Source organism: Columba livia, chromosome 5 (genome assembly GCF_036013475.1).
Source record: "Columba livia isolate bColLiv1 breed racing homer chromosome 5, bColLiv1.pat.W.v2, whole genome shotgun sequence".
Classification (NCBI taxonomy): domain Eukaryota; kingdom Metazoa; phylum Chordata; class Aves; order Columbiformes; family Columbidae; genus Columba; species Columba livia.
Window position 1 is genome coordinate 5,893,737 of NC_088606.1, and position 121,896 is coordinate 6,015,632.

At 49.4% G+C, this 121,896-nt stretch overlaps 1 protein-coding gene across 7 annotated transcripts; it reads left to right on the top strand.

Moving 5' to 3' along the window:
* Window positions 1-17,710: 17,710 nt before the first annotated feature.
* DAAM1 (dishevelled associated activator of morphogenesis 1) lies at window positions 17,711-111,935 on the top strand. 7 transcript variants are annotated; one of them, XM_065063224.1, is made up of 27 exons: window positions 17,711-17,843; window positions 35,990-36,087; window positions 55,531-55,754; window positions 69,574-69,663; window positions 79,794-79,865; window positions 82,322-82,416; window positions 84,498-84,831; window positions 85,286-85,396; window positions 85,515-85,618; window positions 86,040-86,106; window positions 86,453-86,570; window positions 86,695-86,833; window positions 87,438-87,496; window positions 87,834-88,021; window positions 88,446-88,754; window positions 88,867-88,974; window positions 94,007-94,036; window positions 95,437-95,540; window positions 100,875-100,959; window positions 102,013-102,119; window positions 103,841-103,929; window positions 104,138-104,306; window positions 105,051-105,158; window positions 107,267-107,327; window positions 107,943-108,074; window positions 110,984-111,154; window positions 111,599-111,935. In XM_065063224.1, exons 3-27 carry the CDS (start codon window positions 55,572-55,574, stop codon window positions 111,806-111,808), a joined length of 3,243 nt encoding a protein of 1,080 aa, XP_064919296.1. In that variant the 5' UTR covers window positions 17,711-17,843; window positions 35,990-36,087; window positions 55,531-55,571; the 3' UTR covers window positions 111,809-111,935. The 7 variants fall into 7 exon arrangements, with proteins under 7 accessions (XP_064919296.1, XP_064919300.1, XP_064919297.1 ...); XM_065063225.1 differs by having other exon boundaries at window positions 17,772-17,821; XM_065063228.1 differs by lacking the exon at window positions 94,007-94,036.
* The last annotated feature ends 9,961 nt before the right edge of the window (window positions 111,936-121,896 follow it).

The window sequence follows — 121,896 nt, forward strand, 5'->3', positions numbered from 1 at the left end:
AGGTTGCAAGTTGAAGGTTGGTCAAAAATAAAATTTTCCATTCCTAGGGAAAAGTTCTTTAAAAAAAAGTTCTTTAAACACTTGGTTTGACACCAAATCGGCAAGAAAATATTCATATTTTTTGCAGAACAGTACCTGTCACAAAGTTCCGGGCACATTTAAGCCTTCCAGCCCAGCTCAATTTGCGGCATACAGGCTATTCACCGCAATGCTGGTCCCAAGGGGCTTTTTTCACCCAGGCTTAGCCAATGTCTCTCACAATGCACACAAGTAAAAAGCAACTCAGATGGACACAGATCAACATCAAACTCACAGCAGCTAAAAACAAGTGGTCAAACTGAAACAGTGAATCCTGGAATGACCAAATGGGGGAAAAATGTTTTATTTTCAGGTTAAGACAAGGAATAGGAAAATGTCAGCAAAACTGGCACCATCCCATAGGAGGTATCTGTTTGCAGCAACAGGTATTTCCCTCACAGGTGCCTTTCAGCAGGGAGTCCTTGACCAGCTGTAGGAGAAAGCGAGCTCCACCTAATGCCCAGCACAAATGCACGAGCCTGGTGCTTCTCTGTTTCAAGTCATCCTTGAGCATCGTAAGCAATGGTGGATCCACACAGACCAAAGGGACATCCGCTTCCACCCAGGGTGCCTAGAGATTTGAGAGCAGAAACGAGTGGGTGGATGGATATGGACAGAAAAGCACAAGGTCACAGAAGAGTCTGCTCTCCGTGAGGGTGCAGCCTCAACACCTTGGGTGCCGCTACCAGCCATGGTCTCTGCAAGCCATCACTGCAGATGGTCCACGGGCAGGTCTCAAAAAGGGTGATGAGATGTTAATGGGAAGTGTGAGGGGAAGCACAGGAGAAAACTGGGAGGAGACAGAATGAAAGTGGATCAAGATGGTCACCATTGACCAAATCCATGCTTGGCCAGGAGAGCATCTGCTAGGCTATGGAGACAAAGAAAGACGCTATGGTGTGCTGGGCAGAGCTGCACTGGCAGATAGTTGCAGAGAGATAAATTGGGCAAGTAAAGCAGTAGAGTGGGAAACACCATCTCTTCATGCAGCATTTGAGAAGATGTACGTGTGCTGAGGGTAACACAGGCCTGGGCGTGGAGGCTTTGCTGCCCGGATGGATCAGCAAACAGATGCTGCAAGGAGGGAAGTGGGTGCTTTGGGCCAAGATGGATAAGTCTTGCAAAGGACTCTCTGGAGTGGCAAGCCTCAGATTTCCTTAACTTCCTGGTGGGGGTTGTCCACCACCTCTTGAATTTCCCAAATTGCCAGACACTTTTCAAACCTGTGTCTGAGGAGGCCAAGCAATGAGCCACTCACAGGTGCTTTTTTGTGCCTTTTTTTTCCCCCTGTCCTCCTAAGGGCCTGGTTGCAAATTGCTTCCTGAAATCAGGCTCCTTCCCTGCACACTGGCAAGCCAAAACAGTCCCCCCAAGCTGATAGAGGCTCTGGAAAATGTTGGTTCACACTTGGCTCTTTCAGCGCACTGCACCAGGCGCAGGAGGCATTTCGGTCCTTGTGCTTCATTTCAACACCGTCAATATTAACCTTTTCTTTCCTTAATGAGAAGGGATTCAGGGAGGTTACGAGGGACAGGAAAGGAGGTTTGCTTTTCACTTTTGCTTTGTGAGGTGAGCAGAGGAAAGAGACACTCGGGGCTTGGACAGCTGGTGGTTATTTGCTCCTTTGTCCCTCTGCCAAGGCGTTTCACTCACCTTGGTGCTCCCATTCCAGCCACTGGTTTGGCGGATGCAGCACTGGCTCTTCCTCACTGGCGGGCAAGACTGTGAAAAACCAGGTGGCCAATGTGCAAACCATGTTACCCCAGGGAGAGGGTTTACCTTGATATTTCTTGAAAACAGAAGTGCTGGGTCAGGAGGGTTTTGCTGCTTTCTGCACTGAGGAAAGGGGCTTTGCCACAAGGCAGAGGAGAGGCCATGTTAAAAATCAGCTGCTCTTTGGTTTGGCTTTTTTCCTCCGCAGTTTGCAGATGAAATAACGTGTGTCCAGCAATGGATTTCTCAAAGCATCCTATGCTAAGAGCAATGAGATCAGGTCAGAAAGAGCTTGGCCCCTGGGCACCGAAATGACTGCTCCTACCTATACTGCCCATGTCTAAAGCTTTAATTTGGGTCTTTAGGAAGTGAGTGCTTCTCTAAATTCCTGTTTCAGGAGTCAGGCAGTTGTGTTATAGGTCTTAACTTTCACAGAAGGGGTTGTTCCTGCTGCTACATGTGCATGGAAAAAGCCAAGATATACTGAAAACACAAAACCCCAATGAAGAAAGCAAACTGTTATTTTAAATATATATATATATATATGTGTGTGTGTATATATATATAATGATTTGGGGATGTTACATTCACAATTTGTGAAGTCTGAGATTAACAGCAGCTCACAATCTTGAGACCTGAACAGCAGAAAATGATTTCCTCTGCTTAATTCAGTACAAAAAAAGTAACTGGACCGAGAAAAGAAAATTATCTTCCCCCTCCAGCCCACACAAGCTTAGTCTAAAGAGTAATTCCCTGCAAGGCAGATGGGAAAGCCAAAGCATCCATCCAGCCTTGAGCCAGCCGTTTCCAACCAGTCTCACCAGTTGTGCATTGCAAAGTGCAGGATCAGGGATTCCTGGAGGCACCGGCCACTGCCAGCAGCCCCCAGAGGCGAGCGGCTCCGGTGCGTGAGCCCTTCCACATCGCCCTTTGATCCTGCTCCACATGGAAGTGATGACTCAGGCTTAATGAAGGAGCACACCTTCATCTGTGTGCCAGCAAGCGCCGTGTCATCTTTGTTTTACCACTGCCAATGAAGCATCACACCCTCAAGGCCTCACCAATAACCTTGTTTTCTTGTTTTGTAAACAGAAAATAAAAATAATTTGCTTGGAAGTCACCAACAGATTAACAACCCCCAGCTGTAGCTTGGATGACTAATTCAGCTTTATCTTAACCCAGCTGTGCCAAGGTTCTCATTTGTGCAATTTGACATCTTCCTACAGGTTCTCTGTGAGGAGGGTTAAGAGAAGAAGAGGGAGCTGAGGTTTGTTTGAGGTTTGTTTTGAAACTGCACACTCAACAGGGTGTAAAGATCGTGTAGATAGCGTTAGGATAAGCTGCTGCACACCTGTCTGAAATGAGAAGTGGGAAGGCCTGATCTAGACATTGGAGAGACTCTTTTTCAAAGCTGGAGGCCTAGTTTAAAAAGCACGGAATTCAGTTCCATGCTCACAAAAAAAACCCCATATCTAAGTGAAATACATTTAAAATCTAAGTTGATTCTAGTCTGTTTTCAGCATGAAGGTACGCAAAAGCCTTTGTATCAGAAAAAGCCGGAAAAAAAATCAAATATGGACCTGTATTTCTCATGTCCCTGAGATTCTTTGTTTCTCTTCCAAGCTGATTTACTGTGTTATTGTGGATTTATTCAAACAAAAAGTGTCAGCACATCAGGATGAAGAGAGAGATCAGTCAAAATGTCCAATCCAGTGCAGTGTATTTTCAGCATTAGTTCAGAGTAGCTTGCAGTGGGCATGGGTGAGCAGATCCTGGTTAAAGTTAAAAGCTGTTAATCTACTGTGTGAGCCCAAGGTACCTTTCATCATGCTCCCCTCTGGAGCAGAGAAAGCCTATCTGTAATATTCACGAAAATATGCCCTCTGCCTTTTCTGTGGCTGAGCTCAAGTTGTAAAGATACATTTTGACCGTGCAGAGTTTTATCTCTTTGCAGGAAGGGAGAGAGGAGGCTGAGGAACAGCCCAGACATACGAACAAAGGGAACAATAGGAGCCATTCTGCAGGCAGAGGCTGCTGTGTTCTTGGACACATTCACACAGATAAAGGAGATCAAATAAGAGCCTCCAAAGCTGCACAATGTTAAGAGAAAAATATTACAGTGCTGTTCTTCAGGCCGAATTGTGCAGTGATTATACAGCATTTTGTCCAACACAGCTCCCCAGGGACAAAATGCAATCAATAACCCTTCCCTTAGAGTCCTGGCTTCTCTGCAGAGCCACGAGAGCATCTGATAACTCCCTGGCAGGCCCAGTTGTAGACAGCCCTGTGCAGAGACATGGTAAGTTGAATGTCCGGTTTGTGCATTTTTCACATAGCATGAGGCCGGGCTGGGGCCACAGCGCAGGGAGGGATGTCCACGTCCCTCCTCTGACACCGACCTGCTCTTTGGTCTTGGCCAAGTCACCTAGCTGCAGTTTGACTCCCAGGAACCATGGCTGCAGGAGGCATAAGGGGGACGAGGTCTCTCTTTGTGCTGCCCTGCAGCCTCCCTGGACATCCGCACCCAGGGAACGTATGTCCTGAAGGAAAGGGACAGGTATGGGACAGAGGAGCAGATGGAGCTGGGCTGGGTGGTGGCTGCTGGCTGTTGGGCAGCAGAGTCTAAGGTGGGATACAGGCAGGTGGACAGCAGATGGGGAGAGGGATGGAGACTCCCCTCCTGTGGTTCGAAAGGAGGTACCAGCCAACTCATAACTTCTTGGCTGACTAGAGCTGCAGTTAGAGGCAATGCTGGGGCAGTACACTGCTGGCAGCTCTAGAAAGCTGGAGCACAGCTTTTGAAGAGGAACAGTCTGGGGAATATTATCCAGAGCTTGCTTCAAGACAGCTCTGGTTGACACGGAGTACAGACAGCAAGCAAAGACAAGTGAGTACGGTCTCTGTTGTAGTTCCATTAGAGCTTCATCTCTGTGGTCCAGGAGCAGTGAGCAGTGTTGCTGCACCAGCTCTGGGGCTGGCAGCTGCCTCTGGGCTCTGCCAATGCGTTTCCATGCAGCTACAAACTGCACCACTTCTGATGCAGTACTTAAAAGGGGCCTATGAGAAAGATGGGGACAGACTTTTTAGCAGGGTCTGTTGCAACAGGACAAGGGGTGATGGTTTTAAACCGAAGGATGGGAGATTCAGGCTGGACATGAGGAAGAAATTTTTGACCCTGAGGGTGGTAAAACCCTGGCCCAGGTTGGCCAGAGAGGTGGTGGATGAACCATCCCTGGAGACATCCCAGTCCAGGCTGGATGGGACTCTGAGCTGGTGAAGATGGCCCTGCTCCTGGCAGGGGTGGCACTGGGTGAGCTTTGAAGGTCCCTTCCAATCTAAACTATTTCATGATTCTATGATCTTGTAACTGTGCTGCCTGTCCTGTTCTCTCTCACTGCCTCTGAAGCCGAGTGTTTATACCAAACCACAGAGACGTGGCAGTACTTTGAGAGGCTTGAAAGACGGATGATGTTTAAACATCTCTAAAAGGAGTTCTGGATGCAGAGATGATTTCTGAGCACATCCAAAGGAGCCTCTTCACCTCTACTTGCTGCCAGCAGAATTGCTCAGGGCATCCATCCTTTAAACAGATGGATGGTAGCCCAACAAAAACAATAGCAGCTTTTATATACAGCCTCCAGTTCAAACTCTTGCAGGAGTGACTGTTTCAAATAGCAAAAAACTACACATCAAAGCTAGCCTACAGCATCTGCCAGATTTGTTTGAGGAGCCACAACACCTGTATATCATGGGTACGTCACAAGCTTTCACTCCTGGAGTGGGCATCCCTCTTCCAGGAAAGAACGGGGCCAATTTTGGCTATCAAAAACATGGATGAAGTGCCTGTCTCCAGCTTTGCCTTTGCAGTTACTGACCTCAATTGGGTGGTAGGACATTCCTGGACATTCCTGGTGCACCCTCCCCAGGGAGCATGTCAGGTGTCATGCAGGGAATCACTCAGCACCAGAAGCAATAGGTACCAAGAGCTGACAGGAAGAGTGTGAGCCAAAAAAACAGCCAGCCTCATGTTGGCCCCTTTAGTCCAGACTTTGAGGTGTGCTGATAGCTTGTTTGGCACCTCTGATTGCAAACAGAGTCATTTAGAAAAGGGTGGAGGGAATCAAGTACCCTGTGCCAGAGGAAGACCCATGTATCCCAGCTGGTTGTCTGGAGGGTCAGGCTGTCAGGTCCTGGTTTCCACACTGAGGTTGTCAAGGACAGGGCAAAGATGAATGAAGCCTCATCTGCTGTCATCTTCTGCAGTCACACCCAGTCAGAGGAAAATCTGGGGTGGGTAATTTCACCAGAATATACAGCAGGACCTCCTGGGCAGCCCTTCCCAACTCAAACCAGCCCTCAAACCCAGGACTGGTACACTGGGCTGACACAGGTTTGCAGTGGCCCATGTGCTGCTTTTTCTAAGAAGCAAGGCCAAAGCCAGGAGCCCATCCAATTATAATTAAATCAGTAATTAGTGGAGTCTAATTTATTTTCCAGGCCTTTCTTCAGGACAGGTAGGGGAGAGTGCAAGGTTGTTGCAGGCAAAAGAGGATTGGCACCAGCCTGTGCTGGGGTAGGGTGGATGCATGGCAGCAGATGGGTCATGGGAGCCCAAGAAAGAGCCCATGGTGAGCAGCAACATGAGTGTTGGTTGTCCCTTGGCCAGGAGCAGACCTGACAGAGCCATCGGCCCAGTGCAGCAGGTGAAGGGACACAACAGCCCACTGCCTGTGCTGAAGCCCTGGGAAATGACTTTCCCTCAGTATTAGCATCTGGCGGGGCTTCCATGGCATGTACAGCTTTCTTGAGTCAAAGAGACCTCCTTGACATGAGCACGTTTGGCCTGGGGTAGCTCCTGCTACACAGGATCTTTGCCAGTGTAAAAAGCACAGCGTTAAATGTCACCCGCTGAACCCATATTACTGTCCCAGCAAAAGCTCTGAGTGTTCTGGACTTAGTGTAAATAAATAATGTAGAAATAATAATAAAGAGCTATTAAAGCTATTATCTGGAAAGATTGCAGCCTAATCTCCAGTACAATGAAGATACTGAGTGTTGAATTATGCCTGGAGCATTGTCAGTAAGCAGCAGTAGTTTTGATAAAGGATAGGAGTGGATTTTTGGTTTCAGCCTGTTGTATGCCTACAGGTTCCTGTGGTGAGCTGTGTTGGACCCTAAGCTGCGGGTCCATCTTTCTCCTGGTGGCAGAACTGACTCAGTCTCCTGCACTCCGATCACCTCTTGAGCTGGCTTGGGGAACTGGCCTGGTTTGGCCACACCAGCAGGACCAAACGAGTGGCACATGGCCGGGGTGAGCACATGGGGACAGGATGCAGGTGGGGAGGAGAAGGGGATGGGGAAGAAGAGAAGGGTATGGGAGGAGAAGGGGATGCTGCGTCATTTCAGCCCCCTTTTCATCCTCTGCTGGACCACATGGCAATAGCTGCATCAGCCTTCCCCATATAATTAATGTCCATGAGGAAGAAACTCCATGTGTGTCCTGGGGCTGCAAGGGCTGTGACTGCAGCTTGGGAAGGACACTGGCCTTGGCTGCTTAGCTGGAGTGAAGCACCCAATTCCCTGGGGCTCCTGCAATGGCAAAGGGAAGGTGATCCCATGGCCAGAGCAAATTCCTGCTTGCAAAATCCTTTGTCCTTGCAGAAAGGCAGGCACAGCGCAAGGGAGTTGCCGGGCCTGGATTTGTCAACTCTGCGAGCTTATACCATCATTGGCAAATGGGAGAAGGTGGCAGGAGGGGGCTGCTAAATGCACAGCTTTCCAGCAAGCCTCAGAAGCAAACAGCTGTCCCAAAATAAAACAAAACACCCCCGGACAAGTTGAGGATACACAAAGGAACTGGCAGGCTCCGAAACTGGCCTCGTATCAATGGGTCATAACTTGAAAGCTTTCTTTAGACTGCTAAGAAAAACAGCTGCAGAAAAATACTAGAGACCTGCTTTAAAGGGGGATTTCAACAAGGAGAGAAGCACTGGGCACCTGCTGGAAGCAGAACACCTAACTACCCTAAATGCCCTTTGAAAATCCCAGCCTACAGACTGCAGAGCACTGCAGAAGGGCAGGATTTGAGTGATCAGAAGAAAATAAAAATACTTATAAAAAAAAACAATGTCAGCAATTTAAAAGTAATAAAAACCTACCTTGAGGAGGTGGGGAGAACTTAGTGGAGTTGTGAGCAAGGGACAGGAGTCAGGGGGTGGGTGCTGTGCTTGGCAAGCTTTTGGTTTGGGGCTGCGATGCTGGCAAGAGCACCCTGTATGCATGGACCTGTGCAGTGTTGGGGAAAAATATTTGCAACTGTCAAACAGACCAAGTTTGCTACGGTGCCCAGAAGAGCTCTATCGCTGAATCCCTATCTGCACAGCAATAAAAAGCAGGGAGGGGGAGATAACTCCACGGTGAGATTCTTGCGAGCTCATAAATCACTGCAAGCCCAGGTCTTGGATCTGATGAAATCCCCGAGAACCCTGGTGGCCTGGTTTCCGCAGCGCTGCCTGCCCTGCCTCCACTAGCGACGGCATCATTGGAAGAAAAATGGAGCCAAGCAGTTGGGAGAGGGGGTGGCTTTTTCTGAGCAATGGGGAAGCTGTTACAGCCCAAGGCTTTCTTAGGATGAAATGATTTAAGCACCTCTCTGGCATCCTGCTGATCTTTCAGACTTGGGGCAGGGGGGGAGTCCAACAGCTGAGACTCCTTGGGATGATAATTGTGGTGTATTTGCAGAATCAAAGGTTTCCCCTTGGAGCAGAGCCAGCAAGCTTTGGGAAGAAGAATGGATCCAATACAAAGGGGTTTTTTAAAAGCCCATTAAGTCGCCTAGGGGCTGAGCTCACGTTCCCACCGCCTCGCCTCGGCAGTCGGTGCCGGGGGAGCAAAGTTTCGTTCCCATCGTCTCAGCCCAAGTGGGAAAGTTCTTCTTCCCTCATCTTCCCCTTCCCAGGTCTGCACAGGGAGGGGAATTGCCCCAGGGTCTGGGGGCAGACCTGGCTGCAGCTCCGGATGGAGCTGGGGAGCTGCCATCTCCCACCTCCTGCGTTGCAAATGCCCGGCCAGCTGCGGGGAGGCTGGGGCTGCTGCGAGCCCAGGGCTGGAACTGGGGCAGACATGTGAGCCCTGAAACCTGTAACCTTCGCTCATCATTTATGTTGTCCCTTACACATAAGCCAGGCATCTGGGAGTTGTATAAATGCTCCCGGGACCTGATCTCACCCTCAACTCTTGGGCTGCATCAAAAGCAGAGTGGCCAGTAGGTGGAGGGAGGTGATTCTGCCCCTCTGCTCTGCTCTGGTGAGACCCCCCTGCAGTGCTGGTTCAGCTCTGGGTCCTCAGCACAGGACACACATGGACCTGCTGGAGAGGGGCCAGAGGAACCACAGAAATGATCCGAGGCTGGAACAGCTCTGCTGGGAGGACAGGCTGAGAGAGTTGGGGTGTTCAGCTGGAGAAGACAAGCTCTGGGGAGACCTTAGTGCAGCCTTTCTGTATTTAAAAGGGGCCGATAAGAAAGATGGGGACAGACTTTTTAGCAGAGCCTGTTGTGATAGGACAAGGGGTGATGGTTTTAAACTAAAGGAGGGAGATTCAGGCCAGACATGAGGAAAACATTTTTTGCAATGAGGGTGGTGAAACACTGGCCCAGGTTGCCCAGAGAGGTGGTGGATGGACCATCCCTGGAGACATCCCAGGCCAGGCTGGACGGGACTCTGAGCAACCTGAGCTGGTGAAGATGTCCCTGCTCATGGCAGGGGTGGCATTGGATGAGCTTGGAAGGTCCCCTCCAACCCAAACTCTTCTATGATTCTATGATTCTAGCTCACCATAGGTCAAAACAGGGAGAGCCGTGAACAGACCAGGCTTGCTGCAAGAGCTGGGGGGTCTTCTCCAAGACAAGTCTGTGTCCCGTATATAATCTCTGGGAAGACTGAGATGTTTCAGAGATGGTGGAAAAGGCTGAGCTCTGCATGCCCATCCTTTCCTAGTGACACTACCTTGGAGGTTACTTGGGGCAGCCCTCTCTATCCCAGCCCCCTGGGCTGGCCCTGTCCTGTGCCTGAATCCCCATCCTGCTCCCAGGCACAACCTTTTGGTTCCCCTGATTTTGCCCAAAACTTAAACAGCCTGGTAGTCCCATCAGCATTTATCTCCTTAAGGGTTTCTGGAGGCAGCACTGAGACCAAGGAGTCAGCTCTTACTCATGCCGCCCCCGTGGAAAATGTAAGAATAGGGTTAGTAATCCAGCTGTGACTAAGGAGGTTGCAACTAGGGAGGTCCTCCTTGCTGTTGGTGTGACCGTGATCCCTACCAGCTTGGCAACACCCTTGTGTCACCAGCTATTTGGGGCAGCGAGGACATGGCCAGGGTCCATCCAGGTTGGGGGTTCAGGGGAGGCTGCTGTCACCACCAGGTCTTCTACCACCCCCAACCCTCCACCGCACGGCAGAGCCGCTCACCCTTGATCTCCCAGGGGCTGCTTCTGTCCCGGGGAGGTGTTGCTTTCCCAAAGCTGCGATCTGAGTTTGCAGCCGCTGAGCAGCACCAGCCATGGACAGCTTTTAGATACCGAGGACATCAGTCCTGCCAGGATATCAGCCAGACCCTTGTCCATGGACTTAAAATTATTGCAAGGCAGACAGAGGAAGAGGAGAGGTTTGTGTGCTTGGGCAACCAGGGAAAAGGCTGAGCAGAGGAAAACTAAAAGCTTTCCTCTTGTGTCCAACCCCATGTTCAGCCAGAAAAACTTTCCATCAGGGCTATTCCTGTGGGTACAGCCCAGAGCAGTCAGATGTGGCTGCAATACTTCTCCTTCCCCATCACCAACAGTGCTCCCAGCACAGTGGCATGAAGCCACAGCAGCACAGACAAGACACCCTGGGGTGGAGCAGCAGCTGGGTACCACGGAAAAGGGCATGCGAACCTGTGAAAGTCCTCTCAGAAGGGAAACTGCAATCGGAAAGCAACCAGAAGCCCTCCAGGGAAAACCCATAAGAAAATATACCCAGCCAAGACAGATGATCTTAGGGCACTGATGTCACCCCAGAAGTGCCCAGGGATGGAGCAGGGAAGCTGGAGCGGCCCTGTGCTCGCTCCAGCCACGCAGGACGCCTGTCTTGTGCTCTCTTGACAGGGATGCAGCATTTGCTCTGCTGATTGTAATACTGTTGTCCAAGTCTTGTATCAGATCTGTCCCAAATCCCACTTTTTAGAAAGAAAAACATTGTGAGGGCCTGAAAAAGACACACTGCTGTTTTGAAAGATACTGGGACCATGTAACAGAGCTGTCAGGGATGGGAGGAAAATTCCCGCTTGTGCTGGTCGCTGAGTTTTCACATTCCAGCCCCTGTGCTGGGAGGAACAAAACCTCTTAGCTCTGCATTTACTGGAGACAGGAGGCACAAACTTGAAGTCATCTGGAGTCAGGCACTGTAAAAATTTAATGATGCAGGAAAATCAGGGTGACCAAAATAGCGAGCAAGACAGAGATGGTCTCGTGATTTAATGCGCTCGGCCAGGACTCAGGGTATCTGGGAGCAGTTCCCAGGTCGACCACAGGTTCCATGTGTCACCTTGGCTGAGTCACTAGGGACAAATGCTGCCAAAAATTCGCTTAGGCATGTTGCAGAAGATAGGTGCTTGGAAGACTGAATCACATCAAAAATCAAGACGATTAAAATATTTCAAATGCAGCTAGGCCCTTGATGGGGGCTTCTAATTCCCATTGGATAAGCTCCTCTCCCTAATGGATGGCAGATTTGGGCTGAGACCCACCTGGTGACCCGGGGGTTAACTGTTTTATGCTCCATTAAGAGGATGGAGGCTCAGCATGAGTAAAGCAACTTGGCACTTCCTCACTCTGCTACAGATCTGGAGCAAAGGATGCTCTACTGATAAGGCAACAGCCTCACTTGGCTCCCTGGCCATCACAGTGGGTTTGCAGCCTGCTCCCCCAAGCAATGGAGCCAGCATCTGGCCAGGTCACTTCCACCTCCCCATTTGCACTTCCTGCAGAGCCTTAATCTGAGGTTTTAAATGGGAATTAAGTGACACCCTGGCTTTTTGCTGGCCCCTCTGCAAAGGCAATAAATTCAACCCCTGCTAGATGTGAACAAATAAAAGCAGCATCCCTGTTAAACCCTTCTCTGACAGCCCGAGCAACAGCTGGTGTAAGTCTGAAGTGATCTCTGGGCTTGAGAGAGAGGCACTGATTTACACCCCTCTCCCACCCCCTTCTCTCCTCTTCTTCCTGCTTCACCTCTTCCCTGGCCACTACCCCTCACCTTACCTCTTTCTCTGCTCAAAGGAGATAAATAACCTTGGATGTGAGGAAGATAACAGGGCACCGAACTTTCATCTGTTGAGAATTTGCTCCATCTACCTTGAAACAGGGTGAGGAGTTTGCGTGGTACCTTCAATAGCAATTCAGTGCAAAAAAAGTCATCTCTGGGAACAGGGGGCAGAAAAAAAAAAGACATGGGCAAAGTCACAGATCCCTAATCAGGAACGGCTTGTTTTCTAGCAGGGTTGAGGAGTGTAGGTGGGAAGAGACAGTGCCCTCAACCCACTCTGATCAGCACATTTGCCCCCAAACACAGCATCTGACACTGCGAGTGAAGCCTGGACCTGGCAGGAGGATTCACCCTTGGCTTCGCAAGCTGTGTGGCAGGAACCTGTCGACCACAGGCCAGGCAAAAGCGAGATGATTCAAACTGGGCACGGCCACATGTGCAGCATCTTGCGAGATACAGCCGGGAGGATGGATGGTGAGGGAAGCACGAGGCGCTTCTGGCGGCTGCAGAAAGCAGACGAGAGGGGAGGAAGGCAACCGCAGGAGCCACAGAGAGGGGTGGGGTGAAAGACCCTGGCCGAGGCAGTGAGATTATTAATGGCTTCCTGCATGCCCAGAACGCCTGAAAGTGCTTTATATCTCACTCCACTCATCCGAGTCATCCATTCCCTGCAGGGCATGGTGGTTTGTGCAAGGGAAGCGGTGGGTGGATGCTCCGCTCTTCCAGCATCTCCCAGCAGAGAGTGGGCTTGGACAGGGCAGGTCTGGAGGAAGACCTCAACTAGAGGCAGTTGCTGTTTGCAAGAAGTCTCACAATCTGCCTTCTAATTATTTCTTACATTTTACCCTTCTCTGAACGTGTTGGGAAAGAAGTCAGTTGCATGGGCTAAATATCCCCACCTCCACCAAGGTAGAACTCCCTTGTACGCCGTAAAGCATTTATGTGAATGTGATTAAATGCCATTGAAGCGAACGGGAATTTGCTTACAAGCAAATTACAAATTCCTTACAAGCTTAAGGATTTTGCAGAATCAGGGCCTAAATCCACTGAGTCTCTGCTAGCACTCCCAGCCAACACAGGCACGGCTCAGTCCTGCCTTGGGAATGCATTTATTTTCCCTTTTGAGGCTATGAAACATTACGCCAAAGCTTCACCTCCCCCTGCCAGCTGCCGGGAGCTGATGTGAATCCTGGAGTGAGATTGGGTTCGGAGCTGTTAGAGATAATGCTGGTTTAGGGTGCGGTTTGTTTTCAAGCAGAACCTCCCAGCTCAGACACAGAGCCGCAAAAGGTCCTCTATGTACTCTAAAAGCCTCATAGCAAAGAAAGATCAAAAACCATAATGCTGTCTCCTACCTTTGAGCTAAAACCAGTCCTGATTGCAGTTGATGGAAATCTTCTCTAAGCTCCAGTGGAGCAGGATAGTGGTAACAACACAGAGTGTGGTTTAGTTCATTCAGACTAAGTCTTCAGCTTAGACCAAAACAACAACTAAATAAGAGCTATGGCCCATTTTTCTGCTGAGCAGATCATCTGCGTAAAATGAAAGACTATAACCTCCAGAAGAGAGGGTTTTTTTCTTCCAGAATCAATTTTATTTAATTTTTGTAAAGGGATGGGTTCCATATTCCATTACTCTCTGCTGAAACAAGAATGTCCTTTTAAGTCTCACTGGAGCAGACCCATAAAAACTCTCCCCCAGGGATAAGACAGTATTGATCGCACATGGACTGAGCTCAGAGAACATTTATAGGGTCTAGTGAACAGCTAACAATGAACGATACCAAGTATAGTCTTACAGATTTAGAACAAGAAACCCATTTTCTTTCTTTCCCTCAGCTCAGAGAAAGTCCTGGTTTAGTTTTGCATCCAGTGAACAAACCTATCAAAAACCTCCTGTTACGAGGCATTATAGGGATTATTCTCCAGGCAGACCTGGTACCCATGTTTTCCCCTTCTCAGGGCTGGATGCTTATCTGTCTCACAGGATGACTATTGCATGTGTCCTACTTAGCCAGAGAGGCTCTGGGCAGCTGGTTATTGGTTTTTCCTGTCTGAATATAGGAGCTTAATTTAATAGGCGGTTGTTGGAAAAACAAGCAGGAAAGCAACACAATGGGACTTGATAAGCAGCCTCCAAACAAGCTCCGAGGAGGCAATTACAAGAAAACGGCTGAGCTGCTTCGATGAAAAAGATGCATTTCCAGATGCCAACTGTTATACAGCTGCTTGCCCAAGCTGGGAGCCTCCAGATCAACCCATCACAACATGGTTAACGAATGTTTTTGAGGAGAAGAGTGGGAAGGGGAGACCTGGGAGGACAATTTGTAGAGGAAAAAGGATGAATGCAAGAGTGCAAGAGAAGCTGTGCAGGTTGGACGCGGGGACCATCCTGTTCAGCATCCTCTCATAGTCAATGGTGCATGATAAGCCAAGAATTGTACATGGATACTTTCCTGTAAACTCTCCAAGCCTGCAGCAGGCTGCAGCTCCAGAACTTCCTGAGTCTGTGGCTTGTATAGAAAAAATGTATTGAATAGTCCTAGCCTAGTCGGTTACCTAGGTAAAAAATGCTCCATATCTTTCATCATTAGCTCTTTGGTGAGAACAGAGACCAGAACTGCTCACAGTATTCAAGAGGAGAGCAAACCAGGAATTTGTATAGTGGTTTTTCCTCTTTCCTCATTAACTCCTACCAGTCTATTTGCTTTCTTGACTGCTGCTCAGCAATGAGTTGACGCTTTCATCAAATTTGTTATAAGTCAGGACTCTGTTCCTGTGGTGTGACAGTCAGTTCAGAGCCCATCACAGTGTGCATGGCATCAGAAGTGCTTCCCCTGAGGCTCATCACTTACATTTACCTCCACTGAATTTCATCTGTCATTTTATCACAAGGTCCTGAGGTTCTTCTGCAATTTGCTGCCGTCAGCCTTCCTAAGCAGCTCGCTGTCACTAACAGCCATTGCCACGTCCTCACCCGTCCCTACTTCCATGTCATTGATGAAGATGCCGAGCAGTGCAGACCCCTGCACAGATCTCCACCGAACTCCCCTGGGCATCTCTTCACTGCACAGACTGACCATCCCTGTCTGGTCTTTGTGGTTTTTGTCTTTAAACCATTTAATTTTTCATGGCTCCTTACTCTCCTCAGGAACCTTTGATGAAGGATTTTGTCAGAGCCTTTAGGAAATCTGTATTTATAACATCTATTAGGTCTCCATTGTCCACCAAATCTTTGGCTCCATTGAAGGAATGCGTGATTGCCACCTTCCATTGCTCCAGCACCAAGGTAACGTTGAGAGCACCTGCACAGTACGATGAGTACATTGCCATTTGCACCTCAGGTCCCTGCAGCACCCCTGTGTAAAAAACAGCTGGTTGTGGCAATTTGTAATTATTCCTTTTGCCAGTATGATCTGTCAGCCCTTTTTCTGGTACTTCAGCTTGAGATGCAGCTTCTGATGTTGTCCCTCTGCAAAGAAGGGTCTCAGCACTGGGACACCTACAGCATCACGTCACATTACAACAGGAATTCTGGTAACGTATCTCTTGCTGCGGGCTGGAACGGACACACAGACAGGTTCTGGGGTACCTCTGGCAGTTCGCATCTTCTCACACTTCTGGGGAATGGTAAGTCCTTGGCAAGACAAGTATGTCTATAGAAAGATGTTGATGATTTCAGAAGTGGTCATTTCAGCTTCCTGAGTATTGACTAGTTTCCAGGGAGGTCCAAGAGGGATTCCCTGCTGAAAGATTCATTCTCAGGATGGCAGCTCAACGGCCGGAGCTTGTTTGCCAAAGGCTACGCTGTGAAGAGCGATTTAAATAAAGCTTAGAGGTGAAGTCAGCCCAGTAACAAGGGATTGGGGTGACTTTGAAATTCACAACCAATAAAGTCAAATAGTTTCTTCCTTTGCAAGTCACACTTGGCCTGTGGAGCTTATTGCAGGAGACCAGAAGAAGTTAGGAAAAGGACTGGGCATGGTGCGAAGAAGGAGAAAATCCCGTTTATGAGAAGTGTGGCTTTGTTGAAATATACCTCCTTGCTTTAAAAACAAAAAAGTCCAGTTGACATCTCAACGTATTTTTCTAATGGGCATAACCATTTCTGAGACTATTGCATTTTCCTTGAGAGGTGGTACAGACAACTTGTCTGGAACAGGGACTTTGATATGAAACCATATAGGATGGGCTGAAACTCTATGTGCCCAACCCTGGTTATATTGTGCAGATTAAGTCCTGTGACGGAGCTTAGACAGGCAGAGGAAGCCACTGTCAGGTCTGTAGACACTTAACCTGTCAGCACTATCATGGGCTCTATACATACATACATTTCTGTCTCTCTCCTTCATACAGAAGGCCACTTAGGAGTCTGGATGGCTGTGTATAACCTATCCCAGTTCTCAAGTTACATTTTGTTCCATGCTTTGGTATCAGCTCCCCTAATGAAGCTCTTTCGTTACTTTCTCATCATTGGTCTTTCCTTTGTCTCCATATCAATTAGTGCGGGCTCCATATGAAAAACAATCCCTGCAAATCCCTTCCAGCATTTTGGACCTTCCCATGTGGTTGTTGCTGAGAAAAAAGTTCATAGAAGATATAAATAGCTTGACCTCTTATCCAGAAAAAAAAATGTTTACGTAAGCTAAAATGTTACACACTATTAATTTGATCTGGAGTTTTGATTTGCACCAAAAACAATAACTACTTCTCCATTAACCCCACAGCCTTAGCTCATACAAGGAGGTTATTACAGTGCAGGTGGATATCCAGCCATATATCATAGAATCATAGAACAGTTTGGGTTGGAAGGGACCTTCAAAGTTCCCCCAGTGCCACCCCTGCCATGAGCAGGGGCATCTTCACCAGCTCAGGTTGCTCAGAGCCCCGTCCAGCCTGGCCTGGGATGTCTCCAGGGATGGTTCATCCACCACCTCTCTGGCCAACCTGGGCCAGGCTCTCACCACCCTCAGTGTCAAAAATTTCTTGTGTCTGGCCTGAATCTCCCGTCTTTTAGTTTAAAACCATCACCCCTTGTCCAGTTGTAACAAGCTCTGTTTAAAAGTCTGTCCCCATCTTTCTTATGGGCATATCAGATTGCTGCTCTGGTTTACATGAAATGGGAATCCCCGGAAAATTGATTTATTAAATCCGAGGTGACAAGCAGGGAATGTTGAAGCTTGGCAGAACATGGTCAGGCAGCTTAGACGCTGATCCTGCGTGTCTATGATCACCCGTGTCGCCAGTCGGATGAAACTTTATCTTCATCACTCGTCTGGGTGGCGGCAGGACCCTCCCTGCTCCCATCCCGCCTCCAGCTCATGGAATCACAGAACAGTTTGGGTTGAAGGGACCTTCCAGGCTCATCCAGTGCCAATCCTGCCACGAGCAGGGACATCTTCACCAGCTCAGGTTGCTCAGAGCCCCGTCCAGCCTGGCCTGGGATGTCTCCAGGGATGGTTCATCCACCACCTCTCTGGGCAAACCGTCCCGGTGTTTCATCACCCTCGAAACCCGCCGCCGGAGCCGCCGCCCCGCTCCAGGACCAGCCCCGAACCCACTGGCGCTGCGCGACGCGTCCCTGCGGCCCCGGCGGCGGCGGGAGGGGGCGTGGCAGGGGTGACGTCAGCGCGCGGGGCGGGGCCGGCGGCGCGGGCGGGGCGGGACGGCCGCGGCCCATTGTGGGCAGGGGCCGGGCGGGCTCCGCGCCGCTCAGCGCCGCGCCGGCAGGTACGGCGGGTCCGCGCCGCGGGTGAGTGCAGCGCCCCGGGCAGCGGCTCCGCGCCGCTCGCGTCTCCTCTCCTCTCCGTTCGGCTGGGTGTTGTGCGGCGGGAAGGTGCGGGGGGTTGGTTGTCTTTCTCCCGTGACCCGGGGGCGCTGGCCGTGGCGGGGGGGGTGGGGGGTCGGATGCGCCGGCAGTGGGGCGGGGGGCTGCGGCTTCTCTACGCTCGGGGGCTGCTTTTCTCCCGCCGTAGGTTGGGTGGAGAGAGGGGGAGCCGAGCCCACGCCTCACGCCACCCCGGGGCGCTGCGTGGGGTTGTCCCCCCCTGTGGGGGGCCCCGGGGCGCCCAGTTCCGCCCCCCCGCCATCCCGGGTCTGCGGTCCCGCGGGGCCTGGGGTGGCTTTGGCGGGGTGTGTGGGGGGGCCGTGGGGCCCCGCCGCCGTGCCCGGGCGGTGCCCGCCCCTGTGGACGCCGGGCAGGGGGCGCCCACCCGCGAGCGTGGGATGCGGGATGCTGCCGCGCTGCCTTCTCCATGGCAACGCCTCCGAGGGCTGCTTCGTCCCCGGCTCCTGCTGGCACGGCGGCTCCCACCCCTGCGGCAGCTCCCAAACCGAGCTTGGGCCCTATGAGGGTGGGATGTGACCCCCTGCTAACCCGCAGAGCTCCCGGGATGGGGTTCCACTGGCTGATCAACACGTGTTTTGGGGTTCTCTCCCCGCCATGCCTCACCGGCAGGCACAGCAGTTTGGGGCTGCCTGATCATCTGTGCGTGCTGAGCCACCAGCACTGGTGTAAAACACCTTGCTCTGGTCCATCCCCATGCTCTGCTGTGGGAGCAGGAGTGGGTGTAGGGTTTCGGCATGTCTTGCTGATGGGCTACGGATGCATCATTGGCGGAGAATGAGTGCGTTTGTGGCTCAAGCATCAGCCAGGTCGCTGCCAGATGGGGAGGTCAGTCTGTCACTGGGTGCACCAGGCTGGAAATTTGGGGAGATTCAGGTCAGGGGCCCTGCATTGATGAAGGACAATGCTCTTGCTGCATGAGAGCCTTGGGGGCTGGCACTCGCTGCCGTTGGCATGCAATGGTTGCAGTCGGATCCTGCCTGATCTTGACTCATTTGGCACAAAGTCATCAGTATTAACGGTGGGGTTTCATCTTCGGGGTCCGCAGCCGCTTGCAGACAGCTGTGCTGACGCATGTGTTGGTGTCTGTGTGAAACAGGCTTTCTGCATCTTTAAATGATCAAGGTTAATTTAAGGCAAAAACATATGATAATTCTCCTGACGAAAGCCACTTGAACTGACGGGGCTGCGTGCTGCCAGACAGGGGGTGAGGAGCTCCCCATGGAAACTGGAGGTGGGTAGGAGATCATGGGGTGCAGCTGAGCCCCATTTGCCTGGTGCTGGGACGAGGGGAGCCTGTGGACACTGGATGTCCCGGTGGTTTCAGCCAGGCCAGAGCTCTGCAGACGCTCAGCATTGTGCAGCCAGCCGGCTTCTCCCGGCTGCACCGAGGAGGATGGTAGGACAACGCTCTTTCATTTTGTTTCTTTCCCCTCTCTAGAGGTTGCTTCTGATACTGCATACAAAATCGGGTGGTGGTGTGTATTAAGGCTGTTGTGGCGAACTGCAATGCAAGCTCATTATCTTCCCTCACCAAAAACAATATATGTCAAAGCCATTCATGTGTCCTGCCTGCCCCACTTTCAGTCCCACCGGGAGTAAATGGGTCCTGCAGCGTCCAGACCTCTTTCTGGGGGCGTGGGGATTCGTTTCAGTGTCCATTGCACCCTGAGCCAGGCGGATTGGGCATCCACCTTGCTGTTGCTTGATTAATGAGTGACTTGCCTTGCTCTCCCCGTGGCCGTATGTCGGGAGCAGGAAGCAAAAGCCAAAGTCCATGATCCCCGACCGCCCCAACATGTGACACCGGGACAGCAGGAAGCACTGACGCTTCCTGGCTCCGGCCAGCTCTGGGCTAACGTGTGGCTCTGCCCGTGGTGCCCCTGCCATGGCCCCAGGGTTTTTGGGTCCAGCCAGCCAGGCGTACATGCCACTCTGTCCCAGCCTCCGCCCCGGGGAGGCAAACAGGATGGGTGAGGTGTAAAATCAGCGCTGAATCCGCTCATCTGGGCTCGAAACGGAGTTAAACCGGTCTTGACCTGAGCCCGCTCCTTGTCTGACCTTTTGTTAGCAGCAGGGGTGCGTGAGGGATCAGGAAAGGGGTGGCCGTGGCGGATGGTACCAGTGGAGCCCTCCCGCCGAGGATGGGCAGGAGCTGGGGACAGCCAGTCTAACTGGGTCATGTTTATCTCCCTTTGCTTCTGTGCTTTGTTTTGGTTTCTTCCCCCTCTTCTCCCACGCTGTCATTGCCACGGCTGAGGAATCCGGGCACAGGGGGGCACAGAGCTGTTGGGCATTTGCAAATACTGTTTATCAGCTGGCAGGAGCACGTCTTCTCCTGCTCCGTACTCCTGCTTTGCAGTTTGCATGCGTCAACCATCAACACTGGCTTGATGCCCGAAGGTCTTTGGCTGATGTATTCATGGCAGCCCACTACATGTGCAGGTAGCAAATTTATATTTGCAAAAAAATTATATTTGCTGCGTTTATAACCTGAACTTGTTAAAAACTGGCTGGGGATGCCGATAGATGCACCATCCAGAGCTGGGTGGTCTTCTGCCCATCCTCCTGCTGCGCAGATATGCGCTGAGCCGCTCCTACACAGACACTTTTATCTCAGAAGTATTAATAAATGAAGCTTGCCTATTTATGTGAGCCTTTTTAAGAGGCCGGCAGGGCTGCCTTGAAGGCTTGCTCGGCACTGCAAGTATTCAGAGCTTTTTTTTCTGTGCGTGCTCTCGCAGTCGATAAGCCAGGGCATCCAGCTGTCAGCTTTGGAGATTGCCAAAGCCTGCTCAACGAGATTTCTGCAGGCTTCGCTCACAAACGAGGATTTTGTTGGACGCTTTGGTTTCTGACTTGATGCTGGTAATTAAATACCTTAACTTGGCTTCGGAAAGCTGCCACTGCCACGGAGTGACTGGTGAGGCCATGGGAAGTAGGATGCGCTTGTTTTGCTGGAATTGAGTGTGACTTAACTATGGTTCTTCAGCCTGCAATTATTTTTTTTAATACTCTTTTTTATATAAATAAAACTCTTTTAAGCGGGGAAGAAAAATCTTGTGTTATACTGCTGTGCTATTAAGCTTGCATGGACCTGCTGGGACAGCTGTTTATTTGCAAGTCGTGGCAGCCGAATTCTGTAAAATTCAAATCATGTCCATATTGATTTTGTTTTTTCCCTCCTTTTAAGATAATCATGTGTGTACTTTTCACTCCTGCACCACAGCAGACATCATCACTGTGCTGAAAAAAGAGGTGATCTGAACAAAGGGCTGTAAATTGGAGAAGAAATACTGAATGTCTGATCCTGACCTCTGTGTTCATTAATCTAGAGGCTAAGCCATATAAATTTATTTACTCTATGTGCTTACCATACGAGAGGAGGAGAGAAACAACTAGTAAAGGGTTAGAAAGAAGTTAAATATCCCAGCAACTTTTCTGCATGTTGCAGTAGCTCCCTCACCCTTAATGGCATATTTCCAACTTTCTATGTAATGCAAAAAATAGAGGGTCCCCAGCCCCTTGGAAGATGCTGTGTGTGATTTGCTGTTTGCCTTTGATTCTTCTTTTCTCCTACAGTTCTTCAACATGAGCTGGGTTGGGAGGAAAGCTGTGCTTGTGCCTTCTTACTCTCCTGCCCTCTCAGGGCACTTGATATCTCATGTCCTCATGGTGTGTTATAACGTTTTGGAATACATTGGAGAACCAGGAGTTCTGGGGTGGCGTAGAAAATCTCAGCTCAGTGAGTCATAAAGCTTGTGGCCGCTGAGAAGAAAACCAAAGGAGATGGAGACGAGAGAAGTGGCACGGCGCACCATGAAGATGTGGTTAGTTGCCTGGAGAGTTTCATGATCTGAGCTGGCAATGCTTTGTTTCATGAGTGGTGTGGCCTCAGCACCAGCCACCTGAATTACAGCAAATTAACCAAATTAACGTGTGAAGTTGGCCCATGTTTTCCTCGTAGTGAGGTTGGGTGGGGTCCCTCCCAAGGGTGTCCCGTCCCATGCTTTGCCCAGGTCTGGAGCAACCTCTGGTGCGTTCAACCTGAACCTTCGATCACCCCATCCTGTTTGTGCTCCCTCCTGCCTTCACCCCTGGCCCTTTGGGTGTGTTTGTTGTGGATTTGCTATATGGAAGATGTTGGTGATACTTGGAGCACCTGGGTGAGGAGGTCGCTCTTCCTGCATCAGCCAAATGGATGGTGTGGCCCAACCTAGTGACAGTCATTGATGAGTCAGTATTATCGTGACTCAATAAATTTCTCAATATATTGCTCCTCATGGACTGAGTTGCCTTGAGAGTCTTTGTGTCCAAAACATTGCCTTGAAACAGCGGAGGCTCAGTGTTGGTGGACAGGCATGTTCTCACCCACCATAGCATGTACTGGCCGGTCATCGTGACAGGACTGACTGGTGCCAACGTGTCAAATCACCAGAGCAGGGTTGCTCTTCATACCTCATCTCTTCCTGGAGGACATGCCCGTTGCTTGGCCACTGTTTGGATTTTTCTTCTACATCATTTTGGACCTCTCTCGCTGAACTCTACTGGACTCAGCACCGCACGTCCACAGTGTGGTTAGTAAGAGGAGGTACGTTGCTGGTTGAGGCATCCTTGTCTTTCTCAACTCAGAGCGCCGAGCTCCCGGGTGCTTGCAGGGCCTGGCAGATGATTGAAGGTTTATTCGCTTTGCCAGACAAGTGGCTTCATGTTTCGCCTTCTGCATTCCTCCGGGTGAGCATTGCATAGCGCTGCGCTTTCAGCTACGTGCTGCTGACCTGAATCATGTCTTCCCTCTGCACGCAGCTTCACCGCCTGGAAGTCAGGGCTGTCCCTCTCCAGGCTGCTCCGTCAACCTCTGAGTTTTTACAAGAGGGTAAATGAAATAATGTGTGGAGGGTGTGGTGGAGGAGCAGCAGAAGTGTCCGGCTCTGGCTTAAGTGGCGAAGGCGACTGTTGCTGCTTTTACCACCCATCCTTAAGGGACAGTTTTTAGAAGCTGGACCCGGTGACCCAATTCCCAATGTCTGGATTTGGGCTGTTGCCAGGAGTTTTGCATGGAGGCTCCTTTGAATCATAGACCTTTGAAGGTCCCTTCCAACCCAAACCATTCTATGATTCTATGATCTCCTCTTGCACGGGCCCTGGGTGAAAAGTGGTTGCACCAAAGCTCAAAGCAACCTGGCAGCAGCCAGATAAAGAGAGGGGAAGGACCCAATTAATTCATCTGACCTGTGCACATCCTCAGGAGAGCAGAGGAAAACGAAGTGGGATTCCCCAGGTGTTTGTTGCTCCCTGCTGCTCATCTTTCACGTGGGGCTTTCTTGTCTCTCCATGTGGATGGGCTGGGCTGCTGGCAGATCCTGCCCTGGGGCACTGTGGCAGGAGGAAGACAATTCAAAATTGTGCCATTCAGAGGCTGACTTGGGGAGGTTTTGCATGAAACGCCAGCAGCTGGGCTCTGTACCAATATGCAAAACTGAGCTACGGAGCTTGGCAGCTTTTGGGGAAGGCTCTGCGGGGCGTTGGTTTCTTTGGTGCTTCGCAGGAGAGAAGATCAGCTTCCCTTCTCATTGGAGGTCAGTCTAGCAAGCAGGACACCCTCAGAGATTTTTAGGGTTGAGCATTTGAGGGTAGGCTATCAACAAGCAGGAAAGTGCACACACTGGTTTTTGACAGAAACAAAACTGCCAGTACCGCAAGGGTGAAGGACAGGGGAGCAGGTGCTGTGCTGTGCACCCGGGAGCCACTTTTGCACCAACTGGGCTAGGAGAAAACGGTGATAATTGTCCTAAAAATCAAAGAAAACTGGGGTGTGAGTATGGGGGATGCAGAGGGGCGTTGTTCTGGGGTGAGACCTGCAGTTGCTCAGGTCTGGGGTGTAAAAGGGAGAGTGCAGTGGGTCAGGGTGGTGGAAAGACCCACGGTGTTTTGTGGGTCCTGGCAGCTTGGTGCCTATTATAGGCAACCTCTGCTAGTAGGAGATCTTGCTCCGAGCTCCAGCAGGGAGGAGGAGGATGGAGGAACAGTCCAGAGACCATTTCCCTCACCCCACACAAGCAAGAGGAATTGCTTGCTATGGCATGGCTATGGAGGCAGCACAGCTGGGATGTTTTCAGGCTCGGATGTGTTGCATGACATTTAGCTCAGGCTGTGGTAGGTCTGCCCTGCTGCTGCTCCTGAGTGTTTCTTTTGTGCAGACCTTTCCGAGGCGGCTCTCTGGAGCTGCACGTCCATCTGACTTTCACCTTGTCATGAGATCTTTATTTTTTTTTTATTTCTGGGTGCCTGTTCCTTGCTTGGCCTCAGCATCTTCTAAACAAATGATGCTTGGAAGAGCTGTGAACTCTCGCGTGCCATCCTGGAGAGTCTGCAGCAGCTGAGGTCCGGTGCAGCTGTTTCCTTCAAGGATGCTTGTGTGGATGTAAGCGACTGTAAATCTGTTTGTGTAAAGCTTTCTCTCCTGTGGCTGCCAAACACCCTTCACGCTCCTGTTCCTTCGTGCTTCTGGAAACAGCAACACCTTCTTGGCCAAGCCAGAGCTGAGGACGGAGGAGATGTGGCTGGGAAGGTGGATACCATCACCATGCCCAGCTTTCACAGAAATTTTATGTGAAGGATACTTCATTTTCCAAGATTTTCATCCCCCTGCCCCCAAAGCACTAGGAGTGTCGTGGCTGTGGCTGTGTGCCCAGGACAGGGAAGAGAGGCTGCTCTCTGCCTTAATATCAGGTTAAGCCTTTTGGATGCAGGGTGGTTTTCAGCTGCCCTGTTTTGCTTGGCACCGTTCTCCTTGTGTATAGAATCATAGAACAGAATCACAGAGTAGTTTGTGTTGGTATCTCATGCATGACTTTGGGCTGCCAGGGCTCTGCCAAGGGACACTTGCCCAGCCTGCTGTTGGACCTTTTCCAGCTGCAAGGGAGAAGAGCAGCCCCACGGTCATGCCACCTTGGGTTTTCTTCTGCTGTTAAGTCCTGTGGTCATGCATGGGGCTTCTCCCATCCCTGTTTCTCAGCCTCCCTGTGCAGGAGTCGACAGGGTTAAGGCTGTCGGGAGTCTGGGTGTTGCTCTGTGGTGCCAGGTGAGCGTCAGGCAGGAGAAAAGCTGAACTTGCAAATCTGTTCCTGGGCGCTCCGGTAAGTCACGCCAAGGACTGTTTGAACTGTGCTAATCCCCGCTGCCTCCAGAGCAACCTTGTTTATAAGAGCCTGCGCTTCAAATAGGGATCCTGACAGATATTCTGCGTAAGCCATTTGCTTACCAAAGCTCTCTGGATACGAGAGGTTGATTTCGAGATATCAGCCCGTGTGCTGCCTCCTCGCCTCGGCATTTCTGAGGCATCCTGCAAAGGGGCTGGAGGCTCTTTGGGGACAACTCAGATCCATTTATAAACTCTAGCTCCTTTCATCTTCTGTGGAGAGCGCTGCCTGGCAAATCGCATGGGAAATAGCTGGTGGCTCTGGAGCCATGAGAAATCTCTACCTGTCACACGGAACAAAAAGATGTTGAGGAAAATTTTTGGAGCGTGCTAAATACTCTAATCCCTACAGTCAGTTTGCTTTTGGGTATGGAACTGGAAATGAGTTTTTCTGCTCATCGTTTTCTCACGTTTACGTTTGTATTAAACGCTGCTCTTCCACTCACAGAGTTCAACAGCATTTGCCATTTCTAAAGTGATGCAGCAGTGGTCATAGTTGTGTTTGAACCGCAGTGATGTGTGATGGGCTGTGATTTGGGTTACATAGTCATGAAATTGTGCCATTCCCTTAGTTGGCATGCCAGGACTCTCCTAACATCCATAAAGTGCATTATCTCCCTGGCTTTTCAAGCCATCTTATAGTGTGACAGCTTTCAGCATGAGAAAAAGAGAGTAAAGGGGGATTTTAACCTCAAAGTACTCAGCGGATGGATTTCCAAAGCATCACTGGTAGTTGCATCAGAGGAAGCTCTGTTGGCTTTGCACGAGGGACGAGCCTGAACTAGGTGAGAGACGTGGGAGCGTGGAGATGATGTGTCTCACAGCTGTAGCTCGGTTGCCTCATGTCCACGTTTTCTGCCCTTTGCCTCACATTTTGGGCTGCATCTTTCATTTTGGTGGGAGTCAGGAGTGAGACTGTGTCTTTGAGGTCTGGTGTCTCCTGTACGCCATGGGGTGCTGGAGCAACTAAGGAGAAACCCGTACTTGGTGATGCCAAGAGCTGAGTTCCAGCTATGACAATGAGGTCTTAGAGTATGTCTTGAGATGCATCTTCTTGCCCTGGGAAATCGACTCTTTGGGCAACATGGAAAGGGAGAAGAAAGACCCTTGAGAAATGGGTGCTTGTTTTTCCAGGGGGATAAAAAAAAGCCCAACAAAACACATCCTTGTCAGATAACACCACAGGGATGTCCTTACCCAGCCTCAGGGCTATGTTCTGTGTAGCTAATTACAGCTTGTCTCGCTGCTGAAACTAACAGTTAGAATCTGTTCACTCTGGGGTTCCCACAGCAGCTTTTTGGGATGGCACCAGCCCTGTATCTCCATGCCTGGCAACCCTTGTCCAAGGCCAGGACTGGGCTGCCCTTTCCTTGTACCAAGCCTTGGGTTTGCAAGCACCCATCATTGTTGAAGGTGGTCTTGGAAAAACACCTCTCCAGCCCTATGGTGAACGCACCTGCTGCAATAGGCCCTTGCAAAGATGCTCTGGAGCCTGAGGGATGTTGCTGTAAAGGTCCAAAACACACAACCACCGTCCTTTCTGGCGCTGGCCTTGTTTTTGGCTCTGTCGTGCCAGAGGATCCGCAGTTCTGCTCTCCCTCAGGTGTAACACTTCCCGCTGAGCAGGATTGGCTCTAATTTGGGCAAATTAACAGAGCTGGGAGTCCTGGGCTATTGCAGAAGGGGAGAAGGTTGTAACCAAACGGACCGTTTCATCACCTCTCTACCTGTGGTGCCGCTGGCTCCGCAGCGCTGCAAATGTGTTGCCATCTAATTTATAATATGCTGTGTTTGGAGGACAGCTTTATATTCTTGTTTCTGAATTCTTGCATAGCTCCAGGAGGGGAAATGATCACTAACCTTTCCGTTCTGCGCATGGTTTTGTTTCTGTTCGGAGTTCCACATTGTGAAAGCTCGTGGGGTGCTGCTGCCGGATTGGTGAACCCGTGCTGCACATCTGGGCAGAGGAGCAGGATGGGCTCTCACCTGAGCTCCTGGGATGCTCTGTGCTCTCCCGGCACCAGCTCCAGCTCATACAGTGCCTGACGCAGATGGATATGAACAGCTTGCCAGTGCTGGTCTAACCCCAAGCCTATTAAGAGCCCATAGGACTGAGTCTTCCCCTTCCTCCTCCTGCTTCCTCCCCGTCACTTGCTTTTCAACACCAGGGTTTTGAATGAATCATCTAGGATGTGATCACACAGGAGACTGGTTTTTTCTTTTTTTTCACAGCCCCTTAGGAAGTGAATTCAGCTCTCAAGGGTTTCAGTCCTGTGCTTTTTAATCACGAGGTTCTCCATCCTTTCTACTCTGTCACTTGTGACACAACATCTCCTCAGCTGTATAAGCCTTTCTCCTGCTACTGCCTGCCTGCAGAAACAATGGCCACTGGAAATGCTCTTCAAGAACCCAAAATGGATGGAGATTGCCTGTGGAAAATGCAGATTTGATCTACGTTAGGCCCTTTTGTTGGTGTTTTGTTTACCACTTGGTTATCCTTTTCCTTCAAAGAAAAGCAAAGCCCTTGTTCTTCTAGAATTCATCACGTCTGATGTGTTACTGTCTGGAAGTAACATGCTCAAAATACTGCATTCCTTTGTGCATCTTTATTTTCTTTTTCTTTGGCGGTGGGAGCTTAGGCAGTATAATGGGCAGATTAGCAACTGTATTTGTGGAGTAACCCATCTTTGTGCAGGTCTGGCTAGAAACCAATTAAGCTTGTCTTGATCTCTAAATGAGATTTTCACCCAACGCCTTACCCAACTGCCTTTTTGCATCCATTAATAGCGGGGTGGGATGAAAATAGCTGAATGTGTAAAGATTGCGTGTTGGATAAATAGAGAGGCGTTGGTGGCGGGGAGGTTCCCCAGGTTGCGTGCGAACCGCTGCCTCTTTGTGCGGTGGTTTTGTGGCTCCGCTTCTTGAAATCTGGGATTAGGTATATTTGGCTGACAATGTGCAAAGCTCCACGGTAGCGTGCCTGGTGCAGCGTTGGAGGCAGAGCTGCTGGATAAATAGGGAACATCCCATGGACTGCATTAATGTCCCGATCCCCATCCCTGGGGTAAGACCAGGGTGAGTTTGGCAGCTCCTGGTGACTCACAGCTGTGGGTCCCCCAAAGTGCCTTGATCTGGGCTTTTCCCCCTGAACCTGGGTTGCTTTTTAGCTGGGGAAATCCCAGTGGCTTTCCAAGGGGCATGTTGCATGGCCAGGCTGGGGGACCCTGCCTGGGTGGTGGTTGCTGCCGCTGTGATGAAAACCAGTCCGGGAACAGCACTTCAGTGCGGTGTTTTTGAAGAGAACCAACTAAATAAAGATGCCTTTAATAAACCGTGCCTTCGGGGAACCCTTGTATCTCTGTCCCAGACTGTTTCTGTGTCAAGATAAGATTGCAGAGCAGCTGGATTTGTGCTCTGCTTTGGGAGGTGTAGGTGGGGGAAGGGCACTGAGATTTCTTTTAGGGTGCAATAATTCATTACAATCACCTCTATTTGTAAAATAACTACAGGCAAGGAGTGCACAGCCTAATATCTTCTTCCCTGAATGCCTGGCTTCTCTGTCGTGGCCAAACAGTGGGGAGAGTGATCTCAAGGGAAGGAGGGAAAGAAAACACTGAGCAAACTGTGTTTCCTCTGTTGTAAAGGATCCCTTTTTCCCCATGCCAGCTGCCCCAGCTCCAAGTTGGGAATGCAATCTCTGCCGGTGGTGGGTTATGGGGTGTTGGTGGTGGGATCACGGTGTTGTGCTTGTGCAAGGCCATAGCTGCTGCAGTTGAGCCAAACTGCGGAGCTAGGAGAAATAAATCCATGTGAGGCGTGGTCCATGGCAGACGGGAACTCCTGGCATAAGCAGGCTCAGCTAATTTAATCTGTGGTGGACCCGATCTCCTTTGTCTTCTAGTTGAGTTAAATATACCCTTCGAGCTGTGGTTATGGAGCCTGACTCCCGTTTTGATGATGCAAAACGCGCTGGCGCGGGATGCAGCTGCCTGCTTCTGAACGGAGATGGGAGGAGAGCGGGATGGGGCATCCCGTGGCCAAAACCCACGTTGCTCTCTCCTGCTCACCTGTGTCTGGACCATGTCCAAGGCACGGGATGCTTGACAGGCAGCTGCATGGATATCTCTAACTCTGGATTTTCAGACAATGCAGATTATGGAACTACTAGGTCTTGCAGCATAGCCATAAGCTTTCCATCGTCTGACAGGTTATAAAGCTTAGTGGACGTCCTGCAGCTACCTGGGCATGGCCGGTGGCTTCAGGACAGAGAAAAGGGACTTCTTCATCTTTGCAGAATTCCCAGAGGCAGCAGCTCAGAATTTCTGGATGCCACAAGTGAAATAAGTTTGTCTTGGAAGGCAAAACGGAAATTAAATGCCAGTTGGGAAATTTAATGTTTTAATCCAAAGGTGACATCTGGAAATTATGCGTCTGGGATTAAAATCAGCAGGTTGTGACCATGTGCATTTTGGGGACCACCTGTTTGCACCCAGGTCTATCTGTGTTGGTGCTCTGCTGGAGCTGCTGGGTGGGTCTCTGGTTGCATTGTCTCCCAAGGTTTGTTTTCTGTGATAGCATCTCAGATTCTTCAAAAGAGTCTTCAAAAGACTAAGAAGTCACTACAGGTAAAAAGCACTGCTGCATCTTGACAGTGTTAGGTTAATGGTTGGACTCAATCTTAAGGGTCTTTTCCAACCAAAATGATTCTGTGTTTCTCACTGGGGTGCCAGCCTCAAAGCCAAGAGTTGCTTTATCTTTTCAGCCTTCTCTATTGCAGACCTCAAAGCAGCCAAGAAAGCAGTTCATCAGGAGAGCTATAATGAAATGTGGCTTCAGGGTCTCCAATATCGTCAGCTTCTGAGTTAAATATCCAGTGTCAGTTGTGCAGGTGACTTGTGCCGGTGTTTGCTGTAGGCTGGCAAACCGCAATTCACCATTTGCTTATCTGCAGTATGTGACCAGCTTAGCCCTGAGCAGCTGGATTTAACCCCCTTTTCTGCCTGTGTGTTGGCAGCATGGTGTGCCGTGCGTCCCACCGAGCTCTCCTGCTTCTCCATCCCAGCGTGCCAGGAAGAATGCAAATGACCGCAGCCGCGGCTGGAGGCCGGGGCTTCCGAGGGAAAGGGGTGTTTGCTCTCCCTGTTCTATGATTCTGTGCCTGTTCTGTATTGCTTCAGGTGTGCATGGGCAGCAGCTAAAGTGAAGCGTGTGGTGCTCAGGGATGCTCACAGGCTCACCTGACCTGTCTGGGTACCAGGTGCACCACAGTGTGAGCACAGAGCTTGTTTTAGGACCACAGCGGAGACCGATAGTCCCCAAATACCACTGTGTCTGGCCTCGGAGATGTTCACCATCAGGGTGAATTTCTGAGACAGAGCCACCCGAAAGCGCTTGGTCCTAGCAGCCAGGAGCCTAAGGACCTGTGCAAAGCATATGTGCCAGCTCGCTCTCCCTCTTGCCTAGGCTGAGAAGGGCTGACAGGGTTTCTGGCCTCCCCAGCTCTGAGCTCTGGGTTCTTTGGGGTTATTTCTTGTGCCCCTGAGAGCTGTGAGCAGTGGTTGGTGCCCTTTGTTTTCACCAACCTCTCTGGGGTCTCTGCAAAACTGTCGGATGCTCCCCCGTGCTGTGCACAGCATGTCTGCTGCAAGGGGACATTTGCAAATGCTGCAGTGATACAAATCCATTGATTTTTACATTTTTTTTTTGTAATTCTCACTGTGTAAAGGAGCAGTTTTCTCCCAAAATAGCAGAATTTGGGCAGGTGGTCCATCCAGGGTGGTGGTTCTTGCTCCCCAAGGCAGAAGGATGCTGGAACCAGAAGGATGCTGCAGAGCCAGGAGCTGGGCCCTGGGGCTGGGAGGAGGGACGGCGTCACACCAGCGATGCGAAACCCATTAGCATTTTATTCCACAAAGCCAATGCACGTGGGAATGGCAACCACTTGATGGCGAGTTAAGTGAATAGATGTGACGAGACATGTTCGTTTATCAAAATACTAATCGGTGCCTGGGGGGAGGCGGGAAAGGGTGTGTTTTGGGGAACGGGTGAGGCAGTGTGGTGGGGCGTGGGTGACTGCAAGTGATGGGGACCGCAAACACAGCTGTGTGTGCCTGCGCGCCCTGATAACATGAACTCATCGCTGCTGGGAGTCCCTGCCTCAGGTTGCTGCCAAAGATGTGGTACCCTTTATTAATCTACAGAGATAATTGTAGTTTTAATGTTACCAGCGGGGGAGTTTGCATGAGGCAGAGGAGTTCCTAGAAGACCTCCGCAGGTACCGTCCTGGAGGCATCAAACATGACTTGGTGTCTTCGCTGATGGTTTTTAAAACTTGGTCTCAAATTAGCACCGATTTTTAAAAACTAAGCGATGATCTGAAGGCGGGGATGCAAGGAAGTGATCCCAGGAGGTGATTTGGAGCTGTGGAAAGCAATTTGAGCCGTGATCAGCTGCACCTGTTCCTGCAAAAGGCAGTTTGGAGCGGGGCCACTGCCGAGCCCGCGGTGGAAGGGCAGCGCCTGGCCCTGCCCTCGGCGCTGGTGGGGCTGGTTTGACTGATGAGGGTATGAGGAAGTGTCGCACATGCACAAAAGCTGGATAAATGCTTTGTGCTGGGGAAACGTGAGCATTCCTCTCGCCTTTTCATCAAAAAGCTGAAAAACGTAAGCGCATATTGCTTTGTGAGGGGGATGGTGGTGAGCATCCAGCAGCTCTTCAGCCTAGCAAGCAACCTGTGTCTGTAAGCCAAAGCTGAATGAGTGCTGTCCAGAATAAGGCACAGGTGTGGCCATAAATTTATTTATTTTTTATAGCATCATAGACTAGTTTGGGTTGGAAGGGACCTTCAAAGCTCATCCAGTGCCACCCCTGCCATGAGCAGGGACATCTTCACCAGCTCAGGTTGCTCAGAGCCCCGTCCAGCCTGGCCTGGGATGTCTCCATGGATGGTTCATCTACCACCTCTCTGGCCAACCTGGGCCAGGCTCTCACCAACCTCCGGGTCAAAAATGTCTTCCTTATGCTTAATCTGAATCTCTTCTCTTTTATTTTAAAACCTTTACCCTGCCTTTAACCAATGGAACAAATGCTTGCAGGGAACAGCCTTGACCTCATCTCGACTTCCTGGGTCCAGACTTCTGGTGGCTCCAGGAGGGAGCCTGAGTTTGACAAAAGTGCATTCAGCCCCTGGTATTGCAAGAAGTGATTAAGACAAACAGGCTGCGATGCTTGGGAGTCCCATACTCCAGGAGAAACCACTCTGTCAGAGCAGACACTTCTAATGGAGCTTCATGGAGCCGGAGGAGGATGATGTGGAAGAGGGCAGTGTGGATCTGTGCCATGTCTCTCTAGGCAGACAGACCCAGCTCCCTGCCCCGTGGTGAGCAGACCCTGGACAGGTGGCCAGGATGGTGCATGGGGTGCTGTTGGTGCAAGAACCTCTGTGTCCTACTCTGCCTGGTGGCTGCAGCCCTACACAAGCCAACAAGCAGGTGTGAATGGAGCTTCCATGGGTGCAAAGCGGATATCAAGCAGAATTTTTACCTACTTGCTTGCAAAAATCATCCATCAGATCTGTCTGCCATGGCACAGGGAGGTGGGAACTGGGTGAGATGTGGCTCAGATCTCTGTTGGCCTCCTCAGTGTCATCCTCCTCCAGCCCTGTGAAGCCCTATTAGAAGTGTTTGTTCCAGACGAGTGGTTTCTCCTGGAACATGGGACTGAAATGATATTGCTGCAGCCTCTTGCTGCCGAGGATAGCCCTCATTTTGTCTTGTCCTGTTGATCTGAATGAAGTAATTTATAAGGACATTTTCCATGAATCAATAAATCCATGCTTGCTGCTGTGCCTGGGAGGTTTAATTTGCTCTAGATACTGCACTGAGTATCTCTGTCCTGAATTGCACTGCAAAGTCCTGCTCTTTGGGAGAGGATGGGGATATGACTGGATCCTCCAGGAGCAGGCTGTGGGCAGCTGGTGATGCCCTGTCCTTCTTGGTTGTACATCTCCCAACGCGGGTTAAAGAGGTTAGGGAGGGTGTAAGTGCAACAGTTTCTCTAGGTATGCATGTGGAGCTTGAGGAATTTGTCCCTTGTGCCAAGCAATTCCTGCTGTTGCAGGGCTCGGGGAAACCAAAGCCAAAAATTGAAGGAGGGGAGGGAGCCTTTGGAAGGAGAGCATGGTGCAGAAATCTCGGTTACAGGTGGGTTTCCCTTGCAGATTTCTGTGTGATGTTTCCTGTTGAGAGGAATTGAAAAATTCCTGTTGTACCACGTCACCTCTCCTTCCAAAACCGGCTTTCGCGAGCCAAGGCGCTCACATCTTTAGAAAGTGATGCACGTGTGTTGAAGAAGCTTGCCATGGGATCTGCCTGGAAAAGGTGTTCAAAACCCCAGCCCTGCTACACACAGAGAAATCAAAGATAACTCCAAGATACCCAATGCCCAGCTTGTTTCCTTTGTTTTGTCTGAGCACAAAACAATTGGGACTGAAACTATGGTCATGAGTGGGTTCATCCCCCGTGAGAGGACCTTCCTTTCTGCCCCACGCCATGGGTTTGGGGTGGGTTTTTTTTTGTGCTAAGTGGTGAAAGGCTGTTGCCGTGTACGGAAGGTGGTTTCTGACCTGTTCTTGGGGCACAATGGGTGTTTTTGGGACCTCTGAGGTGATGGAGCATGGACTGGGGTGAGCTGTCCCAATGGGCACCCAAAGCTGGTCTGTCCATCCTGCTCCACCTGCCTGGCTGAGCACCCAGAAACCCCTCTGCTTCTCCTCCAGAGTGGCTCCAAGACTGTGTGGCAGCTCTTGGAGTTCAGAGCTTACACTGGGGAATCCCAAAACGTTTCCAGAGCCAAACCCCACCATGGCAAGCGAGTGTGTGCCTGGTATCTGCTTCTCATTTCTTTCATTGCTTCAGACAGCAGTTGAGCTGCTCACGGGGTTTCAGCAGGGTATCCCCCTCTTTTGTTCCTATATATTAGAAAAGTCTGTGCATGTGTTCATATTTAAAAGAAAAAAAGCATGTATTTTAGCATAGCTGTTTGTGAGCTGTGCCATTTGAGATTGGTCTGATTGGATGAAGAAGGGATCATAGAATCATAGAAGAGTTTGGCTTGGAAGGGACCTTCAAAGCCCATCCAGTGCCACCCCTGCCATGAGCAGGGACATCTTCACCAGCTCAGGTTGCTCAGAGCCCCGTCCAGCCTGGCCTGGGATGTCTCCAGGGATGGTTCATCCACCACATCTCTGACCAACCTGGGCCAGGCTCTCACCACCCTCAGGGTCAAAAATGTCTTCCTCATGTCTAGTCTGGATCTCCCCTCCTTTATTTTAAAACCATCACCCCTTGTCCTATCAAGGGATGTTGCTCACAGCTGTGTGCACACACCTGTTGCACTGCAGCTATGTGATGGTCCTACTGGTCTGGCCATGCTTGTGCTTGGAAATAACAAGTAGTGGCAGGGGGTGTTCCCAAACCTGCTCAAACCCAGCTAGAAAGGCTTCCTCTGATGTGAACAGCCTCTGGAGTAAATTTTGCAGCACTGGTGACAAGGTCTGGTTGTTGTTATTTGTATCACAGCCTGGTCCAAACCTTTCCATGTGTGTCCATTGTGCCTTTTCTCTCCCCATTTTCCTGCACGCTCGCTGACATGTTGGGATAAAACTGGTGCATCTTGTGGTGGGAGGGCTGGACGTGGGCTTGCTGCTCGCCGCGTTACTGCCCATCCTCTGGAACAGCAAACGCAAGGTCAAAGCGTCATGGTGCCAGTGGCAAACTGGAGCAGCCATATAAAGTTGTCATTTGAAATAATTGCCAGGATGTTTTCTCCTCCCTTTCCTTCCTCCCCCATCCCCATGTTCTTCCCCAGCTCCATGTCCTTCCCCACCCACCACCCGGGGGCTGTATGGATCTGTTCAGGATTTATATTAAAAGGGAAATTTTATGTACGTAATTAAAACATCATATTGCTGGGTAGAAATGGGATTTGGTGCTTACTGCTGTGACTCTTTCTCATGTGTGAGGGTGAACTGATTGATTACTGAGGTTTGAGATTAAATATTCCCCTGAGCTCCGCTGGCATTTAATGTGGTGGGGGAGGGCAGAGAGGAGAGGAGGAAAACGATGGTTTTCCTCCAAGGCAAGGAGAGCAGAGGAATGTTTACTGAGCACATCCCCTTGTCTCGCTCTGCTGTAACAGGGGCTCGCGGTCCTGGTGTCATGGACCACGATAAAGCAGGTGCCTTATTCTATATCCGTGATGGTGGGCGGGATGCTAGTGGGCTTTACAGGTTCCTCTCGCCGCTGGGGCAAGCATCTCACGTTGTCTTGTCCCTGCGGCTCAGCTGCATTCTGCTCCCATCTTGGCTGCCTCAAGCCCTACAGCGGGGTAGACTTGCTGTCCCCTCCTTTCTCCCTAGGAAAACACTTTATTTATTTATTTTCCTTAATTTCTTTTCATCTAGAAAACACTCTATTTTTGGTTTCAATGGGTGGGGAGGAAAAACGCCGACACGCCGCTCCTCAAGCGTGGGGTGGGAGCCGTGTCGGCGTGTGTTGGAGACACCCACTTTCCTTGAAGTCCAATTTTAGCTGAAGGTGACGGGATCCCTCCAGGGTATGGCGGAGGTTTCCTATCAGCCTAGACCTTAAGAGACACGCACGCAAACAAAAACAAGACAGAAGCACTTAGGTTTATTTGGGTGAATTCTTTTAGAAAAGGGTGTGACTTATTTTTTGCGAGCAGGCCCGGCGAGCACCCGCTTTGTTCTGCTGCAGTCGGGTATTTCAGGTCTTCCAAGATTTCATCAGAATAATTAGTTACTGTCTGTTTATACCTTCTGTTTTTGTTGCAGGGTTTCCAAAGGGCGTATTTATCTTCCAGAGTGCTGCCTAAGTGTCGCTTAATCATTAAGCATCTGATTTCCTCCAAGTTATCTGTCATGCTGCTTATGTAAGTAAATAAAGAAAAAAAGAAGAGAGGGTGGGGATTGTGTTGGTGGATTCTGCTTGGGGGGGGTTGTAAGGATTTTTCCTGATTGTCACGGGTTTAATTGTGAATTGCCTTTGGTTCCCAGCCCGTCATGCGGTGATCAGAAGACTGGATTGGTGCTTAATGACCCAGCCAGTTTAATGAGGTTGCTTTCAGCCAAACCTTCATGTATACCCCACTAAACTGGCAAAAGCTGTGCTACTCCCTGCCATTTCAGGAGGAAAAAAATAAAAAGCTTTACAGAAATAAAGGGCATTTGCTTGTCCGCTTACGCTTCTGACTCCTTAGCCTGGTGGTATCCCTTATAAAAGTCACAGCTCTGCCTGGAGATAAGTTACCACTGTAAGTTTGCCAGGGTTAGAAATCAGGTGCTTTTCAGCCTGTATTTGTGTGTTTGGTTTGGGAAGAGGGACCGGTGATGCACATGTTTGCCATCTCTTTAGCACGGGAGATGAGGGCATGGATGTGGTGCTGAGCCCGGCCTGGTTGATGCTCAGTGCCTAAATGAATTTAATGATATTTTCCCTCAGTATTTACCACTGAGAGCAGCAGAGGGTGGCTGCTGTGCTGGTGGCAGTGTGAGGCTGGACAATTTGCTTTTTTCCCCTTTGTGGCAGAGGTTTGGTGCTGGGATGCTGGCTCGTTGGCTGCCCTGGCCATGTTATTTGTCATGTCAGACTGGGTGCACGCTGCTTCTGTTATGGGTTTAGGTCCTCTTAAATCCAGAAACAGCCATTGCCATCATCTCCTGTGCTCTCCTGTGTGATGAGGACCATAAATCTTTGAGGTGGGTAACTTTGTGTTAGCCCTTCTTGGGGATTGTGGATGCACAGTGGGGCTTTGCTCTCCATCTTCCCTGGGGGAAGCTTGTTAGAGGAAAGGGGCCAGGTCAAGGGCAAGGTCGGAGCACCGGGATCTGTGGGGCTTTGGTGACTTCGAAAACCCAGTGAAACACACTTGCATGGATGTTAAGGTTGAAATCCCTCTCCCCTCTGCATTTGTTGGGGTGAGCAAAGATGAACCACTGTGTTGGGGCACGTCTTGGACTCTGTGCCATGGCAGAGCTGAAGCCGAGCAGGTTTCCAATGTCTCATCCACCTCACCCAGCTCCCAAGCAACATTTTTGGAGGTGCTGCCAAATCCCCTGTCCCCTCTGGGACTGTCATGGCTGTCACAGCCAGAGACACGTTGCCGGTGGCCTTTGCTCTTTCTGCTCCGGTGTGCTTGTGGGTGGGAAAAGTCTGATTTGATGGAACTACTCTTAAGGAAGGCTGTCAACATGATTTTTTCCTTGATGTTTACTCAGCTGGAAAGCTGGTGGAGGTTCAGACGACATTTCCCGAGGTGCTGGGGATGTGTGATGTGCAGTGTGACCGTTGCTCCTGCCCAGCGTGGTCCTTCCAGCTGCAGCAAGGGATGCTAGAGGGGGCAGCAGGTCCCTAATCCCCATCCTCCCAGCACGTCCCTGCCCACTTCGCTCAGCCTTTCACAGATCTCCTTGGTTTGAAAGAGGGAGAGATGGGGAGGAGGAGCAGAGCTGCTGGGAGTTGAGGAGGGTGAAAGCACGGAGGGGAAGTAGAGGCAGATGCTGGGAGGAAAAGGAGACGGTGTGGCTATTTGCCTGGTGCTTTAGAAGCTACTTAGTTAAACGAAGCATTCACTGGGGAGCTACATTTGGCTTTTGAATAGTTTTGAAGCATGTGAATGCTCTGTTTTGCTCTCTTCTCCTTTCCATGATGGGAATCGCCTCCTGTCCCCATCTCTGAAGGCCACCTCCCTGTTACAAGTCCACCTTGGAACGTGGAAGGTGAAGCTTGGTGACCAGGTGCTTTCAAAAAGCCCTTCCAGTTCTCCCCAAGCTCTTTGTCACTCTGGACCAACCATCCCTTGACTTCTCCCCAGTCTGGCCACTGTGAGCCCTGACCATTGGGAGTGACCACAGGTCCTTTCTGCTGTGGTGCCTGCTGTGTGACAGATTTAGTGCTCATCACGCAGCACCAGCTGCTCTGACATGGGCTGGTTGGGCTTCCATCACCTCTTTGAGCATCCCACTTGAGGCAGACCTGATGCTCCTTTGGCCTTACTATACATTTGCAGGGCTGTGTGTTTCTTCTTTCAGCCACCTGAAACACTCCTCCCAGAGACTGGAAACTGATTTTTTACTTGGAATATCTTATTTCCCCGATTGTCCTGTGGCTTTTCTTTGTGCATTTGGGTGCCTTGCCACCTGGTAAAGCAGACTTGTACCGCTTAGTTTTATTTAATTTCTGTAGAAAATGATGGTATTTCAAGCCATTTTGTTTCTTGTGCCAGAGAATGACATAACCCTGTGGCAGAGGATGCCAAAGGCAGACCCAGATCCTAAGGATTTGTGTGCAAAGGATGTTTGCTTTCCAATCTCAATCAAGGATAGAGAGTATTCCTCCACACCATAGCCACCCTCAGGGGACAGGCCGTGTTCCCCCATGCAAGCAGACCGTGGCCACCAGGTGCCACTGAGGTCCCCCCAGGGCTGGGGCCAGTTCTCTGCTCTCACCCTCTGCCATGTGCCCACCAGGCACTTCCAGACGTGGCAGGGGAAGGTTTGGGAGGAGCACACCCCATTTTCCTCGTAAAACTCCAAACAGGAGGCTTGGCCTGGTTTAGATTTTAAAAATAACTTGCACATTTGGAAGCTAAAGTTTCAGAAGGGCTCCAAATGGGATAATGGCTTTGATCGTGGCAGTCCAAGATCAAGGGAGGGCTTTTTAGGTTTGCTGGATCGGCTGGAAAATATATTGTAGTGTCTAGACTTTATCATCCTTGAGCAAGGGTTTGTTTTTTTTTTTTCAGCTCTACAACAGGTCTAATCAAAAGCCCACGTCCAATTGATAGGAGGGCTCCTTCGGTAAGGAGTCTGCTCTGGGTTTTGATTGTGTCCAGAAGTGAGCTGAAAGAGGTGGAGATCAGCTTCGGATTTTGAAGGACCTCAGAGACTCGGCTTTACAGGCGCTGCCGTTTGCGATGAGGCCGTTGGCGTGGGTGGGAGCTGTTGTGTTAGGAGCAGGGTGAGGAGCTGGGGTCAGGGATAGGTTGTGTACCAGCCCCCCGGTCCCCAGAGCCGTCGGTCATTGCATCTGAGCACTGCTGAGTGTGCAATAACCGTAAATGTCCACGTTTGCTGATGTCTGGACAGAACTTCAACATTTCTTGTGTAAGTGTAGAAAACGTATGTTTTTATCTCTTTATTTTAAAAACTCACTTATTAAAAGTATTTTTTTTTCTATAATTTTAAAGGATTAGAGGCAGATGAGTGAAGTCCTAAGGTACTTAGAATGAACTAAAAAGCCTGCCGTGAAGGTGAGGACATCTGGCCATGTGCATTCACTGATGCTCTGTTCCCAAAAGCCCACATGGCAATTGAGCTCCATCACATTGGAGGATGCCCCATTGAGAAAGCAGAGGCAGTTTTTGTTCAAAACGCCGTGTTTTCTGCAGAAGGGTCTAGGGTGTGTTTTGGCAGGTGTGTCATTGGAAAAGTCATCACCAGCCATCTCCTCAGTGTGTGCTGTGACCCACTGTGATGCTGCACTCAAATAATGGCACGGGCTGCAACCATAGCCCGAGGCTGTGAAAGCTTCAGCTGGAAGCTTTGGAAAACATTTGGAAATGTTTTGGAAAACATTTGGATCGAGGATGTCATAGCTCTGCGTCTGGTTGTTTTCCTTTGTGTTGTCCTTGAGAGAGGGAACTGCTGTTTTTTTTGTTCTTTCCATCAATTACACTTTTAGACATATTTATTTCTAGGGATGAATCAGAGCAAATGCCAGTGTGTAAACAGATTGCGGTGTAAAATGGTTTCAAAATAGGGCTGAAAGGGATCTTGAGAGGTTACCTTGTCCCCAAGGCAGGGTCAGTTGGATCCATGCACTGAACTGGAAGGTGATCATGTTTACTGGGAGTTGTTTTCTCATGAATTAGCTAAGGAGGAGAGGCAAAAAAATCTGCCAAATAATGCTGTCAGTATGTATGCACAAGGCTCCCTCAATTTATTCAAATAATTTGCTGAGTAAGTGTTGAAAATTGATGCTGGGTTTGTTCCCAGAGCTATTATTCCAAGTAATATTCTAGAGTAACCTTTTCCTCCTTGGCATTTGCCAAAACACTGCAGCTTTCATGGATGAGATGCATTTACCCATAGTCTGTATCTGATGTGGAGCCATCCCTGTTTTGCCCCATTTTTGAGACAACCAGGCCCCAAGAAGCCTCCCTGGGATGAAAACCAGTTTTTCTTTGTTTCTTGTGAATTAGACGTGACTTTCCATTTCTCCAGGTGGTCTCTGCTTCGAGCTGGAGGGGCAACAGCAGAAAGTCCCCAACTTGGGGTAATTTGGGATGTTGCAACACCAGCCCCATGGAAATCAACTGCAGCATTGCCCCTTGACTTCTGAAAATTTATCTAAAGCTGTGCAATCCTGGGCACTGGTGGGAGAGGAAAAGTCTTACTCAAACTCCTTGTCTGCTTTGAGATTGAGAGCTAAGCGATGGCTTTCAGTTAATTTCTCCTCTGTCCCAGCTTTTTGTCTTTAACGATGGATCAAAAAAACTATACACAGGAGCCATAGATTAATCCTGTCACCTTTGAAAGATGCTGCAGAGCTCCAGTGGGTCTTTTTTTCTTGCTTATACCTCCCCATTTGAGTGATGAAAGGTTTTGAAAGAGGTTCACCTGCAATCAGCCGGATGCTGGTTTGCTCTCCATCCAGCGTTGTATTGGTATTAGCATCCACACAGCCCAGACAGTGACTGGTTTTCCTTCATCTGGTCCTTTCCCTAACCAGTTTACAGTAGGTGACAGCAAAATTCATCCATCTTTGGCCATGTGGCAGGTTTGGCAAACCCCCCCTGGCCCATCTGTACATTTAAAGTCAAGATGGCTGGCATTAGCGTTATTGTTTGGCCAAACGTATGCAGTGCTATCACGGCTTAGATTTGTTACAGATGGGTTTCTGGATATAGACTAAGGCATTCTGCCAGCCGGTTTTGTATCTGTGTAAAAGTGATTGGCATCCCTATAAATAAAGCTGCTGTGAGGTAATAAATCTAAATATACTTATTCATTAAGTTATTTTTACATCTCAAGTGACTTGCTATCCTGGGTTATCATAAGCGAACCATGCTCTTCACATATGTTATCCACAGCTCCAGAAATGCAGCTTCTGAGGCTTTGAGATATTTTTTTCCCTTGGAAATAAGTGTGTGTGAACTATCCCCTGTGCCACAGTGGGATGAAGGACCCACTCACTGGGACCTCTTCACAGTCACCAGTGGCAATGACCCTCTCCCAGAGGCTGTTGTAGACAGAGCTCCAGAAGTGGTAGTGGCTGTAAATACGGGAATGTGGACTCTTTATTTTTTGGCTGACAAGTGAGTATGAATTTACTGTAGTATTTAGTCCCCATGGCCAGGTAAATGCTATTTGCATGTCTCCCTTGTTGTTGGGAAGGACTCCTCCACTAACATCTCTATCCATGCCCTTAGGTTGGGAGTCTCACAAAGCATTTCTTCCCTCTGCAGCATGGGCTGGGCTGCATGGGCAATGGGCTCTTTCCACCTCGTTTAACCATCCCTGCTGTTGTTTCAGCTACAGGAGCAGGACAAAAGCCCCCCAGAGCAGCTCCAGGTGCTGCCGTGGAGGTGCAGAGCTGGAGAGAGAGCCCAACCAGCTGCCCACGCAGAGACATGGGCACTGGTAAATCTGGCTTGTTCTTTGAACAGGCTGATGAAAACACTGTGGGCTGCAAGCTCTGATTTCTTTGGGTTTGTTTTCCTTCTCCTTTCAAAGCTTTTGAATATTCATTCAGTAAATGTTGAAGCGTAGGTTACATGTGCTTGAGTGGCAGAAAATCAGCCGCCTCGCTTTCCTCAGTAATAACGTGCATCGTGGAAAGTTAACCTATGATTCCAGCTTAATTTCATAAAGAAAGGAAGCTTTAAAGTTAGTCTGTGACCTCACTTAGGCGTTCCTGCTCCAGCAGGGGGATTGGACTAGATGATCTTTTGAGGTCCCTTCCAATCCCAAACATACTGTGATACTGTGATACTGTGATCTACTACTCCTCCCCTGTCACTGGCAATTTATCAAGTCCGCTGGCTGGTTTTGTCCTCTTTTCCAGGTTGATTTTCATGTTAAACATGTGAAGCTGCTGCAAGTTCTGTCAAAATAGGCACCAGGTTAAAAGGGTGTTGTGGAGGTTTTTTATTAAGGGAAGGGATGCGATGAAAACTCAGTCTGCACTAGACACCAGGGACTACACGTAAATGTTATGAACCTCCGCTTGGAGGTTTAGCTGGATTTACCATGTTGTGAGACACCGGAGGGCCCATGTTGCAGAACTCTGCACAGACACGTAGGTGTTGCAGGGGAGATGTTCACCTATGTGAATTCTTTGATGTCTCATGAATTTAAGTTATCGCTCTCTATCACTCTCTACAACTACCTGAAAAGAGGTTGTAGCATGGAGGGTGTTGGTCTCTTCTCCTAGGTAGCGAGTGATAGGATGTGAGGAAAATGGCCTTAAGTTGTGCCAGGGAAGGTTTAGATTTCTTCACAGAAAGGGTTGTGAAGCACTGGAACAGGCTGCCCAGAGAAGTGGTGGAGTAACCATCCCTCAAGGTGTTTAAAAGACACAAAGATGAGGTTCTTAAGGACATGGTTTAGTGCTTGATTTAGGTTAAGTTATGGTTGGACTTGATGATCTTAAGGGTCTCTTCCAACCAAAATGATTCTATGATTTCAAGTTGATCCTGTAGCCTTAATATAAATGTAGCTTACATTGTTTAGTTTCACAGAGGAAAATCTCTTCTTTGTTAGTGTTGGTATTCCTAGTGCTGCTTACCCCACCAGTTAGCATAGCAGAGTCAGTACAGTCTTGTAGGGTCTTCAGAGGCTGGTAGCAACATCTGCATTATCTCGACTCTTTGCTGGAGCGGGTTGCAGGTCTGCATGCCATTCGGCTTGTGGAGGACGAGCTGCTGGGATTTGGCATCCTGAAGGTGGGAGCTGGATGATGGTGTTGAAAACCTCACTGTCTTCCATCGCTGGAAAGCTTAGCATGGCATGTGAGCAGCAGATGGACAGAAGGACCTGTCAAGACTTTCTGGTGCAGAGTGGCTGAGTTGTAGCTGCATGGTGGAGGTGAAAGATTGGCATTTGGGTTGTATCCTGGAGGTGCCAGAGGTGGTATATGGCTTGGTCACACTGTTTGACAAACCTTAGAAGTGAAATGAATCACCTTGTCTGGTGCAGGTAAGGGCAGAGATGACCTTGGACATCGCAAGAGTGTGGCTGGTGGCAGCAAACAGGTAGGTGGTGGCCTCTGGAAGTGATGCTCCCATGGTCCCCATGTCCTGCTGCAGACCCTGATGCAGTAAGGGGGCCCTTTCTTCCCCAAAACCAGCAAACAGCTCCTGGCTGGCACGTGTCACCCAGGCTCTGGATGTCCTAATGTACCGAGCATCCATAACGTAGTCTGGAGGTTATGGTGTGACTGGCTGTGCTTGGTGCTGCTGGTAGATGGGTCCTGTGTGGGTGTGTGAGATCCTTGCATCACCTTATGTCTCACGGAGGGGAAGGGAGAGACCCTGAAAGACCATCCACCTACTTCCCTGCAGGGATCCGATGGGGCGCGAGCAGGACTCAACGCTCATTGTGTTCTTGGTGAGCTGCCAGATGTTTGCATATCTGCTTGGCTTTTACTGATAGGTGTCAATACTTTTTTCCACGCCTGGTTTTTGTTCTCTGCTGTCCACCAGAGTTTGAATTATTTGCAGAGTTGTTTTTTTTTCTCTTAGTTTCTTATTTTTTTTTCCTTTCTTTCCCTCCCATTTGGTGCCTTAGTGCAAAGACAGCTGAAGTACTGGGAGCCCAAACTAAACCTGTCCATTTACGCATTACCCGATTAGACGCCATGGTAATAAGCATTTGAATCTAAAGCTAGATTAGGCAGGGAGCAGTCTGGGGCTGGATTTGCATAGCACACATTCCTTCTCCATGTGACGTGTTGGTAAATCTACTGAAAGTGAATTTATAAAGCACCAGCATGCTTCAAGTGCTCCTGTTGATGCCTGGGTTGCTCCCCCCATGAGGCACTTAGCTGGGAAAAAAAATGCCTGCGATTGCCTGTAAGATGCTTTTTCTCCCCTCCTCCTGTGCTCTCACAGCTCATGTTGCAGTTGATGGGGACAGATAGCTCTTGCCAGCTCTAAAAACCTGCACTAATGGTGTTATTGTCTGTAGAAGCGGTTATTTTGGGGTGTTTTCTCTTTCTGTGGCAATTTCCTCCAGTAGGGAAGTGAATCTGGAGTTTTCAGGTACATAAATCCAGTGTGAAGCTTCTTCAAGCTTTCACTGCAATGTTACAGGTCTGGTGCTGGAAAATGCTGCAAAGATTTGTTATCCAAAAGCCATTTAATTTCCTTCCCCTCTGGACAGTCACGAGATTGTGGGTGACCTCAGGGTCGCTCTCTCTTTGAGGTATTGTGTTTTTAGGGCATCCAAACTGCAGGGTTAATCTGGAGCAATGGGCTACCAAGGTTAGAGATGGAGGAAAATGCTTTTAAAGATTGAGTGCGGTGGGGCTGGGCAGCAAATCTTCGGGCTCTGTGTTATAGGGACAGGTTTGAGATGGAGGTCCTGGGTGCTGGAGCTTCTGGATGTTGCAGCTTCTGGATGTTCTTGTTCTATTGGAGGTGGGGGTTGAGATAGATGTGCTTGTGCTAAGAGCTAAGCAGAAAACAGCCTTATCCACCCTGTCTCGTGGTGAAGCGTATGGCAATGATAAAACTTTGTGTGTCTGAGCAGAGAAGCTCTGATGTCGTTGTAGCCCCTGGGCCAGAAAGCATCATTCCCTCTGGCGTGGTTTTGCTTTTTTGTTGTTAGGGCTCTGCTTGGTCACTTCAGGATCTCATCCCACTTGAAGCCTTTGCTCAGCTGGCTTGTGACACTCATAATGTGAGCAGGAGGAAGCACAAATCGAGGATCAAGGAATAACGCTCATCTTACTGGGTTTCAAGCTCAGTTAGACTTGCTGAGCGCCACTTCATTATCAGTGGTGTTGTCTGGGCCATGTTGAAAGATCTGTTGAGCTGGTTAGTGGAAAGCTGCAGCCCTGAGTGGCTCCTATCAGTTGCCACCTCTGCTGCTAGAGCTGTTTCAGCTTCAAAGCTGCTAAAGGAATGGAGGGTTGTTTTGGGGTGTTGGGGTCACATTTTCTCACCTGAGAGCTGGATGGATCTGATGTCAGTCACCATGAAGCCAGCAAAGGAGGTGAGCTTTGAAGGAATGTCACAAAGGTGTTGATCACCAGTGGTACCATGAAGCCTTGCCCACTTGGCAGATGTAAAGACCTCTGCAAGACCCTGCCATCACCAGGGCTTGGGAATCTCTGAAGAGGTGAAGTTCTTCATTGCTCCGGATTGTGAGTAAACTGGACTGGTGTCGATGGGGAGAAGTACTTTCCTTTTGCTGGCCGGAGCGCAGGACTCCAACCCCAAGCAAGAAGTCATCTGCAACCTTGGAAAGGACCAGGACCATCAAGGACTGGTACTAAGACTCAAGAAAGTGAGCAAAGTGATGGTGTTGAACCATGCAGAGAACACAGTGGGTGTGTGGGAGGGAGCTGGTGGATGGAAGAGAGCAGAATACGGTGCTGTCCCCCAGCAGAAACAGGTGACTCCATGGCTTTCCGAGCCCACGTCATGCCTGCAGTGGCCCCTGGGAAGGTATGTCTGTGTTTGTGGGTGCGTCTGTAGTGTGGCTAGTCCCAAATATATGAACACCCGGACTGCCCTCCTGCAGCAAACAAGATGAAATTAAAAACTTCAAACACAGTTATCTTCTCTTGGGGTGTCTGAGCCTCTCAGGACTCCCTTGGGTGGCTTTTTCAGGCAGCTCTTTGCAGTTGCGAAGTTGTGGGGTTTTATTTTTTTTTTAATGAAAAGGGAGATCATTTTGTAAATATCTACAGGGATGGGAAGCTTGTGTTGCAATTTGTGGCGGGTGCAGTGTGAAAACCAGCAAAAAAGATAAATCCACTTCTATACATAGCCCTGGCGGGGAGGTGGCTGGTGTCACTACAATATTGCACCTTTGATGGGTGTTTTCTCACTGGAGCATTTGCTCCAGTGGAGTGGAGAGGCTCGTTTTTTAAGCAGCACATAGAGATGGAGGCAGACAGGATGCCTGAAGCATTAGGGATGCTACGGATGCCCTGTTTGGACTTGAGTGTGTCCGGGGAAAACCAGATTTGGTTAAATCAGTGCACAAAAGACAAAATAGAAATTCTGTGCGTGTACTCAGAGTGTTTAAATTTGGTTTGTATCGATGCTACTGATGCTGATACTTTCCTGGATTAAGCATTAAAATAGACTCTATTGATTTTTAAATGCATCCCCTTGGGATCTCCACTGGTTGGATGTTCCTGCTGGGGAAGAGGGATCATCAGGCAGTCCACCCCTGAAAATAATCCCGACTTTGGTGGGAGGCAGGATCATTTGGCAATTAAAATGCTGTGCCTCGACTAAGCCAGGTCCTCCAAATTGCAGGCGGTGGGTTTGAGCAGTTCTCCTGGGAAACTCGAGTCCTGCTGTCCTGTGGCATGGGCTGGTGGAGCTCAGTCCTGCTCAATGTGGGGCTTTTGCCATAAGCTACATTGTTTTACATCTACATACAAAAAAAGTATAATCAAGCAATCCAATTAGTCTTGCCTGCTGTTCTCGCCTGCTTTTCTTTATCGTGTTTAAATGCAAACAGTCTTTTAGTGTAATATAATTAAAAATTGCTGCTTTTTCCCAGGCCGGGCGGGAGCAGGCATCGCGTTGGAGATGTTGGGATGGCGTTGTGCCTGGTGCAAGCTCATGTATATTGTTTTTCAGCGTTCATCTGCTGTAGCATGGGGAGATATTAGTGTCACACTGGAAGGAAAGCGGCAGGCTATTTCTGCCATCATATTTATCAAGGAATTCTCAACCCTCTGTTCGTACTTCAGGGGGTAAAATCACTCTAGATTAACATCAGGATTTAAAAATCTTTAGATGGAAATCAGCATTGCAGATGGGTAGGTCAGCTGAGAGATCTGACAAGTGTGGTTTGCTTGCTCTGGGCACTTTCTGGACTACAGGTTTAATGATATCTTGAAGTTTAATGATATCTACCCATCAGGGTCCCTGGTAGCAAGGACTCCTATTTACAGCAGCCTCCACCCAGTTTCCATTTTGAAAGAGAAAAAAAACAACCTGCTACACACTACAAGCTGCCTGAACACTCATGGTTCCAGTAGCCTCATCTCAAGCTTGGATAATCCTAAAAATCCCCAAACGCAACCCAAAACTAGTCAGTGGGGACTCAGCCAGTAGCTCCTTGTTGCTTTGCTGTGCGTTGCGGTGCTGATGGACTAGAAGCATCTGCTGCTGAGCAACTTGGAAACTCCAGTTCGCAAAGCCAAATTAATTAAGAGGCTTTAAGAGAGGAAAAACCTGCCTCTCTTCCCCCTCGGTTTTACACTTGGAGAGCCCCTCGCACCGCGGGGATTACTTCTGGAATGGGGAGCAGTGAAATGGAAAGTTCAGCAGTGAGGCTTTGCATATGATAAATCAAAGTCACAAGGCCAAATATTCATTGGAGGAGCAGGGCATGAAGCTAGGAGGGGAGGAAAAAAAGGGGGAATTAAAATCAAGGAAGGTTTTTTTATTGAACTATTGTTCTCCAGGAAAAGGCTAATTGGCAAACAAATATCCTCCTCCAGTGGGAAATACAGCGTCTCTCTCCCCGCTTGCCAGGCTGTTGGGTTTTTATTGACAAAAGCTTTGCATCATCAAAGGGAGTAGTCAGTGCCGGGAGTGATCTCGGAAATGAAGTGACTTAAATCCACGTCCTCTCGGATGGAGAGGGAAATATTTGAGAGGGGAGGTCTCCTGCCAGCAGCCAGGCTGGGGGGTGAGTTGTGTCGGGAGGTTTCTGATCACCGAAGCTGCTCTTCCTGGCTAATTATATGTAACTTGTGATACCCTGGGGTGGGTTTCACAGCTTGGTATTATCTGCATCCCGGAGATGTTTTGTGCTTTGCGTGTTTTCCCACAGCTGGGGCCAAAACCAGTGATGGAAAAGGAGTGGGGCTGGATATTGGCTTGTGATGGGGACGGAGCTGGGATGGAGGAGGATGCTCACCCCGAGGTGCTCGGTGGTGCAGGAGCAGCCCCTGAGCTGCCCAGGGAGTCTTGCATCCCTGTCTTGACTGTTTTTGGCTTCAAGGGCTGCCCAGCCAAGGCTTGACATTGCCAGCCCAGACATCTGCCCTGAGTGACCAGGTTCAGATCGCAAAAGAACAACTCTTATGAGGGTCTCCTTGAGGCTGCGTGCTTTCAGGAGAGACCTGGGCTGGTGCTAATCCCTCCTCGTGTGTGACCTTGGCTCTGAAAGGGCCGTCTCTGCCTCTTTGAGCCCCACCACAATGCAGCGCCAGCAGCTGCTGCCCCAAAACAAGAGCGGGGTGAGGGGAACACTAGGAGGGATGGCCTCTCCTGTCACCTTTCCTTTCTGCTGGATTTTTCTGTCCTGCCTTTTAAAGCTGGTCTGGGGGCAGGGGGATTCTGCAGCATCCTTCCTTGAGAGCCCCCCCCGCACCACCTGCGCATTTCTGAGAAGGCTTAACCCACCTCTGACAAGAGTTTTGCCAGGATTTCAGGGTGCAAATTATTCAAGATGTTTAAAGGAGGAACACGCAAGTTGACAAGTATTTATTCCACCACCAAGCCACCCTGCTTTTTGGTTTGCTAAAGGAACACAAATCTGCCCGGCTGCTGGAGAAAAAGCATGTGTGTGTTTGCAGAATTGGGTCGTTTAGCACCCTAGTGAGCATTGAGAAATATCTATATATTTATATAGGTTCCCAAACTGGGTCTTGTCTGTGGTTCCACGTTTGTTGTCCTTGTTCCTGAAATGTTCCTGAAATAAATGGCATTTGCCATTGCTACTGGTCTGTAGCAGTTTAGAAGATCTGGCACTGGTGTACAGCTCATCACCAATTAAATTAACCCTGCTGACGGAGAACATGTGACGTCCTTCAGTGTTAATGTGCCACTCACCATCTAGCTGACTGGGAAGCTTCCAGCAAGGTTTGGTTTTTGGTCCTCAAAAACTAAATGAAGTTTTGCTCCAGCAGCATCTTCCTGGTTCGATTCATCAGTGCACCAAGCTGTGCTGGTTTCTGCAATCACAAGGTAAAGGGCTCTGTGGGTATCCCCAATGTAGCTCCCACCATGAAGAATGGATGCTGCAAGCCCTCAGCATCTTCTCCTTGGACCCAAGCTTATCTCCATGCCCTGGGACAGACATAGCTCTGCAACATACCGGCAGCAATCCCCTGCTCTGGATTTTTGCTGGCTTGCCAAACCGAGCAGTGCTGCCCTGAGTATTGATTTCAGTTGGAAAGCGTTAAGACAAACCTCATCTCACCCTGCTGTGCACCACGCTCTTCCCCCCAAAAACTGGATTGCAGAGTCAACAGCGCGTGTGCTTCCTTTGGCAGGGAGCTCACTCCCGCAATGGAGAGAGACCTTGCAAACTGAGTTGTGATATTTTTGCACTGTGATGGAGGTGGTTGCTCTTTTTCCTGAGCAGCATCATCAACGCCTCTAGATAGGAAAAAATCTCTCCCAGCACTTTTATTGCTTGCAGTAGGTGTAAATTTGTTTAGGTGGAAAAAGGAAGGCTTTTTCTGGTGTTTTACAAATTTGTGCAGCTGGGTTCTTTTCCCCATCAATGAATGTATGAGTGTTTATTGGCTCTGTGAATGAAGTGATTTGATTTTTCTTGCTGAATTTCACCATCGAGCCCCTAAAGCTCATCTGCCCTTGAGCAGCATAAACTTCATTCTTGCGAGACAGCAGGCCCAGATGTATACTTCAGGTTGTGACGAATTCCACAATAAAAGGAAATAATACAAAGAGGAGGTGACACATTCTAGGCAAGCGCTGGGTTTTTGACGGTGCTGGCAGATGGGGCTTTCCAGCAGCGAGCTGAGAGCCTGCGACCAGCTCCTGCCAGCATCCTTTGGGTACCGGGCAGCCTGAGCAAGATTTGGAGATGCAAAACCCTCTTTGTTGAGTTGACCGAGTATAACAGGACTTCTGGGAAAGGGGAGGAGGATCTGGGGTAATTCAGGATTTGGCAGATGTATTTATAAATCTATGAAACCCAAGTCTTTGAGATTTGCTTATGCTGAGAATTACAGCTCTTGTGATTTAGCGATGAGTCAGGCTCCTCCTGGCAGCTGGTTTTCCTGCAGCATCACGGGAAGGGTCCTGTCCCCATCCCCTTTCACGGCTGCTGTTTCACAGGTGGATGTACGGGGGAAAGGCAATCATCAAACAGTTTAAAGCCTTTAGGCAAGTGTTTTGCCTTTTTTCCCCCCTCTTGCCCATACACGCGGATTTCCACCACACACAAACATTCCCCTCCTGTGTAGACTGTGTGTGGAAACAGCTTTACGCTGAAGAAAGGGGGTTTTGGAAGTGGGAATGGAAGCTTATGGCCAGAAAATCATCCTGGTTGCTTTTAACAGGAACGGCAATGCCAGGGATACCGGCACCGTGCTCAGTGTGGGGTCTGGGCTGGAGTTGCTAGCGATGGGCTCAGGTCCTCTGAGCTTCTGCGTTGAAGGGAAAGGTGGCTCCTGCTTAGAGGAAGGCAACCCTGTTTCTGAGCTTCTCATCTGCACAAGGGCTCTATTTCAAAGTTGTGGGGTTCTGTTTGTTCGTTTGTCTGTTTTTTGTTTGTTTTAGTTAAACAATGCTTAGATCCTCCTCATTAAAAAGAGTTTCTTTGCATCGGCTTTGGTGCAAACACGAAACAGAGCAGCACTTCTTGGTCTTGAGAGGGATGATGAGCCTGAATGTTGCTGCCTGTTTGGAGAACCAGAGCACTGCGCATGTGTTTTTGAGGGCTTGCAATCAGGACCAAACTTGAGCAGAGGTCAGGTTAGCAGGCTGCCAGGTCTCTTGGGTCCATAAGGTGAAAAATCACATTATGTCTAGGGAAAGCTTTCCTGTTTCTCAGAGGATGCCTCAAATGTAGAACTGGTCTGAAAAATGCTGCGGGAGCATCTGGCTTTTATTGCTGTGGAGATCTGATGTGACTTATCATGGGAGGAAAATCATCTAGAACTGTTTGCTTTAAAAAAAATGATGCAAAGTACAGGGTATTTCAGAAAGATGTATGCAATTTGAAAACACTGTGTATCTGCAAATGTTTGTGTAATTGTAACACGTTGCCATCGTGAAACATACTGCTTTGAAATGAGGTTCATCATTTTGAAACAAACTGTAATTAGTGGGTTTGATGTGCACCCCAGCACCGCACCGTGCGCTGGGTGTTATGTGATAGGGAGAAGCACCGAGGGAGGGGGCACCATTGCTCAGCAGTGGGATGGGACAAGCATAGGCTGCAATGTGTGGGATGCCAAATTTCTGCCGTCTACATGCTGTAAAAAGTGGTCCAGGACACCCGGCTCTAGCACTCGCTTGGGGTGACAGTGTCTTCCAAAACTGCCCACTGAGGCAAAGCACCTCCTGGCCACCGCCAACCAAGAAGGTCACTTTGCACCGATGGAAGACAGTCAGAAATGTCCATCAGTCGGGAGCATCCCAGGCTGCACTGAAACTCTGTGGGGTGAGAGGATGGAAAGCTTGGTGTGGCCCAAGATGCTGAAATCAGTCAGGGCTCTACAGAGATGGTCAGTGAGCATCTATGCGCTTGCACAAAAATACTCTCCCCTTATGCAATGTGCTGAAATAAAGCTCCCCATTGAGAAAGAGCTCGCTCAGAATCTTGCCTCCTCGTTTTGGGAGAGGAGCCAGAAAAACAACATGCTAATATTAATATTTGAGGATTTATCTCCTAGCTTCTGGGCGGGTTGGAGGCAGGTGTGAAGGGGAGCGTGCACACTCCTTTTGTATGCGTTTGTACCGTGGCTGGGTATTTTTAGGCTGCAGACCGCAACACTGCAATACCAGTACTGGCTTTAAACCAGCTTGTTGGGGCATCGGTCACAGACAGGCTTTGACAGCATGTTGCTCCACGAGGGCTAATTTAGCTTGCTGAGGAGGCTGTTGAATATGCAAGCAGTAATTGCTGCTCTCGTTTCCTTAAAGCAAGGGCGGAAGCGACACCAGGGTCCAATTTTCTCCTAATGAGTGATTTCATTTAAGCACTGCTTAGGGCGATGTAGGCTTTTTTTTTTTTTTTGCTTTCTTTTAGGGCTGGGAGAAACAACAAAACTTGCCTCTCTGTGCATTGCTGAGCTGCAGCCGAGGCCTCTGTGCTGCATGGGGTCCCTGGCTGGTCTTGGTGCCATGTGTGGGCTGAGTTCCTTCTCCTCCTCCTCTTCCTTCTCTTCCTTGTTCTCCTCTCCCTAGGCTTCCAGGCTGAGCCCGTTGCACACACATTTCCACTCTTGTTTCAGTGAAAGAGAAGTTGTTTGGAAATGATTCAGCCCTTTTGGTCCTTCCTTGGGATCTGGGGTTTGGCTAGAAGTTTCCTGAATGACCCTTCCCCATCCTATCATCTTCCCTGGCTCTGTACAGAGGCAATTAAACTTAATTTATTCTGGCCTGCTCAATAGTAAAGGCCAGAAGGCACCATTAGATCACAATCTGGCTTAAATTTATTGATCTAATTAGCGCTCAAAGGTATAAATGAGAGGTGCGAGCAGGACACTTAACACGTGATGCTGCGTGGGACTGGTCCCTTCTGCTCTCCTTAACACAAGCCTCCAGGTTGCCAGGGGCTGTCAGTTTTTCTCCATGAATAGCTGATTTCTGTAGGATTTGCAGGGAAGGAGAAGACTGCATAGCTGGACTTTGTTCTGACGGTGCAATCTGTGCTGTCTGCAGATCCCGACGACCTGCCAGGGAGCCGCCGTGTTTTGATTTTGATTCATCATTTCAATGAATATTCATCAGCCTTCTGAAGGTTTAATGCTATTTGCTTGGTAGCTAACACGTTCTCTCTCTAACCCTTTTTTAGCCTTTGTTGCTGATAACCTGCAGCCCACTCAGCCTGCACTATAGGGTGATTTGGTTTTTTTAATTGTTTATAGGTGAAAATGAGAAATCTCAGTAGCTCCAAAGCTGGAAGCAGCTCAAAAATACCTTGTCTTGGTTGCTACATGACTGTCTGCTTTAAAACCCAAAAGAAAATCTTGTCTTTTGGTCTGTCATTCAAACTCATCGTACAGCATTATCAGGAGCCTGTATCTCTGAAGAGCAGGTGTTGTTCTGATAAAAGCTTTCTGTACATTTTGGTAAGCCCAAGTCAGAGCTTGCACATAGCGGTGGGTTTCATGGATGAGGTTGACACAGCGTCGAAAAGGGGATCGAGAACACCCTGTGGAAGAGGAGAATGGGTCTGTTTGCTCTGGACCGGCATCAGGAGCAGGGTGAGGCCCAACCCACAGACTGGGAATGACCAAGTGACCAGACTTTGCAAAGTTGAGGACGTGTGGGTCAGGACTGAGCTCCTGCTGAGGCACAAAGCGCTGGGCAGCCACCGGCATCTCCTTCTTCGCCTGCTCCTTGTGGCTCTTTAAAACCCAAACCAGCAACTTTTTCCACTGCGTTGGAGGGAACAGAGGCCTGTGTTTCTTTGTTTTTTAGTTTCCCTCCCTCCTTGAGGAAAGAAACTCCCCAGCAGGTCCCAAACCCCTCCTAACACCGAGGGATGCCAGCAGGCTGCTAATGGATTTACTGCGGTGCTGGATACCGAGGAGCTGCGATGAAAGAGATTTGATAACAGCTGAAATTCCTCCGGTGGCTACATTTTTCCTAAGTCCAAGATGCTGAATGTGAAATGAGATTTGGGGATGTTTAGGAAGGGTTGACCCTCAGGACTAGGCACAGAGCAGTTGCACAGCCTGGGATTATCCTGCGTGAAGACCCAATAGCCGTTTCACATCATTTGTGCTTCAGCAGATGTGCTAAAAGCTTTCCAGCAAATATAATTTCAAGGGTCAGATTCTCTGTTATGTGGATAGAGCCTGAGTTTTCTGCACGGTCCCTGTTTTTGGGACCTGTTTTGGGACGTCACCGTTTTCCTCACAAGTGGTGGTACAGGGTCCGACCTCAGCTCTGCCCCCAACCTGCCTCCAGTGCTGGCTCTCTATGGCTGTTTATTTGGGTGTCTAAATCTTTAATCAGAGGGGAACAGCTGGCTCCAGGGAGATCAGACGCTTCTCTCCAAATACGGACCATTTTTCCCAAGTCTCTTCATAGATTTGTTAATAAAACTGAGTCATCCATATTTCAACCTTCTGTATTAACCTTGGCTGTTTGTCCTGTCTCTTAACATCTCGGCGTCTTGTTTTGCAGAGATAAGATCTGTGGGTGTGTGGCTTTATAAGACAAATGTTTAGGCTTTTTAAATAGTCTCTACTTTGCTGGTTGACTTTTCTTGTTAGGGTGTTTCTCTGCCATCCTCATTCCTCATAGGTGGGTCTCCGCTTGTATCATTGACTCGACAGTCACAATTTTGGGGCAGTGTTTGCCTGGTCCTTGCCATTATCAGTTGGGCATGACATGTGTCTCCTGCCCTGAGCTCTGCTCCTAACCTGGGTTTCAGAAATCAGCAAAACCCAGGTGACCTCTGGCACGAGCAATGCTCCACGTAAGCACTGCGTAGGAAAGTCTGAGCTACCGGCACCGTGTGATTTTTATCAGCTCAATTCGCGTCTTGTAAATATTTACTGGAATTTCAAGTAGGGTTTATCTAATTAAAACCAAGCAAAACTTTCCACGAAAAAGAGCCACCCAGCCGGCGGTTGTTGGTGAATGTTTAGGGACATGTTTAAGAGCTGGAGGGAAGAATATAGGATATTTTCTCAGCTCTGCTGCTGTCTGTGGCATCCTGAGCCACATCAGGTCTTCAAGCCCTGAGTCACACATGCTGGGGACCACGTACCTGATTGCCCCAAGCACATCCAGCAATTTCTGGCAGCAGCCACCCAAATTTGCCATACCCCTGGCTGGACTGAGACAGGGGCTGGCCTGGCTGCCACAGCACGGGGCAGTCAGTGGGAGTTTGCTGGAATTTGCAGCAGTGGTGGGGGTCCAGGACTCCTCTCTCCATGGGGACGGTGGCACATCTCCCTGCCGCTGCTGGCTTCAGCACAAGGCAAGCAAATGTATCTTCTTAATTCGTCAAGGTTGCCAGGACCGTAAACGTCAAAACCGAGCAGAAATATTTGGCACGTAAACCGTCTCCGCTCTTCCCCTCTGTGCCGAGCGCGTGGGTGGCTTTGGTTCCTCCTCCCCTCGATGGGACGGGAGCTGTGGGGTGGCCGCTCCAGCCTCCGCTCTTCTCTTCCCCTTCAGGATCTAGCGCCCAGGAGGGAGGGACGCCGAGGGTTTTGGCCATGGCCCCGAGGAAGAGGAGCAGTCGGGGGATCTCCTTCATCTTCTGCTGCTTTCGCAGCAGCGACCACCCCGAGATCACATACCGGCTGCGCAATGACAGCAGCTTCGCCCTGCAGACCATGGAGCCCGCGCTGCCCATGCCGCCGGTGGAGGAGCTGGACGTCATGTTCACCGAGCTGGTGGTGAGTAGGATGTTTTTTTATGTCTATTTTTTCTCCCTGTTTTTTTCCCATATTTATAATCTCCCCAGGCTTAGTTTTGAGTTTCTGGGCAAACCTTGGTGTGAAGGAAGCATCAGGGGCTGCTGTTGGGACCAGTTCCGTGCTGAACCTTAGGCTTTGCTCATCCCTAATGTTCTCCCAGTCTGGAGTGGTTTCTCTTTCTCGTTAGAAAGCCTTGATTTCTTAGAGCAGGGCTTTGGGGCTGGTCTGGCTTCGTGCACCTCCAGGGTGATGCGGGGGCGTCCGAGCCGGTAAAGCAGGTTGTCTCCATAGGTGCAAAGTGACTGTACCTGCTGGGCACTCTGCGTTGTAGAAATTCTTGGGTGTGGGCTAAATTGTGATTTGGAGAGTAAGGATACTTTTTCTCTGTCCCTCAGTATGAAGACTCTGACAAATATGAATAACATTAAAAAAAAAAAAAAAAAAGAAGTCAGCCAAAAAAAAGCTTAATTTGTTCCAAGCAGAAACGTTTTGGAGTGGCTTGTTGGATAGATCCAGAGTGCTCCACTCTGAGTTGATTCACCAGTGAAAGGGGTTTTCTCGATGGTGCTTTGATGTGTAGAGAGAGCTGGGAGTTGTGATGCTGGTCAGTCACACCTCATGGTATAGCATGTCCTGTTAGGTGCCAGGCAGCATGGCTTTGGTCAGCCAGTCCCCTTGCTAGAGGAGACCTCCGTGTTGTATTATGGGAGACCGTTTTGCCAAGATGTCCTTCTCCATGGGTGGGATGTGATGGCAGACTGGGACACCCAACACAGTGTGGTGGGGATGAGACCTCCTTGCAGCAGAACCTCTTCTTGCAAAGAAGCAAAACGCTGCCAGTCAGATTTCGTTTGTTCAGGTGGATGTGTGCTTTCTGCTCCACATTTTTCTCCACTGATAACTTGGCCAAATCAGATTTTCCTGGGGAAATTCCTTCCCATGGAAAACTTTCTCCATGCCCCAGCTGGAGGCGGTGTAAGGGCTTGTGCTGCGGCTCGGCATCGCATATGCCCATATGCCCGTGGTGTTTTCCTCAGCCCGTGATTTTCAAAGCATCTCTCCCAAATTCGTGCAGAGGCCGTGCTCTATGTGCAGTGGGGCAGGAGCCCAGCTGGGGCCAGGGCATGCCCTGCGGTAGCCCTTCTGCTCTCCATCCCTTGCTCCATGCTGCCAAGATTTTGGGATTTTTCCCTCAGCCAAGGGTGAGAATAAGGCTTGGAGGCAGCTGCTGCTCCAGGGAATGCCGGCAGCAGGAGCCATGCTGGCTTCTGAGGGCTGAAGTCATTTGTCGGGGGGAACAGTGAGTCCCACCACGCTCCTGTGCAAGCAGCTGCAACCCCCTGGCTCCCCAAAAAACCCATCAGGCAGATCTCAACCCAAGCCAGCACTCGGGGGGAGGGAAACTGAGCTCTGCCCTGTGGGTGCAAGAGGGCAGATTCCCATTCAGGGGGAGTGAAGCTGCAAACCCACCCTCCCTCTCTACTACAACAGCTCCTTCTTGCTCTCAGTAACCTGTTGGTGTCGGGTATTAAATTTCAGTATTAGTTAAATGGTTTGGAAAGTGTCCCACTGTTTCTGTATAAACCCACTGTGTAACATTTGGAAGAGAGACAGAGAAAGCACTCAGAGGTGCTGGGCTGATTTTTACGCCTGCGGGAGCCCGATGCCACCCGGCCCATCACGCTTGACCTTCCGAGGTGGGATGGCTTGTGCCCGCTCTGTGCGACCAAGCTCCCTCCAAAGTCCTTGGTTGTCTCGGTCAGTTGAGTTGAGGGAAGTCAAAGGGGTTGGAGGGGACCTGGAGGCTTTGCCAGCCCGGGTTGGTCCTTGGCCAACTCTGCTTTTGCAGCTTATTAGTGAGTTTTCTGCCCCGTTTGTTTCCATTAGGGACTTGGAGTGGCAGGGGTGGAAGACTTCAGGCCTGAGATGGGCTGTATCTTTGGGGATGGTGCAGCAGTGGGTTTGGTCACCAGGATGGACCATCCTCTCTCAGAGACCAACAACTCCACAGGATCCCTGCTGTACAGATCTCAGCCTGCTGAGCACATCAAAGGGCAAAACCTCTTCCTTTTTGAAGCCATCCCACAAAATATTCTCTCGGCTTTGGGTGTTTTTAAGTGTGCCTGTTCATCTGAGTCAGGAAATATATCTAGTGTGAGAAATCAGTGATTGTCCTATGCCAGCAGCAGAGGACCAGGACAGGAGTTGCAGAGGGACATGGAGGAGCTGACTCCAATGTCAGCTAAAGGCTCTATCTGCCTTCCTAGTATGTGTTTCATGACCTGGTCTGTGTTACATGAACACTTTGGATTTTAATTAGAATAGTTAAATAGAATAAATAGGTGGACTTTTATTCTGTGGCTGTGCAAGTGCTTCTCAGGAGGAGCATCAGGGAAAAATGGGGTGTTTTATTTTTGCCTGGGTGCAAACAGGAGCAATCAGCCTGTGAGAAATGTCCTATGTCCATCCCGGCTGCAGGGACGATATGTCCTGTCCCAGCCAGCGGTACACAGCAGGCAGGGGCTTTTCCCTGGCTCAGTCCAGATGCAGATGTTGTTGCTGTTGTCAATGACTGATCACTGCTTCCTCCCGGAGGGACCTTTTCCCTTTCCCTTCCTTTTCCCCGGACTGGACTGAATGGGTTTTCGTCAGGGTATTGTTGAGATGTCGCTCAAGCAGGCACCGGCCCCATCTGAAAGGCTTTTCTTTGTCCGCTGTCCTGCCGGGGCTCTGGCTCAGCCACCCAGGGAGGAGCAGGTGCTGGCAGGGAGGTGCAGACAAAAGTGGGGTGTTTCAGGAAGATTTACTAGTTTGCAGCTCCCTTGGCTGGGAAAAGGCTTTTCAAATTCATGCAGCTCTCCTTGCATCGATATTGGTGCGTCCCACTGGCTTGGGCCGACAGTGTTTGCTTCCATCATGCAGCGATGTGGTACCTGCCAGGCAACATCCGTCAGATGTAGGGGATTTCAGGAGCTATCGGTCCTCTCGTAGGACACATCAGGAGGATCGCTGTGCCATGGGGCTGCTCAGCCCCGGCGAGGGGGAATATCTGGGCCTGCATGAGCCGCCTGCAAACCAAGAGAACAAAGCTGAGCCATCTGCCACGGCTTCTTTCAAGAGGCTCCTGCATATCCAGGCTAACAATACAGCGTTTCTTCAAAGGCTGAAATCTTACTTGCACGCTCAGAGAAAGCACTTGCAAAGCTCAGCATAATGGTGCCATATGGTAGATCTTGCTGTAACAATCCTCTCTATTTTCTGCCAGCAACAAGACTTTCCACCAGATGGGTAAATGACTGATGTCCTTTATATCTGCTAAACACTCCTTGTCACTCTGAGGTTTGTAATGAAATGCTCCGTGTGTGGTGGTGTGCATCGGCCCTGCGGGATGTGCACCGGGCAGGGGGATGGAGGCACAGGGGGATTGAAAGTTTGCATTTGACGAGTTGCAGCAGCATCTCCATCCCAGCAGTGATGCTCCAGCAGCTCCTCTGACCACCTGGGTGCTGGGAGGAGCTGCCGGAGCCAGGCTGGCTTTGCACAGCCCTGGAGCACGAGGTGCTGCCTCTCCCTGGTCCCACATATTGCTCCCAGTCTGTGTCTCTGCCAACAGAGGGATGGGCTTGGAGGAGATAGTGCCCCAGGTGCCCCTCAAGACATGTCTTCCCAAATACCTGGCCTTTGAGGAAATTCCAGTTACTGGTCCCAATAGGGCTTCTCAGACTTTTCACCTCTGACATGTCATTAGTGATGTAGAAGAAATCAGAGCAACCTCCATCTAGCCCTGCATCCTGCCTGTGCTGTGCAGCAGCCCATGTTTAGCCTATGAAACCAGAGCCTCATGTCAGGCTAAACATGAAGAAGAAATTTTTGACACTGAAGGTGGTGAGAGCCTGTCCCAGGTTGGCCAGAGAGGTGGTGGATGAACCATCCCTGGAGACATCCCAGGCCAGGCTGGACGGGGCTCTGAGCAACCTGAGCTGGTGAAGATGTCCCTGCTCATGGCAGGAGTGGCACTGGATGAGTTTGGAAGGTCCCTTCCCACCCAAACTGTTCTGTGCTTCTATGACCTTCCCCAGGTCCCTCTGCCTGGACTCAAGCAGCCAAAAAGTTTTTGGAGACCTCAGGAGGTGATGGGGAGGGGATGTTGGGAGACAGATGGCTGTGCAGTGTCCCCAACCCCTCAGGCTCCAGATGGGTGCAAACCCTTGCCCACTGACATGGCCGGTGTCACTGACTGCTTTCACCAGAATCTGCTGGAGGGAGATATTCACACGGGATCTCCAAAGTGCTAGGCTTTTTGCCTTCCTCTCACGCGACGTGGAAGGCTGCTCCATCCCTCCCTGCTGCTTTATGAAGTAGTGGAAACTCAGGAGCCTGGGGAACAAAAAATAAAAGGTCTCTGGCAGCTTGAAAGATTTATCACAGCATTTGCTTTTGCTGTACTTGGGGAAACTAATGCATTTCTTTAGAGCCGCTCTTTGGACGCTATCTGTTAGGAGATAGCATCTCCCGTCACAGAGATTAATTCTGTGTCGCCTCCAAAATGCTTCATGGTGGTTGATCAGTCTGTGGTTCATGATGTAGGGTGCTTGGGTAAGATGCTCCATGCATAACAGCATTGTCTTCCCGTCCCCTGGGCACGCCGGGATCATTGCTATTATATGCTGCTTGAACAGGGAGTGGAGGGCAACCCCAATGCGAGGAGGCGGCGGTGGTGCGGTCAGTGTGAGCACTGTGACATGTCAATAGCAATGCCAGGTTGGGAACTCATTGCTGGTGATAACCAGTTTTACTTAGGAGCTTAAGTAATGCGCTTTTCCCTCAGTTTCTAAACCAGTAAGGAGAAAGTGTGAGGTTTTGGGCCTTGCAAAACAACACGGCTTTTAAGGTAACAGCTGAGGGATCAGCTGCAAAACCCAGCTTTGCATTTCATGCTTGCAGGTCAGCTGTCGTTTTTTGCTGCCTGGTCTTTCCAGCATTAAGGACTTCAGGATTTTGAGAATCACTGAACGGTGGCCAAAGCCGTTTTCCCCCATATCCGCAAAGAAAAGCGTACGGTTTATACCTAGAAAAAATACAATTGTAGTAGCCCTTGTGTTCTGGGCAAAAACACCCCTTTTTACAGAGTTTATCCAGGGCCAGATACTCAGCATGGGGCTCCTGACCCCATCCCACCACTAGCTCCCAAGAGCTCCCTCAGCTTATGAATTGCTTTTAAGGAGAAAAACCAAATTATTCAGTAATATCTGCTTTTAAATTCAGCCTGCAGGGACCCTTGTGCTGTACAAAGCACACTTTTACCAGGCTGCCCAGGTTCTGCTCGTTGGAAGAGAACAGCCTGGACCTGCCACGCTCCTGTCCCAGCCCCACCGCTCACAGCGCTTGTTTTCGTCACCTTGCGGCGTTACACCCTCACAGATAATCTCTTAAACATGTGTTTTGATAGGTAACCATCTGATAGAGAAGTCGCACACCTACTCGGTGTGAAAATAAGTATTTTCTGCCTACCATGTTTCACGGACCTGAATGAAGTAATCCACCGAGGAATGCTACTTTTCAACTGAAGCATTTGTGTAATTGCAACATCTGTTGCAGCTACAAACTAGAGCGGAGGCTTGCCCAAAAACCATGCTGTTCCCGACCCGTAATTTTACGAAGGAGCTGTGTTACAGCACAATGTGAACCCCAGCTGAAGTTAGAGAGCACATAAGAAACCCCTTTGTTTCCAGTAGAAGTAGAGCTGAAGTGGAAAAATTACATGGTCTACCTGCTAAATGCTTTCCACTTTGCACTTTGTCAAAGAGGAGGCCTTATCCCTGGGAAATGCCTGGGTGGCTCATTCGGTGACCTTAATTGTGACATTCAGGCTTTTTGGCTTGCACTGGCTCCAGTGTTTCTGGCACAGGTCACCACAGCAGGTACCAAACTCTTTAGATGGGGCAGTGATCTTCTCCTTCCTCATCGCTAGGTGTTTGGGTGGTGGTGTTGGAGTTATGGGCAGGATTGAGCAGCACGTGGGTTGTTCTTCATCACCAAGCTCAGCAGGAAACGTTCCTGCTGGGAATAGCCATATCTGCCTCGTATCCATTTGCAGATGCTGTTTGTACCACTGTAGTATCCGTCGTTGGCAGAGTCTGGGTGTTCCTTGGCATGTGAGCATCACCAAGGTCAGGTTTTGGCAGCTGAGGCTTTCTGCAACCCCATGGGCAGGTTCCTGCCTGAGCACCCAGTGGTCCTGATTCCCATCAGCTCCAATGTTCAAATCAATACTGTTATTTACAGGGATCAGCATCCTTCCCCAAAACCACCTGACATCTATAAGCCCATCTGATGCTCACCTGTGCTAGGTATCTTGCTGGATGTCAAACCTCGGTCAGAAATTGCCTCCCCATAGGGTGACATTCTGCTTTGTACCTGCTCAAGTTGTTAAAAACGACCTTAGGACGCTGGGTGTGACCCAAGCCATAGTTGTGGGGAAAAGAGGACCACTTGTCCACCCAAGCCACAGGTATGTGAGGAGTGCAATTCCATCTTACATTGCCATCAACATCAGGCTGTAGCTCGCTCCTGTTCCCCTCAGCCACATCCTTAGGGTCCCACGCACAGAGCAGTAAATCTTTCAGGATCGAGTTGGTGTGGGGCTTTACAGCCACTAATTCCCATCCAGCCCCTTCTCAATGCCCTTCGTAGGGTCTTAGCTGAGGAAACCCTCAAGCAGTTTAGCACCAGACCAACCATGCAGAGCTTTCCTAAGCGAGCATCTGCACTGGGCAGGGGACATCTGGAGCCTCACTCAATCCATTGGTTTGACTTCCAACTTCAGTAGCTCTCAGGAATACCAGCAGCAAAGACAGGATCTAGAAAATGTTTGAAAAGGGAAATTGTTTGAGTTCATAAATAGGTAGGAAATCCCAATCCAAAACCTTCTTATTTATTTGCCAGCTGCACTTTATTATCGTACAAGGTGCACCCACCAAAGGGCAGTCATGTCCAGCTGTGGTTGACTTGAATTTAATCCATTTTAGTGATCACAGCAGTAAATAATGGGCCAGTACACCTTATTTTTTTTTGTTTTCGAGGTTTATGTACAATTGTGCGGAAGAAGCACAGTGGTGATCCATCTGCAGGGTTTCTAGATCTGAAAGTGCTCTTCGGGTTAAAACTTCATTGATGGATAATTCAGACTGTAGAAGTACCCTGTGTTAATTAAACTGGAAGGTTTTCCAGATGATGTCAATGAAAAGGTCACAGAAGGCCAAGGTCAATAAATTAAAAAAAAGGATATATGAGGTTATAGATAATTATTACAACAGAAAAGACTGAGAACCCTAAGTAGATACTTCTCTTCTAAAATACATTAGTATTGGAATATGGAGACCTTTAGAACCTTTAGCCTATTAAAATAATTAATTAGACAAAATAGTATTGAAGCAGTACATGCTGTCTGCCTCAGTTAGGTGTTTGAACTGTCGGGAATGTGAACCAGCTGCAGCTAGAGTTTATTGAAGAGCTAAATCAGCTCTTGATGGCCATAATCTGTCCTGCAGAAGAAGAAATGAATACATATTTTATTTATGTCTGTCCAGTCCTCTCAGGTCAATAACTGAAAGCTGCAGAGCAGGGTGGGTTTAGGTCTTTTCTCTTACAGTCTGGAACTAAAAATTCAATGTGGGAAGAGGTTGACTAGGTGTAAGCACTTTGAAGTGCTTACATGTTATTCCTTGCTGCTACTCATTCCCTTGCTGTAGGCAATTTCCTTTATTCAAAAATTCATTACATGATAAAGGCAAAATTAATAAAAATCTTCCATCTGTTACGCTTATTCATTAAGAAATATGAATAGCTGATTTTTGTTCATGTTCTGTAATTCCAGCTGCAGGGCGTCATGGGTGAATTAAAAATATACAGTGATAATATGCGCTGGGATCGGTTTGTTTGGGGGGTTGTTTTTCAGTTCTGAAGGTACTCTGGCTGAAAAGATGTGTGCTAGGAAGGAGGTATTTTTATTGTTAATACTTAAAACAAAATACTTCCTTCACTACCTTCCTATAAAACAAAACAAAACAACAAAAATGAAAACTAAGATAAATCTGCGCACATTGAGAATAATAAATGTTGCAAATAGAGGATCTTCTCCTGCGGTGCAAGTTGACTGTGAAGGCGGTTAGTTGTTCGCACTGTCACAGCCACTGATTAATAAGCCTGTTTCTTTAGGAAAAGAGCTTAAAAAGAGAATAAGGGGCTAAATAAGGTGGGTTCTGGGGTGGAGGACTATCGCGCACGGGCGCAGATCGCAGGCAGGGCTGCGGGCAGCGGAAGATTAGATGAGGTACAGGGGGAAAAATGCTGATTGCCATTTCCCTTGACACTGCAGCGTTCTGGGATAAATCAAATTGATGAACTTGGAGAAGAATGCCTGGAAGAGAGTGAAAAAGCGATATGACCCCTGAGAAAGGAAGCTGATGCAGACTGCAACAGGCCTTTTTTATTTGTTTTTAATTCTCATGATGTACTGGTTAATGCCAAATGTTGCCAAAAAGTTCCCACTTGTTTCTTTGTTCCTATTTTTCTTCTCTTTCTTTTGTTTCTGAGCAATCTTGGATCTCTTATGCTTTATTTGAGGATGCAGGAGGTCTTGCCTTTATGTGCTGTAGTCTCACAGAGGTTTCTCAATTCTGTGCTTCCATCCATCAGGAGTAAATTCACTTGTTCTTTATTATGTTGGTCATTTATTGATCTGGTGATGTATTTCTATATGTGTGTGTGTGTATATATACACACACACATATGAATGTGTTTATAAACCCAGAACAAGACAGCTAATTTTAATTAACTTTTATTTCTATTATGACAATGGGTGACCTCCTTATTTTCCCCTGTCTCCTCCATGTATTACAATTACACAGTTTATCAACCAGAAAGGTGCATTAGATGTCAAAGTTTTTCATCTTCTTTCCTACAACCTCTGAAGGTGTTTTGGGTGCAGACCCCTGTATAGGGAATTTTCCCTTATTGAAGCTCTGTTCCTACACTACTTCTTGTAGAATGTTTGGTGGCTAGTGGGACCTGTGGGATATAGGGGAAGAACCAGTGGTGGTCATGCCGGGGTGCTGCTGCCATGGGTGCACCAGCTCATCCTGGAGATCATTTCTGAAAGTCAGGAGATTTGCAGCACCCTGCTGGCTTCCTGCTGTTGTCCCCATTAAAGCCTGTGGTTCTCAGCCCATGGAACATGCTCATCGAAACATCCACCATGGCATGGGTGAAGTGACAGGGACAGGAGCTTGCACCAAGGACCATGGTGTGATTCTGGGGCTGGACTTCATACCCTTTCTGCTGGAAGGGTCAAACATTTCTTCTAGTGGCAGTGCCTCACTTTTCTGCTAGGTCTGGCTTTGCCTTCAGGAGATGGTTAGAGACTACGGTGGCTGCAAAACAGAGAGGTGGTGGACTCTCCCTCTTTGGAGATACTCAAAAGCCATATAATCATAGAATCATTTTGGTTGGAAGAGACCCTCAAGATCATTGAGTCCAATCATTAACCCAACACTGACACTGAACCAACCATGTCCCTAAGAACTTCGTCTGCACATCTTTTTAAAGATCTCCAGGGATGTTGACTCCATCACTTCCCTGAGCAGCCTGTTCTAATGTCTGACAACCCTTTCTGGGAAGAATTTTTTCCTAATATTGAATCTGAACCTCCCCTGGCGCAACTTGAGGCCATTTCCTCTTGTCCTGTCACTTGTTACTTGAGAGAAGATACCAACACCCTCCAAGCTACAACCCCGTTTCAGATCATTGTAGAACGATAAGGTCTACCCCAAGACCTTATCTGGACATGCCCATCTGGACATGGTCCTGGGCATTGCTCTAGGTAGCCCTGCTTGATCAGGGAGTTGGACCAGAGGACTGGTGACCTGAGCTGCTAATGCCACCCAATTGCCAGCTTGGAGAGGTATGGACCATGGGAGCATCCCCTCTGAATACTGCTGTGTGTCCTCCAAGGGAAAGGGCCAGGGAGGTGGTGGATGCCCCATCCCTGGAGACATCCCAGGCCAGGCTGGACGGGGCTCTGAGCAACCTGAGCTGGTGAAGATGTCCCTGCTCATGGCAGGGGTTGGACTAGATGAGCTTTGAAGGTCCCTTCCAACCCAAACTGTTCTTGGATTGTATGATTCTATAGATCACTTGATAAAAACTTGTTTGGCCCATGGGATCGTGCTCACAGCCTGAGCCAAATGTTTCTTTCAGAGAACCCTGTGGGATCACCTTCTCTGGATCTCGTGCTGTGCTCAGAGAGAGGGGAGGTTTGCTTGGCTTGAGCGGAGAGCCGTCAGCAAAGCAAGCCGTGCGGAAATATTTACCTCCTAGAAACAGCAAATACACGCCGAGAATCAAAGCTCTCCTGTAAGGTTTTTTTTTTTAATCATATTCAAATGAAGATTTAATGTGGAAACACGTTTCCTGATCTAAAGGTGAATAGTTTAACTGTATGGGATAAATATTTAAGAGAAGCGTGTTTCTTTCCAGAAAAAACACTCTGGGCAGAGACTTCCTTTTGGTAGCAAAACGAGGCTGTTATTTTACATGCCTTTGACCTGATTCCAAAAAAATATTTAAAATAGCGAATCTGGCAGATTCTGCCGTGGATGGCATCTGGGTGGATGGGGCAGAGCTGTGAAAGGTGAGGCTGAAGCGAGGGGTGAGGGCTGTGAGCGTGGTGGGCACCGACGCACCGGTTATCTCCTGACTCTTCAACAGCCGCCAGCATCGCACGCTGTAGCGGGAGTTCATGGCTTGCAAATGGCCTATAGAATTAATTGCCAGTTAGAATCACCTAATTATCAAGCTCGTGATTATTAATTGAAGGCGCATGTGGGTTTGAGGCTGTGCACAGCTTCTCTGCTGCGCTATTACTCCGCTGTGCAATTGCTAAAGGCTTTGTCAGAGCTGCGTGTGTACAGTGGTCTGTGAGCCCCTGGAAAACGGCTGATGTTCCTGTCCCCTCTTCATCTTTTGGAGTTTGAAGGGCAGTTTCTGAGCAGCCTGCTTGGGGCCAAGGAGTGCTGAGACTGCCATTAGTGAGCATCCGCGAAGGGCCGGAGGTGGGTGCAGGAATCCCCATACACATAAAAACAGCGAAGACCTGGCTCCTCACAGTTAAGTCACTGTTCCAACTCAGAATAACAGTCATTAGTCACTGTTTGATTGTGAGAATTTTCATATTCACTGGGTGCCACATAGTATTTATTTAAACACCTCTCCCAAGCATCCTTCAAGATGTCATTAGGTAGGTGTCACTGAGTGATGCAGGGCTGCGATGACTGAACGTGTTAGAGCAGGGGCACAGTGAAACATGCTGTGCAAGACTCAGAAGCATTTCTGCACCTTTTTTGGATGTGTTTGCACATTGTCAAGTACCAGCACCTAATATGTTCTTTGCTTTATCCCTTCTTGCTCCTGCTTAGCCTTCAGCTCAGTTTAGATTTTTTTTTCTTGGTTAATAAATCTTTGCATTTGCACAAGTTGTATTTTTAGGGTACGGGTATTTTGAAAGTTTAAATAAATATTTTTCTAAGGACCTAAGTACAGACGTGCGTGACTGGTGCTTTCATGCCTGAATCCCAGATTCCCGTGGCAGGGAAGCATGGTCACAGTGGAAGCACTTTCCTGCACTCACTCGAACCCTCACTGCAGAGGTAAATAATTATCAGGAGACCCTCGTCCTCTCCCACACTCCCAGATGGACTTTTCCAACAAGCTGAATTTCAGCCAAGTGTCTGTGTCAGATGTCATCCTCTTGGCCGCCTTTACATCTGCAGAACTGGGGCTGAGGCAGAGCTTGGGTATCTGACGGGCTCATCACCTGAGGAGGGACAAGGGGAGAAGGACATGGAGTACAGTTTCTGTTCTTCACATGCACAAGATGTGGAAGGCTGACAGACTTGCCCAAGGCTAGGAAGTTCACTTGCTGGATATGAATCCTTGACCTCCCAAATTGTAAGGACATGGGGGTTTGAAAGTGGCGCTTGTTGGAGGAGTCCCTCAGTCAGGTTCTCCTCCTTGGGTGCAGGGGAAGTGTCTGAGATTTGGCTCAGGCTTTCTCAGCCCTCACTTTTTCCAAGCCTGTGTTGTGGCAGCACATTTATTTCTGTTGTAAGGGTGTCTTGCAAATCTGCTTCCAGAGCTCCACCACCGTCAGCTCTGTGCAGCACGGTGGCTTGAAGAGTCAGTCAATATGGGGGGAAAAAGTCAAGGAAGAGGCAAAGCTCCTCCATGCATACGTAACAGAAAAAGCTCCAAGCCACCTTTCCTTTCGAGGAGTAATTTCATTGGGAAGTGAAATTAATACCTGAAGTGGATGTATAAGCCTCTCTGAGATGTTCAGGACTGCCAGCAGCCCTCTGTTGCAGCATGTTGTACTGGAGAACCCTTGCGTTTGGGTTACAAGATAGCTGAAGGCTCCTTTCCTTGGCTACTGGGTGCACTATGAGTTTTAATTAGTTCAGCTGAATTTCTTCATGGTATGTGGGCTTGCTGATGCAAGGACCCATCTTTCCCCATAGGCATCTTGCTCATCCTTCACCAAATGGGGCTGTTACCTTTGACTGGTGTACCAGGGGCTACCAGCTCTAGTTGATAAGTGTTATTATTCAATCAGGGAAACTTTAATGGGTCTCCATGTGGTTTCCTTTTTTAGCTACTCTAATTGTGTAATTTTTAATGGGGTTCCTCTTGATTAAATCCCCTGTTGAAGTGGGATGTGTTGTCTGGAGGCCATGGCTGGGCTCTCCTGTGACCTTCTACAGTATCTCCAGCTCTCGCACCACTGCGCCAGCATCCCTCCAGCATGCAGGTTGTCACCAGCGGTGGTGATTTTAAGAGACATCCATGGTTGTAAGATCAATATTGGCTTTAGCAATGAGCCTGCCAGCCCTGCCTGAATGTTTTATTTAGTTAGTTCTCTGATAAAAGCTTTGACCTACATCTAGCACCAGGAAGCGATGAGGCTTTGATAATACTCGGGCATCCCGGTGGAAGGCATGCTGCTAACCAAGCCTCCATGTTGAAAATGGATGTGTCCTTTAAAATAAAATCAGATAAACCAATAAAGGTCTTAGTCAGTAAACAGCTTTATCTCTGCTAGACAATACATGGTCCACTTTTGATGGAAAGGATGTGCCTCTTTATGAACTGTAGATGTTAGGAAAAACTCTTTCTATTTTGAGTTATAGGAAAACAAACCCAAAGCCAAAAAAAATCCAGACCCAGTTTTCTATGATACGAGGGTGTCAGCGATGGAAATGTGCTGGACCACTCGAGGTGCTCAGTGAAGCAGTTATAGGTGATGCTAGAAAAGAAAGGTCCTATATGAATTGTTGTTCTCTGTACGTGTCTTAGATATGGTTTATCATCTGGAGCTCTCGATCCTCTGTGCCAGGCTGTCTTGCAGGCAGCTGTAACGGCTTCATGGATGTCCTTTCTAAAACACTTGCTGCCTTTAAAAACAATGAAGGCGATGTCTGGGAGGAAAAAGGCGGAAGGTTTGCAGCTCCATCCTCCCAGCAGCCAGCTGTAGCCCAGGAGTCAGGGGGAGGTCAGCAACAGCAGGATGAGAATCAGCATCATTGCCCTAACAAATCAATAGTCACGGGGCGATGCTGCGGGACCGCTGCTGCGCTGTGGTGTGGCCCCGCATTAATTTACACTGCTTTTCTCGGGGGTAGTGCTGTGCTATCACCTGTTTGTGTACTCAAGTTGTATGTTTTGTGGGTTTTTTTCCCCTTTCCAGGATGAACTTGACCTCACGGACAAGCACAGAGAGGCCATGTTTGCGCTCCCAGCGGAGAAGAAGTGGCAGATCTACTGCAGCAAGAAGAAGGTAAGAGACTCGTCCGTGCTGTGGCCAGGGGCTGATCCACTTCCCTCCCACGCAGGATGGGGAGGAGACACAGGGTGGACACAGCTCTCTCTTGGGATGCCAAGTGTTTTTTGGGATGCTGTAGATATGCCTCTGTTCCTCAGGATGGCCCTGGTGAAGCAAGGGCAACCAGCAAGGTCTTCAGTCTCCAAAATGCATAGCTCTTTGTCCTGAGACCTTTCATGCTGGAGGAGGTGTCTCCCCACCCCACATGGGTGTCCCCACCCCATGTGGGTCCCTGCCTGTGCGAGTGGGTCACTGTGGAGCTCTGTGGCCACTGAGGCTGGCAATGCAGTGGTGGGGGCCAGCTCCAGTCACCATCGCTCGTGGCTCCGCTTTTCTATGTTGATGTCTGGGGGTGCAATTACAGCCACCCCAAAAGCCTCCCCTGGGTTTCCAGTTTGCTGCCATGAAACAGGTTTGGGCGTCATTTTTGTCTTCCCACCAGTTCTTCCCGGAGGACGACACAAATGGAAAGCACTGTGGGGAAGCCGTGTCCCCTTAGCACAGCCGAGGTTGCTTTTAGGGTGAAGCTGTGTCACCCCTGGGGCACTGAAGGGCTGTAGGTTCATGGGTGGAACCAAGATACTGCTGATAAGAGACAAATGTTGATGCTATTCCATTGGTCTGTCTGCCGAGCTGCTGGCGTGATATGTCCGCTCTGCAAGGCTTGAGATGTCTTTCTCAAGCTGAAAACATGCACAGACATCTTCCCAGTGCTGAGATATGCTGACATTTGAGCTCAGTTGCATCACCCTTTAGACAGTGGTCAAGAATTGAGGTTCATCTGCAGGCAAATCAAAGACCAGGTGACCGATACATCAAAGCCTGTGGTGGCTGTGGCAGGTCCATGGTTGCAGTGTGCAGCAATGCTGGTGCCACCTCTCATGGTCCCTCCGGGATGGAGGAGATGGCCTCACCACCTTCCTCCTTTGGTTTGTTTGCTTTTACTCCTGGGGGTGTGCAGCCCAAGCAGGGTGGGGTTCTGTGAGCTGGCTGCCTGAAAGGTGGCCAAAATCACTCTCTTTTTCACCAGTAAACTGAAGATTTTTGCCCATCTATTCTGGCACAAGAATTACCTCCAGCTGTCTGTGCTAGGACTCATTTTCCTTCCCAGCCTTGGCCAAAGCAGAGATCATGCAGGATGTACCACCGTGGGGAGAAGTGAGGCAAAAATCCTCAATCTCGCAAGTAGATGGAAGGATGCTGAGGCCTGTGAGGGAAATGCCCCCAGCTGGGGACATGGACCTGTTGGAAAGGGTCCAGAGGAGTGACAGGAATGACCCGAGGCTGGAACAGCTCTGCTGGGAGGACAGGCTGAGAGAGTTGGGGTGTTCAGCTGGAGAAAATAAGGCTCCAGGGAGACCTCATTGTGGCCTTTCCATATTTAAAAGGGACTGATAAGAAAGATGGGGACAGACTTTTAGCAGAGCCTGTTGCGACAGGACAAGGGGTGATGGTTTTAAATTAAAGGAGAGAGATTCAGGCTGGATATGAGGAAAAAATTTTTGACACTGAGGGTGGTGAAACCCTGGCCCAGGTTGGCCAGAGAGGTGGTGGCTGAACCATCCCTGGAGACATCCCAGGCCAGGCTGGACGGGGCTCTGAGTAACCTGAGCTGGTGAAGATGTCCCTGCTCATGGCAAGGGTTGGACTAGATGCTCTTGAAAGGTCGTTTCCAACCCGAACTGTTCTGTGATTCAGTTCCCAAATTCACTGCTATGTCCCCTAACCTGCAGGAGCTGGCTCAGCAGTGCTGGCGGTCACCTGGCCCCGATCGAAGGACGATCGCTGCCATTAATGCCTCTTTTCTCCTGCTGGAGTGATGGCACCAGATTTTCCAGCTGTGTTTTAGGCCAAGAGCAGGCTTACCTTGCTCATGTAGGATTAAGTTTTAAGCCTCTCATAAATACCCCTGAAATCTCTGTATTATTGTTAGACAGAGGCCTGCCATGCTCGAGGTTTAAATCGGAAGGCAGAAGAGATATTAACAAATTACAGGCACTGGTCTGAATCAAGAAAACAGGCAGGGGATGATCGCTCGTCACTGCCTGTCGGATAAGCAGAGCCGTGCTCTGATGTGTCTGGATAACAAGAGACAACGGAGACTTAAATCAAGCAAAGCCATGTAATTATTATTGTGAATGGAGATTACATGTTATCTAATCTCCCGGGGCAGGATTTAGATGGAGCTGATGGTTCCTCTTCCTTGTTCCAGCACCTCCTTGCGCTTATGGTTTTTTAGAAACTGTGCTGAGAAACAATCTGGTCCCAGGGGGTGCTGAAGGAAGGAGCCACAGAAGGGGTCAGAGGTTCTTGGGGCAGGTCCATTGAGGCTGAATCCTGGCTGATGTTCTGCTCTGGTCCTCATTCCTCTGGCTGTTCTCAGCTGCTCCTTCCCTACTTGTGATGCCATCTCGGTGAGCTGCAACATATCTTGTGCTGTGGCTGTAGCCCACACAGCCAGGGCACTCCCTTGCCTCCATCAACAGCAAAGGTGGGTGCAGCACAGAAAACATCTGAATATCTGTCCTTTCAGCATGTTCCCTGCTGCCATGCACCATATCTGGCTCTTCTGTTTTGCTGTTGGTGTCATCCACCCTACCCAGCTCTCCAGAGTGCATCCCGCTTGTTACATATTCCTGTGATGGGCGAGATTTGGTGAAAGGTGATGAAAATGAATCATTTTATTGTGCTGGGTTGTCCTGTAAAGGGAGCTGGCAGCACCTGGCCTTGGCAGTGCTTGTCGAGAGGAAATAAGGGAAAAGCAGCTATTCTACAGGCATATTTCCTTCCTTGGAACATTTTCCCCTGGCCTGCTGCCCCATATCGTAGCTTCTCTGTCCTGCAAGCAGCTGGTTTTATCCCAGCCCACAGTGCCAGCTGGACAGGGTGGAGGTTTTGTCCCTCCCTGATTCTCCATCTGCAGAGAAGCTGGGGCTGATCCCAACCCTGACCCTGCTCGGAGCAGGGGGTTGTTCTAGATGAACTCCTCATGGTCCCATCCCACCTGCATCACCCTGTGATGCTCCTGGGGATGGGGAGGAGTGGGGGCAGAGAGATAAAAAACATCTTGTGATGGGGGCTGGCGAGTCTGTCAGCAGCAACCCGAGCAGGAACTGAAGTCTGCATTAAACCCAGCAGCCGCGCAGTGCTCAGGTCAGGAGAGAGATTTAAAGATTATTGGAGAGACCTTCTTTGAAGCCATCAGTCCCCTCTACGGCTGTAATAAAGCAGGGAAATGCAAAGGCGGAGATGCATTAACAGCAGGATGAAATCTGCTTTTAGAAGTGGTATTTCTGGACGATGACTCGTTTCATACCTCATCCCAAAATATTTCACTCCGTGCTGGCCCCGCTCTCCAGGAGAGGATATTGCTCGGAAGCGCAGGGAGGAAGCAGGAGGGTTTCCAGCTTTACCGTTTCTTTGGCTGCCACTTTGCTTCAGTGGAAGAGGGTGACTCAGGATGACCTTTCTCAGGAGGCCAAGCTCCAGAGGGAGTTAATTATTAACACTTTGCACTTAGTCTGCAGCACCTCTTAATTGCAGGAGGTTTGTCTCCTGCCAGCTGATGTATGTAATGTCAAGCTATTAAAGCAGCTCACCAGGTGATTTTTGTGAGCCTCAAAATATGGGTGGATACTGTGTTCAGGCAGAAGCTCGGCATAAATAACCAGATGGAAGGGATCGGTAGTGAAAACCAGCTCATGTGAATGCAGGATCTGGCTCTGTGCCCCCCCCCCATTTCGATTCAGCTGAGCTCTCTGAGCATCTGTAAAGCCAGGGGAGGGGAAAAATGACCTGTGGGACACCAAGCGATGCTGCGCTCTTTAAGCTTGTGTTGAAAACCCGTTGGCATCGCTAATGCCGAGTGCATAGCTCTTGGCAGTGTTAAGCTGTCCCCAGCAAGCAAAGCTGACATCTAAAATTTCCTCGGACATCAGATATGAAACTAGGATCGCTTCGCATTAGGAGTAGGTGGTGGTGGTGCTTTTGCAGAGGAGAACGGGGGAAAATGTGATAAATAGGGAAATGAGTGATGGGTCTCCAGTAATACTATTTTTCCCAGCCGGATGGCCTCTTTCCTCTCTAACTGCACCGTCCACCCGCTCCCTCCAGAGAGCTTCGCTTTCCAGCTCGCTCTTCCTCTTGTAGCTCAGCCCTGCAGCTTATTCACGGGGCTGTTGTTTCCATCTATTCCATTCATTTAAAAAACATAAATTATTTAAAAAAAAAAAAAAAAACATCAAGCAAAAAGCTGCAGTAGCAGAACTTGGAGCAAAAGCTGAGAAAGGTGGCATGCAAGGGAAGGAGGGAAAAAAATAGCTCCTGTGTCACCTGGGATGGAAGAGAAACGTTTCATGGCCCCTGATCATCCAGATATACCTGCGGTTATTTCAGCAGCAGGTTGAAATATCATCTCAGGTGTCATTTTCTCAGGCTGACCCAGAAAAATGGGCCGTTTGCATGGCTGGGGGTATTTTTCGATAGGAAATGTTCATAGTTTTTATCTTTAAAGGTAATTCCCTTTTTAGCTCCAATCACAACACACTTTTGTTTAAGTAAGATTTTTCTCCCTCTCCAGCCAAAAAATGCATCTGTTAGCAATCTTTTTGGATTTTAAAGAGAAGCTTTTCAAACAATGAACCAGCTGACTAAGAAAGGCATCTGGTCATGCTATATTTGCTTATGGGGAGCATAATTTTTAAACCCTGGGAAAAGTGTACAAGGGCATGTGTGTAATTGTAGAGGAGAGTGTATAGGAAGTGTTAGCCTATGGAAAAACAGAGTGGTCTGGGATGGGACGGTTTGGACCCCAAGATCCCAACTTGAGGAGAATATGATAGAATTACAGCCCTTCATGGCATCACTCCACAAGCCTTTGGTAGAGCACAGGGAAATGGCTTTAGTTTCATCTATTTTTTATTGCAGGGATACCTGGTGACTGGAGGGATGAGGAAAACCTGGACAAAACCTCCACCAGTGCACATTTGGGAAAGGCTTGGTCATGTTGGTGGAGCTGGGCTGGATTTAAACTTCTCACGCAGCTTTAAAACCCATCCCCACCACTGTCTGCTTCTTTTTTGGCCTTGAAAACAGAACCCAGGTGGAGCATCCACAACAGGCAGGGAGGGGGAAGTTGCCAAAACGTGGTGGGCTGCCAGCTGCTGCCAGTTTTGAGCAGCAAGGAGGGGTGGGGAATACTGCAAAATAAAAATGCAATTAGGAAGATGTGTCAAAACAAAGGGGGTTGCTTCTGGTTTTGTTGCAGCAGGTCCTAGCTGAAGAGCCTTGGTTTTTTTTTTAATCTCTTACTATGACTTCCGTGGTGTGAAGTTCTCCTGGGGCAGACCGGCCTTGCGGGTGGTGCCAAGGGGGAGGTGAACCATCTAAGTCATGGATGTTGTGGCTGAAGAGCTCTCTGGAGCTGGCTGCGATAAGCCAGTTCCTTCTGATTTGGTTTCACCCTGAAGGATCTAACTTGGTGTGTCAGACATCAGGTGTGTGGGGAACCCAGCCAGCTGTCCTCTGGAGCTCCATTATCCCCAAGCAGCTCCAGATCTATCACCACCAGTGTGGGAAGGAGGCTGCTGGATCAGATGGAGATGGCTCCTGCAGGTTGGCCATCTAAAATGTGTTGCTAGCAGCTGTAACAAAGCACTGAGAAACTTCACAGGTGTCTTTCTCCCCCTGCCATGGAGACATGCTGCGAGCAGCTGTGGTCCTGCAGGTCACAGGGGCCAGAGCTCATGGAGATGAACCTTTCAGGTGTAATGGTGCCCAAACAGGGCTGAGACCAGTCTGTGAACTGCTGGCTGAGCCACCATCTCCTCCGTGCTGCTCCCCAGTCTCCCGAGGGTGGTCACTGGGAAGAGCAAGGGCAGTCTGGCTGGGGGATCTGCTGATGTGCCAAGGGGGAGGCAGGCAGGCTGTGGAAGTGTCAGCCTTGTCACCAAGGTGTGGCAGGGCTGGGGAGCGTGACATCTCCCTGGGAAGAGCAAAGGGATGGGTGGAGCTGGCAGATCAGTGACCTTTGCTTGGAGAAGCTCCTGCCAATGAGGGATCTTGACTGGGCGCTGCTTTCCCCATGGGAACCAGCACTGATGGAGGGGACTTGATCATCGGGTTCACACCATGACAGCCCCTCACCACTGCCACCATGGCGTGAAACAGACAAGCAGCAGCAGCATCCGTCAGCCCCCTCCATGAAATCCGGGGACAAAGGGACGGTGGAGGTGATGAGACAGCACAGTGGTGCTGGGGCTGCAGCTGATGCCATTTGTATTTTTGCCAGGTCTCTGGAAGGAAGAACTGGGTGTCAGGGGCAGTGTGTGGGAAATGAAGGAGGGGACGGGGCAAACATTGCCCTTGGATGCACGGCTTTGACATTTCCTAATTTTTGCAGCAGAGTACGTGTGTCTGTTGGGGCCATTTCTTGGAGGACAGTAAAGGATGTTGATGTAAATGTTACAGATGAGAAAGAATACCTGTCCCCGCACTGTGTTGTTACAGCCATCAACCTGCCTCTCAAAGAGCAGCTCGTAGTAAGCCACAGCACAGCACCAGACTGTCTGGAATATTGTGTCCAGTTCTGGGCCCCGCAGTTCCAGAAGGACAGGGAACTGCTGGAGAGAGTCCAGTGCAGAGCCACGAAGATGCTGAAGGGAGTGGAGCATCTCCTGTGTGAGGAAAGGCTGAGGGAGCTGGGGCTCTGGAGCTGGACAAGAGGAGACTGAGGGGTGACCTCATTAATGGTTATAAATATATAAAGGGTGAGTGTCACAAGGATGGAGCCAGGCTTTTCTCGGTGACAACCAATGATAGGACAAGGGGTAATGGGTGCAAACTGGAACACAAGAGGTTCTACTTAAATATGAGAAGAAACTTCTTCTCAGTGAGGGTGGCAGAGCCTGGCCCAGGCTGCCCAGGGAGGTTGTGGAGTCTCCTTCTGTGCAGACATTCCAACCCGCCTGGACACCTTCCTGTGTAACCTCATCTGGGTGTTCCTGCTCCATGGGGGGATTGCACTGGATGAGCTTTTGAGGTCCCTTCCAATCCCTGACATTCTGTGATTCTGTCAGCGGGGTTCAGATCAGCCCTCACTTCTGTGCTTCTTGAGAAGAGAGCAAACACAGCAAAGAGCTAGACACAGCTCAGAGAATAAGAAATTGGGAGGTATTTGTGTCCCTAGTGCCAGTCAGGTGGGATGTGATGGAGAATCCTGGAGAGCTGGTGTTGGCAGTGCTCATCTCCACGTCTGGGCATCCCTCATGGAAGGCAGGCTGCATAACCTGTATCCCCAAAACCCACCCTGGCTGCTGGGAAACCATCTTACCAATTCACCCTTTCAAACCATGATACCCAAAGAGGTTCCTCCCTCTTCCTGCCTTGTGAGTCACTTCCCTCCGGGCTCATCACTTTGTCAGGGGATTTCTTTACTACCACCAAATGCACCAAAAAGGGGTTTATCAGTGTGCTGTAGACCATTAGCCGCAGTAATTACCACTGAGAAGCGTCCTGCAGTGAGCCGAGGGAAACCCGTGCCCTGATCTTTGCCGGCTTTATTGTGCAGTTCCCCTCTGCCTGGGAAGGTCCTTTCCGATGAGCCTGCTCGGCTGTTCATCTAAATTAATGAGGTTCTGCTGCACTTAATTGAGAGCACTTTCTAAATTGGGGGTTTCAGGGAGGAAATGCAAGAGCCCGAGGGAGCCGAGCAAAGGGAAATATTTATAATGCAGCATGTTAATTATAAATGAGCAGTTTAGCCAATTTTGTTGTTCAGCCTCCCCTCTGCCCACCCCCACCCCCGGAGACCTTTGTTTTTTGCTCCACTGCTTCCTTTCAGCCCTAAACAAGCAGCAGGTCCGGATCCCTGCCCGCCTCGCAGGTGTGTGCGCCATGTGGAAAGGCCCCAGGATGCGGGATGAACCATCCCTGCCGCCACCCCATTCCTCAACACGGGTCCTGTTCCCTGCCCAAATCTCCTGGCTGGGTGCATCTGGACACCTCTTGATGCTGTGCCGCAGTGGGGACCTTGCTGCCCTTCGCAGCTGATGCCACTGCTGAAAGAACTGGTGGGAGAGGGATGCTCCTTATAAGAGGTGCTGATGGTACCCTAGGGTAACAGGGAGTACCTCTGGTGACATGTCCAGGAGGTGACAGGAGCTAATGCTTTTAAGGGCCATGTCCAAGGCACACATGGGTGCCATAGCTCTGCTGTCCCCAGGGACACCATTTGTACCGTGGGGACATTCTGCACTTCTCATGGGTGAGCTGGGTCCCATCCAAATTACCTATCACTGACTCTGTGTGTTCTCATCTTGGCAAGCTGCAGCTTGGGAAATTTGGATGCACGAACGTTTCCCACGTATGCCTCTTGAACCGCAGTAAATATTTGGGACTCTGCTCCTTGGGCTTGCTGAAATCATCTGGAGGATTGGTAGCTGTCTGCATGCACAGGCATGGGAGCAGAGGAGGAGGTTGTCCACCTCCCACCCTCACAGGCAACTGCAGTGTAGGACGACCTTTGCAAACATCTCTGAAAGTTAGAGAAGGGGCAAAGCTGTGCAGCAGGTCAGACTGTGAACTGAAGAGGGTTAATGAGGGGAGGTGCCTGGGATTTGTATGGTATTGGTTGACTCTACAGCCTAGATCTGTGTGGCATTTCTGCTGTCAATCCTTTCTCTTCTTTTGATAGAAGTTTTTAGGGAAAATGGCTGATTTTTAAGTATTCTCTCAGTCTGCCTACTTGCTTCAAGCAGTGTGAAGTGTAATTTATCTGGGCTCAGAGGTTCTTCGGTCATAGAATCATAGAATTGTTTATGTTGGAAAAGAACTTTAAGATTATCCAGTCCAACCACAAACGTAATACTACCAAGTCCATCACTAAACCATGTCCCTAAACACCACATCTACACATCTTTTAAACACCTCCAGGGATGGTAACTCTACCACTGCCCTGGGCAGCCTGTTCCAATGCCCGACAACCTTTTCCATGAATAATTTTTTCCTAATATCCAATCTAAACCTCCCCTGGCACAACTTGAAGCCATTTCCTCTCTTCCTATCACTTGCTACCTGGGAGAAGAGACCAGCACCCTCCGTGCTACAACCTCCTTTCAGATAGCTGTAAAGAGCAATGAGGTCTTTCCTCAACCTCCTGTTCTCCAGGCTGAACCCCCTCAGGTCCCTCAGCCGCTCCCCATCACACTTGTGCTCCGGACCCTTCACCAGCTTTGTTGCCCTTCTCTGAACTCGCTCCAGCACCTCAAGGTCTTTCCTGTAGTGAGGGACCCAAAACTACACACAGGATTTGAGATGTGGCCTCACCAGTGCCAAGTACAGGGGGATGATCACTGCCCTGGGTCCTACTGGCCATGTCCTACAGCAACATGCTAGAACCTGAAAACCCCTTGTGTATCCTGCCAGATGCAGGGAACTGTAGACCGCGATGACTGAAGGAGGCTGCGCATCATTCATTGTCATAGATCAAGGGCCCAAGGGTGGCATCCTCTAATGGGGGACATTGCTGGGTGCATGTTCCATCCTAACAACTAATGAAGCCCCCAGAGGAGTTGTCTGTTTTACCTGAAGTCTCTCTTAGGGTGTTGGTAAAGTCATGGTCCTGCACCAGGAGTGGAGCCTAGTTCATGTCACATTATTCACTTTTCATTACTTGTAAGAGACTATTTTTTCCCCCCAAATCACATTCACCAAGGCTGTACAGCCAAAACTTCAAGGGCACTGAAGAGTCGGTGCAAGAGAAATCTGGATGTAACATTTCAGTTTGGTTTCTCCAAAGCTGATAATCACAAGACTGATGTAGTATCATTGGGGCAGAGTTTGGTCACAGGCAGCTGGTGTAACATAGATTGTATATAAAATATACTCGTTGAATAAATCAGGTAATGTTACCACAGCTGGAGCTGTCAGTGGTGAGCTCGGAGTGTAGAAAGTCACACTAATATTGATATAAAATAATGCAATAGCTCAAGGGCACTTGAGAGGTGGTTGGTCACCAAGGGCAGGGCGTGTTAATAATATTTCTACTGATCTGCTGTCTTTGTTTCACTTTTTTTCCCCTCCTTCAGGACCAGGAAGAAAATAAAGGAGCCACCAGCTGGCCAGAGTTTTATATCGATCAGCTGAATTCAATGGCTGCTGTGAGTATTTCCCCAGCACTTTGGTGGCTGCGAACCCCTTTAGAGCACACAAGGTATTTCATCCCACCCCAAGCTGGGAGGCTGTGAGATGGGTGGCAAACGGCAGCAACTTTCAGTATAAAGCCACCAGGCTGTAAGGAGCCCATTTGGTTGCACTATGCTACCGTTTTGTACCTGAGACACCCTTCTGCACTGTGCAGCTGTGGCAAAACATGAGCTGCAGTTCATCCACCCCACGAGGGCCGACAGAGCTGCCATGGCTCTGAGTCCCCTGTGCCCAACCTGCCTGTGTGCTTAAAAGGAATTTTATGGCATGCTTTCTTGTTGATATCTTGCTTGGTGAGACAGAAGCAGCGCTCTTTTCTAGAGGAAATACAGTTTATTTCCTGCAAAGCTGTGCAGTTCAGAGCCCCTCCATCCTCACTCTTGCTGCTGGAGGTTGAAGGTGCTGAGGTTTGTGGCCACTCCACTAGGAATGGCAGCAGCATGGAAAACAAAAAAGAAAAGCATCATTTTTGTATTTTTTTCCATATGTTTGCCCTGCTGTCACGGGGCCAGGGTGTCAGGGAAGGCCAGGCTGGGTGAGGGAGTGGCGGTGGAGCAGGGGGCTGTGGGCCAAGAATGGAGCAAGCTGCTCACATTTGGGAATCAGGGGTGCCTGGGACTGGCCATGGGCTGCCAGCGGTCAAAACCCTGAGCCTGAGCAGAGCTTGTGATCAAAGCCCGCCAGGTGCCTGGAGGGTGGCTTTGGTGTCCCTGACACACTACAAGGGTCAGCACAGCTCTGTATGTCTGCTGCGACTCTTGCTCTCTTTTTTTTAGCCTTGGTTGGTGTTGGCAGGGCTCCCCTGACATCTTAAGGGCCCAGTGCTGTCAGATGGTGCAGGAGGCAGCTGGAGTGTTACTGTGGCCTTGGTTGCACGAGTTGGGGTGAGCAAGCCATACCCCCGTGCATGCCCATGCAGCCATTGTCCCCAGTGCACATTCGTGGGTTGCACTTGGAGGCCCAGGAGTGACAGGGTTGGCAGGACTCACCATGGCTGACCTGAGCGTGGCTGCATTGTCCTGTCCCCTCCAGGCTGCGGGGTGTCCCCTGGGCCCCCCTGGGCACATGGGTACCTGCTGGGTACCACTAAAGCACCCCTCCTTCTCCCTCACCCCAGTTTAGCACCTTCCCTCTGTGGACCCCCAGCAGACATTGGCTTAGCCCCCTGCATCCTACTAGACACGAGGAAGAAATTTTTTACACTGTGGGTGGTGAGAGCCTGTCCCAGGTTGGCCAGAGAGGTGGTGGATGAACCATCCCTGGAGACATCCCAGGCCAGGCTGGACGGGGCTCTGAGCAACCTGAGCTGGTGAAGATGTCCCTGCTCATGGCAGGGGTGGCACTGAGTGAGCTTTGAAGGTCCCTTCTAACCCAAACCATTCTATGATTCTGTGATCCTCACAGCCCCTCCAGCCCTGGAAATACATCAAAATTCACATCACCCAGATGTCATCTGCAGCATCTCTGGGCAGGTTCAGCTGGACACTTTCTTATGGGATACTGTGATGCAGTTATTTACCTTTTTGTTATACAAAGTGTTTTTCCTGGAGGGTTGTGAGTCATGCCAGGATTTACGTCCAGAGCCCATGAGTTAGGGTGCTCCTTGCCTGGATTGCAGCTCTGAGTCTGAGAGTTGCAGGGGGATAGTTGCGAGCATCCTCTAACATGAGCTTGTCTGGATGAGGTCAGCAATTTGGGGTGACACTACTCCTACATGCAGGGTGTTAACTCTGGAGCTTAATGATCACACAGGACAACACTAAGTGTATCCTCTTGAGGTGGTTACCAAGATCTCCCAGTTGTCTCAGGTCAGCATAGGCCAGCATGTTTCCTGGTCTTGCTGGAGACCAGTTTGGGAAAGAGGGTGTTGGGTTCCTTGTGGCCTCACTCAGCACCAGCCGATGTTCATTCTCTACTGCTTTGAAACAAAACCCAAGTGCTCCGGGAGATGCGAGGCCAACAGCAACGCTGCTCCAAAGCTGATGTGGCTTGAGGTGTTGCCAGCTTGTGATGCCCCAAACACTGGCAGCTTAATTGTATGTGTGCTAACGAGTTGTCTGGGTGTTTGCAGGCAGCATCTCTAGGCTGAAGCCACCCACTCATCCTGCTGTCCCCAACCCTTCTTCCTGCTCTCCCCAGCTCAGGCCGTCTCCTTGGCAGACCACGGGAGGTTTTCGAAACTGCCCCTTTTCCCAAGTCCTGCAATTGCCATAAGGATCTGAACCATAAGGTTGGACCAGATGATCCTTGAGGTCCCTTCCAACCTGGTGTTCTGTGATTCTATGACTTTCAGGCTTCCAGAATGGGTTTAGTGTCCCAGCTGCATCCCCATGGCCTGGCATGGCGGGCAGGGGGTGCTCGTGTTTCATGGGGAGACCTCCCCTCTCACATCTGCCTTTGTCTTTTGCAGAGAAAAACACTGATCGCCTTGGAAAAAGAAGATGAGGAGGAGAGAAATAAAACAATCGAAAGTTTGAAGACTGCACTGCGGACGAAACCAATGAGGCAATTCTCTTCACTTTCCTGGCTTTATCGCTGTGGTCATGGGTTTGGATTTGAGTTTTCTGGCAGAGCGGGGGATTAAGTAGAAATACAAATAGGGCTGCACAGAACGAGGGAGGCAAGGACCTTAAAACGCCGCTTGCCTTTTTCAGTTCACCTCTTGTCGCTTTGTTCCTTTTCTTCGGTCCTTTTAGTGGCCAAGAGCTACCAGGACCTTCCCATCTGTTCAGGCAAATCAGATGACTTTTTTTTGTTGTTTTTAAAATTTGCTTTTGTTCTCATTGGAACAGAATGTAAAAATTCCTTCCAGATTAAATTGAAAAAAGAAATATATCCAATTTTTGTTGGTCAACTAGGCCCTTTGTTTCAACTTCAACTTCTCTTGCACTTTTTAAAGGAATAAAATCACATGAATCTTCAAGCTTTTATGAAATGCAAAAAGAAAAAAATATGTTGCTAGGGGGTTTTGATGGGGAAGAGAAAGAAAGGGTGGGACTCTTTCTGAATGTCTGCAGTTTTTCCTAAATTATTTTCTCTGGAGTCTGCATGCTCACATCTGCAAAACCTTTAAGATGCCTCAGGTCAACATTTTCTGATGGGAAAGTATTTTATTAAGAAATGCATGACCTGGTCTGGTTATGAAAGAAACACATTTGCTGTTGCTTGCAAATACATTCCTCTCTTCCATTTCTCTTTTGCAATGTTTCTGGTGATGGTACTTGGTGAGAAATTCCTGGGGTTGAGGGTGACCACCCAATTTCTGTGAAACCTGGACCTCTTGGGTGCCGACTCCCTGCAAGGGCCCTGGGAGCAGGGCTGGTACCCAGCCATGAAACTTGGCAAAGTCCTTAAAAGTGATTTGCAAGTCTTTCTGATTGGAAGTCAGAAGGATCCAGCAGGCTCTCTAGAAAATTTTACCTGTTGGACCTGCTTTTGCTCCCAGGGAAGTGAACATCACATTTCCTATTGACTTTGGCTGGAAGAAGAGCAGGCTTTGAAGCAGAGAAATCAGTTTTCCCCGAGTCTGCAATTACCCCTGTTGTTGCCACGCATCGGCGTGGCTTGTTTCAAATTAAAATCATCCCAGTGCTGGGATGTTCTTGGCTCATTTGCTTTATGAGCCTGTGCCTTTTGCCAAACCAGAATACACCCAGCCTGGATGGTGTTGGGCAAGGAGGTCCTAAAATGCCTGAGCAGCCTGCAGTGTTGTGTCTGCCTGCTCAAGTGAGTCTGCCTGGGGCACTGCCATGTATTTGCTGTCTGCTTTCTATTTAGTGGCATTATAAGTCATCATAAAAAGTCAGAAATCACTTAAAATTGGTGAGATGTGTCTAAGGGAGGAGAAAGATGTGGGTGGTGAGGCAGGAGGGGCAGAAAGTCTGACAGGCATCACGGGCTTGGCTGACGCTGGGGTGTCAGACGGATGAGGAGGTGACTCCAGGGCTTGGGAGCTTCTTCCAGTCCTGTGCAAAACTTGTCACATTTAAGGCTCAGGCTGGGGACTGGGAAAGTTCTGCAGCAGCGTGGCTACAAACTCGTAACCTCCACCCCAGGGCTTGTGCTGATGGCTGGGTTAGCTGTTTTTCTTCCAAATATCCTAGCTCTAGACAACCTTGTGCAGATGATACCTGCTTGCCTGCACTATTGGACACTGATTAAATTGATTTTTGCAGCCCCTTCCCTGTCTGCGGACCGTAGGCTTTCTGCTATCTGAAGTTCAGGAAAAAATAATAGAATCATAGTATCATTTTGATTGGAAGAGACCCTCAAGATCATCAAGTCCAACTATTAACTCTGGCACTAAACCATGTCCCTAAGAACCTCATCTATTCATCTTTTAAATCCCTCCAGGGATGGTGACTCCACCACTTCCCTGGGCAGCCTGTTCCAATGCCCGACAACCTTATTTTGAAGAAATGTTTCCTAATATCCAATCCAAACCTCCCCTGTTGCAACTTGAGGCCATATATATAAGAATATATGAGAAAGTCCTGGGTTTCCAACAACAGACAAGTCAGCCCTGTTTGAGGGTAAAAGAGTCCATTAGCATTTAGTTTTACAGCTAAAAACCTTCTTTCTGACAGGTTTGTTACCCGGTTCATTGACCTGGATGGCTTGTCGTGTATTCTGAACTTTCTCAAAAGCATGGACTATGAGACAGCAGAGTCTCGAATACATACCTCGCTCATTGGATGTATAAAAGCACTAATGAACAACTCTCTGGGCCGGGCTCACGTCCTGGCCCATTCAGAGAGTATTAACGTAATTGCTCAGAGTCTGAGCACGGAGAATATTAAGACGAAGGTGGCAGTGCTGGAAATCATGGGCGCTGTGTGCCTGGTTCCCGGGGGCCACAAAAAGGTACTGGAGGCGATGCTGCACTACCAGAAATACGCCAGCGAACGGACTCGTTTTCAGGTAGGTCACTCTCAACTCACCTCTCAGCTACTGTAAGTCAGTATTCTTGTACCTTCCTCCTCCTGGATATCTAAATGCCATTTGAAAATGATGTATTATGGCTGTTTGCATCTTAGATACTCTGAGAATTACCCCAGAACCATGTCTGACGAGGTCTGCAGCTCAGCAAAGAGGGAGAAACCAGTTATTTAAGGCAGCACCTCCCTCAAAAAAAAAATCCTTGCTTATGAAGAGTTGCTGGGATTGCAGCTCTGCAAGGCTGTAGCACATCTGGATGGGCTGATGTTAGCTGAAATGGGTGCTGAGGTGGGCTGCAGCTGGTGATCTATCACCAGTGTGTTGCTGCAGTGGCTGTAGGAGCATCATGAGGAGTTGTTCCTGCATCCGTCCCCTGGCTGTTCGTGCAGCACTGGGGCTGTCACTGAGCTCTTAACTGACATTGTCTGTTTGACAGACGCTGATCAATGACTTGGACAAGAGCACGGGGCGGTATCGAGATGAAGTGAGCCTCAAGACAGCCATCATGTCCTTTATCAACGCAGTCCTGAGCCAGGGGGCAGGCGTGGTAAGCACCGGGGCTCTTGGAGGGGAAGGTGTTTTGGTGGGTTTGGGGTGGATTTATTTCAATAGGCTTTCTGAGGATATGCACTTTATTGTGTTGACCGCAGCACTGTCCATTTCAGGAAAGCCTGGATTTCAGACTCCATCTGAGATATGAATTTCTCATGCTTGGGATCCAGCCAGTCATTGATAAACTAAGAGAACATGAAAATTCAACTCTTGACCGGTGAGCAGTGACCCCCAGCCCACTGGTTGTTTTTGCCCTTGCCTTCTGGTTTATGGAATTGGCCTTTGGGGAAAGCGTGTGGGTCTGGACTCGCCCCTCTTGAAGAAATTCTTTGCTGTCACCAGAGAGGGAGGGGAAAACCCTGGTCTGGTTTTGCTGTGCTCTAACATAGGGTTGAGCTGGGAAGGATGTGCCATCAGGAGCCTAGGGGATGCTGCCAGCCCTCCTCCTCCTCTTCTCATCCCAAAAGGCTCCTTGGAGAGGCTGTAGGGACTGAGAGCTCGAGACTGAAGATTCAGTTGATGTTTCAAGTCCTACTTGTCTCTGAGCTGCTGCCAGACTGGCTGACTGTGATTTATTAATTGTCACGTTCATATCTGCTTTTAACTGTGTGGGGTTTTTTGCCCCTTCCTTTCCTCAGGCACTTAGATTTTTTCGAAATGCTTAGAAATGAAGATGAACTGGAATTTGCCAAAAGATTTGAGCTGGTGAGTATGAACGTTGCTGATGCAGACACCAGCACTCGATGTCATCATTCCTTCTAAAAGCACTTACGTGGCCTCGGATGAAGTGCGGTCTTTTGGATAAAATTTGGAGGTTGTAAATCTGTTTCCTGTTGCCCTGCTCTATTGCAACCTCCATCCTACAGCTTGTTTCATCCGTCTTCTCCTTTGGCTGCCAACCAGTGCTGTTTGCCTCTTGCAGAGCAACGGGGCATGTCTGTCCATCAGGTGTGGGGTGGGGACGGGTCATGGGGTTTGGAGCTGAGATTTGGGAAACAGGAGGTGCCGTCGCCGGTCCGATGGCCTGACCTCGCTTGGCTCCTGTCCACAGGTCCACATCGACACCAAAAGTGCGACTCAGATGTTTGAGCTGACGAGGAAGAGGCTGACGCACACCGAGGCGTACCCGCACTTTATGTCCATCCTGCACCACTGTCTCCAAATGCCTTGTGAGTCCCGGGGGAGGCGAGGAAACCCCCGACTGCCAGGGGCTTGGCAGCCCATGTCTCCTCCCCAGGGGTGGCAGCGACCTCTCTGACGCTCCCCAAACTCTCTCCCTTCCTTCCCCTCCAGATAAAAGAAGTGGCAATACTGTCCAGTACTGGCTGCTGCTTGACAGGATCGTGCAGCAGATCGTCATCCAGAGTGATAAAGGGCAGGACCCCGACGCCACTCCCCTGGAAAACTTCAATATTAAAAACGTCGTCCGAATGTAAGTGCTCGCCCGTCTTTCCCAGAGCTGGATGCTGAGCAGCACCAACAGTCCCCTGTGGCTTTGCTGCTACCACTCTGGCAGGCGAGAAGGACAGGGACAGGGGTTATCCCTGCTGTGTTGGCATCACTTCAACCTCTTAAGTACAATGTGCAGGTGAATTAAGCTCAGCCTCTGCCCCATCCCTGGAGACATCCCAGGCCAGGCTGGATGGGGCTCTGAGCAACCTGAGCTGGGTGAAGATGTCCCTGCTTATGGCAGGAGTTGGACTGGATGAGCTTGGAAGGTCCCTTCCAACCCAAACCATTCTATGATTCTATGATTTCCCCTGACTGCTGCTGTCACTGTTCCTTAGTCGTCACTTACTATCACCTGGTGACGTTTCTGCTCCTCAGTTGGACAAGCCAGTGTCCCTGGAGCTGTTGAGACAGCACCACATCCCAGCCTGCAAAATCCCACCCGGGGGAATCAGAGCAGAAGTGTTAGAAATACCAGTTTGGGAACCTTACATCCCACTGCCCAGGCTTGCTCAATTGTGTTTCTTGCGGGTGATTGTCTCTTGTTTACTGTGGTAGGATTGTCTCATGTGCCACATATCTTTTAGGTTAGTCAATGAAAATGAAGTGAAACAGTGGAAAGAGCAAGCAGAAAAAATGAGAAAAGGTGAGTGATGGAGACATGTGCGGTATTAACTTGAACCTTAGTATGCATGGTAAGCTAAACAGATAAGTATACAGGTATTTAGCTGGGTGGAGTCTGCAGGCTTTATAGACTGGCTGAGATAATATCACACTATGGGGCTCACAAGGGAAATGGGTCAAGCAGATATTAATTTTTTCATGGGGAGGCTTTGGACGGGGTATTAAGGCACAGCACGCACTCCCTTTTCTTAACTGTGCAGCTTCTCTGCAGGGCAGCGTGGGGCTTGGTCCTCCACATGCTGCCATTGACCAAAAGAGAGTGTTTGTCACCCAGAAGTGGTCTCATGGGGTTGTTTCAGAGCACAGCGAGCTCCAGCAGAAGCTGGAGAAGAAGGAGCGGGAGTGCGACGCCAAGGCCCAGGAAAAGGAAGAAATGATGCAGACGCTGAACAAGATGAAGGAGAAGCTGGAGAAGGAGTCCAGCGAGCACAAGCAGGTCAAGCAGCAGGTGGCGGATCTCACGGCACAACTCCACGAGATGAGCAGGGTGAGGCCCCAAACCTCTTTCCTGTTGTGGCCCAGTCCCAAAGCTCATGCAAACACTGTGGGCTGATTTCTGGAGGCTGAGCTGCACGGGGGACTGGGCAAGGTGCTTGCTGGGAGGGCCATCGAGATGTCAACACCCTCAGCCACAGGGTGTGAATTTTAGTGTTGTCGTGTGCAGGGACAGGAGTTGCACTCAGTGATCTTATGGATCCCTTCTGACTCAGGACATTCTGTCACTGTCCCTGGTGACAAGGTGATTTTGCCTCTCCAGCTGCATTGGACCTTTCAGTAGTGCTGAAGCCCTTGAGTGCCTCCTATGCTGGTTAAATTTTGACAAAAAAAAAATTAAAAATTGGCATGAGGGCATTTCTTGGGTGGTGTCCCCCATCTCCGTATGACTGGTCCCCTTTCTCTTTCTCTCCCAGAGGGCGATCTGTGCTGCTGGCCCCGGAGGACCTCCCTTACCACCAGGAGCTCCTGGTGGCCCTTTACCTTCTCCAGCTCTTGGATCCCTTCTTCCCCCTCCACCACCACCCCCACCCCCAGGGGAATGTCCCCCACCGCCTCCCCCCCCACCACCCCCTCCAGGCGGTCCCCCACCTCCTCCTGGCCCCCCACCCCTGGATGGGGTGATGCCTCCCCCTGGAGCACCTCTGGGCTTTGCCCTGAAGAAGAAGAGCATCCCACAGCCAACGAACGCCCTGAAGTCCTTCAACTGGTCCAAGCTGCCAGAGGTAAGATGGGCAATAATTTGGGAAGTGAAACAAGAGGTGCTGGATGGTCACTGGTGAGGTCAGGGCAGGTGGGCAGGAGACCATCAACCTGAAGTGATCCCTCATCTTGCAGAACAAACTGGCAGGCACCGTGTGGACCGAGATAGATGATGCAAAAGTTTTCAAAATCCTGGACCTCGAGGACCTGGAAAGGACGTTCTCTGCCTACCAAAGACAGCAGGTAACAGCGGGCACAGAGCGTGCGTGTGGATCTGGGCAAGGCACCGTCATTGCAAGTCGTGCAGTTTCACTTGTGGTCTCAAAATACATCTCCTGTCATTATTTCATACCAACACCATGTTTGCCAGATTGACTCAGTCTGCTTTATCCTCTCATCCACATGCCAGTGCATGGGTTGAAGTGGCCATTCACGGCTCGGTGTGCCTGGTCTCACCCCTGCCCACGCACCTGACTGTGTGTGTCATGAAGATGGATTACCAAAAAAATAACCAACAACAAAAAAAGAGATGGGGAATGTATGAAAATAGCACCCAGATGTGGTCACAGTTGGGTAATGTTTTTGGATCGCTCTTAACAGCAACTGCCTCGTGTCTCCATATTGGGTGGAAAATGTCTGTCCCTCTCTGGCCAAGAAGGAGTAAGTTTTGCCCACATCTGCCATGGGTGGATCTCTTCTTTTATTTTTATAGTGAGCCCAGAGCAAAATGGGAGCTTTGAACAAAAAAGAAAATCCCAAACCAAAATAATGACACTGCAGGCAAAAGTCTCTGCTTTTTAATCTCCTGCTCGAGCAATATGGCCCCAGTTTGGAAGGCATCAAAGCACACGAAGAAAATTAGATGCTTGTTTTACCCCAGGCAGGACCACGATGGGCAAAAGCAATGAGTTTTAAAAAGCAAGGAGAAGAGGCTGAAAAATTCATGCTCACCTGCTGAATGTTTGGCTGCATCGGAGGAGAGGACAACTTGTCCCACTCTTGCCAGGCTTAGGCACAGGGACAGTGCTGGGAAGGAGAGGACCTGACACATAAGCTCCTTAGTCAACGTGAGGGTTTAATCTCTTCCAGAGGCTAATTGAGGGAAAGATCAGGGTGGATTAAAGCAGCGCAAATATCAAGAGTAACCCACCAGACGTACGTGGTGCACTGCTGTGTTTCAGGAACACATTGTGTTGGGTGCTGGCTCTTTCCCCCGGTGTTTTTGGAGCTTGACTCATGCCTACTGAAGGGCACGTCTGAGGACAAGAAATGGAAGGGTAGCGAGAATAGAAACCTGGCGTGTCAGCGGGACAGTTTGCCCTCTGGCTTGCCTGCCTGAGCCTGTGAATCACCTGGTGTGCTGCAGATTATTGCCAGGCAGGAGTTTAAAAATAATTTGCCTTGGCTGAAGTCCTGCTGGGTGAAGTGGCTGGTTAGGTTGAGGGACAGCAAAAAGGAGGAGATGCTGCAAGGAGAGCTGTGACATGGGCTTTTGCCCCAGGTGGGACAAGGACCAAAAGGGAGCTGAACATGGGAGCCGGGGACTGGGGTGAGAATGACAGAAGAGTGTCTGGAAGGGAGATTTGGAAAGAGGAGGTGACAGGTCGCCTGTGAGATGCTGCTGGGGCTGGAGCCATCCTTGCAAATCGGATGCCCAAGTTTCTTGGTGCTCATCCAAGCTTCATGGTAGCACCAGTTTGTGCAAGTGGTGGGACACATCCCCCTGGACCCAAGAGCATGTGATTGCTCAACTGCAGGTCCCTGGGGTGCCCTCCTTTGCAGTCCAGCATGGGTAAGGGGTTGCCGGCTGTGTGCCCCGGTGCTGCCAGCAGCACGGCTCTGCAGGCAACTGCTGCACACACCAGCACATGGGGTTAGATGTGCTCTTTAGAATCATAGAATCATTTTGGTTGGAAAAGACCTTTAAGATCATCAAGTCCAACCGTTAACCCGACACTGGCGCTAAACCATGTCCCTGAGAACCTCATCTGTGCATCTTTCAAACCCCTCCAGGCGTGATGACTCCACCACTTCTCTGGGCAGCCTGTTCCAATGCCCAACAACCTTTTTCATGACGAAATTTTTCCTAATATCCAATCTAAACCTGCCCTGTCACAACTTGGGATAATAGACACACCACAGGGCACTTCGCATACAGTGTGGGGCTGGCGGACCTCTGTGTGAATGGCCCGTCCCTGCAAGGAAGGAAGGTGAACTAATAGCTTTGTAATTTGCAGTGGTTTTGAGCTCTATCAAAAGTTGGTTTCTGTCCTGAGCAAGCAGGGGAGGAGCAGGGATTTCTCCTCCCTCATCCCCATCTTGAGCCCTTGGCCAAAAATCACTTGCCCAGCGATCGCATCTCTCCCTTATCCCCAGACACAATGTGAGACATCAGAGGCTGCCTGCCTGCCCATACCCTAAGCAAACCAGGGCTCCAAAATCCCCTGGCTGGGTGATACATCGCTGTGGCCGGTGCCTCGGCAGGGTTTGGGAGCGGTGTGCAGAGGTGTGTGTGGTGCAGGGAGCTCTCAGACCCGCCACGAGTAGCTGTTGAGGCGCTGCTGTTGGTGGGACTTGGTTATTTTTATTGCATATTGCCTGGGAGTCCTGAAGTAGTGCACAGACCTGAGACTCAATGATGTACTTAGTTTTAAACATCTCTTTCAATGCTTTTCCCACATCACAGGCTGGAATGTAAATGCAGGATATAAAGTGAGCTCTGCAGCTCTCAGGAAAGACCATTTCTATGCCAGGAGTATGGGAGCCCTCTGGGCTTCTTGGGGCTCATCCCAGGAGCATCCCTGTCCCTTGCTGTCAGGAGAGCCTGTATCCTCGCTGTCCTCCCAGCTGAAGGTGTCTCCATCCCACGCCCTGCAGTTGTGCTTGATACCAGCATTTACCAATCTTGTTAGATGTAACAGAAAAACCTGTGGGAGCTCTGCATTTCAGGATGTGGCATTAGGAACCAGCAGGACTGGGAGGAGCTGCTTAAGGACATGCATGTGGTGATGGAGAAAAGCAAGTCTAAGGCCATCAGGGCTTAGATATGTTATGCAGAGGTCTGCACCTCTGTCAAGGGGAAGAGGCTGGGAGTGATGCTGATAAGTGGCAGTGACATGACTGGGGCAGTCCTGGCAGGTCCTGCAGTGGTGAGTGATGTAAAAGAGCCAGGGCCAAGTGGAAAAAATACATGTTGTTGAACCAGGGGCTTAGCAGTGAACTGGAAAGGAATTTATCTCCCAAAAAAGGATGAAAGAAGAAAAGCCTCCAGCTCCTCCATGCAAGCAAGAGTGACCTGTGCAGGGGCCAGGGGCAACAGGGGTGGGGAATGTTTGTGGGGACGGTGACAGCACATTTAAAACTACTCCTTCTTACACCCCCATCCTGCAGCAGAGGCTAATTGCAGTTCATGCAAGGGAAAAGGGCAGAGATGAGGCTGGCTTGAGGCAGAATTGTACAACAGTTTGTGAAGGGACCTCCAAAGCTCATCCAGTGCCACCCCTGCCATGAGCAGGGACATCTTCACCAGCTCAGGTTGCTCAGAGCCCCGTCCAGCCTGGCCTGGGATGTCTCCAGGGATGGTTCATCCACCACCTCTCTGACTGAGAGAGAGGGGTTTTGTAACAAGCCTTTTCTCTATGTTAATGTATGGAGAGCCCCTCTGTTCCTAGAGCAGGAGCCTGCACGAGGACCAAGTATGAGCATCGGAATGGAAGGAGGGCCTCCTAATTAAGGACCAGTTAAATGAACAAGAAGATACCCTTGCTGCTTGTGGGTGTGCATTGCGCCTGTGCCATGAAGAAGCCTGCTGGGAAGAGGATGCTTTATTTAACACCAATCCTTTACAACCTTGACTGGTCCACAGAGTTAATTCTGCTCGGGGAACCAGTCAGCACAGTGCCAGACCAGGGTGCCCACGCTGCACCCCTTGGGTGTACATGCCTCTGTCAAAGAAAGGGTTGGTTGCTCCTTTTCTTGGCTGACATCTCATTGCCTCCTGGCACATCTTGTTCTGCTTGATGGCTGCAGTGTTTCTCTGGGCTCGAGGAAAGCCTGATGCATTGGTTTTTAGCCATGGGACTCACGATCAGCACAGCTCAGCCCCCTGTTGGTGCTGATCCCCCCGCCCCAAGTATTCGGTGCCATTGAATGGAGCCCTTTGCCATCCTTCTGCTCAGAGCCATGTGTGGGTCCTGGACTGATCCAGCGTCAGCAGCTGGTCAGGGGAAAACTTGCATAAAGGAGGTTTCCTTTGAAAAAGAGGCGGTCATGGTGCTGTGTTTGGAGATGACCAACTCAAACCAGGCATGCGGGCCATCGTCTGCCTCAACACAGAGGGGCTGGAGGGAAGTGCTCTTGTAAACCAGCTGCCTTTGGACCCATCTACCTCCTCTGCTCACTGCCTGCCTTGTTTTTAAAAGGAAAAAATAAATAAAATGACCCTTTTTTGCACCTTTGAAACCTCCCTCCCCGTCACAGTGGTGCTGGATAGTCTCTGGAGCCAAGCACAAAAAAGAAAAATGAGATGCAGCCCAGGGAAGGATGAGGAAAAACCCGGTGTGTGTGTACACACGTGTGTGGTGCCGGCTTTGCTGCACGTGCTTCCAGTCTGCCTGGTTGCCCAGCAGGACAACCAGGTCTTTGGAGGAGCGCAGCGCTGGCAGGGAGTCAGGGTGGCATTTGGCCAGGCTGCCGAGCCCTAAAGAAGAGGGTTTGTCCCTGTCAGAGGAGAAATCAAGGGGAAATGTGTTGCCATGGCAAATGGTAAAGTTTTGCTGCAGCCAGATTTGCTCTGGGATGAGCCTCCCATTATTTTCACTTGAAAGCCCTGTTTTTCCTGGCAGTCGCGTTGGCATTTCAGTCCCTCAGATTCACAAAAACTAGCAATTTTCTTCCCGGCACAGCGGGCTGAGCGGTGCTTTGGGCCAGCGCTTGCCGACTCTGGCACAGAGCAGCAGCAGGGCTCAGCCAGCCTCTCCCACCTCGTCCCATGTCCCCTCCTTGCACAGCAGCACCTTGGCCCCATCCACTCACAGAGCCACCTCTCCCTCTCCCGCCAGCCCTCCCCATCCTGCACATCCTTCAATCCTCACCACATTTTCACGTGTATCTCCCTATTTCCGCACTGGCAGACCCCAAGTGGGTCCCTGTGCTGCCGAGCCCCCTGTTGTTGCACCCTCCCCTTGTCTGTGCTTCGATTCCTTCTGGTTTTGCTGAGATCACTGAACCGCATGTGTTTTTACTGCCTTTTTCCATGCTTCTGCTATGGCCGTAGGACTACTTTGTGAATGGTAACTCCAGACAGGTAAGCGAGCATCCGCAAGAGCCTGGTGCCTGCGAGGGCAAGACAAGCGCGGGGCTGGGGACGTGGGGGACATGTGCTGCATCAGGGGGTTAACGTGACAAAGTGAGGGTTAAATCAGGGAGATACAAAGATCACCGGGTTGAGCAGCTTGAAAGTTGATGCAGGAGGGACTGGCGAGGGCCAAGCTGCCCACTCTGCTGTTCAGCCAATGTCGAAGCCAACATCTGCGTCCAGGGACTGAATTTTTAGATGCAGCTTAGCATAGAAAAGCTGCTACTGCTGGGTATTTTTGCTTTTCAAAAAATGAAAATAAATATATTCACACCTGCAGGTTGAAGCGCTCTGTTTCATCAAGGCCAGGAGGCAAAGCACACAAAAGGGGCAGCTGGTGGTAGGTGACTTGGGGCTCACCTTCCTTCACCTGCCACCGCCTTCCTTCTACGCCACCTGTCCTGGAAGCTTCCCACTTCTTATAGCTGTGGGTTTTTTTTCCATTCAAACAAGTAAAAGTGTAAAAAATGGGAATTTTCTGTGCTCACACTCAACCCGAGCAGTGGCTGTGTGCCAGGTCTCCTACATTTATAGGCGTTTAGTGCGGATCTGTAGCGTGTGGGACCCTGTGGCTCCAGGTTGTGTTCCTTCCAGAAGGATTGAATAGCCAGCTTTTAATTGATTAACCTTACTAAAACATTTGATATGGTAAATTAAAACTGAGGGCAACATGAACCCCTTGGGCAGCGCTGCAAAACTGTTGTTATGTAGATCTGCCTATTCACCTGCCACCACAATTTTGTATATTGTTACTCATTTGAAGGTAACATTTTTAAGCTGCTTGGGAGCTGTAGGTGCTTATGCCCCACAAATTCCTGCTCTCAAGACCCTTATTTTGGGAGCATTTCCCTGAAAGAGCAGCAAATGCTGCAGGTTGTGTTTGCAAGTGTGGTAGCTTGTATTGGTCAGCTTGCTCAGACAACTGATGCATGAAGGGCGAATGCAGATGTTTGGAGCGGGGATGAAGAGCAAGAGCGATGCTGAGTGTGTGCACCAGCCCATAATGAAATATTTCATAGGAGGGTTTAATGAAGTATCACAAATATGTATGCTAGGAAAGCTCGGCTTTATTTATTCAGCAGCGCCTGTGTGTTTGTAGGTTCTTAAATCTTCCCTGTCTGAGAAAATATTTACATTTCTAACCAGTGGCTTCAAAGCCCGCTCTGGTTTATGAAATGATTTACTGTGTTTCAGTTACAGGCGATGGGTTTTACCCATAACCCATGGTGACACTCCTGATTAATGGGGGCCCGCTGTGTATCACGCTGTGATGTGCTGAGAGTACTAAATGTGTTTGCTGCTCCACGGCTTTTCTCCAGGGTTTTTTTGTTTGTTTTTTTTTTTTGCAGAAGGAAGATGCTATCGATGACACTTTGAGTTCCCGGCATAAAGTCAAGGAGCTTTCAGTCATAGACGGCCGGAGAGCTCAGAATTGCAATATCCTCCTCTCCAGGTATGTTTAATGCCTTCTCGCTCTCTGGGGAGCCGGGGAGATGCTTGATACCCTGCCCAGGGCTGGGGGGCTGCTTCTCATCCCTTGAGGGGCGGTTAATGACAAGAACCAGCACTGGAGGAGAGCCAGCGACACCTGAACCCAGCTATAGCCTTACACCAGTCACGATGGGGTGACACGGGGGAGATGCAATTATCCGGATACATGGCAATTCACTGTCCCTGGAAAACCCCAGAGGGACTGAGGTACCCAGTGAGCCTTTATAAGGGTTGGGAGAGTGTCTAATTTCACCTCTTATCTTCCTCAGCCTGGGTTTTGTTTGCTCTTTGATGTGGTTGAGGAGGGTCTCTGTTAGGCTGGGGAAAGAGCTGGGTATCGGCAGGGTGCGGGGAACAGCAGCGTAATTCGGGCAGGGCCTGGCTGCCCACCCAGGTGTCCTGTGCCACATCTGGGTTTTGGGAAGGGGACATTCCCTTCTTCTAGCTGCCCAGCCCCATTGGGATGACAGCCTCCTGCGTGCCCCTCAGCGGGCAGGCTCAGCTCTGCTACCAGCAATTTAATCCCATTCCTGGCTTGCTGCCAAGAGGATAAAAAGGGCCTTTTTTGGCAAGATAAACTACACCAGTAAGACTGACTTCTGAGAAGGGAAAAGCCAGGCTGGGGTGGTCTGAAGGGATCAACCATCAGCGTAGCTACTTGGAAAAAAAAAATACAGCAGCAGAAAATGCCACTTGTTTCTGACTCACCCAGAAAAAAAAAATCCCAAGAGCAGTAAAATATAGCTCCATTCAGAAATGTTCACTCTGCTGCCTGGAAGTGCAGAAGCTTTTGTGCCTCTCAGGTCCAGCCAGGATGGAACGGCATCGCTGGCAGATTGGGTTTGCAACCACATAGCCCAAATTCTGTTTTCCGGGGCTGTGGGTCAGCAGAGCTGGTGCCTTGCCTGGGCATCCCAGCTGGTTTCCTTCCCTGGGAAGCACGCAGAGGCTGGTACCTGCAAAAAAAAACCCTCTTGGTGGGTAATTCATGGTCCCTGGTGCTTCCTTAAGCTCTCCCAGAGATGGTCCACAGCCCTGTGGACAGCAGGAGTGATGATGCAGCGAGCCGTGTGCTTCAGAATTCGGTGGTAAAATTGCTGTGTTTATGGCCATTTCTGCTCTAGGTTGCTCCTGGGGATTTTTGTAGTTCTTAGCTGTCCAAATAGAAAGGATGACGATGATAGCGGAGTTTAAAGCAGCCAGGCGAATGAGTAGGTCTATGTCAGCCAGCTATTAGCAAGTGAAGCAATGAGATTCAGGGCACTGGCTGGGCTGCTCCCCACCAGAGTGGGTTTAGGTGTAATTCAGCCAGAGGTTTAAGTGTATAATTGAAAGTTAAGCACACAAATAGCTCTTTTGGTGAGAAGGGGAGCTACTCACCCGCTTTAAAGGCATCTCCTATGCCTTACTGAGTAAAATACGGTGTTTTGAAGGTGCTTTGTGGTTCATCCCATGGTGCTCCTGGGGATGCACAGGCAGAGGGGCCAGCCAGGAGGGCATTTCTGTAGCATTGCAGCAGCAGCCAAATCTACTCCTTCCCCTATTTCTCCAAGGGACCACTATCGAGTTTTTCTTCCCAAAATCCCTTTGGAAGACTTACTCTCTCTCTTTCTGGCGACCAGTGACAGAACCCGAGGGAATAGCAGGAAGATGTGCCAGGGGAGATATAGGTTGGACATTAGGAAAAGGTTCTTCACCCAGAGGGTGCTGGACACTGAACAGGCTCCCCAGGGAGGTGTCACAGCCCCAAGCCTGACAGTGTTCAAGAAGAGACTGGACAATGTCCTCATACACACAGTGTGAACTGTGGGGTTGTCATGCAGGGACAGGAGTTGGACTCAGTGATCTTTACGAGTCACTTCCAAATCATGATGTTCTATGATTCTACTCTTGATGCCAAGAGGCTAAAAGGAAAGGGCAGTGTCAAGATGAAGCCCAAGCATCCTGCTGCCTCCCGAGGGCCCCAGAACCAGCCAGACCCCATGTGACTTTGCCCAAAACCTCTCACCTCTACCCATTCCAGTTGCCCATCCCTAAACTGGGCAGAGTCTCTGGTCCTGGTGGTGCCAAGGGCTTGGCTTAACCTGGTCTTGCTGGGTGGCTCATCACAGCCGGGCTCACACAGCCACCACGGGGACAAGCAGACTTTCACATGCAAAACGACCTGCAAGCTTGGTCACATATTTAGGCCAGACATTTGTAAGCTCACCAGGCATTGTCTGGCTTGCAGCATGGAAAGATTACAGCCAGCAGAGAGATACTTTATCTCTCTCTGTAGATTTGGGGGGGTTTTTTGCCTGCTTCCCTTGCTTTGGGAGAAATTACTGCACAGTGAGATCACTGGATTTTCCTCTGGCTTGTAATGCAGCACAAGAATATTTTTAACACTTGCTTTTTTCTTCTTGTTTTTTTGGAGAATGCTTTGCCGATGTCAGTGTATTATCGGGTCTTCCTCTGTAAACCACCCATGTCCTTGCCTTTGCTCCCTGTGTGTGTCTGTGTATTTTTAGTGCTGCTTTCTGCAAGATGCTTATCAAGCCCTTGCTCCATCACTTTCTGCCTGTGCTGGCAGTGAATGGCTTGTTTGATTCCTCTCTCCGCCAAGGCGATGTGGAGCATTTTACTCAAATGAATGTGGCTTTTCAAGAGGGTGCGTCCCTTTCCCAGCAGAACTTGTGCTGTTTTCCCCTTCACACTTATTACGTCCTCAGCAGGACTTGACAAAAGCCACGCAAAGGAGCCCCGCGCTTGTCAGGCCGGCGAGCTGTCACTTCGCATCGGCGGGCTGCTGGCTTTAAATCCCCGTGACAGCAAGCCCTGTGACCCCGTTCCTCTCAGACGGCTCGCGTTCGACAGCTGCTGCCAACAATGATAATTATTGTGGTTATAGATAAGCTTCTAGCTTTCACTGGCCCCTTTCCCATCAAATTGTCTGAGAAGCTGTTTTCTTCTGGCGCCCCGCGCTCGCTCTCTGCTGATGCTGGGACAGGCTCTTGTTCTTGGCACTGGGTTATGATGGTTCCTGAGAAAAGTTTTTTCAGCCTCCTTTTATTTATTTTTGTTTAAATATATTCTATTATTGACTTTGCTTTTAATGAACAGGGCTTCCAAACTCACCCTCATCTTTCAGCACCCTCCTGGAGATGATGACAGTGGAAGGGCAGCACTTTAGATGTTCACTTTGGCTTTGGATGAGGGGTAGCTGCACACCAGCCACCTTCTCCCAGGAATGTGTTTGCCTCCCAGGGATCCTCAAAATGTCCAAACTCAGCCAGTGTCTGCTGTTCACTGGGGTGGGGACCGATGTCACATTTGTTGGTGGCCTGAGCTCTCATTTCACTGCTCAGATGTAAAAGGGGTCTTTTTGCAGCTTCATATCCCACCTCAGGTCATGTCCATCCCAGCCACTGCCCTTGCACTGGACAGGGTGAGTGTCCCCAGGACATGGCTGCTCATCACTGCAGGCATCAAAGGACATTTTCCATGGATCCTGGTTTGCTCCTTGTGTGATGATCCTTGCAATGGTCCTCAGCACAATCTTTGAACTTCCTCCCCTGGCTGAGGTGAGATTTTAGCTCACTCATTATTAAACAAACTCTCTCTTGGGGGTTTCCCTCAAGCAGAAAGTGAGAGAGGGCCAGGTACAAGATGAGAAACATGAGCTCATAAGGAGCAAGTATTTAGTTGCCAGGTCTGTAAGACTCACCAGTCTTGAGAAAGCTAATCCTTCACTTCAGTCTTGAACAAAAGATTTAAAGCTAAACCAAGCCCTTTCTAGCCTGGTCTTAGAGACCAGCACCCTTCCTGCTTCAGCTTCATCTTCCAAAAGCCAGCTCCATGGTCTCCATCTGCTCCTTGATGAGATGCCAGGAAAAACACCTTCCTCGTTTAATTACTTGGAGTGATCAGGTCAGCTCCCAATCTTCTTTTTGATCCGCTGATCAGGTTAATTCCAAGGTCTCACATCCCACCGTAGGCTGTGTTTCTAGTTTCAGCTCATTCCTTTGAGCCACATCCAGTGTTTCAGCATCCCTTGGCAGTGCTGATCACCAGGACTGGGACAATGGGTTTCCTTATAGCCCATGAACAGGTTTTTTTCAATCATGTGACTTTTTCATGCATGCAAGTACAGGGGACCTTCTTTTCTTTTCTTTGCTTTTCTTTGCTTTGCTTTGCTTTTCTCCCCTCCCCTCCCCTCCCCTCCCCTCCCCTCCCCTCCCCTCCCCTCCCCTCCCCTCCCCTCCCCTCCCCTCCCCTCCCCTCCCCTCCCCTCCTTTCTTTTCCTTTCTTTTCCTTTCTTTTCCTTTCTTTTCCTTTCTTTTCCTTTCTTTTCCTTTCTTTTCCTTTCTTTTCCTTTCTTTTCCTTTCTTTCACTCTATCTGTTGCAATGGCTTTAACCATCGCTGCAAGCTGAGCAAGGGATAGGATGTTGACAGAGTTGCAGGAGTTTCTGGGCTTTCCTTCTTTTGCATTTAAATTATTTTATCTACCACAATCCAAAAACGTGAAGAAAAATATGTGTAGGTTTGCAGTCATAGTCCTTGCAGAGAGCCATCACGGGGAGTTCTGCAGATATATTAAACTGTAATTGATGGCTGCTCCAATTTGAGGCTACATCTTCAATTCCTGCACATTGAGTCGCCACCCTCCAAAAAACCACTGATGGGTTTCTTGGGATGCTGAGCATCCTCTTCCCCAAATTTTGGATTTCTATCTCTCTCTTTCTCCCTAGAGGGACACTCCAACCAAAAGCAGCTCTGAGGGGTGGGGGAGGCAATGTCCAAATCCAAGAAAAGCAGCATTTTCCTTAGGGGTCGTGGTGATGGTTCAGGACCAGTGCTGAGCTGTGCAGGCTGGGCTGTGCTGTTGACGGGGACCATGACTCCCCTTGTCCCTGTGGCCCTCGGTGATGCCAGCAACACAGGAGCAGCATTGCTATGGGCAAGAGTTACATAGAAAAGTCATTTAATACATGTATAATACACCACTTACAATACTTACATAAAAGACTGTAAAGTAGGGGATGGCTGCCTGCGGCGCAGGGAGAGGGAATTGGCTGCTGGGGTTTGACCCCCCGTTCACAGGGGGTCCAGAGATGCTCATTGCTGTGCCTTGGCCTTGGTCCTACCATGTTTCTCACACATGCTTCTTCATAACATGCTGTATAGTGTTATTAGTGATGGTGCTGCTGGCTGGGAGTGAAGCTGTTCATGTTGCCTGGGCGCATAAGGAAACGCTCCTGCACCTCGCCCGATCACTAGGCTGGGAATAATTCTCCTTCCCTTCCACCTCCCAGGCTTAAACTCTCCAACGAGGAGATCAAGCGAGCAATTTTGACGATGGATGAGCAAGAGGACCTCCCAAAAGACATGCTGGAGCAGGTGGGCAATGTGTCTTGTGCTCCTCTGTGGTTGCCTCACAGTGAGACCACACCGTGCACAGCACTCAGGACTAAACTGCGGCTTTGAGAAGTGTATTGGGGCCCCAAATTATTTGCCAACTGTGTGTTGGAAAACTGCCCCAGTGGGCTGGAGCAGCAGGCTCTTCTCAGTGACAACCAACAGTAGGACAAGGGGTAATGGGTTCAAACTGGAACACAAGAGGTTCCACTTAAATTTGAGAAGAAACTTCTTCTCAGTAAGAGTAACAGACACTGGAACAGGCTGCCCAGGGGGGTTATGGAGTCTCCTACTCTGCAGACATTCCAACCCGCCTGGACACCTTCCTGTGTAACCTCATCTGGGTGTTCCTGCTCCGGCAGGGGGATTGCACTGGGTGAGCTTTTGAGGTCCCTTCCAATCCCTGACATTCTGTGAACACAGTTTGGTCATAGCATCGGTGCAGGTGCCAGCTCTGCCCTGGGACCCCAAGGCTGAGCAAGTTGCCTGTTTTGTGGCCACAGCTTGAAGTTTTTGCTCAGTGGGGTTTTATTTTTGAAAGCTTATTTAACGTTTGTGCAGTCCTCAAAAAGGGAATCCCACTTTTCACCCCCCGCTAGATCCCTTTTGAAGCATTTTACTCACCTGTCCTTAAAGCTGAGCTGGTCACAGCACTTTCAGCAGAGAGGCGGGAGGATTCATTGTACAACATTTCCGTCTGCAAATATGTAGGGTTACAGCAAATTAGAGTCGCTGACATCTCTGACAGAGCTGATGTTGAAACCTCCTTGGAGTAGTTGTAGTACATCTCTTGTAAAACCAGAGTGATAATGCGGCAGAAGCAAGAGACGCTTCTGCAATGGGGTAATGAGAGGAATGGTGTGATGGGCTAATGACAGTGAGGTCACAGGGACAGCGATAACACTTATTTTACAGGTGCCTTGGGGTCACTGTACATGCTGAGAAGGTAGGAGATCCAAGCAAATCAATCAGCATTTCGCTCATGAAAAACTGTAAATGCACCTCATGTCCATAAGTGTGCTTTTCCTTGTTTAGCTCCTGAAGTTTGTCCCTGAAAAGGGTGATATTGACCTCCTGGAAGAGCATAAGCACGAGCTGGACCGTATGGCCAAGGCTGACCGGTTCCTCTTTGAAATGAGCAGGTTGGTGGCCCGGGAGACATGTGTTTTGGCCAGTGGCTGCACGGGCTGGTTGTGAGGCAGCTGTTTCGTGGAGTATGGTTGGGAAACATGCCGTGCTTGCTGTTTTTCACATCAAGAAATGAGTGGTCCAAAGCACGGTGCTCCCATCCATAAGATGACCTGTGATGCTGTGCTCTTAAAATCAGGGTTGTGCATCCCAGGCAAGCAGCAGCTGGATGGAGCAGCAAGGAGAGGGATGGGGGGATGGATCCTCTGGAGAGAGGCTTCACAGGGGCTGTCCCAACACATTTCCCCTCTCATTTTTGGGATAAAAGCTCAGTCTGGCACAACTTGCATCATCTGCATCGTGGCCCAGCTGGGAAGTGCTGTTGGAATAATAACAAAGCTGTAGTGATGCTCCTTTCCCCTTTACACAAACATATCCTAGGGAACACTCCAGACTGATGTATGTAAATTTTTCTCAGCTGTGTAGATGAGTCCCACTCACCTCCAGGAATGACTCATCTCTGTGGCTCCTGAGAATATATGAGACAGAAAGGAAATGTCATTTCTTCCCGCTCCTGGTAGCAATCATTTAAGGCTTAGAAGTCTTCAGGGATGAATAATCTTATCTTTTGCATGCACATCCTCCAGAGGTACTGGGTTAAAATCTTGAAGCTCCTTATTTAGATCCAACTGAGTATTGAGCTCTTTGAATTTCTTAGCTGAACTTGAAGCAAGTCACTTGTTTGCAAAGTCAATGAGTTTTACAATCTGAGATCGTACCAGGAGATCAAAAATAGAAATGTTCCTGTCCTCCCTGAGAAATGCTCCGATGAGCACCGGGGTGATGCACCGTGTAGCTGCTGAGCATCAAAGACAGGCAGGACAGAGCTGTGAAGTTCAAACCTAAGCCCTCGGGGCTGGAAAATGCTCAGAATTAGGTTTCCTATCACAGGTCACCTTTCTTCTTCACAGTCTCTTGCCCAAGTGTTGCTCCTGTGCCATCATCTTTTGGAAAGCACAATGTCCCGATGCAAATGTTTTCCTTGATTTCTGGCACAGCTTTTTAATTTGCTTTGTGGTCTGTAACTGAGTGTGATGTCTTTGTCACCTCTGATTAGTACAACAACAGCGTAGCCTATGGCCTTGTCTGTGAGCACGTCTCCCGTGGGTCCTTGGTCCAAATGACTCAAATCAGCCTGCCATTTGTGTACAAGGGAGATCTTGTTTAGCCTAAATACAACTGACATGAGCAGAGCTGTCCCTAATTTGCCCAAGAAAGGGCCGGATTGAGCTGTGTTGGTGACTTTCCAGCCCAGACCATCATTTTGAGGATCTGAAGGTCCATTTTTGTTAGCGCTGGTAGTTGGCCTGTCTGTGTTCAGCCACAGCTCATCACAAAACCATTGGGAGCCCAGACCTCATCAGCATCTTTGCTAAGGAGTGGTCGTAAATGAACTGTTTGTTCATAGCAATAGGGTGTAAAAATGCACTTGTTGAACCTGCTGAGTTAAGGATAGGCTTAAGCATGTGCTTAAAAGCCCACCTGGATCCACTCCAGGACAGCTGGAGCTTCAAGTTGTCATTTTTACCCATCCCAGCATAGTTTCAAGGAGAAATGCGGTCATTATTTTTTTAATCAACGTGGCTCAAGAAAGCACAGCTGTGAGCAGCAGAGCAACTGAGCTCCACCTGGAGCAAGCAAAGCTCAACCTGCACCTCTATTTTTTTTTTCCCAGGATAAACCATTATCAGCAAAGGCTGCAGTCCCTCTACTTCAAGAAGAAGTTTGCAGAGAGAGTTGCAGAAGTCAAACCCAAGGTGGAAGGCAAGTGGCTGGACCTGATAAGGGGTCTAAGGGGCTCTGTGCCAGCATGGGGAGCGTTTGTAGGAAGAGCATCCCTCTGTGGAGGTTGCAGCAATGCAGGAAAAGGGAGGGAGCTGGTGGTCACTGTTTGTCCGTAGAGTTGCTATGAGGAAAGGGGACCGGTCTGCTGTCGCATCGGGGGTAATGTCCCGCACCTCTCTGCTTTCAGCCATCCGTGCCGGCTCCAAGGCGGTGCTGCAGAGCGGCAGCCTCCAGCAGCTGCTGGAGGTGGTCCTGGCCTTCGGGAACTACATGAACAAAGGCCAGAGGGGCAACGCCTTCGGGTTTAAGATCTCCAGCCTCAACAAGATCGCGGACACCAAGTCCAGCATTGACAAGTGAGCAGCCCCTGCTCTCGTCCTCAGTAGCATCCATGGCACCCAGGATGCTGGGGGAACGGAGGGATCGTTAATGTTGCCTCTGGGATGTGGGTATGTGAGAGTGGTCCCCTCCCTCCTGCCACCCCATCTGGCACATCCAATGATGCAAGTGTCTGGTTTTGGAACAGGACAGATTTCGAGGGAAGCCGAGCTGCAGATCAGCACAGGGATTGATGGGGACTTTCCTTACCAGGCTGGCTAAACAGCAACCAAGGCTAATTGGGAGGACTTTTTCCCCCTTTGAGAAGCCAAGAGCCATTGTGCTGTGGCTTCAGAGGAGAGGTCCCAGGGGTTCCTCTCCATGGGAATCTCCTCTGCAGCCCCTGATGCTGCTGCTGCTATCACCTGGTTCGCTCTCCCCCACCGAGCTCCATGCACAAAGCGAGAGGAGCTGGGTCAGGTCTCAAACCTGCCTGGTTTCATCCATCAGTAAAGACAACAGAGATGCGAGCAGTGATGCTCAAGTCACCCCGTCTGGGTCCCTCCTGTGGAGGCACCTTGCTTGGAGGGACCAGAATGCTCTGCACTGTGGCTGCACATGGAGCAGACCCATCCCATGTCCCCAGACAGGCAGCAAGCAACATCCTTGCAGAAATCCCAAAACAGTTCATTACCAGGGGTGGGATTTTAACCAGAGTTTTCGACTGGGCTCTCGGCTTCCCATGATGCCACCATGCTGACCTCGCTGATCCTTTCTCCTAGGAACATCACCCTTCTGCACTATCTCATCACGATTGTGGAAAAGAAATACCCCAAAGTCCTCCGCCTGCACGAGGAGCTGCGAGACATCCCACAGGCAGCCAAAGTCAAGTAAGCAGGGATTTAGGTGGTGCTTTGGGAGCACCGGGAGCACCTTTTCCTTCGCTTCAGCCTGCCTTTCATGTCACCTTTCCTCACTTGTGCTCCTGGTCAGATCCTGGCCACCAGGTTGGTAGCCACGCTGGCCCGAGGGCAGCCCAGGAGGCAGAAGTAAAATCACCTGGTGGCTTTAAATCTCAGCCCTTGCAGCAAAGGGCTGCAAGCCTCTGAGCGCGAGGGAGGGGAGCTCCTGGGAGCAGCCGTTTCCTGTTGTTATCTCACCGCAGAAGCATTTAATTAATTTCTAATGGTACGTTAAGTAATCCGGGAGGAAGCGGTTGTGGTGTGGCTGCAGATAAAGGGCAGCTGTTTATCTGCGTGTGGCAGGGAGGCTTTGCCTGCAGTGTGGTGCGAGGAGCTCACCTGCCTCCAGGTCCTTCCTGGCCCTCATTTTGCCACCAACATGGAGCTTCTGGTGTCTACAATGAGCTTTTAAACCTTGCCCATCTCCCAGTGACGTGTTTGGAGCAGGCTGCTGCCGTCTCTTTGCTGGCAGAGGTCCCTATTCGGCAAAGACCTTAAACACACGCTGAACTTTTAAGCACAGGAGGAATCTGCTGTTGCTCTGAAAAGCCCTCAAGTATGTGCTAAAGTCCCTCTGAAATCAATGAGGCTCTGTTTGGGTTTTAAAGTTCAGCAGGAGCTTATGGGCTTTGCTGTTTCAGGGACCTGAGCAGCAAAAAATCACATGTTTCTGCAGTCAACACGTGTTCATGTTTGCCATGGACATGAAAAGGGGCTGAAGCCGCACCTTTTTAAAGAGGGGATGGCAAGTATGCATGGAGTTTATGGCAGCTTGAGGGTCTTTCAAGTCTCAAAATACTCTTCTAGCAATGATGGCTTCCCAGCGGAAGATCTGTAATGTGCAAAGCAAGCATCCTTACATTTAAAATGTAAAATAATTGTCAAGCCATAAGGACTAAACAAAGTGACAGGACAAATCTTGGCGCTCGAGGGGAGTTTGTGGAGGCTGCACTCGTAGGCGTTGGCTGAGGACGTGGTGGAGCAGGGCACGCTCCTCACCACGGCAGGCTCCAGCTTTCTCATGCTTGTGTATCTGCAGCTGTTGTACAGATATGCTTATGGGAAAGAACACGTCCGCATAGAGGTTTTTTTTTTCCTCCCCTAAACTTTATCATTTTGCTCTAAACTGGACACCATATGTAATATTTGGGTTGGGTCCAATCAGCAGTGAAACCAAAAAAGTTTCTAAAGCTCTGGAAAACCCTAAATTCCCCCCAGCCCTGCAGCTGTGAAGCAAAGTTACGGCCTCTGTCAATCCTGCCGCTAGTAATGAACTGCTGGAGCACAGGGCTCCCAAAACTGCGTTTTCCCAGACTAAACCTGCCAGGAACGCTTGCCCCATGACCCGACATCAGCATTTTCAGGGACCCCAGCACTAGGACAGACATCCCTGGAAAGCCTTCAAGCCTGTGGTCATCAGGTCTTTGTGAGAAAGCTTCCACTCAGATGTCATGGTAGAAACCCGTAAGCACTTGAACTTGATGCTCATCAGGGGCTTGAGCCTTGTGTAAACACAGTCAGCGCCAGATGTGATGAGTTATTTTTATTTCTCTATATTTGGGTTGTCTCCCTTTATGAAAGCCTTGCTGCTCAGGAGGATGCTTTGCATGGCATTCACCTAACCATGGTTCCTTGAAAAGTTGCCCACCATGTACTGGGACAACAAGCCAATCTTCTGCTGGCCTTCGAGAGGGGAGGAGAAATCTGTGCCTAACAAAGCCCTCTGCTGAGCTCTCCTTTTGCTTAGAGAGGTCTGGAGGCTGCTGAGCGTACTAAGCCTTCACAGTCCCCCTGATTAAAACCACGGGAAAGTGCTTTGCTTTAAAACAAGCAACTGCAGCCACTTTGAGATAGGCAGATGTCGTAGCTCAGAGGTCAACAGTCCAGTTTGCTGCTTGAGACATGCTGCTCAGCAAACAGGGGGCGAGGTGTGCAGTGCTGGGGTCTTTTCAGTGGAAAAAAGTGGTTGAGTTGATCAGAGAGCTGTAGAACTTGCCAGGGAAGACTGAAAATTAACATCTTGCCATTTCCAACAGCATGACCGAGCTGGAGAAAGAAATAAACACTTTGAGGAGCGGCCTGAGAGCAGTGGAGACTGTAAGTATTATTTAAATCAAATATAGCCTATCCTGGCTCTGAGCACCGTGGCATCCCTCCTTGGGGAGGCAGGCGAGGGAGCTCCCAGTGAAGCTGCTTTTGTCTCATCCTGGAGATCTGTTTGTCTTTCCTTCCCGCCTTGCACGTGCGCTTGTCCTCTTAGGGCTGTTTTGGCACCAAAGTTGCCGTGTGTGGTTCAGCATGTGTGTGGTTTATATCTAATACACCAAGGGAGACTGAGTAGGTGTAGTGATGATGCCTGTGGAGGAGCTGTGATGTGCCAAGGCGTCTCTTTTTCACTGTAAAACTGCGGAGAGCTGGGGGTTGGGTTGAGGAACGGGTGATAAAACAGTGGAGGTATCCCAAAAGGACTCGCTGTCTTGCTAAATTATGCTGCTTCCATGATTTCTCCTGCAAGATTTCACCTTAAAAGCAAACTGCAGGTGTGATATTGTAAAATGGGGTAGGTAATCCGTGGTCCATGGCAGGAGGGAGCAGAAGTGATGGTGCAGCCATGACACAGGCGCACACCCAACAGCACTGCCAGAGAGCGGTGCTTTATGTGTCCCTCATCAACCAAGGCCTGACCAGATTTACATTTTTTTTTCCCCAAAGGAGCTGGACTTCCAGAAGTCTCAGGTTCAGCAAGCGGGTGACAAGTTTGTGTCTGTCGTCAGCCAGTTCATCACGTTAGCCAGCTTCAGCTTCTCAGATGTTGAAGATCTTCTGATGGAAGCAAAAGAGCTGGTAAGGTCAAGGTCACCAGCATCCTTGAGATCTGGATAGCATTTCAACCTTTCCTCTGGCCCAGGGGGAGGGATGGTCCTGCATGGTCCTGGCCTCCCCAGAGCACACGCTGTGTGTTGACATCTCAGATACCTCCCCCATGAGATCATGCGAGTGTCCTGCCTGGACCCTGACATGAGAAAGGTGCTGAGCTGCTCTTCATGGTTGGTTTGGAGTGAGTGGGTGGGTACATCCCTGTCCATCCCCAGGACCTTTTTCCTGCTCCACAACCAAACGTGCCAGGGGATTGCAGGTCAGGCCAACAGACTGCTTCTGGGACACAAGATGTGCTGTAGAAAGCTGTGAGATACCTGTCTCTCTTTTGGAAGTGCGTGGCAGGGGTTAGCCATGGGACAGTTGTGCCCATCAGCAGAGGAGATGATAGGTCATTTGTGAGGATCTGAGTTTTGGTGAAGAGGTTTCACTCAAGCCTTGAAGGCTTGCTTTGCTTTTTGTGTCTTAAAATTGAAATATCTCAGTTTTTTGGTGGCTTTAGAGGGTGGCAGCTGGGGCATCTTGGCCAATGAAGGCTGAAGGTGGCAAGATAGCAGGCTGTTCTGTCTGGTGTTCATGGAAGAAGAGGAAAAGATGTAATCAGGTCTTTGGGCTGGACATGAGTTTGATATCAGAGACAACCCAGGCTGCCTGAGTGACTCCACTTATATAGGGCAAAATAGATCTGATGTGTAACTTCGGTTGGGGACCTTCCTGCTCTTCTCTCCAGAGGAGAAGGAGAGGAGCTCAGTGACATTAATTGAAGCCAACTTCAGACCTGGTTAGAGAAGCTACTTCAGAGGTTCACCTTCCCCATAGTAGTGCCTTGGTGAGTGCTTTGCATGTGCAATGATCTCTTGCCGTGTTGTCCTTTTCTCCCTACCAGGCTGGTTTAAGTCACAGTGAAGGGGTGGCCGTTGGCTGACATCTGTGATTTCCAAGCACCTTCTGCTTCTCTTCTTTCAGCAAAGGCTGTTTTAGAGGTTCCATCCTTGTCCCACTGCATGAGCTACCTCTTCAAAGACAGAAGTTAGCCAGGTGTCACCACCTCCTTGTCCCTTGTTGTACCAAAAGCCAATTGCTACTGTCCTTCAGACCATCCACCCATGGTTGGGGATTATGACTGACCATTGCCTTCCTAAAGTCATGGCTAACCCAGGCCACCCTTTTAAACTCTTGATGGTAACCTGGCAGATCTTGCCTACTGTGAGTTAGGACTGCAGAGATGGTGATGAATGCTCTGCAAACTGTATTGTCTTCCGCTGACTTGGCTGGATCTGGAGGAGAAGGTCTGGTTGTGGTCCCCAGAGCCCATCGAAGTCCGCTCTGAAGCAATGTGCAGCAGTTGCCATGGTTACTAGATAGGATGGGCCGTGCAAAGTGCACCAGCTCTTTACTTTTCAAACAAATGTCCAGATTCAAACTGTGTTACTGCTTTCTCTTAGGAAAGCAGAAGCATCATTATTTTATAAACTTCATGTCCTGCAAGGATAGCATTTTCAGCCTTTCCCACCACCAGAATCTCCCGTAACCTGGCAGACAACCCAGTATCTTGATGAAAATCAAGAAGAATAACCTCAGTTATTTTGTCTGACACAGTGGCACCTCTCAGATTCCTCCCTACATCTTGAATTGCTATGTCTCTTAAGTAAACAAAGAAATACAAATGCCCTAAATGTCTTTTGAAGAGCCTAGAGCACCTCTGCAAATAAAACTAAATCATACAAGCAGCCTTTAAAAATGTTCCTCTTGGTCTACACAGCAAAATCAAAGCAACTAATAAATCTGTTTGTGCTTTCATTTTGTTTTTCTTTTCTTTTAAGTGTCCTTATCTCCAGAATGTGCCATCACAATTTTAACAAACTTTCTGTGCACAAAGAGTCTTCTTCAAGCTGGAAGTGAGAACAAAGGATGTCAGTCCCGGGGATGACTTGTGGGCTCCTTGGGGACCTGGATACATCAGCAGATCATGGATGTCCTGTCCTGACCTGCGCTTTGGCCTCATTCGACTCCCTTACGTTAATGGTGTGCGAACAGCACGAAAGGCCGGAAAACTCCCTATTTCCCTACTCAGGGCTGTGCCTGAGCCCGGGCAGAAACGTCTTTTAGAAGTTTCACCAACACATTTGGTTTCAATAGCAGAGCATGTGGCAGTGATAAATAATACCCCAAAAATACTTCAAAGAAAAACTTAAAAGTGCGAGTTTCCCTTCCCCTGCCGTGTTTACTATTAGTTTTATGTCTTCGGTCTTCAGTCCTGCAATATTTTGCTTCCTTGTTTTTACTGCTGCTTAGTTAATAAAGTCGAGCTGGAGCAGGGGGAGGCTCAGCACAGCTAGAGGCGAGAAGGGTTGTGTGGGGGATGTTCTAGGAGAGGGAGCTCAGGAGTGATCCAGGGCCTGTTACAATAGGACAAGGGGTGATGGTTTTAAATTAAAGGAGGGGAGATTCAGGCTGGACATGAGGAAGAATGTATTTTACAATGAGGGTGGTGAGAGCCTGGCCCAGGTTGCACAGAGAGGTGGTGGATGAACCATCCCTGGAGACATCCCAGGCCAGGCTGGACGGGGCTCTGAGCAACCTGAGCTGGTGAAGATGTCCCTGCTCATGGCAGGGGTGGCACTGGATGAGCTTGGAAGGTTCCCTCCAACCCAAAGCATTCTATGACTCTATGTTTCTATTACAGGGCAGCAGGTAAAATGTCAGATTATTTATTGCATGTTTAAGTCAAGGTTTGATGAAGCAAAGCCCTGCGCTCCACCATGCTGCTGGAAGCATTTCTTCCTGCTCCGTCAGGTCGAAGGCTTCCCTTGGGGGGTTTCACAAGAGCAGTGAGTATCTCCAAGACTGACAGACCCCTGTCTTTTCTCTCCCAGTTTGCCAAGGCTGTGAAGCACTTTGGAGAAGACACGGACAAAATGCAGCCCGATGAGTTCTTTGGCATTTTTGACCAGTTCCTTCAAGCTGTGACCGAGGCCAAGCAGGAGAACGAGAACATGAGGAGGAGGAAGGAAGAGGAGGAGCGCCGGGCACGCATGGAGGCACAGGTGAGTGGGCAGCGGCAAGTCCAGCAGCAACCCTGAGACACCCAGGGATGGCAACCATGCCATGCTGTCCTTGGCTGTGATGGCACAGGGAGCACTGAAGGCTGGGCAAGGAGCTTCTGCACACTTAGACCCACCTGCATTTCACTGTTTATTGCTTAATTAACTAATGACCTTGGGTTGGTGAGATCTTGTTAAAGCATGCAGCAGAGCTAGTGCAGCCTGTGAGCTGCTGTGATCCAACAGTCATTGGGCTGTGGACTTCATCCCCTGGGTTGTATCAATAACCCCAACCAGCTCTTGCGTGCTAAGCACCGGGATGGGAAACTGCTCTTCTTTCATGGATTTGTGGTTCACCACGTGCACGTTGGGCACCCCCAAAATTGCCTACACGAGAGTGAGATGTCTCCTTTCCTTTCCTTTCCCCCGCCGTGGTGCGGCACGCAGCTGAAGGAGCAGCGGGAGCGGGAGCGCAAGGCGAGGAAGGCGAAGGAGAGCGGGGAGGAAGGTGGCGAGTTCGACGACCTCGTCTCGGCCCTGCGCTCGGGCGAAGTCTTCGACAAAGACCTCTCCAAGCTGAAGCGCAACCGCAAGCGCATCACCAACCAGCTGGCCGACAGCAGCCGCGAGAGGCCCGTCACCAAACTCAACTTCTGAAAAACAAACAGCAACAAAAACTGGCGAAAAGAAAAAATAAAAAAGAACACGTGTCGGTCTTTTTGAAGTGGCTAGGCTTTTGGTTTCTTTTAATTCCCATTATACTGCCTTGCCATTCAAAGCGAAACAGTGGCACGCTCTTTCTCCCCACGGGCGAGTGTGTGTGTGTATATACTGTGTATATAGTCGGGTTGGGGGTGCGGATGGATGTGCAGCCCACCTTGACGGGTTCCAGCACCGCCTCCTCCCCTCCCATCGCCTCTGAAAAGTAGTTCTCCCCATGCACAAGCACAATTCCGCATCCGCGGAGCAACAGAGGACACAACCCCGAGATGCCAGCGGTCCCCGTGGTCCCCAAAGGCGATGGGAAGATGCTCCCCACCGCTCTCCTGCTGGGACCCCCCTGGGCCATTTGTGGGGGACGCCTTGCGCACAAGCCAAGCGGTTTAAAGAGGAAAAGAAAGAAACGAAGTTGACTGAACTTAATCTGGTTTGGGGTTTTGGTTGGGTTTTTTTTTCCTCGTTGTCGTGATTATTCAAAGAACTCGCACATCTGTGCTTTCGCGCTGGTTCCTGAGCTCGGCGCCGCGAGCGCTCCCGGCGATGCTCTTCCCTGGGAAACGCTTCTTTTTCCTCTAAGCGCCACCTCGCTAAAGAAAATAATTACCCCAAAGTGCTTATCGCTCTAACGCCACACAGATGTATTTATACTTTTATAAGGTTTTTCTGGCCCAAGATGGTGGGAAAGGTCAGTTCTCAGAGGAGACGAAGAGCATAAACTTTTGCGTTGTAATTTTTATTCTTGTTTTCTGTTCAATGGGACAAACTGTATCCTCTGTAAAGGTGGGTCAGGACCGAGGGTCTCTGATGTACAAAGGGGCTGGTGCAAAACCTGCCGGCTTTCACCCACCTTCTTTTCCTTTTCCTTTACGAGACACACAGAAGCAGCAACGCCAAGAAGCTTTGTGTCTTAGCCAGGTCCTTTTTTGACTTGTCTGCTGTTCATTGTCATTGCAAATTTGTAAGCAGAACTACCTGTCAAACGTCAGTCCAAAAAAAAGACAAAAAAAAAATGAGAAAAATAATTCAGAGCTCTCAGGGAGTAATAATTTAAAGGTTTAGAAAATTAAGAATTGGAGAATAAAAAATAACAACCATTAACATATTAACATTTCTATTCTTAAATTATGCTAAGTATATAGAGGACTGTTACTTTTTACTTTTATTTATTTGTGGTGTGTTTTTTAAGACAAACAAAACAAAACCTTTTTATACCACCAATACTTTTGTGATCCTTTTTTTTTGGCTTGTTTGTTTGTTCTTTTTCCTGTGGAGAGATGAGTTTGTCCCTGTTGCACTAGATATTGACACTATTTGAAATAAGGTTGTTTTTTTTTCTTCTTTTGTCAGATAATCGGTATTACTGGTGGGGTGTGGGGTGTCAGTTAACTATATGTACTGTATAGCAAAAGTGCTGTTTAAACTGATTTGTATAAAAAGAATATGGTTCTAAGCACCTGAAGGCCATGGGGTCTGCGTGCTGAGTGAAAGCTGTGAAAATCTCTCTAACCAGAGTTGTCAAGAGCTGTGGTTTTAGCATTTTGTTCTTTTCTTGCAACTTTTGACGCACTGTAGATTTAAAAAAAAAAAAGGAAAAAAAAAGACAAAAAAAAAAAAGACTTTCTGAGTAGCATTTAAAGCAGTAATAAATAAAGCAGATAAGCGCAAAAAAAATGTCCAGCACCTCATATCCAAGCAGCTGCAAAACCTGTAGATTATGTTCAAAGGTGGAGTTAAGCACTTTGCTTTAAGAAGGAGGAGGAAGTAAAGACAAAAGGTAATGACAATACTATTCCTTAACTAAAGTGCCTCTATTTATATTTTTTATTTATGGCTGAAAAAAAATGGGGCTGATGATAACAATTAAGGGAATGGACTTTTGGGGGGAATTTAAAATATTTTAAAAAAAGAGTAAAAAAAAAAGGCTAAAAAAAAAGTCTGGCTTCTGATGGTTTAAGGAATGGTTGGTCACACTTGTTTAATTCCAAAGGCGGTGGGAGTTGGAAAGGGCGATCACCTCCCGGGGTCCCTGGGTGGGGGGCTCAGCCGCCAGCACCCACCCCAGCTCCTGCCTCCGCCACCCCAGTGCCACATCAGGACCTTTCCTGACTGATTTCCTCTCACCCTTCCTAACCTGTTTGGTTGTTTAGTTATTGTTGTTTTACAACAGCCTCGTTACGGGGCTGGGTTTGCCATTATTTTATTTCCAAAAAAAAAAAAGAAAAAATATTATATCTCTATAAATAAATACAAAGGCTGTGTGCAGGTAATTCCATGTGCCATTGTTGAAAACTACTTTTAGATTGGTGCTGGTGTAAGTAGCCACTCTTTTCTCTTGGGTGTGTATTTTAAAGATGATTTTTTTTTTTAATAATGCCAAAAAGAAAAAAAAATCCATAATAATTTGTAAATTGAAGTATATGTCTCGGACCTTATTAGCTTCGTAGTGACCAAGGTAGTCGGTTAGGTGCAAGGATGTTAGTAGTCTTAGCTAGCAGGAAATGCTGTGTAATGTTATGAGACTGTACATTTTCTAAGATGGCAATATGCAATAAAGAAAAAGATTTCGGTGAGTGTACATGGCAGAGTCACCAGTTATTTTTCAAACTAGCAGTGTTTTTCCATTGTCACTGGTGCAGGGAAAAAAAAGAATAAAAGAATATTTGGGGTCTGAGCCAGCTGTTGTAGTTCGGGTGTGTTCGCAGTTCTTGCTGGCCTTGGGTGATCCCACACTTCACCGCTTTCCATGGTGCTGGGTTTTAGCTGGTTGGGGGTTTTTTCCACCCTCCTGGCTCACAGCGTCCTTGTTGGCTCTGGAACATGCTCCAGAGAGCGACACAATTCATTTCTTCCAGCTTCATTGCTGGCAATGCTGGTTCCCACCATGATGACCAACCAGCCTTCCTCTGAGCACTGGGGCAGCTGATGGTTCTGCATCACGGGATCAGATCATCTCGCTTTCTCCAGCTGACGGAGCTGAGCCAGCTGGTCTGGCCAACACAGAATCACAGAACAGTTTGGGTTGGAAGGGACCTTCCAAGCTCATCCAGTGCCACCCCTGCCATGAGCAGGGACATCTTCACCAGCTCAGGTTGCTCAGAGCCCCATCCAGCCTGGCCTGGGATGTCTCCAGGGATGGTTCATCCACCACCTCTCTGGCCAACCTGGGCCAGGCTCTCACCACCCTCAGTGTCAAAAATGTCTTCCTCATATCCATCCTGAATCTCCCCTCCTTTAGTTTAAAACCATCACCCCTCGTCCTATTGCAAGAGGCCCTGCTAAAAAGTCTGTCCCCATTTTTCTTATCAGCCCCTTTTAAGTACTGAAAGGCCACAATAAGGTTTCCTGGAGCTTTCTCCAGGCTGAACAACCCCAATACTCTCAGCCTGTCCTCACAGGAGAGGTGTTCCATCCCTAGTAAGCCCACCTAGACACACCAGACATGTTCTGTTGGCAGTAGCCCAAATCCCTCTTGACCTATTCATGCTCACCCACCAGACCACACCATTGCCTTTCTTGCACACCTCCCCATCTGGGCTTGGTGTCGTTTTTCTTCTTTCTCCAATGTTCTTTGCATTAAGTGACCTTTGCAGCACCCAGCACTGCCAGATCCTGCTGTCTGTACCAACAGGAGTGCCTGCATCATGCTCAGACCCAAATGCTTTCCCTTTTGATCAGGGCTTTCCCCAGTATAACCAGTAAGTCAGCACCGAGCCAGCACAGATGGGGTGTCCAACACATCCCTGTGAAAGTTGCGTGAGCTGTGTAGCAAAAGGACCTGAGCAAAAGGGGAACAGCTTCATTTGCTCTTCACAACTCCCTGTGTCCCCAGCACAGGGTGCATCCCTAAACACGTGTGAACAAGCCAGCCAAGCCCTACAGGCCAGAGAGGACCTGAAATTCTGGTTGATGGCAGATTGCAGGTTTCCTGGCCTACACCAGTGACACAGGATGGTTACCAGAAAGGGGACAGCATGGTGGTGGCGGATGTGAGCAAGGCCAGGGCAAAACTTTTAATTCAACTGAGATATTTAAGGGAAGAAAAAAAAAAACAAAACACTAAACCCTAGTAACATGCAAGCTTAACAACCCACAAACCCTTCCTCAGGGCTGCAATAGCAGCATATCTATGTCTGGAGAACATAAATTTGAGATACAAGCCTTGTTATCCCAGAGGAAATGGGATTGAAGTGGCCACTGTGCTGGACAGTGTGAAGCCATGTCGCCAGGAGCTCATGTCTATCAGTGCCGTGACTGGCTGGGTTTTCACCTGAAAAAGGGCTTCTGTGCCCCAAATCCTGGCTGCTTCCTCCAGTTAAAGCCATGAGGAGGGTGTGCCCAGACCTGCTGGTGCCAAGGGAGCTGCTGGGCATGACGCTCCCAGAGGAATTGCCCCACGGGCCACCCGGGTTGGTGGCACCAAACCTGCCGAGCCAGCCTTGGCTTTGCTCCGCTCCTGCCCAGCAGCTTTCCCCATTGCCAAAGGCTGGGCTGACTGGGAATCCTGACGGAGCTAGGAGTGTCAGGTTTCCTCTCCCATGCTCAACCTGTCATCCTGGGCATGGAAAAGATGAATCAAGAGGTTGGGGTGGTGACCTGGTGCAGACAAGGCATTGCATGCAAAACTCAGCTCACCAAGCTCACCAAGCAGGGCAGACACAGCTCGATGGGTGTCCCAGCCCCAGAGGCAGCACTGCCGCTTTGGTGACAAAGGCAAGGGTGGCAGGGTGCTGGGTCGGCAGGAGCTTACTGGATTTCACGTCCAAAAATATTTATTTACTCCCAAGAGAGGGTACAATGAGGCTGATGGATCTGTCAGGCTTTGACGTCCCTCCTGGAGACACTCGGGAAAGGGGCAGCAAAGCAGGGACATTGCCAGTCCTGTTCCTACCTGTGTTGTGGCTGGACATGGCTCTGTCCCCAGTGCCAGTGTCTATGTCACAGCTCAAGCAAATGTTCTAGGGTAAAACTGCACTTTGCCAACGTCACGTTCTCACACAGCCAGATCACCAGATGTGTGGCTTTTGTGCAGGGCTGGCACTGCTGGAGCATCCCAGGAACAGGCTCAACCTCAACGCAAAGATCAGTGTAGCAATAAAACCCCACGAAAGCACTTGGGTATTTCTGTACCAGCCTGTGCTGTGGGGTCAACATGCCTTTCAAAATGTGCTTCTTGGGGCAGACGGGAGAGGCCAAGCTGACAGGAAGACTGCAGGGTGCAGGAGGGAGGCTGAGACCCAGCACCATCCCCATCCTTGTCTCCTCTCCTGCAGACATCTCTTCTGTGATCCCTCCCTGGAATTGCTCAGGGTCCTGCAATAAGTGTACATGAAAAGGTAATTTCTCCACTCGAATCAGAGGTGCTCTAACCTGAAACCTCTGACAATTTTAAATGTTTTAGTCTTAAACCAGGCTTGATGCGTGTGTATAGGTAAGTCAGGGAGCAAAGTGGGAGCTTGTGCTGCTGGGCCCCAGCAAAAGCCTCAGGAAAGGCAGCACCACCATCTGCTGACACTTTCGGGACTTGACAGTTTTAGAGCTGTCCTGAGAATAAAATCAATCCTGCCTCTTGCTGTCCTCTGTCAGATCTCTACTGTGTTCTGAAAAACTCAGTGTTCTCTGGCTGCAGAACAGTCAAAACGCTGATTATTATATTTATGTTGTCCCCAATGTGGTTGAGGAGAGATAATTTTAATTCTATCCATCATAATTGACCCTGTCAAATAGCCAAAGTTCACGACATGTGGCTTCATTGTGGCTTTCTTCACTGCCTGAGCTGCAGGTTGATGCTCTGTGTCTCTGTGTGTGCAGGCAACACTAGTGCATGTCTGTGTAAGAGAACTCAAAGAGAATTGTAAGAGAACTGTAAGAGAGAACTTTCACAGGTCCTGTCAACTTAGCTCTGTTGCTTTTGAAGTCATGGAGTGCCCCACTTCACTACACTCCCTCCCAGGACTTGTCTCAACACCAGGGTCTGTGTTGAGAGCCTGATTTGCGCAGGCTCCCCTTGCTAAAACCCAGCTTTCCCTGCACTCTCTTGTCACGTTGAATGAACTTGATGTTAAGGTGGAGTCTCCTGGGGCAGCTCTGTGAAGAATGTGGCAAAACACTGGCCCAGGTTGGCCAGAGAGGTGGTGGATGAACCATCCCTGGAGACATCCCAGGCCAGGCTGGACGGGGCTCTGAGCAACCTGAGCTGGTGAAGATGTCCCTGCTCATGGCAGGGGTGGCACTGGGGGAGCTCGGAAGGTCCCTTCCAACCGAAACTATTCTGTGATTCTGTGATTCTATGAACTGCCATTTTTCCATTAACTTCTTTACCAGCGCATCATCTCTTTGGCTTTTCAGGACACTGATTAGGCAAAGCCTGGCTGGGATTGTGCCCACAACTCTCCCTAGGCTTTGGGCTGTGGGGAACCAGGAGCTTCTCCATCTGCTCAAATTTGCACTTGTGTATGCTCACAGGGCTTTACTTTGCCACGCTCTGTGCAGAGCATCCCCTGGGCCAAAGGAAAGGTGAGGACACCCCAGCTTTGTGCTTTGCACAGCTCCCAACCTCTGCCTGAGACCCTTTAAAGTGTGAGATCAGAGTGTGAAGCGCTCAGACAAGACCTAGTTTCTGCAGCAAATCTTTCCATTTTAATAGCAAGGGGCAACTACCATTTGAGTTATATTTTCTGGAAAGAATCCACAATTCAGATGTTGTATTCAAAACATGACGTGACCTCAGGGACAGAATATTACCAAATGTTCTGTAAAATGCACCAGACTGAGCACAGCAGCCACAGGCGCAGGTCGGGGAGAAGCACAATTGCCGCGGCACATCAGCTTTCACTGGAGAAAGAAATGACCTGGTTACTCAGAGCATTTTTTTTTCCCTGATGCTGAATTAGTTCAGAGTATGGTGCTGGACTGGGTGAGTAAATTCCATTTACATGGTTGTGAGGGAAAAAAAACCAATGTTTTTGAGCTCATGAATCTCTTTGGATGTTCCCTTGTTTATTAGTTTCTGAGCTGACTATTTATGGAAGAGATAAAGTTGAAGATAATTTATAAAGGCAAGGATAATAAATGCATAAAATTAAGGAGCTCAAGTATTTGGAAACTGCTCCCCAATCGGTTTCGTGGGCTTCTGCCAGTGCTTGCCTTTTTGAAACAAGCTGAACCTGGAGGAGCTCAGTGCCAGCGAGACAAGAAATAGCACAAATAACAAAGGGTTCCTCTCAGAGTTTTCTTCCTCTGCTGATTCATTGCTGGAGCCAGCTCATCTTTCCCGACCACCCCAGAAGCCTGTGGGCACGTCGGTGTGCTGCATCACCCAGGACAAACAGCCCCAGCAAGGCTTCAGGGCTCGATTGCTCCAAGTACCAGCACAACCCTTCTGGCTGGGGTGGGAAGAGGAGCACAATGATCCCTGCAGAAAACACACGGATTGTTCTTCAGTCCTGGCTGTTACAGCTTGTGCTAGAAGAGCCTGGGTTTAAGGCTCAGCCAAAACCCCACCCCTGAGCAGGAACCGGTGTGTGAAGCTGAGCACAGAGTGGCGATGTCTGCAGTGATGGGGACAGGAGCAGGGCAGGGCTGTGCAGGCACACCAGCCTGGCCTGGGGCCCGCTTGGCACAGTGCTACCACCTCCCTGGGCAAAAAATGCTGGAGGGTGTCACCACCTGCCTTTCTTCTGGTTGAGGAGGGGTCCTTGTGAGTGAATCGGTGCTGGATCTGTGCCGGTATTCCCTTCACCTTTGAGTCCCACTTGCTAAGTCTCCCCTGGCTTCAGTCACAACCCCCTGGGGTCTTCTTGGCTGAGCAGATCATCCATCACTCTCCAGCCAGACTAATGCAGGCCCTGGTGCCGTGCCCTGGGGTTTGTGCTGCTTTCACTTTGATTTCCCCAGTGACTCATACATTTTACACCACCGAGAAGGATTTACAGTCTGTCTCTCCATGCCACTTTTCCTCCTGCTTCTCACAGTGGTAATTTCCTAGGAAAAAATACCTAGAAAAGCAAAGCTGTACCCCAAGCACTTCAGTTGGGGTGAATGTAGATGCTTAAAGACTCGAGCAGTGTGATGCCAGCAGCACGACAGTAGCAACCCCTTTGCTCCTTTGCAAATCGGGAGCAGCAAGAGGGCTGGCCATGGTATGGATAGTGCCTCATCCTCGCAACATCCAGCCCCACCGAAGCCCCTGGGACTCATCCCACTGGTCCTGGGAAGCTCACAGCTTATGACAGCAAAACATGGGGTCACCCAAGCCTGGATCCCATTGCGGGTTACTCCTCCTGCAGGATTTGGGATCATTTTATTCTTCTGGTGCTCAGTTACTACCTTGTGCCTCTGTAATGCTTTGCAAGCAGATCTAAAGACTCACCCATTTACTAATAGTCAAAGTCACCATACAAAAATACAAATGCAGCTAGAGGGAAGAGGCAGCTCTGACACTGAACTAAGCACCCTGCCAGCATCAGGATTGCTCTCACCAGGCATCTGGACTGCAGGTTTACAGCTCTGCAGAGCGTGCAGCACAGGCATTAGCCATTGTCGCACAAAATGACACTTTTCTGATGTGCTTTCCAAATTATTAATATCAGCCTCTACAACAACCCTTCCAAAGAACAGCATGTGTCGAGTTTAACAATGACTACTGAATCCATCTTCTAATCTAGGTTTCAGAGAGGTCCACTTAGGGTTTGCACCTTTACTCCGAATGTTTTTATTTGGGATGCAGCAGTCCTGAGGGCAGAGTGGCTGATCTCATTAATAGAAGAAGGCTTTTCTTAGGATCATTAGCAGAAAGGCTGTGCTGGCGGCTCAGATCTCTGCTGGCATCTGCTGGATGTGCAAGCCAACGTCAGTGCTGAAAGAATAGCAAGGATGGTGGGTCTGGTTCACCTGAGATATTCTGGTTCTGGTGATGACTGTCAGCTGTTACGGTCCATCAGGCTGCCATTTATCAACTGCTAATTGTTCATACTTCCTAAGCTATGCACAAAGCATTTGTTTTGAATGGAGAGACTAGGAAGGGAGTGGAAAATCATTACATGAATGAATCGGATGATTCAATCAATGGCAAAATTACCATTGAGTTCAGTTAGAACAGTTCCTTCAGAAATGCCTGTCATTCAACAAGACAATGTTTTCCTTCTAAGATTCAACACCTTAGTTATATCAGTGGCACTCTTAAACTGAGGGTAAGTATGCTGGAAAGTCAACAAGGGACTAAAGAGACCAATTTTTAATTTGGCTTTGACTAACATTGTCGTGGGTATCCAGGGCTGAGCTGATCTTCAAATCATGTGAACTGCTCTCTCTCTTATGCCTAATATCCTGTGTTGAATAACCCACGGGACTTTTTAATTGGGGTGCTAAAAAGTGTCCCAACATCCTCTGCAGAGCCCTTGTGCAAACGAGATTGCAGTTCACCTTGCATTCAGGCTCATCTCAAGGGAGGAAGAAGGATAGAAGTATTTCAGAGCCATGGCTGGAGGGTTGGACGCTCAAAGCCAATTTTGCAGTATCTAACGCCTCAGTGTCTTGCTGCCTTCTGAGCTCCTTCAGCCCAGAGCTTTCTAAGTGGGGTGACACCAGCATGGGCATGTAAGAGGTGTGGAGCTGATGTCCCTGTAGACGCTTGGCCAGGAGACACCTCCTGAAATGTTTTCATTCCTGGGAACAAGCGGCTGTGAGCATGTGCAGAGTTTTCAGATCCAGGGGAAAACAGGGAGGTAAACCTCAGGTCTCCTTCTCCTGGGTGAACACACGGAGCTATTGTCAGGTGCAAGGACAGACTGACAATGCTGGCTCATGTGCTAGCATGGCCAAGACCTTCTCACCCACTCTGCTGAGGGTCAGCAACCTCCAGCACCACTGGGACACAGCAGCATTTCCAGCACGGGTCCGGCAGGCAGTCTGCAGCCTTCGGTGTGTTTTGTGTGTGTTCACGTGTGCCTCTCTGCTGTTTGTGATTTATTTAAGACATTTCACTCTTCGGCTGTATTTTTTAAAATATACTTTTAAAAATGTGGCTA

What these genes read in the sequence shown, in the direction of transcription:
- DAAM1 (XM_065063224.1), top strand. Translation starts at nt 55,572, where the DNA reads ATGGCCCCGAGGAAGAGGAGCAGTCGGGGGATCTCCTTCATCTTCTGC. An exon ending in GAAAATTCAACTCTTGACCG is followed by an intron (nt 85,619 to 86,039) that starts GTGAGCAGTGAC and finishes TCCTTTCCTCAG; the next exon opens with GCACTTAGATTTTTTCGAAA. An exon ending in GGGCACGCATGGAGGCACAG is followed by an intron (nt 111,155 to 111,598) that starts GTGAGTGGGCAG and finishes TGCGGCACGCAG; the next exon opens with CTGAAGGAGCAGCGGGAGCG.